At 39.4% G+C, this 125,878-nt stretch overlaps 1 protein-coding gene across 2 annotated transcripts; it reads left to right on the forward strand.

Moving 5' to 3' along the window:
• Positions 1-2,531: 2,531 nt before the first annotated feature.
• Positions 2,532-116,731, forward strand: doc2b (double C2-like domains, beta). 2 transcript variants are annotated; one of them, XR_003675541.1, is made up of 12 exons: positions 2,532-2,613; positions 5,719-5,846; positions 9,134-9,641; positions 77,288-77,367; positions 85,665-85,739; positions 90,821-90,930; positions 95,463-95,589; positions 102,603-102,760; positions 106,132-106,213; positions 111,280-111,376; positions 112,433-112,666; positions 112,787-116,731. XR_003675541.1 is itself a non-coding variant. In XM_028467508.1 (11 exons), exons 3-11 carry the CDS (start codon positions 9,326-9,328, stop codon positions 112,564-112,566), a joined length of 1,179 nt encoding a protein of 392 aa, XP_028323309.1. In that variant the 5' UTR covers positions 2,532-2,613; positions 5,719-5,846; positions 9,134-9,325; the 3' UTR covers positions 112,567-116,731. The 2 variants fall into 2 exon arrangements, 1 of the variants encoding a protein (XP_028323309.1); XM_028467508.1 differs by having other exon boundaries at positions 112,433-116,731.
• The last annotated feature ends 9,147 nt before the right edge of the window (positions 116,732-125,878 follow it).

Genomic DNA, 125,878 nt, shown 5'->3' on the forward strand with positions numbered 1-125,878 from the left:
GCCTGAGTGCACTATAGCATGAATGGAATCAAACAGACAACGCATTTAAGATGCAGAAAGAAGAACGTCATCCTTAATCTGTGTAGGTATTACAAAGATGTACACCCTTAAACCCACACAAATGCAGGAATGATATTGTGAGGCAAATCAGGAGCACCCAGCAGATAAATCCCAGTAAGAGATGAGCTGAATATTGGACAAAGAGATTAAAGGTAGGGCTACCTTCTGAACAAAGACATTGATGTATCCTGAAATAGGAGCAGAAATACCCTAAACTGAACCACTCTGATTGCTTAGACCAGTTGGTGTTACAGTTTGACTAGTGATGTCTGCCAGCCAAGTGTTTTTATTGCGTTGTGGTGACTACATAAGGTAACAAAGCAGGATAATACACATCCATTATTATTTGTTAAATCAAAACTTATGAAAATTAAAGATATTGTTTATTATAAAATAACAGATAATGTTCAAAGCAAAAATAAATGCTTTTCCTGAAGGTGTTCAAAAATACTCACTACAGACCAGCAAAAACAGCCTAAGAGATCAATTTATGTTTATTTTACCAAAAGCAAGATTAGAAGTAAAACAAAGATGTCTGTCTGTTCTTGGGGTTAATTTGTGCAATAATGTTGATAAAGAAATAAAAACGAGACATTATCTTCAAAAATAAAATATCACAATATATTTTAGAGAGTTATGTGACGCAGTAGAATTATGTTTGTGGTGTTTGTTAAATAAGTAAGTGTGTGTATATATATGTTTATTATTTGAAAAAAAACAAAAGGCAACTCAAATATACTTTGTTGAATGCTTAGATTTCATTTGCGTATATTAATTGAGAAAGGTAACTTGAAAGTTATGATTTTTGTTGGGCATATAAGCATTTTTGCTTATATTCTTGTTATATATTTTTAAATTGGGATTTATGTTTGAATGTTTTTTTTGCTAGACTGAAACAAACTAATAAATTGCAACTAAGTAGTTCAGATGATGTAAATAATAATTATAATAATAATGTAAACACTGGCTGCCTTCATTAAAGACTCTATTCTACCATGATCTGTCACTAGGTATATTTATCACTAGTTAAACTGATTCACCAACCGGTAGAGTGCTTATTTTTATTCATGAACTGTTGTGTAATTGGTCAAAACTAGGAGGTGGGAGTGGTTTGCATTATTGTAGTGCCATCAGTGGGACACAAAGCATAACGTGTGTGCGTGCATTGAGTGAAAAGCGTGATCTGAGAAACATGGGCATCAAAACCAGCTGAAACAGTTCAAATGTTCATTCTTCCCCTGTATCTTTAGATGGAAGACACTGAAGTTAGATCACAATGAGTGCTTAGAACAGCTGGTGTTACAGTTCAACTTATTATTGTGTTATTTTGTCACTAGTTACCACCACCATTAAGTGTGGGGTGAAAGAATAATCCCTTAATTATGTAAAGTGACTTTGAGTGTCCAAAATAGCGCTATATAAAATTGATGCATTATTATTATTATCATTAGTTTCTGACACATTGGGCGCTCGTACCAGTTTGTGTTACAGTTCATTAAACATAGCTATATTTTTAGATGAGTGCCATTAGATGACAATGTTGTATTTGATTGAATTGAATTGAATTATTGTAAACACTGAGTGAAAAAAGGTTGAACTTAGTGACCTCTGGTAGAGACTCATTTTAGAGAATCTGAATGACCCAAAAAGGCATCCATAGTGAAAAAAATGCAGAAGCAATGCTTGAATAACAACTGCTTCTGTTCCATTATTTTTGCTTGTTTGGCACCATTATGCAAATACGACCCCACACATCAATACTATTGTGTTAATTAAAGCTTCAGACACAATAATGAACCTCCATTTTCAATCACTGAACACATCATGAGGAGTGCAGAGGAAACAAAGTTAAAGCAGAAATATCATTTATTGCAGTTCTCTCTCAGAGTTATAGTGAGTGGGTGTATTTGGTGCAGTATGTGTAAAAATCGACTTGTAGTCTTCACTTTAAGGTGACTGGGACTGAGAGTTTGGAGCCCATTTGAAAACACCTGCAGGTATGCATCCAAGCTTCATGTTTCATTCGATAAATCAGGTTAATTTACTGCAAGATCAAATATTATATATACACATACAAATACAGAGAGACTCTCTTTATAACAAGGCTAAACACAAGTTGAGAATGAAAAAGAAGGCTGAAAAATTGCAATTAACAGTTAAATCCATATTGTCAACACAAATTTCAGCTCTGTTTCATAGTTTAACTAACTTTTTTTCTAACATTAGGAAAAGTGGTTTAGTTAAAAAAAAAAAAAAAAAAATATATATATATATATATATATATATATATATATATATAATCATATACTAAAAGGTATAATCGTATAAAACATTTTTATATTGCTTTGCTACAGTAGATGGGCAAAAATCAGAAGAAAAAAGAAAACTTGCAAACTCTTTTTCTCATTCAATGTTTGAATAGGGTGCAATTACCACATTGTGACAATAGGCGTCACTGTTACACTTGATCCAGGTTAGTCACTGACCATCGATCGCTAATGAGTGAGATGTCAATGGTGGCGTTAAACTTCATCTACCTGCTCCTTTCTAAAGGTAGGTGAACACTGTCATGACTTCATGTGAGCCTGGAACTATGTTGTACGTGTGCTCGGATGTTGTTTTGATTTTTGTCTCCGCTTTAAAACAGAGTTTTTACGTAGTTTAGCTACAAAAAACGGCTACAAGCTAACACAGGTGTTGTGATTCAGCCAATTAGCTAATTTAGCTAAAGTGGTTACAAGGCAAAGTGGTGGTGATGTTTACGAGCACTAATTTAAAGGTACATTGTTTTAAGTTTTGAAAGTTTATTTTAAACCAAGAAGTGGGAATAAATGAGTTGAATGTAAAATTGGGATTTAATGGCAACAGTGACGGGACAAATTTCCCATTTGAGTTGTTACTAGCATTAAATCCCAAATTCTTTTTTTAATAAAACTGGACAAAACAACTCTTAATTTAAAATATTTAAAAACACTTTATTATGGTTATTGTTTTATTTATGCTATTGGTTATGTGATTGTGTTCACTTTTCAGTGTGTTTCTACCTTGGGGCCGTGACCCCATGTGGGGTCACCTGGGATTAAACTGGGGTTGCCTGAAATATCTTGTAATTGATTAAAAAAAACAGCAGCTACTGATTAATTTTTTGCTCTCTTTCTCAAATTAATACACAGCACACAATGTCAAACTTTCTCTAATCTAAATTTAGTTCAAATAAAACGCAGTATCTAGTCACTTTGTGTGCTAATCCTAGCTGCTCTGTTTTTGTAACAGTATATCAAAACATGATCAAAAACTAATTTTAGAGAAAAAAAAAATGTTGCTGGGGGCGTCTGAAATGTGTGACATGAAAATGGGGTCACGACCTGAATAGGGTTGGGAGCCACTGTACTAAGGGTTTTTTACATAGCACATGTTGTAAACCAGTACATTTAAGCCAAAGCCCTCTTCAATATAGTGTAAAACAACCTCAATTTATACTCCAAGCACCAAATCACCACCAGAGGGGTATTCCATAAAGCGGGTTATGTTCAAACTATATGGTATGTTCGGGCTCAAATGAAGGAAACTCTGAGTATCCCATTCCTAAACGCGAGGTATGTTCTTTTCTGAGTATGTTACTATGGCAACATTGTCCGTGAACTAAACCTGGTCGCCCTGGCTTTCTACCTGGCTCCGCCCACCTGAACACCGTTTCTGAACAGTTTAATGAACCTTGACACTTTTCTCTGAGACACATTAATAACATCATCACACACCACAGATGTGCTCACATCATTACTAATGTTGTGTTGCTTTACGTTATTTTTTTTTTTGTGCAAACGGTAGTTTTTTTTTGACATTGTGGATGCAGAGCATTTAGGGAAAGTCACTGAGAGGTTGAGCTGCATTGAAACGCCTTCTGACGTCTCCATACAAACCTGTGGGTAATATAAAGGAGGAGATGACAATTTAAATGAATCCATTTTTGAGGCTCAATTGTTGATTTATATTGTTATACAGTTTGAGCTGTAGTTCATACAACTTTGAAGTTATGATGGTGCAGTGAATTATGATACTGCTTTTCAAAGCGATGGCTCGCGGGTTCGCATCCTGCTCCAGTCTTTTCTTATGACATATTTTGTGGACGTTGAGATGACTCTGGCGACAATATTACATTAAAAATCAATATGATTGATTCGATATCAAGCGTTAGTCACTGTCTTTATAGCCAGTGTAAAGGGAGGGCTCTCTATGCAGCCATCCTATGCTGCTGCCACGTCTCCTCAAACACATTTTATTCATAGTATTCCCCGCTCGGCATATCACTGAAGCGATAAAGTGATGAAGGGACCAAAAAGCGTGACTAATCAGGGGTGATTTAGGCCACTATAGTCCCTGAAGATGCGTTCAATATGAACGCACCTTTAGAACAGGCTCATATTCCTCAAAGACCTGCTTACTTCACCATCAGGGTGAATACATCACGCTCTTCCAGTTGGTTACCATGGTAGTTTGTGTAATCGTCGATCCATTGCTGATGGCGTGCACGCAAGTAACCCGAGGTTTACATACTCAGGGTTGAGTGACCCATTTCATACCAGCTGTAATGGAATCTGATACCCAGAGTTTCCCATCACGGGGTATGTTGACCGAGAGTTTATGGATAGACTCAGAGTTTGTTAACCCTCCTTTATGGAATACCCCTCAGGTACCCATCTTACCTGCAGAGTAGGGATGTAACGATTAATCGTAAGGCAGTTAAAAATCGATTCATAGGTATCACGGTTGATATCGATTCACAAGTGTAGGCGGCGGGCGGAGTCTGCTACTACTTTCTTTCTGGCCGCCTTCTACTCTTAAATATGTTAATAAATGATTCATTACCCCTTTAGCACCGAAAGAATATCTGTAATATTACTTGAATATCTGTAAAAGTTACGTTTTTCTATTAGTTCTGTCTGCTAGCATAGCTTCTCTTCTTCACTGCAAGATATCTGCATGTCAACCGACCACTGTGTTACCAGCGCCCTCTGCTGGTCCAAACAAATATGACGTAAATCAGTGTAATCACGGTTTTTTTTTTTAAAGTCCAATTGTTAAGGCACAAAATACATTTTCAGTTGCACTTTTAAAAGAAAAAGAACTATTATGCAGTTTTGCATTGTTTATTATAGAACCAGAATTTAAATTAATAGGCTTCATTTTCATTTGTATTATTCCTTTATTTATTTCATTCAAGATTTATTTTTAGTTAAATTGCATTGTTTTGAATTGTTTATCAAGGAATTCTTTTGACAATGAAAAATAAAATGAAAATAGTACAATATTTTCTAGTTTTTTTCCCAATAAAATTTTTTGTCTAGTCCAATTTTGTAAAATAAATCGTGAGAGAATCGTATCGTGAACCCAGTATCGTGAATCGAATCGGGAGTTGAGTGAATCGTTACATCCCTACTGCAGAGACTAGGTTACTCTCCATATGTAACCTAGTTCTTAAAGGTGCTTCACTTCACCTTTTAGGTGAAGTGACGCACTACAAGATCACCTGATAAAGTCCATTGGGGTCTTTGTCAAACAATTTGTTCATTAAAACAAGTATATATATGTGTTTTTAATGAAGATATTATTTCACTTTCACGTGTCCTGCATATTAACTCTATTGTATCGCCATTTTAGCCCTGACATCACAAGCCTGGACACTGCTGTTTCCAAGCTGCATTCCACTACTTTGCTGTGCTGGTGGCTCTGTGACGCAAAATGTATTTCTTCAAATCTGTTCAATGTCCTTCCAGACTTGTCCCCCGGTAAGTCCACTCTCTCTTCAGAAGCCACACCCCTTTTCACTTACCATTTGGCCACAAATAAAGTCGTTTTTCACAGTATTTAAGGGAAAAGTAACCCTAAAGCTCTGTTAGGAGACAAAAATAACCACGTTGTAACAATATCAATTTATTTTTTGCTGACACAAGATATCGTCTTTTCACCATGTTAGTAAATGGAGCAGAGGGAGCCTTCTCGCACAGATTTAGTGCTTATTTTTCTGCCATGAGGGAAAATACTGATGATTCTGCACACTGAAAACAATATCATTGAATTTAAAGATACAATTGCATATTCCATGCTTCATTCTTGCAGCTGGAGGAGGCTGTGAAGGATTATGTTACCCTTTAAAGTGGGCGTGGTAACCTTTGGGTACCATACGATACTCGATACAAAGCTCACGATAGTGATTATCTCATGATATGACAATACTGCGATTATCGATATATTGGTCAGAAATCAATCTTTGATAATCAATAACATAACAAGAAAAAAAAGATTAAGCGAAAAAATGCAATTTTTATTCTATATTTCTGAAAGACAATGAATTGAAAAAGTGTCCTATGAACAATGACACAATTCTAGTGCAACATTTCTGTAATAAAGTGTCAACATACCAATGTAAATGAATAAGTATCTCCTGTAGTGCTTTCTGTAAACAAAACATAGGGTCTTTTTTTACCAGTGACACCAGTATAGTGCAATATTCCAGTAAACAATATATTGGTTCCTTCAACAAACTGATATCTGTGAAGACGTACCTACACATTTTAGTGAAAAGGCAGAAAATTTAAAAAAAAAAAAAAAAAAAAAAATCGATCGTGCGGAAAAATGTCGCGATATATCGTCACACTCCTACTTTAAAGTTTAAATGGTCTTTAATTTAGAATATGTACACTTACTATTTGCTTTTTGCATGAATATAAATTCCTGTCCCATCCCACTCCTGGTAAAATGACTCTCACTACTGTACCGCTCTCGATTAGTCTTCTTTTAGTCTTAGGCAATGCAATGAATTTGATTTAATCTTCCCTCAATTCTTTTTGGATAACTTTGTGTTCTGCAGTTTTAAAATATAAACATATCTTACATGTAAAGTAGATGACCATTTTAGAATACTGAGAGATTAAGCAGTTTAAAAAAATGACAAAAGAGATCTATTGTACAGAAATCTAAAGATTATCGACTATAGCGTGATATCAAGGTGACTTTTTTGTATTATAAAATAGTGTGGCGTGACAGACCTGACGGAGGTCTTCCATGACAACTTGATTTATTTTCTTATACACTCCTTCAACATGACGAGAGACTGTGCATGCACATGGCAGTATGTCTCCCACCTGACCGTTGGCTCCATATTTGACTCCAATGTCGAGCAGCTCCTGTGCAACAATGAAGCCTTTCCCTTCTACCACAGTGAAGGGTCTTAAATCTTGGCTGTACAAGCGAGCAGTTTGGTTGGTCAGACAAGAGTTGACGTCCGATGGTAATTTGAGTTTGACAAATGAAGAGATGGTCAGCTGATTCTTCCTGGAATTTGTCTTGCAAATGTGCCCCTTGAGGTCACTCGTCCCTGACTCACTGGTGTACTTGACTAAGGCTAAAAATGATTTACAAGCATCAAACAGCGAGTTAACACTGTCGCATGTTCAGTTGTGACTTTCCTGACAGTTCTGTGAGCTTAATAAACACGAGGTTGTTGCTTCTGACTTTGCATCAATTTTTATCACACCGGTTTCTCCATTGGTGTTTGCGTCCTCCATTGCTGCTCTTCTTTCAATTCTGACAGAAAGCAGTGGCCTGAAGCACTGTTGGCTTCTGGGTCTTTTAGTTTTTTTTGACTTGCCTTACAGTGTTGGCTTGTTGAAAGAAAGGTACAAAATGGCACCTGTCCTGTTTTTTAATTTTCTTTTTGGTTGGTTCCCACTTCCGTCTGTTCACTTTTTTACCCTGTACCATTCCAATCATGTGATTATTAGTAAAGTTCACTCCAATCCTGCGGGAATCTCATGACCTGTGGTAATTCCCAAAAATGTCAGCCTCTAGTGCAGACACTTATTTATGCGACGCGCCAAACGTGATGATGACATATGCACCAAGAGAGTGTCTCTGCACAACACAGAAATACAATACTGACCGCCCGAAGGAGCCAAAAAGCTCGTATGTGTGAATGAAGGCAGGCTGAAGGAAAGGAGGCGGTGATGTCATTTTTTTTTGGGCTGTCTAGAGATAACGGAACATGGAGTTTTCCCGACGCTTGTAAATCTCATTGAAATCTGTGAAAATGATAAAGTTCACTTTTAATTTAAAATGCCTTCATTGGTAAACAATGTTGATTTGTGATTATTGCAGTGTGACTGAGGATCAGCCGCATTCTGTCCAAGTCACAGTTAAAATCTCTCTCCTTGGTCATCATCATCATCGCTGTAAAGCGTGACCGAGTTAGATGCTGTAGATATGAGGAAATAACCTGGCCGCAGAGCGTCCGGCTTTAATACACAGGGTTGTTTGCAGTGAAACAGAACTATTGGCTTCTAGGAGTTAGACTTCTAGGGTTAGAAGCGCGTAAGAAGAAAAGGACTTATGCACACCAGCCAGATTTGAATTGGAACACCCACATTTCAGGGCTGCTCCACCCACAGTGCGTAACTGGGAAGGCGCGCAGCGACTGACTTAAGTACAGGGGTAGAATAGTGCACAGCCAAAAAAAGCGCAGCTGAACGACTTTTTGGACCTATGCACAAGGGAGAATAGAGCCCTTAATCATTTCCTTGGTTTGGGTCACAGTCTGGTGTTAAAGGTGGTTTTTCGGGTCCTGCAGTTGGGAAACACTATTTTATAATGATGCATATAAAGTATTTTGTGTATAAAAAATCTGTTACAAATAGAAATGTATTGTACATTTGTTGCAGATGAGAAAAAAATAAATTCAAGATTTCAAGCCAAGTTCACTTTGTGTGCAATAAATGTGTATGTGAAATAAAATTAGTTTGACACTGCTGAAGTATGTACCACACACACACACACACACACACACACACACACACACACACACACACACACACACACACACACATACACAAATAGCTGTGCATCTGCCCTCGGTCTGACAGATGGACAGTCTTAATATTGTAATTAAGCACCTTTGCAGAGGCTTCCTGTTTACTGGTGGGTTGCTAAGCAGTGACATCGGCTGATCCCTCCCTCCCTCCCTCCCTCCATCGTCTGTAATCTCTCTCTCTCCCTCTCTGTCTCTCTCTCTTTCACTCAGGGAGGCGGCACAGACGTGGGCAGAGTGTGTGTGTGTGTGAGGCAGACAGCGTGGTCTGAGCCGGAGCGCTGAAGCCTTCACATCACCTGAGGAGTTGGACCTGCGAGCAATCTTCTTCTTCTTCTTCTTTCCTTTTTTTTTTTTTCTTTTTCAGACTTGTTTTGGTTTCAGGCTCCGGGCTGGACCGCATGCATGACACAACGCAAAGGCGAGAAACCCACCATCAGCATCCAGGAGCACATGGCCATTGACGTCTGTCCAGGTCCCATCCAACCCATTAAGCAGATCTCAGATTACTTCCCCCGTTACCCGCGGGGCCTCCCCCCTGGCCTGCCCCACCTTGGGGCCCTACGCTCTGCCCTCACCTCCTCCTCATCCTCTGCGTCCTCCACCGATAGAACCAATGAGGAAACCCCGGACCGGGCTTGTGCCGGAGCCTCCGCCTCGGTCCAGGCCATCAGGAGGGACGAGGAGCCGGACGTGGAGGGATACGAATCTGACGACTCCAGTGAGTGACACCCGTTTTCCTCACCTGTTTTTATCTCTCTCCCATCCTTCATTCATCCCTCGTTCATTCATCATCCATCCCCCTGCTGTGTGTTGTGTATTTCCCAACTCTCTTTCTGACAACTGTTGCTAGTGTGAAGTGTACAGCCTCCCCTCCTCTTCCTACTCCCTTTTCTCTAATGCTCTTTGTCCTCCTCTGAATGAAATTGCATGTGTGTAAGTTATTTGCTTGTGTCGATCCTGCACAAACACCAGTTTGCGTTACTATCTGCTGGCATGCTAATTTTCCAGTGTCCTCTGCTCCGTGTTGTCTCCTTATCTGAATGATTAACATGCGGCGCAGGTATCTGAGGATTTCTGCATCCTGCAAAACCATTTTCACACTCAAAGATAACACAAGTGTGTGCGCTGAGCTATGCGCAGCCTAAATATTGATGCATTTTGTTGCTTCTTAAACAACAGTGTAGTTGAATACAGCATTCACAGTTGGATACTTTCATTTCGATTGTTTCCGGATCAACGATGTCGCCGAAATCGGACGATTCTCCTTTTTCTTTCCCCTATAATACTTTGCCATCCTCTGTGTCTTTATCTTCCACAAAACCATCCATCATCCATCCATCGTCCATCCCCCTGCTGTGTATCTCTCATCTCTCTTTATGACAACTGTTGCTACTGTGAAGAGCACAGCCTCCCCTCCTGTTCCTCCACCTTTTTTTCTCCTGCTCTCCGTCATCCTCCGAATGAAAGAACGCAACTGGTTCATTGCATGTGTGTGAGTTTACTGTGTGTGTTTCCAGTCTCCTCTGCTTAGTGGTTTCTCCTTCGCTGAATGATTAACATGCGACGCAGGTATCAGAGGATTCCTTCACCCTGCAAAGCCATTTTCACACTCAAACATAACATGACAGTCTACGCTGAGCGCTGCACGGCACAGCCTAAATATTGATGCATGTTTCTATGACACTGGCAAGGTTAGCTTGACCAGTGAGGTCTCACTCTTAGTTACCATTTGTTCCACAAGAGTGTGCAGTGTAACCTGCTTTCACACCCTCTATGATGATGTTTAATGGATGCCCCTTTGGCTGCAGTCACAACAAGTCTGTGTGTGTGTTGTAATCAGGAGAGCAGGTTGTAGTCCCTCTGCAGACAGATAAAAGATTACATGACGATCAGGCGTGAACTCTCTAATATTAGCACGAGTTTGACATTTTAAGACATTCTCTCCTGAGCATCGAGAGGAGAGGGGTTTTCCTTTATTCTTCTGGCTATAAAAATAAGGTTCACCCATTCAAATTTTACAAAATTCAAGCTAAATCAACCGAGACGAAAACTTAGCATCACCATACATGCGAACCTAAACAGTTTTTCAGTGATTACTATTGATCTCTACCCAGGGTGTTTGATCTTCTAGTACTTTCCCACTATATCTGTTAATAATAACTAACTCCTAATGTGTATAACTCCAGGTGATAAAGTCTCTCTTCAGATTAGTGCTAGGCAATATATCGATATAGTTACATATATTTTCTCGTATGAGATACATGTAGAATAAGATGATAATATTGTTTATAACAAATGTCATTTCAGTATATTTGTTGTAGTTTTGTTTTTGGAGTCATTTTGTGTATTTTTGTTCTTTAGTTGTTTTTAGTCTTAGAGCTTTGAATGGGCTTTGGTCTGGATATTATTTGTTTCTACAATATTCACTCCTCTATACAGTGAAATAGAAATATGTAATTTTAAGCCAATTTACTTCAATGAGTATCCTTTAAATCGTTTAAAAATGTGGTTAACAATAAGACGTGATATGAAAAATACTGTAAATGTGATTTTGAAAAATACGTCATAATTGTGTCGTTTTTGTTGTTTCATGTTGACAGTGTTTTTTCGGATGAGAAATGGAAAATGTTAAACAGGTAATAGTTTAGGTGATAGATGAACACAAAACGTGTTTCTCTGCTTTGAACACCTCCCTGAGGGGCACTTACAGTAGAGGGGCATGCTCAAGGTCCCACAGTGTTGGCCCACAGGGGATTTGAACCAGCGATCCTCTAACAAGCTTGCTTCCTTAACCATAAGGCAACCGCCACCAATACCAGCTCAAAGTTGCTTGTATAAATCTAAGACCTCTTCACTTTCAGACCTTAACGGCTGAGGATTTCTCACAGACTCTTCTTCAGCAGGCCTTGACAGACACTTGCTGAGGGCTTGTTAGGAGTGTCCACTGTGGCAGAGAATTGTGATCGCAGGTTAACGTGCGATGGCAGTGCTGCTTCTGTGAGCGTTAATCCATGCAGAGCAGCAAGGATTTAGGCTACTAATCCAGAGCTGGACCAGGCAGATGTTGATCTGTGACCTCAGATAAACAACTAGAATTCTGCAATATTGGGAAAAGAAATGAAGAAATCCAATCTCCTAAACACAGAAGGATATGGATAAATCTCAGACTCTAAAGGTTCCTATACATGTCAATGTAATCTACATTTTACAGATATCTATTACAGATTTTTTATGGGGAAAAATGTCTTTGTGGATGAAATTGCAAGAAAAAACGTTGATTATGCGCTGCGCCTTGTTTTTGCTTGTATTGCTCTTTAGATGAAGACATTTTTCCCACTGACTGCAGAGAGCGTTGGCTTCTTCATTTCACTGTGACGCACCATATTCTGATGCAGTGGAAAAAGGAGCTATTCTGAAATCTATTGTGTGTGTGTCCATGATCTTTCTTTTTCAGGGTTTTTTTATTGTTAGAGATGCATTGGTTTGTTTGTGTAAAAACAGGTGGATACCTTCAGTTTAGACTGGGGTTTTTTCTTCCTATTGTAGAAGTCAACAGCCTTCAATGTCCAAATAGGCATTTTAGCTCCTTCTACCTGAAAGGTACATTTGACTCAGAACTGATGTGGGAAAAACTCATTGAATAAAAAGCATGTATTTCCCTTATGGGGCTTTGTACAAATCTCATTACATTTAAGATGTACGTTGTTGTTTTAGCTTAAATGAAGGCAAGAAATCACAAAACTTACACTAATGCTGTCTATTAGGACACATTTGTAGATTACCTATTATATTAATGTATTTCACTTTCAATTGAGAGAATTTTAGGCGACTGTCTTCACACCCTGAGGCTTCCTCTCTGTTGGGCCTGTGTGTGGAGCACTGAAGTGGAGCCGACAGTGTAATTATCTCACATCACTGATGACTCTTCAGGTGATTGCAGAATGATTAAGATGATGTTTATGTCTAATTGGCTTATTAGCAGCAGGATGGTGAAGAGCTGTGTTTGACGTTTGCATAAACCAACAATCTGACTGACACTCAAGAACTAAGTAGACTTTAGGAACTTTCCAAAGGTGTCTGAAGGCTAAAGGGCTAACACATGCATTGTCATGCATATTCGTGGCCAGCAATTCCAACGGACCTTGAAGGCAAGATATCAGCGCACACACGATGAGAAAATTGATAAAGCAAATCTGTCTTTTATTTATTTGTAGGAACTTAATTTGGCTTTTATTTTGCACGTCTTCTCCACATTTTTAACACCATGTTTTTTGTTTTTTTTTTGACAGTCTGTGCAGCAGCTGTTTCATGTTTTCCGAATATCATTTTGATTGTGTTCCATTTGAAGATAGGGAGGCTAAATATTTTTTTTTTTATTTTTATTTCCCACTTAAATGCAGGTAAAATATTTTCTATACCTGAAAACGTGTCTTTCACATATCATGCACCTTTTTTATGTGTGCTTTTCAGGTGTCTCTAACTCATTTAAGAGAAGCACTGCCATAAATGATGAAACTGAAAAATGTCTCCACATCTTTCAGGGCTTTTTCAGACAGTCTGTGCAATGGCTGTTTCCTATTCCTACACAATCCCGTGATGGTGACTACTCAAATGAGGAATCAAGAAATGTTGTGCTCCGTGTATTGCAGAGTGTGAGGGTTCTCCATACCAGCGACCAGTCCCACACGTGTGTTAGCTTAGCACGTAGCGGTTCAAATTGTCTTCTAGTGCACGGGGTCCCCAACCATCGGGCTGCCAATTGGTATCGGTCCGTAGGCCATTTGGTTTTCAAAATTCATCCATCCATCTTCTCCCGCTTACCCAGGACATGCTCTCCAGCATGCTCTCCAGCATGTCCTGGGTCTCCCTCTGGTGGGACATGCTCTAAACACCTCACCAGGGAGGCATTCAGGAGGCATCCTAATCAAGTACCCGAGCCAACTCATCTGGCTTTTTTCAATGCGGTGGAGCTGGAGCTCTACACTGAGCCCCCACCTGGATGACTGAGCTTCTTACCCTGTCTCTAAGGGAGAGCCCCGCCACCCTACGAAGGAAGCTCACTTCTGCCACTTGTCTAGACCTTCTTTCAAACCTGTCTTGCTCTGTTGCTTCAGAAACAGCCCAGAGGAACTTCCTTCTTCCTGTTTGTGAATATGAAAAGCCGATGCTGCTCTGAATTGGCTCATCTAAGTCAAGTGGGACTTGAACTAGTACCTGTCCTCTGGAGGCGTCACTCTCCCTCCTGAATCAAATCATCCAGGGAAATCTGCACACTAGTCCAACCAAACCTTATTTTCAACTGCACAGGAAGAGAAAGTCAGCCTTTGTGTCCGTGCTGAGAGTAATCAACATCGTTTGATAAATGATTGTTTTTGGTGTCAAGTGGCCGTACAAACTGCAGGGACTGGTCGCTTTGATTTTCTGCAAAATATCTGGATTCAAAGTCTCCATAGTTTCCTTTATATTTATGTGACACCACGGGTGGCTTCTTACGGAGCCCCAGAGGGCACTTTAATATATATTCATATATATATTTAAATGTAATTATTTTTACGTACTTGCGTAAGTGTTTTCTGTGTTACGCAAGCACATAAATGCATCCAGTGTCACATGGAAGTCATGTCATGGCCTGTCTGATCCAGTGACTGTAGAGAGCAACATTTTACCATGTAACTGCATGTGTGGTCAAAAACAACCAAGAAGAAACTTAAGTATCAAGTTCACTAACTCATAGCATAGTGGGAAACCATTATGCATTTAAAGAGACATGAAATTCAGTTATAGTGATATTGCTGGAAATCGCAAAAATCCACGCGTTGCGCCAGACCATCTCACTTCCTTAATTGAAAATAAGAGAAGCGACTTATAGTCCAAAAAATATGGTACGACCTAGAACCTAGATTATATGGTGTATCTCAGTGTTTTTTGAACGGTCGAACATATAAACTTTTCTCCTGCTCATTCTGCTTCTGCCCCCTTATTCACAAATTTAGATATAAACTCATTCCTAAATCAGAGGGGTTTGTCATTGAGGAGTAGAAAGCAGCAATAAGACCACTTGATTAATGATTGTTTTGGTGTCAAGAGGCCGTAGAAGCCGCTGAAAGTGGTCAGTGTGTGTCCCTGTGATGGAGCTGGCTCGTGTGTTTGTGAGCGATAAGCCTCGGAAGGTGTTGACAGCGCTGCTGCTGCGAGGCCGCGGCTGATAATGTATGCACACAGAAGGTTTCCCCCTGAGACGTCTCGCTTCAGCAGCGCCGCTGTCTCCTTGCTACATGAGCGGAGATACTGTGTTTGCTTGTAGTTGTCAGTCTGAGAGTGGAGACGCAGCCGCAGAGTGAGGATGATGCAGCAGAAATAGAGCAAAGCAAAAACAAGACGGCTGATGTGGATTATCTACTATCTAATTCTGATACTGGTCGATTCCGATTTTTGTTTATAACTGACAGCTACACCTTGAATGTTCCAAACTTATTTTATTGTAAAACATTGAACAATAACTGTGAAACAATACAAACATGTTTTAACTGCTCTAAATGTAATTTTTTACACTTTGAAGACAAACAAAACTTGTGCAACAGGTTACATTGCAGATCTATTTTGAGCTCTTTGCCAAAAATGCACAGCAGAATTTTGGTTTTACAAATAAAGAAAATCACAAGGTTTGAGGTTGGTGATAAACAAATACTCTACAGGACAAACTAACAAAACATCTTAAACCACCAAAGGTTCCTTGTATAGTGCAAGAAGAGCAGCAGCTTTGTGGATATTTATTTCTAAAAATATCAGTCTAAAATACATTTGCAACAGCTTACAGGACAAAAGCTCCTAAAAGTTAAACATTCTGCAAAAAATAAAGTTTAGCAGCGTAACATTTTCAAAAGTTAATGCTCAACGGTTGCAGTTTTTGGACTGTTATTGTGTATTCTTGTTGCTTTGTGTGTTTTTGGAGTAACTTAAGTATTTTCAAATGAGAGCTTGTTCTCAATGACTTACCTGGTTAAATGAAAACGGTAAATGATATTTTTAAAGGGTTAAAATCTGTCCAACACTGTCAGGGAACAGTCAGCTACGCTGCAGAATGTTCACCTTGCACGCATTTCATCTTCCACGCAAGATATTTAATGTTCGGCTTTGCTCTGGCGCTCCGAGCACTTACACTTAATTAAAAGTAATGTAGAAATTGAACAGACAAACTGGGAGCAAAGTCAAGACTGAAACTCATTTTCTCTGTAAGCCTGGAGAACCTCAGCGGACAGTCCCTGAACCTTAACGGCAGACAAAAACAGCCAAGTTTTCTATCGGAGTTTAATAATTCATCATCCATCTTCACACCACAAGCACTTAGAATAAAAGAAACTAATGAAAACCATTCAGCGCTGCAGCTGATGTGGTTTTAATGGGGTTGCAGCGCTCCAAAGCACCATCTACTTATCCAGGCGGTTGTCTGCGCACTGATGCTTTCAGTGTAATCTCCTAAAATCTCTCCTGTAAGTGCAGGGACGAAGAAAGCTTGGAGCCATCTGTTGCCACTCCCAGACCAAAAATCTATTCGTAGACCAATCGGAGGAGCCGAATGCTTCATCAATCCATGTAAGAACGTCCCTGGCGACCCGTAACGCTCAGTTCGATTCAATGGGTGGTTTACCCAGTCCAATTAATGGTCAATCTACAACTGTTGGGCAGTTTTAATAATTCACTGTTATTGGCTCGGTTTTTCCCGGTAACTAATCCAGCAACTGAAAAAGCTTTCATTGTTTTTTGTTTTTTTTTATTTCGTAATTTTTTGGGCAGTTTGTGGGCAGTGTCCCTTTCGTATTCCATCCAAAAGTCATCATTTTGAAGAGGACAAAAGAAAGAAAATAAGGTTGACTGTGTACCAGTAGTTTTTGTCCACCTTTTATCCTATGACTAATATGTGACGTGTCACGTAGAACTAACAACAAAAATTAAAACAAGGTCTCTGTTCATGATCAATTCAATGACGAGTAAAAATATGACCATTGTATTTATGGCTTGTGTTTGTGTAATAACCTACACTAAAATAAAAGCATTGCAATTGCATAAAATAATAATGCTTCAAAGAATAAATCAATTAAAAAGATGTGAAAATATTTATTTAGCACTGACATTCCAACAATGCACAATATAAAATAAAATACAATGTTTAACATGACCCCACTTATGTATACATTAAATAGTAATGTACATTCTAATAACTGACTGGGCTGCTGAAAGACAGTAAAATTAAAATGTATCTAATGGAAACACAAAGTGCATTTAGGTTGTTGATCACAGTGTAGTTCGCTCCGGACAGTCTCTCACTGTCAGCTCAGCTGTCTGTCTCTTCCTGCACTCTGTGCGCTTCTCTGTCCCCAAGCAGGTTCTCCACATCCTTTGTGGCATGGATCATTTCGTGTGCGTGCAACATTGCTTTATTCTTACATCCAAGTCTTGATCTTTAAAACGCGGACCAAGTACAGTCGCGATGAAGTGCTGAGGGTTCTCGGTGAAACGTACTCTGACAGAAATTATGCTGCTGTGTAGTTATTTTTTGGAGCCACGCTTTACATTGCGGTTGGAGCCCGTGTTGAAGCAGAGGGCTACACGTAGCTACTGTGTCGACATGACAAATGTAGATTACACTTGACAGCGGACTTCATTGTTTTCACGCCATACTCCATCTCAAGCTCTGCTCGAAAGACTTTTTAGTGCTCAGTAGAGATGGGCGATATTGACAAAAAAAATTATCCCGATAATTTCTGGTATTTATCACGATAACGATAAAAATCATGATAAATAAAAACTATAAATAAAAAAATTCACAACTTAGTGTAAACCGGTTCCTTACAAACAAAAATAAATCTTAAAACATCAACACTAGACACATTAAAAAAGGCTGCAATCGCTGCTGACTCACAGAGTTCTTGAGCTGATATTTTGTATTATTTTATATTTGTGCGTGTGGATTACTATTCGTGTTATTGTATGTACCGTATTTTTCAGACTATAAGGCGCACTTAAAATCCTTTAATTTTCTCAAAAATCTACAGTGCGCCTTATAATCAGGTGCGCCTTATGTACGAAATTAACTACTGTGCTTCAACATACTGAACTGAAAAAGTGAGTGCATTGTTCTGTATTTTATGTGTTAAACCTGAACAATGTTGAGTTATTGTTAATGAGTTGAATAAAGTTTGACTTTATTTCGCTTAATTCATCTTAATAATAATAATAATAATAATAATAATAATAATAATAATAATAACAAAGCGGTGCGCCTTATATTCCGGTGCGCCTTATAGTCCGAAAAATACGGTAATTCATGTATTTCCTCACTCGAAATAAAATTGTTTTTTTTTTAAAAAAAAGCACATGAAAAGCAAAAATAACTTCATTAGTGTTTTTACTGCTGCTGAATCTTGTTTCATTTATCTGATAATGAGTTACATAAAGTTATGACTGATAATTATCTCTCTGATTTCTTAAAATTAAACCACATCAAGCTGATGATTTAATCATTCAGTATATTTAGTTTAATAATCTCAATAGTTACATTAGTCTAATGGGACTAGCTTTGTTTTGTGAACATATAATTAAAACATATTGCGTTTCACAAATTAGGATGAATTAATAGTGACATTATTATTCATGCTTAACATTTATTTCATTTATTTAACTTTTATTCTTCCAACTTTTATCTGACCATAAACAAATCGATGGCTCTCTGTGGCTTTATGACAGTAAGACGTGTTCTTTTTACTTGGTCTATTCCTTATATGGAGTGGTTAGCATTAGCTCTTAGCCCAGTCTGTGTGTTGGTGGGTTAGCTTAGGATAGTTAGCTTTAGTTGAGTTTCCAGTTCATAATCTTTCCTGCGGGTTCATCTCTCTACCCGTGTTATGGAACTTTGGGTGGATCTGACGGAGGAACTTGGATTGGTTCCCTTTGTTGGATGGTTATCTGGTCTTAACCAAGTAGCGACCCATGATGTATCGCAGCTTCTGGTAGCATGACGAACACCTCACACAGACAGACGGCGGTGTGTGTGGGGGGCGGGCGGTGGCGCTGCACACCGTGGCGCTTCCGTAAACAGCGTTCCGCTCCAGAGAATAAGTTGTTGACAACAAACAGGGGCAGTTTTGTCCCGTGGAACATGGTTTTTTTATGGCATTCTTGGCTAAATTGAGGGACAAATGGCCCGTGGCCCTCGCTAATTTCTGACACGGGAATTTATCATTTTTATTATGGGATGACATATTCTTACCGGTGAGAATGTTTTTGACAATAAATCATAAACGATACTGCACATTCCTAGTGCTCAGATACATGAGCGCCAACTCCGTGGTTGCTCGGATCGCCCCAATTGCTGAGCACCCACGTGTGGCAGGGAGCCTACAAGATACCTATCAACGCATTGCATTGTGATGTCCGATAAACCCCCAGTTTAGAACAGTGTTCAGTTATCTTTATAAATCCTAGTTGTCATTTTTTTTCCACTGTACACTTGCTTGTTTGCTACTGTAGGCCCCTATCTGTAAATTTCCATGTTGTGAGATGAATAAAGAATTATCTTATTTTAAATATTTTTATTAAATAAGTTTTATATCTAAATTTTTTTTTTTTTAGTAAATTATGCTGAGTAACATTTGGTTTCACTTTTAAATGGTGAAGAAGATGACCACTCTTGTGAACCTGGATACGTGTATTCTAGGTCTGTTGGGACAGGGAATGGGCAATGTCTCTCCTCTCTCCATTTCTGTTGTTCAGGGCTTTCTTATGCATTATTTTTCATATGCTTGTAGTCTTGAACACATTCGCAGTGTTACCACTGTTCTCTTGCAGCCTTTTACACCAGAGCAGACACAGACAGGTCGCCTCTTTGTTAAAACTGCCGCAGTCTGTGCACAAAGGAAAGAAAACCAAATTAAAGGATCAATTTTTTTACACTGGTATTATTCAATACAGATCCCAACGTTGGATTGCTTCGCTCACCTCTAGTGAGCACCCAGCAGCAAAAACATAAATTGGCGCCCCTGCTCATATATATGTTAAACAAACTTGATTTATATACGGTAGTGCTTTATTGAAAATGGCTCAAAAGTAAATTTTCGGTGGCCAAATATTTGGTACACCACTAATCCTCAATGTTTTGATTGTTTTTTTTAAAATTTAATAATATATTTAATAACTAAAATGTTAACTCTTAGTCTGACTAGATGCGTGTTAGCAGCAGAGCAGACGCTTTGCTCCACAGCGGGTAATGACCACCAAAGTAACTATGATGATCAGATTATCTTCACCTGCAGTGAGCTTTAGCGAACATAAACATCTTTAACCCTTATGTCTTAGTCAGAAAAAGCAGCCATAGGAGACTTATGTGTGAACTGTGGTAGATAGAGGTGAATGAGAACAGAGGGAGCAGAGACTGAATCAGATCAATGCATTTTTGATTATTGTTTCATAGTGGTTACGTTCATCAGCACAAATGAACTGTGCAGTGTCGTTATAAACACAGCAGCAATATATGAACTCTCTGTCACACAGTGAATCAGTTGAAAACTAGGGGTGACAGCTACAATTGTGTTACTGTAAGTGCAATAAAATCTATTGGAGTATAAAACCCAAGGCCTATAATTTATATAACAAGAAGGTGGTTATTTTAATTAGAATAACAATAAAAAAACAGTCAGAAGATTTTATCTTTCTTTGATCCCTGAAAATGTATGTTTACATATCTTAAAGGGATCCTCCACTGTTTTTATAAATGTGGCCTAAAACCTTTGAAATGTCCCTATTAGAAGATCTATGCCTAACAAAATGCATTACTTTGCAACATATTAGTTTTATGAACTTTTAAAAATGGGACTACTTTACCATTTTAGCGCCTGTGCATCGCCTTGTTGAAATGACGTCATTGATGACGGCAATCGCCCCTTTCAATTGAGTTCGATTGGAGGTGAACCATTCAAGATCATTTAACAGCTTTTTCAGTCAAAATGACAACTTGTGCTGCTTTGGGTTTCTCTAAAAATCAGTAAAAGTTAAAAAAGTCGATGTAAACCTCTTTTGTTTACCAAAATTTGATATACAAAATCCGTGACCCGAAAAAATCTGTGACCGCCGGGGTCGACAGTTCCAACTCTGCTGTTTCGTAGACGGCATGAAGAGGAGAAGAAGAACTCCAGGGTGCATGTAAATACAGTCAAGCAGGATCGACTACTGCACATTAATGCCGCCCCAATTTGAATATGTCTGCTGTAAAGAACCGTCGGAACTCATCTTGATAATTTAAATTCAAACTAAGTCTGACCAGAAAGGCAATTTTTTTCTATTAACAGGTATAAGGGACTGCAAGAGTGAGTGACTTCTGCAGTGTGGCTTGTTTAGGGGAAGGTCTGTTTTTGGACTCACAGAAATTAATCTAACTGTGCTTTTCATGCTGTTTTGAGAAGTAGTGAAAGCAGCGACCCCTAAAACAAATATTTTGAAACAAAATAAGCTATAAAAAAATATGTTTATCGCTATAGTCGATATTGTAAATTTCTACATCGCCAAAATAGTACACTCGATATATCTTCAATATCGATATATCGCGCAGTCCTATTCCAAACCCTAGTAACCTAAGGGCTTTCTCAGTTTTGTGGCGCCGACCGCACTCGCCAGTCACAGAGAGCCCTATTCTCTCGTCTGGACTTATTCTCCGGTCCAGGCTCCTAACATGCCCAATGTGCGTAAATCAACCGAAAGCACGGTCTGTGAATGAAGGCGGTCTGAAGCCTAGGAGGCGAACTGGGAATTGATGTATTTTTTTTGGGCTGCCTAGAAATCACGGAACAGGGAGTTTTCTCAACATTTGTAAATATCATTGAAATCCATGAAAATGATAAAGCACATTTTTGTTTTGAAATGCCTTTATAAACAATGTAAATTGCAGCGTGAAGATCGGAAACATTTTTCTGTCTGAGCTACAGTTAAAATCTCTTTTTCCCCTCATATGAACGCCAGATTAACATTTGTATGGAAAGCCTGATTTTATTAACTTCTTACATTCCTGTATACAGAAATTAGTAGCGCATTAGTCATTTTCATCATCACCTGTCACCAATGTTTCACTTGTAGTGGATCAAACTGTGGCTTTACATTGTACACAGTGTTAAAATAGATTCATTGTATTGAGCTGCAGCAGCTGACGTGCACACACAGCTTATCAGCTCCTGCGACGCTGCTCCCTGACCCACTCTCTGGAAAAGGAGTGGACGGCACGGGTAAATTATAATTAAATTTAACACATTTTGTCCTGTCTAGAACTGGTAAATGTGAACATATTAGAAATGCTGATGGTTAATTTTTTGGCATGCTTGTGTGACTCCCCTCACCCACGTGACAATGTCACTTTGGATAGATTATTCTGCAATATTATCAGTCCGTGTGGCTTAAATTGTAACTGAGTCCAAACTTCTAGTGCAATATAATGTTTCACCTTATCGGAGCGCTGCACTTATTCCAGGTTCAGAAGCACGTAAGAGGAAAAGAACTTAAGCAGACTGGAGAATACGGCTAGATTTGAATGCCCACATTTCAGGGCCGCTCCACCCAGAGTGCGTAACTGGGATGGAGGCATGCAGCAACTGACTTAAGTACAAGGGGAGAATAGCATGCAGCCAAAAACAGCGCAGCTGTGCGGTTTGACGTGCGCACATAGGAGAATAGAGCCCACAGTGAGTAGTAATGTTTACCTGTGCGCCTGGATGCAGTTTAATGTCATTCTTAGGACCCTGAGTGCACTAGTAAGGTATAAAATCATTTTGAAAAAGTATATTCATGTTGTTGTAATACATTAAACACATGTTAAATACAGTATGACTACTACAGGAACCCTTTGAAGCCCATTTTACATCTGTTTAACTATGAAGGCGAGTACTGCGATGACAAGTTTCAGACAAAAATCTTCATTTCCATCAACTTTTTTCCCCCCGACAGTCTGTAAAGACCAAAAAGAATTTTGTGGTTTGAGTAGGATAATCCAAGCTTTTAATGTGGAAACTATTACTTCAAATTGTTGTGTTAGGCTGATTAAATTTTTTAAGGCCTTTAGTAGCTGAAAAGTTACCTGATAGTCGTACTGGAATTGTTGATACTGCTTTGTTTCTTTGCTCCTAGTGAAAAGTAAATCTTCTCTTAATCAGTAACATGGGAATTTGTTTACGTCACAGTTGTTGTTGTTGTATGATGCGTTTACCGTACTTCATCAGAAAGAAACAGACCTCCGCCTCCTGCTATCCCACTAAGCACGTTATGTCATCATAATTCCAACTATTACACCAGTCCATTTGGCATCTGTTGCCCTGGATTCTCAGCAGCAAATAGATTAAAGGTCATTCAAATATCTAAATTATAACGTGAAACAAGTAATGGATCAATGTTAATGTATTGTTCTGTTGTGATGACTGTTATGAAAGTGTGGAGAAAATCACTGCAAAAACCTAAATAAAGAGGAGAGTCAGAGAAATTGGTTGGAACCTAATGTAAACGCTGCGCCGAAATTGACTTGAAGTCACATCCAGTCTAACATGAAAGCTGGATATATGTTTTTACGGGAGAAAATTGTGCAAATAAGTACTTTAACTGTTTTTATGTGTTGAAATGTTTGTCATTTGTTTGTAATACATTCAACTCATTTTAAGTTATATTCATTTTCAATTACTGGTACCCATTAACTAAAATTATTATCAATGTTGAATTTCAGCAAAAACTATGGAGTGTAATATTGTGACTAGGGATGTAACGATTAATCGTAAGGCAGTTAAAAATCGATTCATAGGTATCACGGTTGATATCGATTTTCTGAAAATTGAATCGCAGTACTTTTTTAACCAGCAGAGGGCGCTATCCACAAGTATAGGCGGCGGGCGGAGTCTGCTAATACTTTCTTTCTGGCTGCCTTCTACTCTTAAATATGTTAATAAATGATTCATTACCCCTTAAGAACCAAAAGAATATTTGTAATATTACTTGAATGTCTGTAAAAGTCACGTTTTTCTATTAGCTCTGTCTGCTAGCATAGATTCTCTTCTTCACTGCAAGAGATCTGCATGCCAACCGACCACAGCGCCCTCTGCTGGTCCAAACAAATATGACGTAAATCAGTGCAATCACGTTTTTTTTTTTTTTTTTTTAAAGTCCAATTGTTAAGGCACAAAATACATTTTCAGTTGCACTTTTAAAAGAAAAAGAACTATTATGCAGTTTTGCATTGTTTATTATAGAACCAGAATTTAAATTAATAGGCTTTTTCATTTGTATTATTCCTTTATTTATTTCATTCAAGATTTATTTTTAGTTAAATTGCATTGTTTTGAATAGTTTATCAAGGCATTCTTTTGACAATGAAAAATAAAAGGAAAATAGTACAGTATTTTCTAGTTTTTTTCCCAAAAAAAAAATTTGTCTACAGTCCCATTTTGTCAAATAAATCGTGAGAGAATCGTATTGTGAACCCAGTATCCTGAATCGAATCGTATCGGGAGTTGAGTGAATCGTTACATCCCTAATTGTGACTATTGTATTAAGTTTCTCACACTGAATGTGGAAACTCAGGAAGAGCTTCTCAACTCGCTGGGTTTATTTTAAAATTCTCACTGTGCTACAAAATTAAACCTCAGTGTTTGATCACTTTTTGCCTGCATTAAGTGACGTAGGAAAACCGCACTGCTGCTCCAACGAGTGGGTGTTCTGCTCAGGGGTTAGATTGTTTTTTCACCGTCCTTCTCATTGGCATCCTAAAAGTGTGCTATGAGCTAAAATTGGGAAAGTGGAAAGAAGTATTTTAAGGTTTGCAGTACTTTTTATTTATATAGCTCTTCAAAACACAGTCACAAAATCTGCTGTAACTAGTACGGTAAATAAAAGCAAAGATAAAAACAGACTCAACTAAATCAGAGTGAAAGTTTAAAACATGTTGTATCCCCAGCCCTTTACCCTTTGACCCCTGCTCAGCCAAATGCTGCTACCTGCCAAGGTAACTACAACGTGGTATAATATGGAGTTTCTTCAGAGCAGAGGAAGAAAGTACAGTCACCGTCTGCAAAGACGCAACGTGAAAAGAATATGAAACACCCGCTGCGCAGACTGTCCAATAATAGATGCAGACTTTTTTCCAGTTGCAGTGAATATTCTGTTACTTTCCATGGCATTTTAGTCTAAAACATCCATGTTTCCATATTGTGTCACTTGAAAGACACCATAGAATTGACAGTGTTTGGAAGAAATATGAAGCAGGAAAAAAATCTTAAAAGTTGTGGAGAAGTTTTTTTTTTAGTCATTGCAATTCTCGTCTTTACAGTTGACCAGCTGTATGTTAAATGGGTCTCAATGGATGATTAAATTGGAAAAGTAAAGAGCATTGTCCTTTCAAATGAAAACTGGCTTCTTTCAACAGAGAGGAGAAGGAAGAAAAAGTCAGCTTCTATGATCAGTCATGGATCATCATATAATGTATGTTTCACTTCCACTCTGCAGTGGTTGGACTGTAACATGGATCCACTCTGAACCCAAAGCTAAGCCTGTCCTGCAGTGGCAGGTCTTTGTTTGTGTGCATTTCCCTGTTTCTGTTTTTTATTAATACATTTTATAATCCCACTGTAAGCTCTCAGCTGGTGAAAATACCTCCACACAGGGGCGGGGATTCAGGGGAGCTGGGAGAGCGGCACACCCCCCAGCTTGGGGCCCCGATAGGAGCTAGGACTTAAGGGAGACGGGCCTCTGCCCCAGCTCAGGGGAGCTGGAGAAGACGGGCCCTCCCATGACTTGTACCTAGAGTATAGGCAGTTTGTTTAACATCACCCATCATGCATATTTATACAGGGGTTATAGAGACCCACTTCATGTGACGTATGCATATTAAATTAGGTGCACGCGCTTGCAGGCTTGGTGCAAAACAACCGGAGAACTGCTGAGGCGATGGTTCATGGAATCGGACAGAGCGGTATCTCAGTCTTAATCCAGTAAAAAGTGTCCATGAAAAGCTGTAAATGGACTGATATGCAGACGTGGGACAGTGATGCGGAGACTTAATGTACAGATGAAAACTCATCCATTGAAACTGATCAAAATACACGGAAACCTTTGGTAACAGGAGTACAGCAGCCCGCCTACCTGCCCATGGTTATAAGCATCTAGAGACCTCATGGTTTTAGGTTTTCTTTCATTTATACAATGGGTTTTTCTATCAGATATGTATAAATGTCTGGCCATTGAACATTGGGCCAGGAGCACACATCGGATGACCACTCGTTTTCAGGAATGCTGCATGGGTCCCGCAATCGTTCACCTGTGGATTTCCTTAAATAAGCGGTCACGTCCTGTGACAAGCTTTCTACATATTACAAACTATTTACGAGCCTTAACAGCGGTTCATTCATTGCCATTTTTCAAGCGTCACATATGTACACAACGCATTCAAGGGCACGTCAGTCACGTGTCCCACTCATTCTCCAAGTTAAAACGTATTATAAACCACTTGAGGAGCACAGTGGAACAGGAGAGACTGAGTGGACTTGCCATGTTGTCCATAGAGAATGACCGAGCAAAAGAAATGCACATAAAGAGCATCGTGGAAAAGTTCGCGGAGCGCAAGGCTCTTCGTATGCTCTTCAAATAGTGGTGAGTAGGCCTATCCTTGATATTGAAATTGTGTTTGTGAACATATGGGCCGCTTTGCCAGTTTTACTAAACTTTATAGCCACTGATACAGGCTCTGAGTTGAAGTGGTTAAAGTGGGTGTCAAAATGATGCAGTCGCTATCCGTTGTGCTGAACTGCTTCGAATTTGTGTTAGTGACCATCCTAATGTTTTTGTTGTTCTCTTGTTTTGTTATACTTCATGTTCTTTTGATGGACTTCAAAATGACATTCGCTCTCCGTGGTGCCAAAGCTTGTAAGCCCCGCTATTGCCGGCATGTGTATGTTGTAAACCTATGTTATTATGAGCTTTATTATTTGGGTTTAAAGGGCCCGGTCATTTGCCCCGCCCCCCCGCCCTCTGATTTGTTTCTCTAGTGATCTGCACAGTAATTTCACGGGTGCATTCAGTGCATCATACATTACAGTGTAGCTAGAAAAAACATGTTTCTCAACTTGTGTGCTTTTATTTTGAAGGAGATTTATTTGTGCACCAGAATAGCTTTGCTCCAGAGAAGATTATGTATATAATATGCGGAAGAATATGTATATATTTTCTAAAGATTTCTGATCTATCAGGCTGATAACTGATGATAATGTAGAAATGTGAAAAAATAAATGGTATAAGTTTGAATTCCTCTTTGCAGCAAGACTCTTGGAACCACTTAAATTAGTCCCCCGAGGGAAACTGCTCAAATATTAAACCGTGAGAGGGTGGTGAACTGTGAGTCCTATCAGGACAATTTATTCTTTCAGATGAGGATTTTTGCCTGTGTGTGATGATGAATCACAACAGAGGTCATCTGTAACACAGCGTCTGACAAGTCTTATCTGCTTTGTGATAAGAAATGTGTTTAACTGCACACAGTTTAATAGCACTTTGATCAATTCTGAACCCTAAACTACAGAAAGTGATGTAATAAAGTGCATCAAAATATAATTAAATATGTCTTATTGTACACAAACCTAATGTTTCTTACATATCTTAGTGCTATGCAGTAAGATGGTTAATACCTAATTATTATTTTTTTCTGTCTCTCGCAATACTTGTGTGTAGCGTTCACAACATAGTTTGAGAGGGGGATGTTTTTCATTTGCAATATATATCATCTAGAACTAAGTCTTGATTTAGACTTCCCAAATTGATTCGATTCTCAAGGACCCAATTCGATTCACGATCCAATTAGATTTTTTGATGCAGTCATTGCAGAATATTGCAGTCACAGTACCAATTTTACTTGGATGTGGAAGAGATTCTCAGAAAACTAATGCTGTAAATTGTAGTAAGTAACTAACTGGGTGCAATATTAAAAATATTAATGTTTATATTAAGAAATGAGATTGAAACATTGCATTACACCTGGTAGAAAAAACATATTAAATAATCGATTTTAGAATTTTATAGATATTGAGCCATTCAATGCCGAATCTATTTAAATCTATCAATTTTTGTTTTAACCCAGCCCTAATATTGTCACTATATTTAGCATGTCTTCAGATTCCTCCAGCAGCTCTTTATCACAATAAGTGACTAGCGACAGATGTCGTGTCTTTTGCTGGTGTTATTGGAGAGTTCTGCTGATGAAAACTTGGATTGTTATGTTTTTTAATGTGCAGCAGTGGCTGCCATGAGCCCCACCCCAGTCTCACAGCATTCACAGACAGCTCAGTTGCCACTTAAAGTCCAATATTCTTTAATGGACTTTGGTGTGATTTAATGTGTTTTTTCAATATTCACTCCTTATTAGGGTTGGGCACCGAGAAACGGTTCCTAATGTCCGGTTCCGGAACTGTTTTGAATATGTTTGAATTTTGATTATTTTTTTCGATTCCTAAATGCGATGTTTGTACAAGGTTCCTTCAGAACGCGACTGTAGCAACTGCTATGTGTGTGTGAGTGTGTGTCTGAGAGTGTATGTCTGGCTACGGTTTTAGTTTGGACCGCGGAGCGGAAGGGAGATGGGAACTAATCATCGGTAAAAGGCCCAGTAAAACTCTGGAAAACAATCACCAGGAATAAATAGTTGCTCCCTGGTAAAGATGTTGGCTCTACAGGTAAAATGATAAACTTGGTGATATTACAGCCTGTTCATGCAGTATGGGGACGCATGTACTCCGCCTCCGGGTCCTCGTGCCAGCTGTCCGATAAAGCCTGTTCCGTTTACCGAGGTCCGTATGTGTTTAATAAGTCCGTGTGAAAGTCTGCATGTTTTCATCCACTCTCTTCATGAGTCTGGCCCGCCGCCATCTTGGATTATATCATCACCAGCGCGTCATCGCCGCCCTGCACGCCATACAACTATTACATTATAAACAATTCACACATTTACGCATTTATATACAACATTTAATTTATTTACAGTCATATACAATTTAGATATGTACATAAAGATAAAAATACTTGGGGTACTTTAATCAACAGATTTAAGGATTCAAAAATGTTCAAAGTTTCCACTGCTCTTTTGTCTTATACTCCATATCAAGAGGTCTATTTTCTTTTTGAAGTGGTGCAATTTTTGTACTTTAGACTCCAATTACATTTATGTATATAATATCTTGCCTGCAATATAAACAGGTTCAAAATATAACTATTTTTTATAGTTTCTGTTTCCACTGTATCCAGAATAATAATAATCTTTCTCAACAAGAACTGTTGATTGATTTTGTCACATGACTGCTCCAGGGTTTGAGTTTGTTTTATTTTGTTTCACATCTACCTGGGCTGCAGCTCTTTGTTTTTTAGACTGCAGACAGCTTGTTTGTAGTGTTATTTCATCAAGTTTCAGTTTTACAGTTACAGTACAGCAACCAAATTAAATTGCATCAACTAAGTGAATTAATAAACATGGCCTGTGTAAAGGCGTTTTCAAATGAAAAAAATATCCTGTAAAATCTGTGACCAGTTTGTTAGACAAATCAAAGAATCGGAATCAAGAATTGTTTAGAACAGCAATCGAAATTGAGAATCGGAACCAGAATTGTTAAAATCCAAACGATGCCCAGCCCTACTCCTTATGACAGTGAAATAGGTTATTTTAAGCAATTTTACTGCAATAATTGTTCTCTAAATAATTTTAAAATGTGGTTAACACCGATTTGTAATCAGAAAAAAAATACTGTCATATTCCATGAAACTGTTTTAATTTTGAAAAATACAGTGATAAAAATTTGGCCATACTGCCCAGCACTGTTCCTGTATCTTATACATTCACATATCATTTAGTGTTTCCAAATTTTTTATTTAGCATTTTTCTTTTTAGCAAATGATATTGCTGTTTCCCTACCTTAGCATTTATGTAATGTGACCAAACCAGGAAGTGGTGGCCTCATGGCATAGTTTAGTGAGTCCAGGGATTTTCAAAGTGTGGAGCGCAACATGCGAGAAAAAATAAACCAGAAGAAATATCATTACACATTATCACACAAAAGAGGAAAATTGTTGGTGACAGCCTCTTACCAGGTATATTTATAAGACTTCCTGCCTATCTTTAAATTCCTCCTCAGTTGAGTTGATAAGGTGTTGTTTCCCGTCTGATCACAGGTGTGTGCATAGATGTGTGGGAGTCAGTGGTGAGTGGAATAAACAATGACGATACTCAAGTAAAAGTTACTTCACAATATATTTACTCAAGTAGAAATATTTGTAAAAATCAGTACTTGAGTATGAGTAAAAAAGTACCTTGTTAAAAAACTACTCAAGTAGTGAGTAACATCAGAAGCAATTTATTACTTCCAAAACAAACCATCGCTTCCTGAATGAGAGGCTTGGATTCATTAATTATTTTTAAAAAAGCTGTGCGTGTGTGTGTGTCACGGTAAATAAATAAAATAATTCCCAACTTACAGTTTAAACAGGTTCCTTACAAACACAAATAAATCTCAATACATTGCCCACAAGACACATTAAAAAAGGCGACAATAGCTGCTGACTCAAAGAGCTCATGAGCTGATATTTTATGGAATATATCAGTGCATGTGGATCACTTTATTAGTGTTATTGTAAGTAATTCATTTATTTCCTCACAAAAAAAAAAACACCATATGAAAAGCAAAAACTTCATCAGTGTTTTTACTGTTGCTGAATCTTGTTTCATTTAACTTGTGAGTTACATAAAGTTATGGTTGATAAATAACTGATTTTGTTTATATCGTGAGATGACATATTCTTACTGGTGAGAATATTTTTGACGATAAATCATAAACGATAAAATATCGCACACAGTGTGTGTATATATATATTTAATTAAAATAGCTGAGCCTTCCCAACCGGTATGCTTTGCAAAGATGTGTGCTTGAACACACTTGTTCTGATACTAACATCAAGGCAAAACACAGTAATTTAACCCAACTTTGGAGCGTTACTTCATTCCCTTGCTGATAAGCCAGCGTGATATGCTTTGTATGTGTTTAAGCCTTATGTTCTCTAGTTTCATATGATATACAGTGGGGCAAAAAAGTATTTAGTCAGCCACTAATTGTGCAAGTACTCTGTAAGAATGGCCTAGTAGGTAGGCTCAAAAAGTAGTCCAAGGTTCCAAAAATGCAGTCAGTGTATTTATTTACAGTGGTAAAAGTGCAGCAGTATTTACAGTGCAGGCCTGAAGAAAAATAGAAGACATCCAACTTGCAAAAAAGAGAAAACAAATAGTCTGAGCTCTACACAAAACTCTGTTGCAGCTCTGCACAAACTTTGCTTTACAACCTTACAGCTCTGACAGTGACCACCAACCCTCCAGCCTCCTCTTATATAGTACTGAGGGGGAGGTTCCAAAGCATATGATCTGAGGGAAAATCAATTAACTCATCTTAGACAAATTAAAGACCAAAAATGCATTTAATATTTACACAACAATTGTATATTAGCATTAGCAATGTTAAGAGGTAAAGGGAAACACCCCTCCAACTCTATTACATGTGGTACCTTCCAAGAAGCACACAGTATATGAACCCATGACAGGCTTCTATTCTGTTTGCTACTTCCTGGTTCAACAAACAAAGCACATGGAGCAATGGGTGACAAACACTTTTTTTTTTTTTTTTTTTTTACTACTAATGATGCATTTATTTCTTGATTAAAACCTTCAAACAGTTTAGAGGGCACGGTGTAGCCCCGTGACATTTCCCCGCCTTCTGCTGACTCCCCCTGTGGAGTCCTGGAAAGAAAGTCTGCGGTGTAGTTCTCAGCCCCTTTCCTGAACTTCACCTCAAAGTCAAATGGCTGCATTGCAGGGAACCACCTTGTGATTCTGGAGTTAGTGTCTTTCATGTCCTTTAGCCAGGCCAGAGCTCGGTGGTCCGTCTCTAGGCCTCCCTAACATATTCCCACTTAAAAAGATGAGGGCTGTAATTTTCATCATAGGTATACTTCAACTATGAGAGACAAAAGGAGAAAAAAATTCAGAAAATCACATTGTAGGATTTTTAATGAATTAATTGGTAAATCCCTCGGTAAAAGAAGTATTTGGTAACCTACAAACAAGCAACATTTCTGGCTCTCACAGACCTGTAACTTCTTCTTTAAGAGGCTCCTGTGTCCTCCACTCGTTACCTGTATTAATGGCACCTGTTTGAACTCGTTATCATTATAAAAGACACCTGTCCACAACCTCAAACAGTCACACTCCTATGGCTAAGTCCAGAAAGCTGTCAAAGGACACCAGAAACAAAATTGTAGACCTGCACCAGGCTGGGAAGACTGAATCTACAATAGGCTAGCAGCTTGGTGTGAAGAAATCAACTGTGGGAGCAATTATTAGAAAATGGAAGACTTACAAGACCCCAGATAATCTCCCTTGATCTGAAGCTCCACACAAGATCTCAAAATGATCACAAGAACGGTTAGAAAAAATCCCAGAACCACACGGGGGGGACCTAGTGAATGACCTGCAGAGAGCTGGGACCAAAGTAACAAAGGCTGCCATCAGTAACACACTACACTCTCATAGTTGAGGTATACCTATGATGAAAATCACAGGCCTCTCTCTGATCTTTTTAAGTGCGAGAACTTGCACAATTGGTGGCTGACTAAATACTTTTTTGCCCCACTGTATCGCTGTTTGTCTCCGTGTCTCTGGTCCCTGTCTGTCAGTCTGTGTGTATATTTCTATGTCTCGTGTATGTTAGTTGTGTGTTTGTAGTTACTTTTCAGTTTGTCGGTGCGCAGGTGTGTCTATGAATCAGTGTTGCCTGTGTGCCTGTTTGTGCCTGTGAGTTAGCGCGCAGGGATTGGTAACACCTGCCACATGAGTTAATTAGCCAATCACAACTTGCTAAAGTTTGGCGACGCTGAAAACAACTGACAACTTTTGTCATCTTTTAAATACTCTGGATCCATGTTACAAAATAAATGGCCAGTTTAAGTTTATTACAGGTTTATTTATGGAAAGTAATTGTTTCTTTATTTTATTTTTGAATGAATATCTAGCTAGTTTGTCCATGGGATCCCAGGATTAAGCACTTGTCCTTTGGAAGTGTTATTTTATCAACCCCCGCCATGAAGTGTGGAAGGGTGATATACTTAGGTTTCAGCTCCGTCCGTCCGAGTTAAAGGGGACAGCTTTTCTCAGAAACTGTTTAAGATAGGATAACAAAATTTGGTGTGTGGCTTCAGGATATGAATACCTTGATGGAGTTCGAAAATAAGAAGTGCGCAATTATTTTTTCCGGAGTTATTGCCCTTGTTCCGTTTTTCTTTACTCTGTTCGGGGTAGGGCTGGGCGACATGGCCTTCTTTTTTTTTTTAATATCTCTATTTTCAAGCTATAGCACGATATACGATATATATCTCAATATTTTGCCCTTGCCTTGAGATGATGCTTTGATGCATACAATCAAACAAGAATGGCAATACTCAATATATGTTTTTTCTGTGGTGTAATTGGGTTTTCCCCTAACTATTACAGCATAGCATACCTGTTAGTTTCTTTTTTCAGCGTGTGTGTGTTGAGGATTTTCAGGGACAGAGCGGGAGAGAGGCGGGGCTGGGATAAGATAAACAGAGAGGAAAAATTAGATATTGATATTACGATATAGTCTTATGCTATATCTCTTAAATAAATATATTGATATTTATTAAAAACTTGATATATCGCCCAGCCTTAGTTTGAGGTATGCTTTAAATTAAAATAAAACGGTTTAAAATAATTTCTTGCTGTCCTTTAAAAAGGTACCTAAAACACCTACTGTAACAGTGGAAACACTTTAACGGCCTGGGCCATCAGAACCGAAGCAATTCGTGACCAAAAAACCGAGGTAAGTATTGACTGTGGGCTGCCTGTATTGTTGCATCCTTACTATGCATACACCTACATTTGTTTCCTTAAGCACAAACTAAAAGTTTTTTTTTTTGAGGAGGGAGAGGGACAAACACAGTAGAAGCTTTGTGTTTGTATCTTCTGGTTTTCATCTGATCTTGTCCCATTGGGCAGAAATGCTGAACAAAAAGCCCACACTGTGCTCAAACACACCATAGCATTGCATCATAGCAGGGTTCCTAAAAAGCCATGAAGTCATTTTTCAAAGGTTCAGCTCCCTGCAGCTTGCTTTCTGTCCCGTTGTGTTGTGACTCATGTCATCTCTGCACAGTCTTTCAGAGTCTTCGTGTTTGAAAATATTCAGCTGATGCCAGGATGGCACAACAATATCAGAAAGTACACATTCCTCTGAAAACAATAAAAAAGAAATTATCACAATTAAAACAAGTACTGGAATTATTACCTCCTCCAAGGAAGTATTGTTTTCACCGGCATTTTTCTGTCCGTCTGTTAATGTGGATGTTTTCTAGCAGGATATCTAAAAAAACTGATTTAAATTCAATCCAATTCAATTCAACGTTATTTATATAGTGCTAATTTCAACAAAAGTCATCTCAAAGCACTATAAAAACATTAGATTTGTAATAAAAAGGAAAAAAAAATAAAAATCCACATGAACAAGCATAAGCGACAGTGGGAAGAAAAAACTCCCTTCTAACAGGAAGAAATCTCCAGCAGAATCAAGTTCAGAGGTGGCAGCCATCTGCTTCCACTGGTTAGGGTTAGTGGTAAGCCTGGACGATAAAACGATAACGATATATATTGCAATGGAAATGTAATCAATATCAATAGAAAATATGTTCGACAGAATGTTTGATAATTTCACTGAACAGTTTGTAAAAACCCTGAAACAACCTGCGACCCAGAACCACAAGGCATTCTGGGGGATGTAGGCAGATTAAAGTAGCTGTGTACAATAAATAACAGTTTCATGTTTCACCGGTGCTTGGTTAAAGACCAGACATACAACAAAGTGAACCAGTTCAAGATCCTCCTTGAGATCCACCCAAAGTTCCCGCAAACATGTTGACAGAGAGAGAGAGAGAGAGATGCAGCTTGAAACTCTACTAAAGCAGGCTAAGCTAAGCACATCAGACTAGGCTAAGAGCTAATGCGAACCACCGGAGGGACAAAGTAAAAAATACACGGCTTACTGTCATCAAACCATAAATGGCCACTGATTTAGTTATGGTTACATTAAACACTTGTATAAAAGCTAACATGTCACGTTGTGTTAAATCATTTGATTATATTTCATGTGTTCAGACAAAGCTGGTCCCATCACAGTAATGTAACTATTGTGATAATTGACTTAACTGGCGTATCGTAGTTTTGTATGAAGTAAAGCTCGACAATGACTTGAGATATTTGCTAAATGTTTTAGTCACAATATTAAGTTTTTTTGCTACAAGCAGTGGCTGAAATAACAGGTCATTTATTTTATATAATTTTAAAAGAAGATGTAACAATTTTTTTTAAATAACAGCAAAGCATAACAACAGGTTTCATGTATTCTGTTTTATTTTGCAGAAAGGCTGTACTTGAATTAACTTAACAGTAGCATAAGCAACTTAGCATTTGCATTGCTTCACCTCGGAATTAAATTCATGGGGTCCAGCTCTTATAGTGGGGTCTCCTAACCCTCTTTCCCTGGTCAGGGGTCTGCAACCTTTACTCTACAAGGAACCATTTAACCTCATCTCACCTGGATTAAAGTCCTCCTGGAGCCAAAAAATACCTTCTCAATGAAGACAATACAGTGTATTAAATTCTATACAGTTAAAATTATATAGAATAATGTTTGATTTAATTTGATTTATATTGATCATGTAAATGGTAACTTAAAAACAGTTTAAAATAAATTTTAAAGAATTGACATCAAGAAATAAAACAGTATCTTTCATCTTCAAATCTTTACGTATCTCAGTTTACATGAACACAATGTTATATAAAGATTTTTTTTAGTTAATGTATTTGAAAGGCTACAAAAGTAACTTGAATTTGATAACACATGATCAAGTGATCAACACATGCTAATTGCTAATTTCTTGCCACACATAAAGCATGCATATTTAACCGGCACATTGGTGGTTAAATTAATTTGTACTCACTCAATTAAAATCTCTATTTTCTCCCAGAATAGTGTTTTTTTGTTGGTTTAGTTATCTTACCAGGGATTTAAAACTTAAGGTTAGTCACAGGTGCAGGGAAGTTTATGGTCTGTGGATGTTGCAGGAGGTGAAGTAGGAAGTTGCAGGTCATTGCACAATGTGATTTATTTTAGGTTAACAAATAGTTATATCTTGATTTTATCATTAATAGCCAATGTAAAAAATAACTCCTCATTTCAATAGTTTTTTAGTTGAGTTATAGGTTGTTATAGGGAGTCTTTGCAAAAGAGTCAAAGGATCACATTAGGCCCCAAAGCCGCAGGTTGCAAACCCCTGCCCTGGGAGAACCACAGCTAAATATCTGGCCTGGTATCATAGTCCATCAGTTGTGGTCCCTCCATGCTGATTCTGATGAGCGTGTACGCTCTATAGCTGCGCTGGGCACATTTTTCCTTTTTACTCCTGCCGTCAATGTGAGCGCGCACTCAGCGAAGGGCTCGTTATGCCTGGCTCTGTTTGCAGACCGCGCCCACTTCAAAGGAGCACATTGGTGTTTATACGCGGTGCTTTCACCGTTGCATTACCCGCAGCAAAGCTGTGTGAGCGCGCATCGTCTCCTCACCCGGGCCCGCGGGTATAAAGCCCGACCTGACCCGAGCCTGACCCATTAACTTAAATCGTAGGTCCAAGCCCGAAGCAAACCCGATGTCAGTTATTATTTTATTGAACGTATTGCAGCCGGTAGATTAATCGCACGGTGCCCCACCACCCCCCCTCGTGCAAAGAGTGGTGGGGGTGGGACGCACACACACACACACACTCTCACCGCAGCCCAAAAGGTATTTTAATAACGTGACTCAGGCCATTATCACAGTTTTAGAGGCTTTAATGGAGGTCGTAGTAACACGCCAAAAATACACAATCAAACACACAAAGAACCGTCTTACACCGTCATACACTCACACTACCGTGGGAACAGAATTGCTCACTATTTTTCCCGCTTACACCCGCCCTTTCCCCAGCCTCCCAGCCAATAAACACTCAGAACACATGTAAACAAAGACACACATTGGCAGAGAAAGCTGCACGTGACCATGAGGCCTTCTTGGCCATGGGAAATCTCAGCATCAGTTAACCACTGAATACACAGGGACGTGACGAAGCGCTCAGCCGCTCCGTCTAAAATAAGGTCATTCATACGCAATCGCACGGATGGGACCAGATAAAATTTCACTCGCTCACACTGAAAATTTACTCGCATATGCGACCATTTTGGTTGCAGTCTCGAGCCCTGGAAGGGCGAGGAGACTTCATCGACTGCAGAAAAACATGATGCAGTATTATCAAGTCAGCCTGCCTTGGCCTTGGGCCTCACTCCCATTGGCCTACGAACGCTTATTATAAAGGTGACGAATCTCTTCCCATAATGTGTTGCACATTTTGTTTTGATTAGGCATGTATTTGATGGCTATATTTGTACATTAAACAGTTTTATTTTTGAATTGAGGTTTTTTTTAGTTTATTTCCATAGTTTTGTTGACCTCTTTTTAAATGTTAAAGATTAGGTTTATAATAAAAGTATTTAAATTTGGCCATTTTTTCTTGTTCTTGCTTTAAATAGGTTAAAAAAAATAATCAATCATGGACTGATATGAAACACAATGATACATATTTCAGGCGTATCGCCCAGCCCTAGTTAGTGGACAGGAGGAAGAACAGAACAGGATAGAGAGATAGACCATCAGTCTCCTTGAGCTGTGAACCATTGGTCAGTAACTGCCAGCTGCAACGTCAAGACACCTGTAACAGAAAAGAGAGAGAAGGGTGAGGAGAAGGCAAAAACGAAATGTTATGTCTATAACTTCTGTTCCCTGAAGGAGAGGAACGAGGTACAACACATATAGTATGGGATATCACGCCCCCGCGTGGCCTACTGAAGAAAACCTCTAATCACACCTTTAAGGCAGATGATCTGTGATGACGTAAATGAGGCTCCGCCTGCCTCATAAATACGCTGTCATCACAGTTATCCTTCAGTTCAGTAGCCACTCTTCACCGAACCCATCTGTGTAGCGGGGCAAAGAAGTGTTGTACCTCGTTCCTCTCCTTCAGGGAACAGAAGTCATGGACATAACATTTCGTTCCCTTTCAGTCGATTCACTCGGTACAACACATATAGTATGGGACATGTATACACGCCCCGCAGAGCAGCTATGAACTGGAAACCAACCTCCAGCACCTCTAGTGCATGCTAGACCCAGTGGAAAGAACCGAATGGGCCACTGAAGGGGCCGTTACATCCAGACGGTAAAACCGAACAAAAGTGTGTGGTGATGACCAACTGGCAGCACGACAGATGTCACTCAAAGATACCCCCCTAAACAAAGCCCACGATGTACATACGCCCCTGGTCGAATGTGCTCTCACACCCTGAGGTAACTGAAGACCCCTGCTGTTGTAGGCCAGGGAGATAGCCTCCACAATCCAGTGAGAAAGCCGCTGTTTAGACAGGGCTTTACCCTTACCTGGATTAGCAAAACACACAAACAGCTGGTCACATAAACGCACACTCCTAGTGCGGTCTATGTATTCACGTAGAGCACGTACAGGACACAAGGAATGTAACCTCCTTTGCTCCTCAGATGCAAAAGGAGGAGGGCAAAAACTCATTAGCTCAAAAATTATGGAGCTATGAGCTGAAGGGATGATCTTAGGCACATATGCCATGTTTGGGCGTATTGTGACCTTAGAACCATCTGAAGTGAACTGGGTACAAGAAGGATGCACTGATAAAGCATGAAGATCGCCCACTCGCTTAGCGGAGGTCAAAGCGAGAAGTAGTGCAGTCTTATATGAAAGAAATTTCATATCTGCTGACTCCATAGGCTCAAAAGGGGAGCCACAGAGAGCATCTAGCACTACAGTTAAATCCCATGAGGGGATGATGGATTTCACCACAGGCCTCAGCCGGCGAATTCCCTTTAAAAAAACGCATGGCCAGCGGATGCGCACCTGGTGTCACTCCATTGAAACCAACATGGCAGGCAGATATAGCCGCCAAATAAACCTTAATAGTGGAAAAGGACAGACCTTTATCCAACAATTCCTGAAGAAAAGTCAAAACCTCCACAATTGAACACCGAAATGGGAGTGCATCTCGGTCCTGACACCATTGCTCGAATGCTCGGCATTTATAAGCATATAAGCCACGAGTGGATGATGCCCTAGCACTCTGGATCGTTGCCACCACACTTGGGGGCAGACCCTGAGCCATTAAATTTGAACGTTCAACAGGTAGGCATGTAGCTGCCACAATTCCGGACGTGGATGAACCACTTCTCCACCTGCCTGTGAAAGGAGGTCCCTGCGTAGAGGAAGCTGCCACGGCTCCGCTGCCAGTAGATTGATTATCTCGGCATACCATGATTTCGCAGGCCACCGAGGGGCCACCAGAATCAGGGACAGACCCTGACGACGCACTGAGGTCCAGAGTCCTCTCACTGCTGCTCCGTTGCACAGAGCCCCCCATCCCATCAGGGAGGCATCTGTGGTCACCACTTTGCGAAAGCACACCCTCCCTACCGGGGAGCCCTGGCTTAGTAACCCGGGATCCCTCCAAGGGTGGAGAGCCATCATACAAGACGGAGTTATTATCAACATCCGCTGGAGGTAACGCTGTGGACACAGCCGGTGTGAGCGAGACCAGCGCTGAAAAGCGCGCATTTTTAACAGTCCGAGCGGCACTACAGCAATCATAGACGCCATCATGCCCAAAAGCTGCAGGACCAATCGGAAACGCAGTTTGCGTCCCAGTTGAAAATGAGCGAGGCAGCGGTGAAACGCGGCCACCCTGCCCTCCGACAGACGCGCTCGGCCGGTTAAAGCGCATATCTCCAGACCGAGGAAAGAAAACTGCTGACTCGGGGTCAGCGAGCTCTTTTTCATGTCCACTGAATAGCCCAGAGCTCGGATATGGGACAGAACAAGAGACAGATCTGCTGCTGACGGCTCTCTCGAACCCGCTAACAGAGCCCTTGAGTGTTAGCATCTTGAACCTGTACGTCCGCAGATACCTGTTCAACACTCGCAGGTCTAATATAGGACGGAGTCCCCCCCCTTTCTTCGGAATAATGAAATAACGGCTGTACCAACCTCTTTTCATCTCCGAAGCAGGCACCACTCTCACCGCTTTCTTGCTCAAAAGCGTGTGTATTTCCTCCTTCATTACCGCTGCAGCCTCTTTCTTTACCACTGTGTTTATTACAGAAGTGAAGCGTGGAGGTCTGACCCGGAACTGTAACCGGTAGCCCATAGCAATGGTCCTCTCTACCCAAGGGGTGAGTGCGCATGCGCACCACCTGGGAAGGTGGGCAGCGAGCGGACTGACCTGTAGCACTGTGGGTGGAGTGCTGTTGCCCTCTAGCGTGCTGGGGGGTAGCAGCCTCACCTGACCGACCAGGTTTATATGAGTTGGAGCTTGTTTTGTTTTTCTTTGTTTTTTTATACAAAATGCACTTTTTATTGAGTGCCACATGGGCATATTTGCAGTAGGCACAGAGTGAACCTTTAAAGGGGCACAGAGAAAGTGACGAACATTGCAAAACTTTACAGTTACCTGAGAAACATTCAACACACCCAAACTGGGGTTTATAAACAGAGGTAACAGATGTGCATTTGTGTGCATGGGGGGTTTGTGCTTGGGAGACTGTGTTAGGAGAGAACAATGCCTTTTGGGATTGGGCCCCTGAACAGAACTTGGCCGGCGCCTTTTTGGGACAGCAGCGTCTCCCTGCTGCTGAAGTCACTCAGTCCCACTGCTAGGAGGTGTGTGGCTTCTTCCGCCTATGCACTGTGCCCTTTTGGAAGCCCTGCGGCGGACCTTTGCTCCAGGCCGAGTGGTGTGGAGCATGACAAGGAACCTGCGGCGCAGGAGGCTGCACCTTCCCCGGTTGTCCAAAACCTGACGGAGGTGTAGCCTTCTTGTAGGGCGGCGGAGGTGGCGCTGCAGGCCTGCGTGCACCTGCAGATTGTTTGGGTTTAGCGTCACGCCTGGGAATGATGCGGCGCAGGGCTTCAGCTTGTTTCTTCCCTAACTCAAAACGTGCCTGAATGGCGTCAAGAGATTGCCCAAACAAACCCATGGGAGATACCGGCTCGTCCAAATAAACAGTCCGTTTTCTCTCTGGAACATCCGATAGAGTCAGCCACAGGTGTCTCTGTGACACCACGGTAGACGCCATTCCTCTGCCGAGGGAGAGCGCTGCACAGCGGGACACCCGGAGGATTTAATTCGTGGCAACCCTCACCTTGTTAAGGAGAGGAGCCAGAGAGCTGTCGGGGGGGAAGCAGCGAACTGAGCTCCGCCAGCCGCATAGCCTGATAGGTCTGCAGCATGGTGACAGAGCTCAGTGCACGAGCGGTGCCTGCCTGCGCTCTGTAGATTTTATCCAGCTGCGAGGAGGAAAATCTACAGTGCTTGGAAGGAAGCGATGTGGGGCCGCTCACGCCATGGTTGTGAGAAGGCGCCAGATACGCAGCCAGAGAAGGCTCCATAGGTGGAGGGTTGACTAAGTCAGCCTTTTCCACTCCATCCAAATCCAAAAACTGTCCATAGCCGGGCACCGTGACACGGGTAGACAGTGGTTTGTTCCATGTTGATGTCAACTCCGAGATAAAATCCGGGACCATGGGCAGGCTATTCTTAACCGCCCTAGGCTCGGGAGGGAGAAAAAATCCCGCAAACCATGACGGTTTTTGAACCGGGGGAGGAGAGGGCCACTCCACTTCCAGTCTCTCAGCTGCACGGCGGCACAGAGAGTAGAAAGATGTGTCGTCCTGGTTAACCGGCGCAGTAGCGGCGGCACATTCCCCAGGCGACAACGCATCTAGCTCATCCTCCGACAAACCATGAACGTCCAGACCGATGTCCAGCACGTCATCGTCCTCACGGTCGGCTTCTAGTCCTACCAGAGGCAGGTTAGAGCCCTCGGAGAACTCCGGCTCGACCTCGGCCAACCCGTGCACGTACTCCATGTGGTCAGCCCAGCTAGTAGCGGGGACTTCGACCACAGGTTCCTCATCATCAGACTCTGACGAAGCCGGGTCCCTAGACTCGGATAGGAGAGGGTCGTGCCGTGCGGCCGCAGCTTTTCCCAGAACCTTCTCCACGAAAGCGACCCGCCTTTCCAAGGTTGAACGCCGAAGCTGGCAACAAAACGCACAGGACTCGGGCTGTGTCAACGCTCTCCTGGCATGGACTATTCCCAGGCAGACGGGACATGCTTCGTGCTGGTCCTTATCGTGTAAGGAGAAGCCGCACCCCTGAGGACAGGGGCGAACAGAAGTCTTCTTCCTTGCTTTAGCCTTCGTGCTCATTCTGATACACCGAAGCTTGTTAATAGAATTAGCGCTCCGCGGGCAGCAGCAGCAGCTGCTAACACCAACAGGGGCAGTTAAACTAATTCTAAGTAGGCAGTAGCCAAGGCAGAGACAGAGCTAACTAGCAGCAGCTTGTTAGCTCCACTTGGTAGAGGTGTTTTTAGCGAGGTGAAGAGTGTAAGAACTGAAGGATGACTGTGATGACAGCGTATTTATGAGGCAGGCAGAGCCTCATTTACATCATCACAGATCATCTGCCTTAAAGGCGTGATTAGGTTTTCTTCAGTAGGCCACGCGGGGGCGTGATATCCCATACTATATGTGTTGTACCGAGTGAATCGACTGGAGGGAACTGCAGAATTGAACTGATAGATAAAGAATGAGTTTGATTTTGGAGAAGATCCGGCAGGTATTGTTGAAACAGTACCCAGAAGAAGTTTTTGAGCATGTCATCACCTGCAGATTGGCTTTATTGCAGAGTGAGTTCTCGCTGGGCCTGGCGTCTGCTTAGTGCAAAATGCCTGGTGGCTCTAGAATTCGCCACACACACACACACACACACACACACACACACACACACACACACACACACACGTAAAACATGAGGAAGGAAAGTATGAAGGGTAAACAGGACCAGAGCAAAATAAAAACACAGTAACAGATGGACTTCAGTCTGCGGTTGGAACATACTGATGATTACCCAACACTCTTGGCCTGGGCGATATCTTGACATTGATGATTTTATGCGATATAGAAAGTCACCTTTGACGATATAATTTTCTTTTAAAGCGTATTTAGTAATAAAATAATAGTTCCAGGAGTTGCTGCTTTAGCTACTTGTTCCCCGTCTGTTTCACACAAACTTCGCTCTGCACAAACACCCTGCCCTAACTCACTCACTCTCCCAGTGAAGAGGAAACATGATGGACACAGACAGCAGAGTTTGATGAACTGTGTTGACTTTCTCTGCGTGACCGGCTGACTGTCTGAGGCACAGAGATGTCCTGTTGTCTCTACTCAAAGTCACTCAGTTGTATGAGTGGTGCAAGCACAGATACAAAGTGGCTGGAATTGGTGCATTTATTTTTATTCCGTAACATTACAAGCCCCAAAAGTTAGACCCGATACAGCCTGAGCCCAACAGAATCAGGCCCAAACGAATGAAGCAGATTTTTTTTCCACTTTTCAGATCTTGTTAGCGTCAAAAGTGACTTTGGTATCCAGTCTCTGCCCATCATGTTACGACGAGTTTTCTTAATCTTAAACAATTTAAATAATTAATCAAAACAAACTGACTGCAATTGCAATATTAGTTCATGTTTAAAATATTTGATTTGAAAATTCAGTTGTGGACAGATTTAGACTTATCAGTTTATACAGTTCACATGCATTTAGTTCAGTTTTTGCTATTTCATCATTATCAGTAATACTGCTTGTATTTAATTTTAAAACTAAGTAATTGTAGTTCCTGTTGTGCAGTCATGCATAAATCTTACAGACTGAAGGTTTGACTGCTTTGAATATTTGGCCTCTACGTTGTGTAAATGGCAAGTTAATATACAGCAACACTATAATATCTAAGGATGTTCTCCCTGGCCCATGAAAATCTTATTAGCTTCACTGACAGAAATATCACTCTGACATATTGAATTTACCAGAACATCAATGGTTGTGTGCTTGCACGAAAGAAGTGTTTTGAAGCTTTATGGATGGCACGTGACCACAGCTTTGATTGTTTCTCTTGAATAGACTGCTGCTCTGTCTATGTTCTCTTATGCAAACCTCTTGATTTGAGCCAACAGGATTACAGAATGGTGTAATATATGGCATATGTTCAGAACTGGCACAGCTCAAGAATTGTTATGCCCTTCTGTTGAAAAATAAAATCTCGACGAGTGTAGCATTATCTGTAATTTCACCTAGCAAGGGAGGGCTTTGATCGCTGCATACTTTACAAGAACAGGGATTTTTTTGTTCTCGTTTGCGAGGTGGAAAGAACAGGAGTAGTTATTTTGAGCCTTTAGACACTTTGTGTGTTGGTTCAACTGTGGGTCATTATAACCGGTGACAGATCAGGCCAGAAATGCTTAATGCTGTCACTTAAATTTACATTAATCTGTATCACTTGTTTAGCCACAAGTTACCATGATCACTAGTTGAACAATACCACCAAGAAGATAACACAAACCACGCCGACATCTGATTTCTCACTAATCACACAGCAGGTCTTGTGGAATACAAAGTTTTAAAGAGAATTCAAATATACCTAAAGAAAACAAACAAAGTTGACCTCTAAAAGACACTTTCTTCTTCTTTTTAGTTTTTATTAATTTCAGCCAACACAGTACAGTAAAAAGTTTGTAACGTTTTCCTACTACATAATATTTTCTGAATTCGCAAACTTCAGGTTAAAAAAAACTTGACAAAAACAAAGAAACAACATAGTGTAGGAATAAGTAAAATAAAACAAAACAACCAGGCAGATATCCAAGAGGATAAACCAGAAGATATAACAAAATAATAAAATGTTAGCAATAGACAATATTGTAGTTGGTTAAAAAAAAAAAAACGGGTTGTGACTTTGTTAAATTGTCTTAATGACTGTATGTGAGATCATGTTGTTTGGTCAGTACACACACACACACACACACACACACTGCTGACTGACCCAGTGGTAGGATGACAACAAACTCTGCCTTTATGGAGGTTTTAGCAAAGTAGTCAATATTCACTTGGAGGAGTTCTGCCGCTCTCTCTGTCCTTAAGGGGGCAGAGCTTCAAAGAGCCTTAGCGGAGGAGCTAAAAAAAAGAATAATAGTGTGAGATTAACTAGTTTTTCAGCCTCTGGAGCTTGCTTTATTTAATGCATGATTATTTGCATAATCATTACATATGGAATCGGTGGAACCTACACATATCTAAGACAAGTTTAATGCTGAGCATTGCTGGGTGCTATCATTCAGCCTGATGATTGTAAAGGCTCCTCATAAATCACTGAAGCCTAGATTTAATGCTTTGTGTGTATGAATTGTTAATTTAGCATTAAAGATGCAGGAAATCACATAAACAGAACAAATGTAAGATGCTTGCTCCTGGTTCTCAAGAGGAGTTATGGCCAGTAGCAGTGGTAAAGCTCATTGATCAGCAGCAGATAATAGTTTCAGCTTGGCCTCATGTATTTTTTAATGCATTTTATTTATGTACTCGTATTGATCCTCCATTTGGGGGCAATTTTGTCCCCCACACATGCAGCATCATCTCAGGTAAAAATATGACTTTCTGTTGAATCACCTTGACAAACCTCATATTTGATTTATGCATGGAGTATCTACAAATATAATGCATTTAAACTGTTTTAACTTCAAGTAAGAAACCATGAGCAAGAGCAAGGAAACGCTGAATAAGCATGAGGTAAATGAAAGTGCAAGGTATCAAATTTTCACATTTAGCCTTTACATTGAATATCTATAGATAGACTGTTTGTAGAAGTGTCATCTTACAAATTGCAGCAGGCGTAAGGAAACATGTCAGTGAGTGCGCCTCTCATCATGGAACAAACGCTCTCCAGTGGCATGTAGGCAGTTTCTTACATCATAACATGAAACGCCGAGCCGGCGTCTCTCAGCGTCTCGCTCCACTGCACTTCATGATGAAGCCCAGCCTCTAAATGCTATTGTCAGCCTTGTGCGTGCTCTTATAGCTGCAGGCGTTTGTGGGTTTGTAATTCATGTTCTCACAGTCTGTGTTCCACACACGGGGCTGACTTTACCGAAACAAATGGTTTTACCTTTCATCACCAGACATCGCTGAGTTTTAAGATGTTTTTTTGCAACAAAATGAAAGCTTTTTCCACTCATGTCACCCTCACCCAGGGCCCTATTCTCCCATTTGCGCTTAAGCAATTTTTTACTCCGTCTTTACACTGGCTCCCAGTCAGCCTCAGAATAGATTTTGAAAGGCCCATGTTAAGCTAAATCGACTTTTCTGTGCTTTAAACATCATCAAAGTACTATTTGGACTTCATACACATGCCCAAATTGTTTTTTTCATTGATTCCCTCAATTGTTAAAGGGTGATTTGCTCCTTTCTTACTGCAGGGCGTGCCCAAACACCTTGCTCCAATTTGATGATGCGTTCCCACTTTGATGACGAATTTGACGCGGCACTGAGCTGGAGAAACCGCGCCTCCAGGAGGCTCTCTGCCGTGATTGACATGTAAACAGACACGCCCATGAAGGTGAGCATTTCAGCGTCCTTCGCGCAGTGCTATGTATTTTCTACAGTCTATGTATGTACCGGTGAACGCCCCGCCCCCACGCTCTGTCTCTTGTTTTTAAATTAGCATATGGGTGGGAGGAGGGTAGGCGGTCCTCTGGCCTTACGTCAGCCTTACGATTCCTTGAGGACATTGAATATCTCGATTACGGAAAAAGATTGTTGCATTTCCTCTGCCTCGAAGCTTCATTTATTTGAAAAAAGATTAAATTCTTTTATTTTTTTCATGTAACGTCTGCATTTGTAGTTTTATAGACACCACCTGCAGTGGAATCTTTTCCCGACAAAGATGCAGGTTTTTTCTATTCTACTTTGCATAATAGGTATGCAATAAATATATACTGTATATTTTTTAAAATGGAAACAAAATAGCTTTAATTAAACAGTAATTGTATTCTCATTTATCAATAGAATACTCAAATACCAAAATATTCCATTGCTGCAGCCTGAGTGTTTTGTGTATGTGTACAAATATTACAGAAAAGACATGAACTTTAAAGGAAGTGAGAGGTTGTGCACAGGAGTGAAGTTTGTAAGGTCAGCTTTCCTCAGGCATCAGGCAGCCAAGTGGATTAACAACCTAACCTGAGTCTCTTACTGGAACTATGAACAACACGGATCATTTTAGGTTAGTGAAAATATCCCCGAGCTCTGTAGGAATACACTATGAATACTGCAAGAGTCTGCACAATGTGACCTTTTCTGGCTGAAAGTCCTGATTCCTAAACATTTTTTTAAATTTCTGTTGCTTTTCTGTTCATCACCTTTAGATTTTAACACCACTGCCCAGCTGCTCTAACTTCCAGGGCTCAGACAATGTACAGATGGACACATTTTTCACTAAACATGTTCTATGTACAGTCAAACCTTGGTATTGGTCATTTATTTTACTTGTGGCATATTATTCTGAGTTACAAAGAATACATTATAATTAATTTAAGTTTGTATTGTCCGTGAAGTCTTTATAAGAAATGTAGATTTTTACGACAATTTTAATGTTCTTTAATTTTGAGATGTGACTTGATCAAATCGTATGAGGTTAAAAATTTTATTGTTAAAGGGTGAAAACATTTTCTCTGTTAAATTAGAAATGAAATCAGGACTTTTCTGGATTCTTTTTCATTCTGTAGCTTGTGGTTTGCCAGTTAGTTGCACTATGTGGGCTAAAATTAAAGAATATTACTCTTTCTTTGTACAGTTTTGTCGTCAGCTTGTAAGATCGCCTCTTTTTTACTCATTCAAGGTTCTGCTCTGGAACTTTTTTATAGCTTTGGTGCAGCTTCAGACTGTTATGGCCTATATATATTTTTATTGTATGTTGCACTGTATAACAAAAAAGCATATACATTTGAATTGCAGCAAAAACAGTGTACCAGCATTTAGCCATTTATTTCAGATAGCACATTTATAACACTCATCTCCACAAAGCATCCTTTTAATGCCTCTGTCTCAAAAACAAATTGACGTGAGTTTGGGGTGCTCGCTATTTTCAAATGTATGGGAACAGAATAGTGATCTTGTTCTGTGTCTCACCACAGAGCGAGGAGTTGTCATTTGCTGGTTTGTCAACAGCTGCAGGAAAGCAAGAGAGTCGCTGCTTTTATGTCCCTGCTCTTTACGTCCGTCAACAGCCAGTAGCAATAGACTTACACAAGTCTCTTGTCGACGCCGCCATATTTGTACTTTTGATTAAACCATTAGCAACAGTCTGCTCGCTCACAGGAGCATTTTGAGCTCAGTGGGAGAGAATCAGCTGGAAGTCTGAACACTGTTCCTACTGAAGAGGTGTGCGCGCGCGCCCTACGCAGCATCAGTGGCATCAGCAAATACACATACAGTGTGCTGAACAGAGCAATAACGTGGTTGGTGTGCGTCAATTGAAAGGGGAAAAAAACGAGGTTTGGAAGGAATATGAAACTGCTGCTGCACAGACCGTCAGAAAAAGACCTGAAATAATGCACAGGACACAAATTAAAAAGGAAATTGTACAAAACAACGAAGTTACACTTTATATCTACAGTTGGTGAAATACATGACTGTGGCTGCAGCACAGAATTCACTTAAATTTTGTTGTCAGAAGAGTTAGACTTGGAAATAAAACCCTCCAACTTCAAATAGCAATAAATTACACATTATCTTATTCATCCCACTGCTGGTTGCTGGCTGTATCATATTGTATGTATGCATGTATATACTTTTGCTTTGATTATCAATTAATATTGTATTTTGTAAATATAGATGTCAAATGGGCTTAACATAACTTAAGGCTTCTTCCCCTTTTTATTTTGGTCTGAGCAGAGTGTAGACTGTTTATGCTTTGATATTGACCAATAAACCAAACCATATCAGCATGCAGATGGATTGCAGAACAGCAACTGTCCATCTCATCTCATATTCTGAACCCATACAGTGTCGCAGAAGATGATGGAGCCTGTCCCAGCAGGCGTAAGGCAGTGTAAACACCCCTAGGTAGGATATCAAGTTGGGGCCCACCAGTGGGACTTGAACCCACGATGTCTGCAATGCTCACAAGTCACAACTGTCTATCTCAGGAAAGGGGAAGCTGTTAATTAAATATAGCAAGGATAATGTTTAGGCTTGATGCTGTTAAGCAGCCTGGTGGTTGTAAAAGCTTATCGCCGTAGAAGGAAACAGATCTCTGTACGTGTGTGGAGAGTGAGAATCCATTCATAGACGCTCCCAGCAGGAGATTCCCTGACCACACACTCCTGCAAGCCAACATAATGTAACCAGCAGCTTTCTTTTTGTCTCCCAACACACACACACACACACACACACACACACACACACACACACACACAGTCCTCTCACTCTTCCTTAAAAATAAAACAAAGTAACAGTGAAACCCTATTGCCTGGTGGTTGGTATAGAAAAAGGTTTACCAAACACGGCAAATTTGCGGTTGACCTCATTTGGAGACATGATTTATTGCTCTGGTTGAATGATGGAGTCCAGTTGAAGCGTGATGATTTTATATAAAAAAAGATTTATTATAAAACTAAATGAAAAGAGTACAAAGAAGCTTCCATCCTGTAAGAATGAAAAGCAGCCCACAACAAGGATGGTCAAAAGGCCCCTGGTAGACGAAAAAGCAGGACTGCTTAAAAAGTTCTTCACACACACATTTCTACACCGTTTAACCGTCCTACCCCCTGACAGATAAGAAAGAAGCAACAGGGAGGAGGTCAAGTCAGTTTGTTCTGTTCGTTCGGAGATGGAGCTCCCGATATCGGGGGTGATAGTCAGATGTGTCGTAGGTGTGTGTGTGTGTATGATGTGAATGTGTGTAAATGGATGTGTATGTGTGACTGTGTGTGTGTGTGTGTTTCTCTCACCAAAAGGGTGCCTTTGTGTCTAGCCTTGAGGGATAAGATGTGTTTTGGGAAGCATGTGGCTGACCTCGAGAAGAGAGCAGGAGACATGAGACAGCAGAAATTAAAGTCACAACTTCAAGCCTTAAAAAGAATAAGGTCTATGAGTAAATATGAGTAAATGTATTTGGAAACATAATTAACCAATTTTGCCCTTACAATTCATAAAGCTCTGACAAAGAAACACTGGATTTAACCTTGTGTGCTCACATCAGGAAAGCTTCTGTTCTTATTGGCTGGAAGAAGTGTGTGTGCGCGTGCATATTTATAGGCAAATGCATCGCAATTCATACACAAGGCAATTCAAATTATTAAAAAGTCCAATAGAAAACATTAAACCTTTTACATTTCAATAAGATTATTACAGGTTTAAAATCCACAAACAATAAAAACATTAAATCTACAATAAAATGATTAAAAATCTACTCAGTCATACGCAATAGAGAAAAAAAGTGCCTTTAACTTGATTTTTTTCTGGCAGTTTGTTCCACTTCTTTGCAGCGTAACAACTAAAAGCAGCATCACCATTTTTGCTGTGAACTCTGGGCTCCACTATCGGATCTGTGTCCATAGATCTTTCTGGTTGCATCTACAAACAGGTATTGCAGTCCTGACTCAACATACATCAGACACAGCTCACTATGTTGAACACAGCTGGCTGTTTGGATCATGCTCTTATCAGCCAGAGACGAAGAGAAACCTTGGGCCCGGTATTGTGTAGGAGGGACAGGTGGTGCTGATTGTTGCTTGGGAGACTTTGGTTTTGGGGGATAGATGAAAGGAGCATGGTTTGGAAAAGTGAGGGATGTCAATCTTCTACCCATGAGAACCTACTTGTTCATCTCTGGGACATTGATGGGGAGAGGCTTATAGGAGCGTTCTTTGGGACACATTTTCCCTACTCATTAGAAAACTGCTGTTGTCCCAGGCAGGGCAGTGTGTGTAATTTATGTACTAAATTAAATAGTTAATAAAATGACACATATTAAAGAAGATAAATGACCAAAATGAAAATGTAATGATTATGTGAAATCATTCTGAATTTCATTGACTGAAAATAATTAGACAAGGGAAAGTTATTTATATAGGGCTCTATTCTCTCATGCACGTAAGTCCAAAAAGCAGCACAGCTGTGCTGTTTTTGGCTGCATTATTTTCCCCCTGTACTTAAGTCAGTCGCTGCATGCCTTCATCCCAGTTAAGCACTGTGGGTGCAGCGGCTCTGAAATGTGGGCGTTCCCATTCAAATATGGCCTTATGCGCATTCTCCCGTCTGCTTAAGTCATTTTCCTCATCCGCACTTCTAACCCTGGAATAAGTGCAGTGCCCCGATAAGGTGAAAAATTATATTGCCCCTGAAATATAGACTTTATGAGAAGAAAAAGAGAGATATTAACTGTGGCTCAGATGGAAATGTGTCCGATCCTCACACTGCAGTTATCTCATCAAATCAACTTGTGACATTGTTTATAAGAAGGCGTTTCAAATTAAGAGAGCGCTTAATAATTCTCATGGATTTCAATGACATTTACTGTACAAGCGTTGGGAAAACTCCATGTTCCGGGATTTGTAGACAGCCCAAACAAATGACATCACCGCCATCACCATTAAGACCACGCGCTTTTGGCGTCCTTCCCTGAGGTGGGCGTGTCTGCAGCCTTGACGGGAGAATACGAGCAGTTGAGAAGTGCGTAACTGCAGGTGCAGATGGAAGAATAGACCCCATAGTGCATTTCATAGTAACAATTTAACTCAATGTGCTAAAAAAATCAGGGCGTGCTTTTGTCCCTGACTTGTTTAATTTTTGCCTAAAAGTGTGTCACTGCACCATGACCTGCACTTCCTCAAAGGTTCCTCCAATTATCCCTGACCAAAGCTAATCGGGGAGCAGACAATCAAATAATCAGCCTGAAGAACACAATTATTCTGTCGGAGCATCCAGGCTAACGCTTTTTCAGCAGCAGAGCAATTTTCTATCAGATGGCGGTGGCCTTGACGACAGCTTTTCAAAGCTCCCAATGACGGTGTTTGGGACAAATGTGTCAGCTTATGTATTTACTGTCAGCAGTTTGATGGCTTGTTTCAGGAGAACAAAACACCAGAGATAAGATTTTTCAAACAGATCTGATAGTTTTGAAATTCTATGGCTGATAACTGATTAAAAAAACAATAATTGTATCCCCAGATTGTGGCTTTTAAACTAAATATATATAAACCAGTACTCTGTATTTCTATTGGGTTTAGCCTTTTTATTAAAAATAAAAAATGCTGTAATACAAGATTATCCCATAATACATGACAACAATTACAACTAAAAGCTATTGGTAATGTCTTCTCCTGTCCTTTGGTATAGGCATATTAAGACCAGATCAGTTTTTATCAAAGTGAAATGACTAATGTACAAACAATAACCTAATCATATTAAGGTACATCTCCTTCACATCTTTTAGGGCTTTTTTCTGACAGAATATGATTTGACCATTTCACATTCCTAATAAACGCTGTCATGTTGCTGGTGTGTTTTCAGGTAATGGATAAAGAAAGAATCCACTTTTCATTTTTTTGCTTCTTTTTGGAGTATGTTTGTGTATTTTTGTCATCTTGTTGATTTTTGGAGACGTTTTGTGTATTGTGCATTACATCCGGGCCTTTTTGTGACAGTCTGTGTAGCAGCTGTTTCATATTCCTAACAAATGTGTATTTTTCCGGATGATGGATAAGGAAACTTAAAGTTGAATCTTTGCGTTCCACCTCTTAACAGTGAAGGAACTTAATTCAAGCCAGCAACCTCAAAACGCTAAGCTAACCTTGGTTAGCTTAGCGTTTTACCCTTTGAAAACCGACTAAACCCTATAAAGTTTGCTTTAATTTGTTGCTATTTGCTGTAGCAAAGATATCACTTGTCAGAATGTTGCTTATAGAAAAATGTTTTTTTATTCAGAAAATTGTCCATTTCTAAAATAATGTCCACAACGAGAATGTTTGATTAAAAAAAAAAAAAAAAAAAATGTCCATTACAAAGTAAAACGTTATGACAGTTTTTGTTACATCAAAGGTTTTCATTACGACACACAGAGAGACATCTGTATCTAAACGTTTCTATTAAAACCATAAAATACTGTCCAAGAGAAGATTTTTTGATGTGTTTTCCCCTGAGCGGTAAATATTATTGCTGTAAATGCACTAAAACACAACAATAAGTTCACCATTAATAAAACAAAGAAGGTTATTTGGAGTTATCATTTCACTCTCTAAGCTTTAGCAGCAGGATCCAGGACTGGTTCCCAAGGCAATGGTTTAGTAGTGAAATACAAGGTTGGACAAGGATATCAAATCCAGCCTGACACGCTCTTTATCACCTCTCTACTCCTAAAACATCCACAGGGTTAGTTTAGCTTTGCTACTCCTCTCAGGGATTAGGGTGAGATCACTCATGTCATGTCTGGTTGCGGAATATCGATCCAAAGACTGTTTTATTCCTTCATCAGGAGAAACTAGCAGAACGTTTTCTCCTCTCCCTGTAACCACATCCTATGACTCTGTCACATCTTCAATTTGCTGCTGCAGGGGAAACAGCGTTTGTTGTTGTGTCGTACATCTTCGATTTTTTTTTTTTTTTCTGCTATCCATAGCCATCAAACACTAAGAGCTAATGTGGAATCTAAAATATGTGGGGTGTTTTCTTGGTTATCATTTTTATTGTGTGTTTTTTGTTACATTTTGTATGTTTGTCACTGTGTTTTGGAGTAAATTTGTGTATTGTCATTTTGGGCTTTTTTTCTAGGCATTTTAATAGTATTTTAGCTGTTATTTTGTGTACGTTTCTTGTCTTGTGTGTTTTTGTTGTTGCTTTTTGGTTATTTTTATGCTCCAGACATTCCGATACAAAAGCACACATTTCAATTTGAATGGAATAGGATTATTTGGTGGTATATTCATCATACTTAAGTTTAACGTATTGGATGATGCCTGGCATAGCTGAGTCCTCTCTGACCACGCTAGCTTTTCCTGTTTCATCAAACTTACATCAGGCTGAAGAACAGCGTGTGTGTTCATGGGTTTTTTCAGAAGACCCGTGAGGTAGATCACAAATTTACTAATTAGAGATGTGCTGCAGTTAACGGCCAATATAAACCAATGCTGAGACGATTAGTATGCAACGTCAGTGAGTACGAAGAGGGGAAAAAAAATAATCAAAGACCCAATGATTATGTTCAAGAAATTTATTGTCGTTTTAACATTTCAAAAGTGGTAAAAAGTTAAAATTGGTGTTCAGTTTTTTTAAAAAGATACCTGTCAGCATTACAAAAAAAGACAAATAGTATGTCATTTATTAGTCCTTTGTGTGATTTGATGAACAGTTTCTTGATACTTAGCATGAAACATTCATGATCATGAAGGGAGCATGATACATTATGCTGATATGGATTAAGGTATTTGTACTAAATTTATCCACCTTACATACACGCATCTGTGCAGCATGCTCACTGGGATTCTCTGAATAATTGGAAATTAATGATTAATTATAACCAATACCCGTGTGTATTATTAAAATCAATAGATAAAAGCTTAGATATACTAAATAGATATAAAAAAATGTTATTCAGTCAGTAAAAAAATTAAAAAAACATCTCCTTACAGCAATGCAGTTTAATAAAAAATAAAACGTCTTGACCATGAATGACTTTAAAGTGTCTTTGAGTTATATAACAATATTTCTGACGTGTTAAAATAGCTGTAAGAAACTATTTGAGGATACTCTGCTGAATAAGCAGCAAGATAAGCCAAGACTGCCCTTTATGGTAACTCCATGGTAACTTTTATTTTCTCTTTGGTGAAACGGCTGTTCCACTTTCATCCTGGATAAACTAACCTACGATATCAGGATTAGCATGTCTAAATTACTTATGTATTTGTGAAATAGTTTTTGTTTCTGTTGTTCTGCCACTGAGGTTGGGTCGGTCACACTTGGGTTGAATAACTCTAATTGAAGTTGCTTGATATTGTTGCTTATGCCTGACCGGCTGTTAGTGTTTTGTGGATGTTTAAAAAAGCTTGGAAAGGGCTGACTAATGAGGAAACAGCATGTATCCTCTTCAACTAGTGTTATTGTTGTAATATCTCTTTAACTTTAATCTCAGAGGAAGCTAACAGCCTGTGTTACTGGTTGGTAGTAGTTGCTGGGAGATGATGCACTTGGCTGTTCGAGTGGGAGAAAAAGAGAGACTTGGGTGGGAGGCGATGGGAGTCCATCAGCCATGGATCAATGAGTGCTGACTTGAAGCGAGGAAAGGGAGAGGAGAGTCTGCGGCGTGTGAGGTGCTTTTCTATGAAACCATTCTCCCAGCTGGGCGGTAGACCTATTTTTCAAGCCTTTCTGGGAAACCCTGAGATGTTTCTGAGAGCTGCTGGTTTATGTGATGGAGGCAACTTAAGTCATGCACTGCATCCTTCACTACGACTTGTTTGATTTCCATTTCTTCCACTTCACAGTTTATCAGACTACAAAAAGTCCCATGTATCCTTTAAATAAACTGAAGCAGGGGTTGTTGTTTGTTCTAGGGCAGGAGGACGTCCCCACAGATCAATCCCTATTAGTAAATTAATGATAGTGATATGTAAGGCTGAGCACTGCTGGGTGCTGTTTATCAGCCTGGGGGTTGTAAACGCTCATGATGAATCTTTGAAGCCTGAAAGAACAAATACACTGTCACATATGTCGTCAACCTTATTTCTTTAATGTCAGATTTAATGAGGAGTACCAGTATAAACCAGTGCAAACCAGTATAAAGACTGAGAGTTACCAGTTTACCATATGATAATAAAAGTGAAACGCTCCTTCACTGTGGAGCGTTTTTGTGCTGAAACACGATGAGCACGTCCGGGTTTGTTGGTGGTTTGAAAAAACTGGTGTTCTTTTTAACTGACTGACTTCTGAGCATAACTAGCAAATGCAGTGTTGCTAACTCCTCAGCGTGAGAAGTCACCATACACTGTTCAAAAAGTCACTAGGTTGATGCCACACCACGGGCTGAGCTCAAGACTTTTGGCATAATAAAAGCCATTTAAGCCCCACCCACCAAACAGTAGCTGAGTCACAGATCGAAAAAAGAAACAAAAATGCAGTTTCAATAATAACTATGCTTTTATGTGACTAACTCTGGGATTACATGACATAGTGTACTTGCATAGCCTGGTTATGACCGTTTTAACTAAAGTGACGATAAAATAAATGCATTAATAAGACCAATTCAAGTGAAACTCTACAAGTAGAAAGCAGAAACAATTCATGTCATTCAAACATTAAAAACCAAATCATGTCACAATCATGACATTCTTCAAAAAAAATTAATAACTGTGCATGAACTTTGCTTAACAATTTTTTTTAAAACATCAAACTAGAACGGTCTACACAGATGTCGACTTTCTTTTTCAACAATATTAGCATGTTCACATGTTTTGGCAGCAGTTTAGACATTTGGAAATTTTATATATTTTTCATATTAAAATCATATAAAGAAAAATAGACCCGTACCTGTCTGTGCAACAACAGTTTCAAATTCCCTCTAAATGACATGTTGAACAGTGAGGATGACAACTACAATAAATAACGTTACGATTTTTCTTACAATCAGTGTAACAGCCGTTTCATATTTATTTTCTTAAGCTTGTACCTAATAAAGTGGCTGTTTAGTCTAAGATTGAATACCTGTAAAAGCTTTCCTCTTTCTTTAGTTCTCAGTCATCTGGCGTTGACTTCTTCGTTGGTTCATTTCACACATTGAGCACTTAGAGCCAGAGAAGACTTTCTAATGCGATTGTTTCAGGCCGAATACATATTCCTCTTCCACTGTGGCCCCTTCATCCCCTCCTCGATATTAGATCAGGTTCAGCTCGATGTGGTGAGCTATCTGATACCAAATGGCCTGCTTCGTCTTTTCCTCGCCCCGTTCCTAGCAACCAACCGGATTAGAGCGTCTGTTTCTCTGTGCAATGAAAAGAACCGGAGTGCAGGCAGATAATATAATCACGTTATACAGATTTAATGCAAGCACGGCCGCACACAGACACGCCTACGTTTACATGCTTCCTCGTACAAAAGCAATTGATTCAAAAGGACACACAAATGGGAGGGAAATCAGTGTGGAGGACTTGTTGCTGGTTATTTATTTCTGCATCGGGATGGATAAATTGCAGGCAGCTAAAAGCAAAAATATACCAGAAATCCACACTTGGATTTTCTCTTTATACAAGCACATATCGTATAAATGTAGGGGTACACAGTAATTAATGATAATAAGGTGCATTTTCTCCTTTGTTCTGAATGGGCTGAAGAAACAACAAATTGATAGTGGACGATAGGGCTAAGCTAATCCAAACATGTGAGACTGATGCGTTGTAGAGTTCCTTCACATTCTCAGAGGAAGACATTACATTTACCATCTGCAAAATGTGGAACGCACTAATTAAGCTCAAAATTTCATTATCCCTCACCTGGAAAGACATGACTGTATTTGGAAGGAATATGAGACATTTTTAGTTTCAAAAATGTCATTGGAGGAACGCAGTTTCCCGATCTCCTGAAAAGCTCCCAAATGTATTTCCCTTTAACTGACAAAGATTAAATTAACGGATTATCCAATCAGCTTTCAGACAGCATTGATGCAGCATGACCTGATGGATTTAATACCTTGATGTGCCTTTAAACCCTCCTTTAGAATAAATAACAACGTCTGCCTGTGACACGGAGAGGTGAAAACCTGAAGATTAAACCCAGCATCAATTCGGCAACCTTTCAACACACGCACGCACGTACACACACACGCACACAATCCATCTCTTTAGAAACCCCTTCACCAGCAGCTGCATTTTCATTCCCTGTGCATCTCCCTAATGGAAATCGCACCGCTGCATCAAACCCCGGGAGAATACGGTGCCATCAGAGCTGATGTTTTGGTGCCAGCAAATACAATTTCTGCAGCGGTTGGACTGGTGCTGGATGATAAAAGTCTGGTTACTGGTTGCGTTTGTCATTTCTTCTAACTAAGATAATTTTGTGTTGCTTATACTGCACATAGCACAGTGGTTCACAGTGTGTAATGAAACTGTTAATATAACCCATCTCCCTGCATGTAACAATGTGTGCAAAATAAAATGCAAATCAAAGAAGGTACAAATTAGGAAACATATAGACCATTTTGGATATTATCATGTCAAAACAATGACTACAATGGAGGTTGAATCCTCTACAGTTATTCAGCCCAAACACTGGGATGCTTCGGCCAAAGAGCAAACCATCATGATCTGCTGAGCGCTCTAAAAACAGATCAATTAGAATTCTCTTGAAATATTTTAGTTATGATAATCATTGTTTATAAGCACTAGAGCAGGGCAATATTGACAATTATTCATATCACAATATTTTTTTCACCAAAAATCAACACAGTGGTGCAAAATGCTACACAACTAGTTCACAATATCATGTACCACTTTTGGTGTTTTCTCTCATAAGGGACAGCATGTGAAGTGAGTTTTGTCATGTGACTTTTTTCAGGGAAGGTCTTGGGGCTGACTCAGCAATCCATCTTACATATCTGAGCTGTTTTCGTGCTGTTGCTGTAAAGCCTAAATCATGCTTCTGCGTCACACTGACGTTGTAGCGATGCGTAGCCCTCTGCGTTGATGCAGACCCCTATGCCACAGCCTGATGCACACAGAGAAGGTGTGCGTAAACATGCTGAAAGCTGCTTGTGAGACTCAAACACAGTGAGCTAATGTCACAGAAGAGAAAAAATGCACTATAGCCACCCACTTTGTTTCAGTGTTTTTGCATAAGAAATGTGAAGGGGTTAGGGAGGGTTGGAAACAGTTGATATTACGTAGAATCGTAGATGGAAATATGTTGACTGGTAATGTTAATAATGTGATACTAAAACAATTGGATGTTGTCAATGAGAACACTCAGACTTTTTACCTGAGGGGAGTGGAAAAGTCAATAACAACACAACCATTGTTTCATACACTCATCTATATTGTCGTCCACATCTTTTCCCGTTCTTTTCAATTAAATGCAGATTTTTTATTTGCATGCTTCTGCTGAAGACACAGCATTTTCAAAATCTCAGAGACATCAATGTGAACTCTTTCTGAAGTCAAAAGTCTCTGATACTGTAGTTGACGTGTTTGGACTTTATTCCTTATCAAACCCGTTTTCCCACGCTTCGGTCTGTAGAGTTCCTCACTGCTGGGTGACAAAAGGCACTGGTCCCCTCGTCTAATCCACTGGACTGCAGCTCCAGCAGAGTGAAAAGATAACTTTTCCACAGCGAGGCACATCTCTTGCCGTTGTCCTCTGAGTTTGTGTTAAAAAGGTTTGTCAAACAGTGTTTTATCAGAAAATCCCAAAGGAATGATGCTTTCCTTTTGCCTCTTTAACGTGATTAACGCAGCCTGTGTGTGACGGGTATGATCGAGGCGTTACCCACAATACTGTCTTCAAAGTCACCTTTTGTTCAGCCAGAAGACGAGCTGTTTAATCCTGCACAAGGAACTTAGAGAAATGACACACACGACCGAGAAACCCTCCACCATCTGATAACCAATCATTTTATACTTTAAGGGCAAAAACATCTTCAAGTTTCCTCATTCCTCACCTAAAATTACTTGAAAAACATACAAAAAATAAATGAAAACACATGAAAACATTTGACCATAAAATTCCCAAAAAGACAACAGAAAATATACAAAAAGACTTAAAATGCACAAAACGCAATTGAAACACAAAAAATTACCCCAAGAAGGCACAAAACAACAACAAAAATACACAAAATGATACCATAAAGCATTTGAAGATGAATGGAAATTATCTTCAATTATCCTTGTCCATCACCTATAAGATGCTGTTATCATGACGCCGTTTGAAATATAAAGCAGCCGCTGCAGAAACTGTCAGAAAACCAAAAAATACACAAAATGACTTCAAAACACACAAAATGGTACATTTACCATATGCCATACATGAAATGCAAAGATTCCTTATAAAAACAGCTGTGAAAAATATGGTGGTTACATTTTAATGCTGTTCATTGGATTAATGGTCAAGGCCACTTAAGGAAATTTGGAAGGAAATATCATACGGCCGCTGCACACCCCTGAAAGAGATGTTTTTCAGTATGTAATGTGGGTCCTTTCCTTGCCTCTTTCTCACTTCAGGTGACTCGCCATCTTCAAATGCTTAAGTTGCTCTGGTGCATTCCTGATTCAATTGATTTGTAGCCCCTGGTTGTTAGGGAATTAATTTTAGCTGATTATGTGAATCGTTCATTTGGAGAGGGATACATCAGCTAAAGCCTACATTGATTGGGAAAAGGATCTATAAACAGTTTGACTCCATCATTTGAAACTATTTCTGTAATTTAACACACTGAAGGAAAGTGTCCCTCTAGATGTAATAAAACTAAGCATATCCATTGTTTTTGGTGACATTTCCCACCCATACTGATGTGATCCTTCAGTACTCTACAACAATGTCATCTCCGCACGCTTAACAAAATATATGGTCCATAGTAAGAAAGAAAGAACCCAACAAAATCCACATGAACAAGTATTTGGCGACAGTCGGAAGAAATTTTCAGCTGAACCAGGTTCAGAGGTGGCAGCCATCCGCTTCGACTGGTTGGGTTAGTGAACAGAAGGGCAAACAGAATAGGATAGAAGGATAGGCCATCTAAATGTCCCAGACTAGTTCAGCCGTGAACCAATGATCAGTCCATCAGAGTGTCCCAGGCTAGTTGGAAATCACTGTACTCATCATTCAAGTGTCCCACTGTGGGAGTGTGGAGAAGACTTGCTGTGAGTGCGTGAAGAGATGAGTGAGCTCAGCAACGACGGAAGCCACGAGAAGGATGATCTCACTGGAACCTAAAAGTTCCAGTGAGATCAACAGAGGCGGGCTAATAGGTGTGCTCCAGGGCAGCTTCACTACAGTTTGACAGCCTGGGCAAATTTGCAGACAACACAGTGGTTGTGGTTCACATCAGCAACAATAATGAGCAGGCATATACAGGGGAGTTTGGTGTGCAGCTTCAAGTACCTGGGGGTGCACATCTCGGAGGATTTAGCATGGACAACCCACATAGACAGTCAAGTGAAAAGGGTGAGGCAGCGCCTCTATCACCTCAGACAGCTCAGGAAATTCAAAGTCTCTGTGAGGGTCCTGAAGAGTTTTTAGTCCGAAGCGGTGGAAAGTGTGCTGACGGCAAACATCACCTAGTGATACGGGAACAGCACTGTACGTGATCAGAGAGCCCTGCAGAGTGCACCATGGGTACAACACGCCCCACCCTCCAGGACATCTTCACATGGAGGAGTACAGCCAGGGCAAAGAGGATCATGAGTGATCCCCACCACCCAGGCAATAGACTGTTTGCGTTTCTACCCTCTGACAGGCGCCACCAACACATCAAGACAAACAGAAAGACTCAGGAAGTCCGGATTGTTAACTCCACTCTCCTCAGTTAAAAAACTTAAAAAATGAATCTGCACATTGCACTTTGCCACCTCTGGACACTGCTTAGCTTTTTCTATATTTTTATATTCTGTACATTCAATAATCGTTTTTAAACTATTTTACATTGCTATTGAACGCGTTGACACTTTGCACTGTTTACAGTATTGTATTCTGTATTCTGGTTGTGCATTCATATAACTCTTTTTATTTTTGCATTGGTATATTTTTCTATCATTTCTCTCATCTATCATTTCAAATGGGTCTCTTTGGGCCGCTAAAATCCATTATTGTCCATTTTACACTTTTGAACTAAAAATTGTGTATTTGTTTAGACTTAGCATGTATTCTGTGAATTTCACTTTGTTTATCTAAGGATCATTAGGTATGTCTGTACTAGGTGTGTGCCAAAATATTGATACGATATATCACGATATTTCGTCTTGCGGTATATTATCGATACACTCCCGCCGAATATCATTTTTTTTTTTTTTTTTTTTTTTTAAACACAAATTAAAGGTATTGTGGACGATGTTATTTTGACTTCAACTTCCGGGTGGGTCATCAAGACTATTGGTCCTCCTAATTGTCAATCATTCTGATGATATGTTTACGTAAGGCTGTCGTATGTGCTCGTGCCCGATGCACACCGGGTACTTTGAAAATTGATTTTCACTTACCGGTGGCGAGTCTGACATAGTGGGTAAAGTCCAAATCTTCTTTTGGAAGGTAAGCTTGCATGACCGATGCCGACTCCAACTTGTGAATAGAGCTGTGCACGAGGAAAACTGGGCTTGTGCACGCTCTCGCACACGTAGGTGGTCCCTCTTGAGCAGGTACAGCGTTGTGCATGTACAGTGTATTTCTATTTTAAACTTTGGGAAAATCATCTATACATTTAAGTACTAAGCAAGGTAAATGTTCTCAGGTTTTCAAGTTTACAAAGAACAAATTGATATTAGTATTAGTAGTGAAATTTACTATATGTGCAGTCAGCAGTGCAGGTTTAAGTTGATCTTTACACATGGTGGTAAGCATAAGTTAAAGTGTGTGCCCAGGTTTCATAGACCACCCAGTTGTTTATATTATAATGCACTGACTGAATGTTTATTTTTCATATGCTGTGAAATTTTCCAGTTTTCATAAAACAAGTTCATTCTTCTTGATAAGCAGCACTGATATGTGTCCATGTTTACAGAGAAGTTGATAATACTAGCACTGAAATGAGTATTTTCTGCGTTAATTTTGTTTTTAATGATTTAAAGTTAATTTGCACAAACAACATTAACAATATTTTGGTGAAGCATTATTTTGTATCAGTCCTCCCTTAAAGACTTAAACATAACACAAGGACATTGGACAGCTTGTGTTAAGAAGAGCCACTTTGCAGTATACACTTTGTTTTACTTGGCTGTCATTAATGTGAAACTGATTGACACTGTTTTGTTATTCCTGTGAAATTGATTCAGTGCAGTCAATAAATTTTGAATTTCTTGAGTGACACAGATATCATAATGTATCGTGGATGAAATTTTTTGCGATATATCTATTATCGCTGAATCGTGATAATATTGATATTGTGGCCAGGTACCTCACGATACGATATTGTATCGTATCGCGAGGTACCTGGCGAAACCCAGCCCTAGTCTGTACTTATAAGTCTCGTTGATAATACTGAACGGTTATGAGGGAACTAGTCAATGAAACCCTACGGGTAATAGAAATATCCAACATGGATTGATGAAGAAATGTGATGTTACATTTATTACCTGTCAGGCAGCTCTAATATAGGAGACACCAAGGTTAAACGTCACGTTTCCTTTAATTATTTCTGCCAACATTGTGAAACACGCACTGCATATAAAAATGTGTGAATGCAAAGCTTGGGTTAAAGTTCACTCATCAAAGATGCAAGGCAGGTACAGGTTGGAGGTAGACAAAGAGCGTGAGTGACTTTATCAAGCACAACAAACAGGCTCAAATTCTGTTTAAAGTCAGTTAGCCTTTAATTTTATCAGCATTTAAAGAGATCCTCCACTGTTTTTAAATGTAGTCAAAAACATTTGTTATGTCTTTATTAGAAGATAAGATCTATGCCTAACAAAACGCATTATTTTGCACCATATTCGTTTTATTGTTTTTTAAACTGGGAGTACTTTACCGTTTCAGAACCTGTTCGTCGCCATTTTTATTTAAATAGCGCAAAATACAACAAAGTCATCTCAAAGCGCTGAACAAACTATAAAGTCCATAGTAAGAAAGAAGGAACCCAACAAGATCCACATGAACAAGCATTTAGCGACAGTGGGAGGAAAAAACTCCCTCTTTTTTTTAGGAAGAAATCTCCAGCGGAACCAGATTCAGAGGTGGCAGCCATTCGCTTGGACTGGTTGGGGTTAGTGAACAGAGGGGCAAAGCATAGAAGAATAGTTCATCTGAGTGTCCCAGACAAGTTGAGTCACGAACCTTTGATCAGAATCAGAATCAGAATCAGAATCAGCTTTATTGACCAGGTACAGTTTAGAACAATACGAGGAATTTGACTTGGTAGTTGCAGTGAAGAAGACACATCAACACACCGGGGCAGCCTTTTGCGGCGCCCACATATTTAGATGAAAAAAGGGATCAATAACAGGAGGAGAGGAGGGGTGAGGGGGAAAAAAACTGCCAGTTTGAAACTGATTTCCCTAAACAGAGAAAACAGTGTGAAACCAGGAAAAAAACCGCCTCTGCAAACATAAATGTAAGCATGACACAGTCAAACAACTCGAGACAAGGCATGTGGGAAGGTTAGGTGGGAGGTTGGCTGGGGGAGGGGGTCAGGTGGGAAGAACAGCAGGATTCCAGCCGTTTGGGGACATGGGCGTGCTGCCAATGGGCGCTGCAACCACGCCTCCATGCAGCTGTGGATGGGGAGGTGGGGAAAGATGGCCGACGAGGCATTTGAAGTTGAAGACCTGTAGCTGCGTTACTGATAACCAGATGACGTGTGGAAAAGTTCAGCATCAACAGTTCCAGGAGGAATGTAGGGAAGGAGCGGGGGGAGGGAGTGGGGGTAAGAGCCGCTGTCTGCAGAAACTTCCTGGTGATAAGAGTTGAGACAACCTTGGCTGGCTGGGGAGCCGAAAGGGAGATAAGCAATGTGATTTGATACAGGCTATGTTAATTTCCAATAGCCTTCTGTCCTGGGTCTCTCTGCTGTAATCCAATGAATGGCCTAGTTTCCACTTCCAAGCCGGGTCTCCAACTTCTCCCAGTTGTTATCCATAACGCATGAGTCTGAGTGTTCAGAGCCCTGCTACATCCTTCAGAAATCACTGGCAGCTTTTCCAAAACAGTCGCCAGCGTAGTACGGACTTTTCGATAGATTAGGAAGCCACCAGTTCCGATCAGCAGCATGCCTACTATCATTATTCCAATCATGTAGATGTCCTCCACGTCTTCCACGGAAAGGATGGACAGACACACAACTCGCCACTTGTTCCAAGGGTCAAGGGTGTATCCAGCCGCAAACGTCCCGCTTGGACATGCGGGTTCACCACCCCCGGTTCTTTTCGTCGAAAAAATCTGATCGATAGCACTGAGAGACCAACTAATTAATTCCATTATTCCGGTTTTGGATGAGTTACAGAGAGAGGCTCTTGTTAGGCTTCACAAGACCAGACAAAGCAGCAGCTGGAGAGATAAGAAAGGAAGGGAGGGAGAAACAGAGAATGCGACTGTCCTCGTCGAGAGAAGCAAGAAGAAACCATACATGTGTCCCAGATTAGTTTAGCCGCGAACCATTGATCAGTCCATCCGGATGTCCCAGACTAGTTGAGCCGCGTGCCATTGATGACGCCAATCGCCCCTTTCACCCCATTGAGTTCTATTGGAGGTGAAGCATTCTGGATTATTTAGCAGCTTTTTCAGTCAAAATGACAACTACTGCTGCTTTGGGTTGCTCTAAAAATCAGTTCAAGTTGAAAAACAAAAGTCAATGTAAACCTCTTTTGTTTACTGAAAATTGATAAAAAAAAAAATGTGTGACCGCAGAGGGCGACAGTTGCAACTCTCCTGTTTCATAGACTGCGTGAAGAAGAGAAAAAAAATCAGGACTTAAACCATTAAACCGTAACTTCAACCATTTCTGGCAAGAACACCGGTTCTTTGCAGCAGCCAGATTCAACTTAGATTTTCATTAATGAGCAGCAGTCGATCCTGGTTGCCAGTATTTACATGCACGGAGCTCTTCTCCTCTTCATGCTGTCTACGAAACAGCAGAGTTGGAACTGTTGCCCCCTGCAGTCACAGATTTTTTTCGGGACACGGATTTTGTTTATCAAATTTTGGTGAATAAAAGAGGTTTACATCAACTTTAACTTTAACTGATTTTTAGAGCGACCCAAAGCAGCACAAGTTGTCATTTCACATTCACTCCTATAGAACTCAATAGACTGAATCATCAATGACGTCATTTCAACATGGTGGCGCATAGGCTTTCAAATGGAAAGCTAGTCCCATTTTTAAAAGTTAATAAAATGAATATGGTGCAAAATTATGCGTTTTGTTAGGCTTAGATCTTCTAATAAAGACATTTCAAAGGTTTTAGGCCACATTTGTAAAAACATTGGACGATCCCTTTAACAAAAACCTGACATGGGGGAGCGTGAGCTACACGTTCTTCATTAACACATGTCGGATCAACATGAAAATGGGACCTCATGCCCCTTTTACGCACAAATTGTGTAAACAGCCAAATGCACCATTATGGATTTTATCCAACCGATCCGATGATCATTATCGACTTAATTGGTCGCTAAACTCAAAGTAAATATTTTTCTCCCCAAAGTTTTAGTTTTAAAGCCCAGAATTGTCAATTTATTTTTATTTATCTGTTTGTTGACTCATACAGGGGAGAAAATTGGATTGTAAACTATTATTTCCTCAAGGCACTGCGGTGACTAGTAGTTTTATAACAGTACTGCTAAACTTACTGCAGAACTTCTACAAAGTATTGAGACAAACACTAACAACCAGTTTGGAGCCTCAGGCGTTCCTTCAGAAACTCATGTTTGAAAACAGACCAGCAGTGAAGGCTGGAGTTTTCTTTTTATTAGTCCTTTTAACTGGCTCTTATTGCACAGTTTTTAAGTCTTTCTTCATTATTCTGTTCTGCTCTGCTGTGCACAAAGCTAAGTATTGTTATCACAGCAGAACATCTGTCGCTGCAGATTACATGGGTGGCTCTGAATTAATACCAACTCTAATAACTTGGAGACATTGCCTTGTTTCCAAAGTTTTATTTCTCATTAACATACATATCAAACAGCTCCCGGGTCTGATCATTTCCTCTACAAATGTAGGAGCTGCGTCAACACACATCAACAAATTACCTTCACAGCATCAAAAACACATGACTCATAAAGTCCTCAAGTTTAGTGGTGATGAAGTCCTTCCTTTTCTTCTAATCCAGAGGTTGGCGTCAGTGGCTCTCCAGCCACATGTGGCTCTTTAGCTCCTCTGCTGGGCAATAATGATAAAAAAAATAATATATAAACAATATTTAAAAATATCATGTCAATAAGCTAATGTTGGACACAAAGAGCCACAGCACTAAGAGATGAACACAGAGTTGTGGATGGAGTCTGTGATTTAACACAGGGTTCACAATACTTTTTGCAGTGAGATCCCAGCCAGTGTTATGGTTTAGGTGGCAACCATTGTAAGTGGTGACCGTCTGCCGTTAGCATAGCTTGCTGTGGTGAAGGTTCAAGCATTAGGCTGCCATCATTGATGCAGTTTGACTTCAGGGAAGATGTTAGTGTTAACTCATTCAGTGCCAGCCATTCTCAGATTTTCTACCCCCCTCAGTGCCAGCCGTTTTTGAGCATTTTGACTGATTTTAAAGAAAGAAAGAATATTTTCTACTATGACTATCTGAAATCTGACACCAGATTCTGAAAGATTGAAGCCTCTACTTTCATCAAAAAAATTGTTTCTGGTTTGTTTCATTCTTTTGTAATCAGCAATTGAATAGAGCAAGTTTTACACAAATTTTCAGTTTCAGAGCAAAAAGCTAAGAAAAAAACCCTGTCAGTGACCTTAAAGCTTTTTTTTTTTTTTTTGCTTTAGTGACAACTCTAAAATCTGAACATTGTTTCCTTATAAAAAACTAACTATCTGGGTCAGAGTTGAATTGATTTCTTACTGTATTTTGGCGTTCCTCCAACTTTCTCTCCCGTCAGTCTGTACACACGCAACTTCCTCCTCCTCCCGGACATGCAGAGGGTCACTGCTTACCCCGTTTTATCTCACAATCGCCACATTATCCATGAATTCCACACTTGCTCTGGTCGGAGTGTGCGCTGCTGGGAACGTCAGCTCTGCTCGTAGCGCCATTTTCTGTCTCGTAAACTCCTTTCCTCTCTCCCTCTGAGCTCCGATGAGCATGGATGATCTCTCATCCAAAGGTGCGATGCTACCTCCTACATGTCACCTAGTTATTATTTTGCAATCTGGCTCACAGGCTGGGGGTATTTTGTACATTAAGCGTACCTTTACACCTCTTATATGTGCATCAATAAAATACATGTCTCTATGAAGACCAGTTTCAGCCTTCTGAAAATGGTTCCATCAAGATGACCTCTTCACTAGAGCATTGAAACACTTTGCATAAGAGGAAAGTTTGCAGGTTGTTCCTGTGTTTCCTCTTTGTCATAATAAAATTGACTCTCAAATAGTTACTATTGAAGAAGGCCTTCAGTGCATCTGTATTCTGTGTGAGGTAAAAGGCTGTCAGTGATATTGTATTTAATGGTGCACGACTTTCAGCAGGTGAAATTTGTTTATCCAAATGTCAAAGCTCTGTGACGAGCGATCCTAATGCTGCACTGGCATTCAAACTCAGAAGGTCAAAGTATTTGTTTTCAGTATTGGGAGCCTCTTTAAGATCAATGAGGGAAGTCATTAATCCAGCTTCTGTAAAATGTCCCTCTGCCTGCTGTGTTACTGCTATCTGAGCGACACCATGTTCATTTGTTTGCTCGCGTCGAGCACCAGTGAGCCAGTAGATCATCACTATTAACTCACAGCAATGCAGTATTACACAGACAGGTGCCTCATTTATACATCATCACTAATCATTTTAATCATTATATAATTAACGATATACTAGGTGTAATACCTGCACATATGTACGCATTGTGCTAAGCATTGCTGGGTGCTGTTGATCAGCCTGGTGGTTATAAAAGTGAATCATGAATCACTAAAGTTTGCAATAACAAATACAGCTACAGCTTTCTTACACTGTCATTAAGTACACCCTCCCTACATTAATATCAGATTTACTGATCAATACCAGTATGAATCTATATAAACCAGTATGAATAATGTCAGATTTACTGAGGAATACCAGTATAACTACTGCTAGAGTTCATTTAATCATATCTGACAATAAAGGAGTGACAATTATTTACTGCAGATTGTTTTTGTAGTCTTTTGTTTCAGCAAAATAGTACTAGTATTATTACTCAATGACAGTAATTGTGCATCTGTCTGACCATGCTCTGTCATTTTGTGTGTTTTTGTTGTGTGAATTGCCATCATGTGCATGTACTGTATATTTAAGAGAGAGCTGGCATTGTTTGACAAATGTCCATCACATGGCCAATGTTGCCATGGTGCTTACTTTTGTTTAAATGAATAAAAAATATATTAAACAGTAATGACAATATTGCCATCTGCAATCAGAGGCTCTATGGGCTATATGCACGCTTCACTTCCACATTTGAGTGAAGACCGTGACAGAACTGCTAGTTTTGTATTATGACAAATGACTATAGTTTTCATATCTATCTCGTGCAACTCAACAATAGCAGTAAATAGCAAAGGACATCTTGTACATTTGCATGAGCTACTGGCCTTTCACTGACAAACAGTTTTTCCTGTTGATAGATAGACTTTATTGTCTGGCCTAAAGCAGTGACAGAAATTTTGTTTTGACACGGCCACAACAGCAACACATTCAGCACAATAAAACACATTCAGCACAACAAAACACATAAAATTGGCTAAAAAAACACAAAATGAGGATTATTTTTTTCAGAGGTGCTCCTCTTGTTTTATGTTTAGCTAGTTGCTAATGCTACTTTCATAGCTACAGCTATGTTTTGATAGCATTTTTTACCTTGTATAAAACCTAATGTCCTTATCTGGAACAACAAACCGTTCCAAGCCAAATCTGTTCCTGATCCATCTCCTCCATCTACATCCGGAGCACCGCGTTCTCTGCCCGGACCAACTCTATAACACTGAGGGCTAAGTCCAATGCACCCGGCGCAGCAGACGAGCAGTAGTCCTGGTCAGGACATGGTACATTAATTTCCTCCTTTGGGTCCTCAGAGGGAGAGTTTGGTCGCTCTCTTCACTCCCAAACACCAGGGCGAGGTGCAGGAAGGGAGTATTTATTCCATTCAAAAAGAACGGGGACAGCTCCATTGACGCCCTTGCGCATTTGATCGCTCCTTCATGTCAGGGTTAGAGGTTAGGGTTTACATCTCCGGATGTTGATGACCCACTTTTTTCGCAGCTCATCTTCTTCTGGGATCGTATAAAAACTCAAAGCAGAACTACAGTACATCTAGTTGAAGCTGTAGACTTAGGGACGCAACAGTGGTATCTTGATGTGCTCTTCTCTTGTTTGGAAGGTAAACTTTGTCCTTTTGGATGTCATCGTGTAGACACACAACCACACAAACAACAAAACAAATAAAACGAAACTGTGAAAAACATGTTTCAAAAGTGTAATTCATGTCTATAGACGTCATTTGGTTTAGTAATGTGGAGGGCCATTTAGGTCTATAGACGTCAATTGTGTTTTTTCGGCTGGGGTTTCTAAGAGAGAGTGTGAGGAAGCTCTCCTGTGAATATCGAGCTTGTACCATGATGTAGTGACCAACTGGTGACATGTAGGTGGCAGCAGCGTACCTTTGGATGAGAGATCACCCGTGATCGACAGAGCTCAGAGGAAGAGGAAAGAAGTTTACAAGACAGAAAATGGCGCTACAAGAGTTGATGCTGAAGTTCCCAGCACCTCACAGCAGCACACACCTGACCAGAGCATGTATAGAACTAAGTGGACTATTGAGAGTGTCACGATGGTGAGAGAAAATTATCATAAAACAAGGGCAAGCAGTGACACTCGGCATGTCCGGGAGGAGGAGGAGGAAGTGGCGTCTGGGGAGAATGACGGGAGAGAGACTTGGAGGAAGTCTAAAATACAATAAGAAATCTATTAAATTCTTACCCAGATAGCAAAATAATAATTTTGCCATCAAATGCCCAGTCTCAGTGTTGTTTTTGTAGTTTTATAGAAGGAAACCAATGTTGAGGTGTCACTAAAGCAAAAAAATGTAGCTTCAATGTCACTGACACAAGACTTTTACCTCAGCTTTTTGTCACAGACTGGCAATTTGTGTGAAACTTGCCTCTATTCAACTGCTGATTACGGAAGAACGAAACAAGCTATAAACAAAAAAAAAAAAAATGCTGAAAGTAGTCTGATTTTTCAGATTTTAGATTGTCATAGTACAAAGTATTTTGTGGGTCTTGAAAGATCAGTGAAAATCATCTAAAATGCCTGGCAATATGGGGTTGGCTACTCTGAAAATGGCTGGCGGTGAATGAGATAATGGAAAAAGTTGGGCTGTTCCCTCTAATGGGGCGGGGCTTCGCTGTGGCTCGAACTCTGCCAAAGATCTTGTGTTGTTAAAATACATATTGTTTTTCCATTATGATATATACTGGACATTGTTTAGTTGTGTTCATTTTTTAAACAAAATAAATCAAATCAAATCAAAAAACTAACTCACTTCCATCTTTGACGTGCAGTATAAAGGATGGTCTCCTCTGTTAGCGCTGAGGTTTCATCACTGTGTTCAGCCACAGCATATGAGTCTGACAGTGACGGTCAGAGGGATACTGGGATTGGTTGAAGTGTAAGAAAGTTGCTCGGTTGGTTAAGATTGCCTGTTTGAAAGGAGTGAAGGAGCCTCAGCACAGGAGATTAAGATCACATGTGGCTCCAGAGCCGAAGGTTGAATTTTGAATGTCTGAAAGTGTTTTTGCTCTCCTGAGGTTAACTCATTCACTGCCATCCATTTTCAGAATGGCCACCCCCTCACGGCCAGCCATTTCAGAGCATTTTGACTGATTTTTAAAGACCCACAGAATATTTTGTACTATGACAATCTGACATCTGAAACCAGATTCTGAAAGATAAGATTCTCTACTTTCATCAGGAAAAAAAAACGTTTTTAGCTTGTTTCGTTCTTCCATAATAAGCAGTTGAATAGAGGCAAGTTTCACACAAATCACCAGTTTCTGACAAAAAACTGAGAAAAAAGGCTTTTTCTGAAAAAACCTGTCAATGACTTTAAAACTATTTTTTTTTTTTTTTTTTGCTTTAGTGACACAAACATTGGTTTCCTTCTATAAAACTACAAAAACAACAGAGACCGAGCTTTTTTGATGGCAAAATTATTATTTTGTTATCAGGGTTAAAATTTAATGGATTTCTTACTGTTTTTGGCCTTGCTCCAAGTCTCTCCCCCACATGCCATTTCCTCCTCCATCCGTACATGCATAGTCGACCCAGTTTGTTGATCATTTTGTCTCAACATTGCAACTTTCTCAATAGTCAAGTCAGTTCCACACCTGCACTGGTCGAGTGTGAGCTGCTGGGAGCTTCAGCGTCTTCCCTCATAGTGCCATTTTCAGCTTCGTCACTGTGTGTGCCTCCCCATCGATGGTGTTAATCCCGGCTAATCTCTTATCTCTCATCCAAAGGTGCGCTGCTGCCACCTACATGCCTCAAGTTAGCCACTACACCATAGGACAAGCCTGATATTCACAGCAGAACTCCGTTACATTCTCTCCGAGCAACCCCAGCCGAAAAACACAGATGACGCATATGTGCGTCAATGGCAGTGAGTGAGTTGATGTTATTTTGTGATGTTACACCTTGTGAGGTGACTGAACATTTCCTGCGCGGTAATGGGCTGAAGGAGTGAAATGGAGCTGCTTAGTGTGTGTTTTAACTGAACCCTATGACAGCAGCCATCCGTCACAATGGAACCTATTCTCCGGTCTGGACTTAAGCGCTTTTTTAAGCACCTCTGTCCTGTGCGTATTCTCCGGTCGAGGCTACTGACCCGCCCACCACGCGTAAATCGACCAAAAGCGCGTAGTCTGTGAATGAAGGAGGTTTGAAGCAAAGGAGGGGGACTGGGCCATGATGTCATTATTTTTGGGCTGTCTAGAAATCACGGAACATGGAGTTTACATAACGCTTGTAAATGTCATTGACATCCTTGAAAATTATTTAGCGCACTTTTAAATTTTAACACTTTTCTTGATAAACAATGTAACTGGATGAGCCACAGTTAAAATTTGTCCTTTTTCCCCTCATATTAATGCCAGATTAACGTTTGTTTGTATGGAAAGCCTGATTTTATTAGCTTCCTACATTCCTGCATGCAGAAATGATCTGCGCGAATTAGTCATTATGATCATCTGTCACCAATATTTCACTTATTTACTCTTGTAGTGGATCAAACTGTGGCTTTACGTTGTACACAGTATTAAAATAGTTTCATCAGTCTGACGTCTGTCAGAGTTTCATTGTATTGAGCTGCAGCAGCTAACGTGCGCACCGTGGTGCACACACAGCTGATCAGCTCCGCGACTCACCCTCTTCCAGGACAAGGAGTGGACAGCATGGATAAAATATAATTAAATTTAACACACTTTGTCCCATTTAGAACTGGTCAATGTGATTTTATAAGAATTGCTGATGGTCAATCCTTTGGCTTGCTTGTGTGACTCCCCCCACCCCCATGACAGCGTGACAATGTCATTTTGGATAGATTCTTTTCCGAGAGTCTCGTCTGCAATATTATGAGTCCGTGTGGCTTAAATTGTTTGAGTCCAAACTTCTAGTGCGATATAATGTTTAACCTTTTCGGGGCGCTGCACTTAATCCAGGTTCAGAATCGCGTAAGAAGAAAAGAACTTAAACAGATGGGAGAAATATAGAGATATGAGTATTGGTCCATATCACACAGGCCTAATTTAACCAAAGCAGTAACGTTTTATCTTGTAAAGGATATGATTGTCTAAAGTGTGCGAAATGAGGCGTTCAAACACTGCTTAACCCTCTGGGGCCGACGGACACGCCGGCGCGTCCTGATCACATGATCGTATTAAAGAGCCAATAGCGGAAAAGTGCAGCGTCCTTGTTTAGTTAGAGGGAAAATGTGCGTGTGTTTTTTTGTGACATTTTCTTGAGCTCTCCGTGCAGGACAGAGGTGTCTAAAACGAAAGCGAAAGTGTTGTGCAGCAAGAACGAACCATGCTGAAACGTCTCATTATAGCTGTTTCCTATTGGTTGAGAAGAAGAAGGCCATTGTCCAATCATAATGTCCACATATAGCGGGAATTTTGTTTTCAAGCGACAGGTAAACAGAGACGGAGAAAGAGAGGGTGAGTTGAGAGATTTGAGATAATAGTGATTATTACTGTGATTTGACTGTTTAGTTAGTGTGTAGCGAGTGAGATTAGAGTGTAGTGTAGTGTTTAATATATTTGTTTTTTTTATTATATCAACACAATGAGGCACAAGTAATTTGCCTTTCCCTGTATTTGTGATTCATACTTTTTTGTAAATAGTTGTACAAAATCACCTGACACATTGCTTGCATTTCACTGCAAATAGCTATACTGTATGTAACTGTTTTTTTTATTCATCTGTATATAATATTTTGAAATATAGTTTAGATTTGCTATACAAGTAATAAAAATGATTTGTTAAAAATGTTTGTGACTTTTATAGTAAAAAAAACTAACTTTTTCCCACTCAAATTTTAGTTTTCATAGTGGTTTTAGATCCACTGTGTTAATACAGTATGCCGTATTAAAGAAAATATTTGGGAGGTTCTCCTGAAAAAAATGATATCAAACATGCAAGGTTTATGGATTTCCTTATATGAAATATAAAGGTAAAATCAAACACAATGAAAAAACAGCAAAAAAGTCTTAGGCCACAGAGGGTTAAAGGAGGATTTTATAAATATGAGTGTGTTACCTCAATAACAAATAGAAATCACCAGACTGATATGCTGCCTTGTTATGTAGCAAGTGTTGCTAATGCTACACAAGTTAAACAAAGTAAAAAGACTGTGTGTGAATAAAATAACTTGTCAGCCTTTTTGTTTGATGTTATTTGTACTAGGGAACAGTTTGATGAATTGCTTACATGCAATTAAAATATATATATATATAATTACCCTGTCCTAAATTATCTTTTACTCCTTTTTTCCATTTAGGGCAATTATTTTAAGTAGGTGATTTGGTTTCTTTTATTGGTAAATAAACTTTAAAAAGTCTAAATGATTTGAATGAAAAAAATCGTGATCATGATTTCACAAAGAAAAAATCGTGATATATTTTTCACATATCGCCCACCCCTATCTTTGCATACATATTATTTACAGTTAAAAAAGCAGTCAACTTTATTCAGTAAAATCCTGGAAATCATCGATCTACACAATCATGCAGCTTGTCTTTGGGCTTCACTCACTGTTACTATACAAATGTTTAGGAGTAATTAAATGTGTGCCTTTATCTTTTTCATTTCAGATCATTGATGCAGTGAATTAAGGGATGAATGCTGTAGCTAGCAGTAAGAGAAGTGCTCTCACGGCTGTGTGATACACATACAAAGTTTCCACTCAGCTTGTTATTATTAAATTACTAACTTTCTCATCTGCCTTGCTTCAGTAAATGTGAGTCCAACATTGTTGAATTGATCACTCACATTTGAAACTACACAGATGTATATAAAGTGTGAATAATTTGAAGCAGCTCTTGGAGCATACTTATGTTTGAGTGACATGTAGCATCTTTTGTTTGAAGGGATTCAAGTAAAATAAGGCATGAGGCATTAAGGACATGACAGCTTTTCATCTTGTTTAATGTCACATTTTTATTTAAGTCAAACATTGTTTCGGATTGTACATGTAAGTCACATTCTGTCACCTGGACCTTCCATACTGTGGTTTGTTTTGGGAATGCTGGGTCTGTGGTGGCCACAAAGCTGGACTCTATGGTGTTGAAGGCAGAAAGAAACGCACAGCAACATATTTAAAATTCCTGGATATTTTCAGTTTTAAATAGGCCTTCACTATGATGATGAACCTCTTTTGATCTGTCAGCATCAGATTCCACTGGTATAGTAACACTGCCATGTCAGATGTACACAAAGATCAGCAGCCGGTGTTTTCAGGAGGTCTTTGTAGCTTTGATGTTCCTGCAGCTCGGCTTGTAACGTTGATGCCAGGATAAGCAACAAGTTCAGACTACTTCAACACAGCACACAGGATGCCGACGTGTTTGTCTTTCCTTTGTGTCACCTTTAGGTTTTGTTTTTGAAGAAAATCCTTAAATGCAGGAACTTGTCCACTGTCTAATGTGGGAAACAGTGTGATTTTCAGCCATCAGGGAACAGCAAGTTGCAGAAAATTTGCTGTAACTTAATTCCTACGTGCAGCTATGCTCTCAGAACAAGCCTACCAAGAAGCTCTCTGAGCTCTTGTTATTTACAAATGACACCTATGATGTCACCAGCTCCAGGGTGCAGTTGTAAACCCGTCTATAGCTAAATTTGATTGTAATAGTGTGGTAGAGGACAGTCACGCTTACATTTTTACAATAAAATCTGCAACATTGAAATATTTTTAATGTCAAGAGTTGGACTTGAATAAATCAACAGCACTACTTCAGACCCAAATATATATATAAAAATATATTTTGGTTTGCAGTTTAGTTACTCTTCAAGAGGATTTTGTCCAGGTTTCAGTTTTTACCAAATTTTGCGAAACGGGTCCGTTACAAACTAAAAACTTTTGAATCTTTTGTTCTATCTCACTCACAAACAAAACAAATTAATATGATTCCAGTCTGTTTTCAATTAATAAGCTAAAACATACTGACAGAAACATATGGTGTGGCGTTATGAAGGAAGCAGACTGAACGGCGTGGATGTCCACTGGATGAAATGTCTTGTGAGCGAGGAACGGATTCATTGTAAGAGATTAGGCTTTAATACTGCAGGTGTCAGACTGCTTTCCTATCAGTTTCAAACAGGTGGGATTTAATCCGACTTTATGTGATATAGGAAACTCATGACTGCTTTTATTAACTCTAAAACCTGACATCAGTTGCAAGTCCTACCCTGACTATCCCATTGGTCAGCTCTTTAGCTCCTCCCCTGGGGCTCTGAGACCAATCACTGAGCCTCATATACATCAACAGGCTTATTGGTTGTCATGAGTCTGAGTGTGAGCACTGGACCATCCTGGTGTAAAAGTATAATGCAAACAAAGTGAGCACTACTACGTCATGAGTTCTAACTTAAAAAACTAATTTTTCTGTTTGGAAATCTTAATCTTCATTTTCTTCTTTTCTAATTCGCTTCTCACAAATGGAACAATGAAATTCGATGCCCCTCATGTTTAAAGTCTGGAGCTTTTAGTTCTGCTGTGATGATTATAGTTTTAGGTTTCACATCAGGCGGAGTTAGTGTTCTCGTTCTCCTTCGCTCCTTGGCTCTCAACCACCGTGAAGGGTTCCATTCAGCTTGCTAATGTATTTCCTCTTCCTTCTCTGCAGCCACGTTGGGAACCTTGGAGTTCAGTTTGCTGTACGACCAGGAGAACAATGCACTGCACTGCACTATCAACAAAGCCAAGGTATAGTTCTCAGATCCATTTAAGCATAGTTCATCCTCTTCTTACATAACCAGAATTAACGTGTGTATGTTTTTGTTTTAATTAAATTTGATTTATTGCTGCTGGGAAACAGTATTTTCTCTCTGTGGCACAAATACAATTTTAACTTAGATTATCACAACCTTTTTCTATCGCATCTGGCATCTTATCACTTCTATCTTATTGTAGCTTATAAGATCCTTTTTCATCGTTTTTATTTATCTTATATCTTATTGCATCTTCTCTTATTGTAGCATATATTGTTTTTTAATCTTAATGTATCTTATCATATTGTATCATATCTTAATAAATCTTATTGTATCTGAGCTTATCCTATTGTAGCATATATTATTGTATTTTATCATATCATATCTTATTGCATAGTATCTTATAATACTGTATCATATCTTAATGAATCCTATCATATTCAATGCAATTCTACTTTATTTATAAAGCTCAAAATACAGTCATCTCAAGGCACTCATCAGAAAATAAAAAGGTAGATTTTATAAAGTTGTATTACTTATTGTATCTTATTATATCACAACATATAATCTTTGAACTTAAATCACATATCGTGATTTTATCACACCTTAAATTGTCTTATCTTATCCTATAACATATCTTAGCTTGTCTTACTCTATCACATTATAGCCTATCCCATCTCATCCTGTCATTTCCAGTCTAATCTAGTTTTTCTTACTTTGACCTCATACACTATAAAGCACTGAACATATTGTTGGCAGTAGTTGCTTCTTTACTCATTCATTACACAAGCACTGCTGACACTACCTTCCACACACTAAAGAGGGAAACTGTTAGAAGAGGAATATTTCTGCACTCCCATGTCAACCTACACACACTGGCAACAGAGAAGCTGTGGGAAAACAACACGTCCCAACGTCAGCTGTGAAACAGATATTTTTATCACTTTTCGTACCGTAAATATTTCTCCAACATATTGCTCACAGAGAGCGAGAACGGATATCCAGCGAGTTGCAACTGTTAATGTAGATCACATCGGAGTCTGATGAGCTCTAAACCACAGACTCACCATGGCCTTTAAGGGTTAATTCCTTCTGTTTTATCTCTGATGAATTTGTGCAGATGTTTCCTCAAAAACCTTATTTCTGCCTCTTTGGGACCTCCTACTGCAAATGGACTAGAATAGATGAAGATTGCAAAGTTATACCTTTGAGAGAATACAGCACAAAGATAAAACAATACCAGACAATAAGGTACTAAATAAATGAAGAGAATTTGTTTAAAGAAAGAGGAGATTAGAGAAGAGAGATGAGATGAACCAAGACGAGACATGGTCATTAATTATATTAAGAAATAATCAGCAGTGGATTCAAATCATTACATTTCCTGCATATTTGTTGTCACAAATATGAAGTCCTACCTACCGAAGGAAGGTGCTGAGGTTTTTCACTGAGTGTTCAACTACAACATGAGTCTGATGATTATGATTAGAGGGAAACTGGGATTGATCACAAGTAAAGAAAGTTGTGGAGATAAAATAAAGCTTCCTGTGTAAATGGGTTAAAACGATCTCTTGTTGCATCACTGAAGGAGCCTCTTAGAGGAAACAAAGAGCCACAGGTAGGTGTTCTTCAGGATTACTGCCAAAGATAACTGTATTTTTATGGTGTATTTTTATGGTCAGTAGGGTAGAACTAACCTGTTGTTTTTTAATCAAAACATTTAAAAGCAACGTTGCTAATGTGAAAGCTTGTTCCAACAAGCCAAGTATTCCTGTGGTAACTATTCTGGCACCTCCTGCTTAAAACCCATAATAAAAAGCCTATATTTCAGACTGTGTGGGTTTAAAACTGTGGTTATTCTGAATTAGAGGCTGAAGCCAGCAGTCGTCATGCAAGGCCGTCCTCATTTACAGTGATTATTTTCTGCTCCTGGACTCCATCAGCGGCTGTGCGGCCAAGAAGGAAAGGATTTCTCTCTCAAATGGTGCAAAAAGCATTTCCATAATTTAATTAGCCTGCTTTGCGTCTCACTGGTGCTTTCTAACTAGCGTGTTTTCTCTGGGTGATTTGAGCACCAACCACCAAGCATCTGTTTACAGACAGCAAACAGTGTTGGTATAGAGTTTTAAAGCTGGAAGCAAATGTTGTTCATTCCTCAAACAGCAAGTGGAGATATTATTTCAAAATCTAAGCCAAATTTGTTCACATAATACCACATAATTATTGTAATTCTTTATTTGCCAAAACCACCTGTTTGTTGGTTTCTAGCCATGCTTCTTCAATTATTGGAATAACCCGATGTTAATTTGAATACAAATGATAGAATAAAAATATTCTTTCAAAATTATGAAAAATTGTTTATATTTTTGTTAAGAGGAAAGTAAAAAATAAAATAAAAATAAGATGAAAATGAATATAAGATGACTAATAAAATATGACAGAAATAATTTTTTGATTATACAAAATGTATTTGATTTTAAAATTCTAAGGGAAAAACTAAAAATAAGTCTGACTTGTGTTTCCCAGTGACTCCTTTCTGTGTTGGCGTGTTTTCAATATCAGGTTTTCATCGGTCAGACGAAGGAAGTTTGGCTATGAATCTGCCGTTTTTATTCCTCTGAAGGCAAATGTATCTGCATTTCCTGAATGTAACTCCAGTGAAAGTCCAGTGTAAGCCAGTTTAACCTGTGATGATTCAGTGTGAACCAGTTCAGCCTGTGATGGTTCAATTTAAATAGGCCTCATGATTCACTCTCAGTGCTCACATAATTACTGTATCGCTCCTGCAGAAACGTACCGCTTCTCGGACCTTTGAGAGCTTTTTTTAGCCTCTTTTAACAATACAATTAATCTTACCTCAATTAAGGTGCCAATCATCAGCACTGCTGCCTTTTCAGGGACTTCTTAATGCTTCTTATATTATATTTTACTGCCTTTGTCCTCTCTTACATCACTCTCTGCTCTAGTACTCCTACTTCACCCTCACTGCTGTGCAGCCAGAGCCACCCAACAGAAAACAACCAAAACACAGCCCCCCTTTGTCTCTTATTGTGAGGCACCAGGTGCCAGGATGTTGATTTTTCTACAAATTGTATGTCTTTGACATTATCTTTTAAAGTTGTTTAAGTTGCTTCTTTTACTGCTAGTGAGTAGGGCTAGTTAATCTGATTCTGATTATCAAGGGTTTGATTTGATTCCAAATCAATTCTTGATTATTGACAATTATATTTTAAATTTTTGATTGTCGCTTATTATTGATTTTCCATTTAACATCAGTCGGTTGCTGAATTATTTGACTTCTCCTTTGACTAACACCTCACAGCACCTTCAATATTGTATAGTGTCAATGAAATATTCCATTTAAAAAAACAATTAAATACAGTATAGTCTTTCACTGTTAAAAAAAATGTCCACTCTTGTGAATAATTGCCCAAATTATATTTACACATTGATTTCATTCTCAATATAACAAAGATGCAGATGCTTTGGAACTTTTTGAGGTCACAGAAGAGCTGTTTAATACCTTGAATCTTCATGGCAACTTGAACGGAAATAGAACCAACTTTCTGAAGCTCATATTGTACAAACCACCCATCGCTACTACTTCTGCAGGAGGGCTGAGAAGGTGATCAAAATTAACTATAGAGGAATTAAAAGTCATAACGTTTTCTGTTGATGAATCTGCAGAAGGATCATTATGTGTCCCTGCCCAATGTCAGAGGCAGAGGCTTTGAATCGTAATTGATATTTTTACTATTGCAAGTTGTTTGTGTCTGCTAGTGCTAGTTGTTGTGCAACAGCTTGATTGTCTTTTGGTTTGTCAAGTAAAATTCATATTGCAGTAAATAATTACAATACTTATAAATTGGATTTAAAGAATAACAAAAAAAAAACCTTGATATTTTCGAAAAATTGAATTACAAACACTAAATTATTCATTATTAAAAAAATGAAGTGTTTTGATTCAGTACTTGGAGTACTGAAATTTGTATTTTTAAGCTGCTTCAATGATAAAAAGCTGAAAATTGTGGAATAAGTTTTTAAAAGTCAGCAAATTGTGGCTAAAAACTGTAGAATACTCGTCATTCACTTTAACTTGTATTTAAAGCTGTTTTGAATGTGAAAAACACACAAAAAACTGAAGGATTACATTTTGATTTGTGGAAAAATATATTTAATAGATCTAAATGTAAAAATAGAAAATTCCCTAAATTATAAAATTTTGGTGTCAAGTACTTTTAAAAAAAGATAAAAAGCTTAGTATTATGAAAGGAGAGAATTATAATTCAGACACTGAAGATAATTGGGTGTCGGTGTGTGAATGATTGTGTATGGGGTACGGTTTCTTTTATTGAATCCTTGTATATGTTTGTGGTAGTTTGTCTCAGGTTTTCCCTGTCACTTTGTTTTTGCATGATGATTTAACAGCTTTGTGTGTTTCACTCTATTTTTTACCTTTATTATTCTTTTGCATGCTCTCGCCACATCTTTGTCTTTCTGTTTGCTGGATAAACAGCTTCCTGTGCCCAGGTACAAGAAGGTAAGATGCTAATAGCGTCCCCTCTAGAGCAGCAATAGGTTTACCTTTAACCCTTGGCTCACCTCCCATGACCCGATTTCCCTTTTTACCTGCAAATGTTTATAAACACATTGCACCACCATTTTTTTACCCAATCAGTCCTATAACCCATTTATTATGAACATCTGTGTCCAAAATCCCAAAAATCGGATAATTTTCCCAAAATTTTGAGTTTTAAAACAAATTAAAGTCAGCAAAGTGAGAAAGTGAATCTTTTTTCATCTTTTAACAAAGAAAAAGACACGATTAGTTAAGACTACTTTATTCATCATTTTTTCTCAAATGTACCTAATGCTTTGTTGATAAAACCTGAAGGATTCAGGAGATTACCAAAGACCACAAAAAAGAAGAAATAGACGTAACACAGCACTTATCCCACTGTTACCATGACAACCAAGACCTGGATGTTGGCTCTGTATTAAACTGGTCAAAAACTGGCTGCAATCAGATGCTGCGCAGCATCGACAGGTAAACACACAAATGATAAAACAATCCAGTTCAGTAGAGGTTGAAGGTAAAAGTTTAATTAGCTTATTGCTTATAGCTTATTATTCACTCTCCTGTGAGTTTTCCTGAGGTCATTTCAGGTTTTTGGAGTTGGAGATTGAAAATAAATGAAATGCTGAAGCCCAAAGCAGCATTTTAAAGGCAGCTGTTTTTACCAATATGTGATGTTTTTTCCAATCAAGCGATTCCAATCGATGTCCAACACCGAAACATTGGCTGAGCTACTATGCGAAATTATGCCTGTCATCCTTCCAAAAGGAGAGAAAACGGAGGAAGCTCTGCCTCATTTCACAGCGTTTATAGGCTGCTGTCAAAGCAGAGCTGTTATCAATGAGTGTGTGTGAACAAAGTGTGCACTCACTCGCACATCTGCCTTCTGCGGTGGTCATTTCTCTAAACGCCATCCGTAATTATGATCAACGTGTATTCACTATGTGCTCGCTGCAATTAGCAGCACGTCCAAGCTGGTTTCCCAAAGTGACATCACCGCCTCTGCTCAGGTCAATTCTGCTTTAAAATTAGAGATGCAAGATAATTACTGAACCGGTGAGAGAATTTCAATCCTTACATTTTGACCCTGCTCAGCTACGGCTGCTGAGCTACATGCTATGGAGTTGATTCACAGTCTCCAAGCAAGATATGCCTGGAATGCAAAGAATTATCTTGTTGTTTTCCTGATTGTCAGAATAAACCTTGAAACAATGCATGATACACAAAACAGCTCCCCAAACCCAAACATTAAAAAAAAAAAAAATGACACTTGAAAAAATACACAAAATAGCAAGGAAATCACAAAAACAAAAATGGCAAGAAAATTATACAAAATTATGACAAAAACGCTATTTCTATTAAAATGTTTTCATTAAAAAAAGAAATCTTTTGATGCAGCGTTCCCCAACAGAAACTGCCAGAAATCATATTTACTGCATGTACACACCCTTCCAAGCTCTACTGGTGCAACCCACCCCAAAACACACACACACACACACACACCAGTGTGTGAAAACTTGGTTTGGTATGATAGTGGTCTGTGGTCCTCAAAAGATGCTATTCAGCATTCAGAAAAAAACCTGATTTTTAAAGTGTGCTCTGTGTTTTTAGTTTTTGCAAACAGAAGAAAGTCTGTTTGTAAAAACTTTACACATTACTGAATTTCCTCATGTTCTGGATCAAGGAGAACAAAATAAGGAACAAGTCTCCACTGACACTCAGACTGCAGATGAAAAGTGACTGTTGCATCATTTCATTTTCATAACACAGAGCACTGCCTCTTCGCCTCACTAGTGTGTGTGTGTGTGACTCTAATTGAACTGAAGCAAACCAAGGACAGACTAGGTCCATTCTTCTCCCTGAAAACTGCATCTCTACCTTTTTCAATGCGGAACGCACATAAAAGCAACATTCAAGTACAAAATAAAATAAAATGAGCTCCAAGCGCTCAGTGCAGCCCTCAGTCAGCTCACGACATGGCCATTAAAGTAAACCTCACAGACACAAGTAATTTTTTCCCTCATGTTTCAATAGAAAAATCATGATTTTCTCCCTGTTGTCCTGAGATATTGACAATAAAAAAAATGAAAATAGAGTCAACATAGCAAAAGCAATAGAGCAGGCAATGTGATGAGCAAAGATAAACACAACATAGCAAATAATGACAGACTAAATCGACGTGGCAAAAACAATGTTGCTAAAAAGACAGTAAAAATTACTTGGCATAAAGCGACAGAGCAGCATTTAGATAGCAGACATGACAAAGTGGACACGACAAGGCGGACACGACGTAGCGGACACGACGCGAACTAGAAGGCACAACTTATGCCACATTGTGAGAATACACAATGTGGCATGAGTAGCAAATGCAAGCGAGCAGACACAAAATTGCAAATGCATGGTATGTACACAAATTAGGGAACCCAACAAAGCGTCAACTTTGTGTGGCAATAACAAAGTAGCAAACTCAAGCTAGTGAACACAATGTACCACAGTCAATGCAACATAGCAAATGCAACACTTCAAATGCAACTTTGGCTACACTGTAGCCAAAAAAACCATAGCTTACAAAACATTACAAAAGCAATCCAAACCCAAAGTAGGAAATGCAAAGTACCAATCAAAATAGGGGTAATGTAATAATCAAGAATGCAGATGTTAACACTACCAACACAATGCAATAGCATAACACATCGCCATAAAAACATAGCAAATGCAAACTAGCGAATGCAAAAGAAATGTAGTGAAAGCAAACTAGCAGAATCAAAGTATTGGGCGCATCTATGAAACAAAGTAATATTCAGGACAAAACAAATGCTAAATACCGTGCTTAAATTAGCAAATGCAATGTAGTGAAAGCAAAGTAACGAATGCAACATGGCAAACCTAACTTTTAACAAAACCAATACAATGTAGCCAAAGGAACATACTGTAGGTAGCACAATACTGTAAAAATATTACAAACCCAAACTACCAAAAACAAAATAGTGGACCTAGCAGGACAACACAAAATGTTATGAATGTAGCAAATGCAAATTAGCAAACATAAAATACTACGTAGGGCATCACTCCTGCATTTGAAGTCAAGTGCAGAAGTGACTCGGTGCTGGTCCGCAGCCCAGTGGTTGAGGATCACTGGTTTGATAGAAAAACATGCAACATGTGACAATAATTAAGCTTGAGGTAACAGTATAAAATGCCTTTAAGGTGTGGAAACCATTCCCCAAATCCCCAGATTTACTGGTCATCAGTATTTACAAAATTAAACTAATTTAGGAGCACTAAAGCTTTGCTGGTAAACAAAAAAAATATCTGAAGACTGTCCTCCTTCATACACACCAAAAGAGAAATCAATCACTGAAGAGGTGCAGACAACTATTTGTCTCTGACTGAAGTCTCAAAACGCCTTGAAGATTATCTACAGCAGAAGCCATTAGTCTCTGTGTTTCTCTTTTCTGTGGAAATCCTGAAAAACAAGCGGTGATGGAAACCTCTCTAAAGAATCCAATGTTTGGCTCACTGTAAAAATACTGAGCTGGTAGCAAATCTCTAAAATATCCACTTTACAGATGAACAATATATGGTAATTGTTTTTCTATTAATATCACATTTACATATATACAAATGTAAGAGTTGTTTGGTTCGCACCTAATGTTGCTGGTAGTGAATCTTTCATGAATGACTTTCTTTGTTGTTGGTGTCTCTTTCCTCTACAGGGGCTCAAACCGATGGACCACAACGGACTGTCAGATCCGTACGTCAAACTGCATCTCCTGCCCGGAGCCAGCAAGGTGAGAAAACTTTCAGTAACACTTGATCTTTCATCACTTTAGCTTAGACACACACACAGCTCCATTTGATCTAAAGCGGTTCCGAACATTAAAACCACAACATAAATACCTTTATATAATGATAATTAACTCTTTAACCTTTGTTTTATCATTTATTTAACTTTTGGTAATGATCAGTGGGTGCCACCATGAGGTGATGAAGGCCATGTAGACAACATTTTATGTTATTGTGAAACATTTTATAAGTAGTATGAATCTTTTGATGTACAATCGGGCAGATTTCGGTCCAATGTCTCCAAATTTCAGCAAAATAACTGAGAGCAAAAGTTACAGTTAGTGACTCATGCTCCATTCTCCAGCAGATGGTGAAATCTTGGACTGTCTCGTCCTTGGGGCCGATTTAATCTTCTTTCATTAAAATCTGATACACAGCCTGTGTGAATGAGAGTCTAACACAAAAGCAGCTTATTAAAAGCCTGTGCAGTCATCCATCTACCTTAAACATCTTCTTTTCCTGCCAACGTCTCCTTTCACTCGGCCTCGCATTGTTCAGGAGTTTAATATTACACCACTGTTACAACTGTGGCCATGTGCAATAGGAGCATTTATTTAACTTAGATGATTTGCTTCAAGCCACTCTTTGACCTTCCCTCAGGGCTGAGGATCGCACAAAATTAACGTTTGAGTCCACAAACAAACCGCTTGTTAGAGAGTAATTAAAGACAAACATGATTAATCCCATCAAGCTGCCAAAACAAAGAAAAATCAGTCAGAAATTACTTTTAAAAAAAAGACCTAATTATAGAAACTAACAACTTTGAACAACAAGGACTGGGATGAGTTCTGACAAGTGATTTAAACTAATTAAAAACAATTAATCATCCCTCAAGTGAGAAATTCGACTGAAAATCAACTGTTTGATTACTTTTCCTTCAGTTTGTCTTACAAAGTGTCAGCAAACGTCTGAACTCATACATCTGAACGTTCTTTAGATTTAGATGGTACAAAACACTCCAATACTGAATTCAAGTAGGATTTTCAGGTATCTGGACGTAACTGGTTATTTTTCTCAAAACTTTTTAATTTTAGTCTTAAACAAATATCTGTTTCTTACATGGACTGTCCCTCCATCGCGCTGCAGATATCTGCTCCTGGTCATTGTCCAGTTCAGAGCTGTTTCTGGTTTGGTGCTGTGTTGCGTGTGCTCAGACTGCACACTCGGCCCATTGCTTCGCACATCACGCAGCTTCTCAGTGCTGTTTTTGCTGACACTCACCAGTGTCACAGCGGTTGACATTGGTTTAAACCCCAGAATCAGTTTTGCAGCAGAGAGGGAGGACAGAGCATAGGAGGAGAGGTGGAGCACGTACCACTCCAGCTCCTGGAGTGCAGTGGAGCCAGGGACACACTGCTCTGGGTTTCTGGCTTCACTGCACTTCAGGACTATCTTAAAGTAGGAAGTACTGCTTCACATACTTCACTCACAATTTAGACTGCTTTTTCGTTTGGTGACTGTTAATATAAACTATAGTTTTATTTCATAATAATTTATTTTTAATAACCCAAACATTAAACATTGCTGCTGTTCGTTTCCTGTGGTACAGGTACCCTGCACTGGGCACTCTAAACTCTCTGTGCATGTGTGATTCACAAATGCTTTGCTAACAGGCTCACACAAAGAAAAAATAGATGTTATATTTAAATTTTTGTTGTTGGTAATTATTCATTTAAGTATCTCACAACAAATATCTCACAACATAAAGGGCCAGAGCTTCACTCCTTCTTCAAGGTGTGAGCAATTTGGCTGATCCTGCTGATTTAGTGAGAGGGAGTACAGTCTGCTAACGGATAGGGACAGTCAGTCAGAATGCTTGTAAGATGATTGGGTATTTATTGCTGGTTGGGTCTCTGCTGACTAGACTTTCAATCTCATACCATAGATATATAAGTATCATACAGAGCAAAAAGAGAAAGTGTCATCCTTTTGTGTTCTGAGTTTAAACCATCATATGATATTTAGAATCAAGACAAATGTATTTAGCACATTTCATACACAAGGCAATTCAATGCACTTTACATGGTTAAAGGTGCAGCATTTAGAAAACATTAAACTGAATTTTAAAATCAACAATGAAACATAGAAAACTGTTTGAATTTATTATTATTTATTTATTTTTTTTTTAATCTCCCTTTAAGTCATAAGCAGTAGAGAAAAGGACTGGCTAATGTTAGTGTTTGGGTTCATTTATGGCACGTGTTAAACTCAACATCCCTTGTGGGTTTTGTAACCTTTTATAGAAAGTAAATAGTGAGTATATTTTACAAGAAAAACATTGATTATTTGTAAAACGTGATTACAGAAACAGTTTTTTTTTTTCAACAAAAACCTCAAAATTTCTGTCGTTGCCCACCTTCAATCAAACTAGAGTGAATGTGGTGCCTGAAACCAGTGGTCAGCCTCAGTTCAACAGCATTGATTATTTCTCTCTCATTTTAGAAAAAAAAACTCTCAAAGACGATAATCAGTAGAAACTAAAGATGTCACTGACTGCATGTCGTCTTAGCTCCAACTTTTGTGTTCTTTCTGCATGTAAGGAAACAAACACACACTGCGTTCAGGCTAAAAATACCCTGAACAATACAAAAGCACGTCAGTGGTGATTCATCGCTTCATTTGTTATAATGAATGCTGTATTAAGTGTTTAACAAGTGATGTGTTGTCGAACAACAAACAGAAACAACCAAACTTTAAATTACTGTCACTGTAGTGTTCCCGCACGGTCATATTCAGAGTTTATTATTGCACTGTTTCAATAGCGTTCAACTCATTAGATGTAATAATTTGGACTTGGACTCGGACTTGGATACGGCTTTTGTCCCCTCGTTGGTTAGGGTGTCCCAACTGTAGGATGGGTAGTAATTTTATGATTGATGAATATTAAAGTATTAAGGGGCCCCTCCACTGTCTTTGCAAATTTCCCATAAAAGCTTTTAAATTTACTTATGAGAAGATTTGTGCTTAAGAATACACCCTGTTATGCACCATATGCATTAAAGATGGGCTTCAAAGAACCTGTGATTCATGTCATCATGAATTGCTGCAAAGCATCAAGGGTTGATCAGTGGTACTGTCCAAAACCAGTCACAAAATAGCATACAGTATTTTTCATTTTATTCATAACACCTTTGAACGTAACATGTAAAATTGCTCAATGTTATCAATGTTGTGTTTAAATGCTTATGTTTACTCTTCCTGGATGTCTAACATTCACTTCAATGACCATGTCTGTTAGATCACGCCATTCGTTCAGTGCACAGTATGCTAAATTAGTTTACAACTTCACTGACAGTCATTCATTTTGCTTCAAAGGCATGTTTACTCCGGTTTTACCTATTCAGTCTACCAGATTGACACTTACAGTATGTGTACAATGGAAGTGAAACACAAAGTTGATATTTGCTCCTCGAACAAAACAAATCCTAATTTACTCCTGTGTAACATTGTTCCTGAGGAAATCACACGCTGATTGAGTCAGAAGCAATCCAACAAAATCACGCCATTGTCACGCTTGTCTTGTCAAGCTCTTCAACATGGATTTCCCAACACAATGTTCCTCTCATAACTTTGCGCTGCTCTTCACTCTGATTTTCATTAGCTTGCTAAATTGCAATCAACGCACATGCTGGAAAGTGTAGGTGGAAGTGGGATGTAAGGCTGCGTGTTTATTGATGCAGTTTGTGCTAATCAAGCCAGGCTGTGCATACATTGTTTGGTACAATTAAAAATGTTCCAGACTTTACATATTTATTCCTTATTTAGCTTTGATTACCTTAATTAGCCTGCACATATATGCCCCATTGCACAATAAAAACAGTCATGATTCACCTTTTTACCTATGTGGTCTTTACAAGTCTCCATCAGAACTCCTTTAGAATGATGCTGTGTTTGTCAACATGTTACAAACTCATTAACTCATTTATTCAGTAACAGTATTTATTTTTCCTGATGATAAATCTCAAAGGCTTGAATCTTTAGGTTATTCACATAACCCCATTCTCTGAGTACTTTGAGTGAAATGTCTCATTATGGGATTCACGCCCCTGCTGCAGCTCTCAGAAGCAACAATCTCATTCCACCAATCCTGATTGGCTGGTGAAACGTATCCATCCCCCACTGGTAGTCCCACTTACCATAAGTAGCGCAGGTGGACGGTACTACACCATTCAAAATAAGCACCTCTTCTCACTCGCCAAGCGAGAAGTGTTGTCTGGCTAACACTGGCGGCTAGCCGAGAAGAATGCCAACCGGCGCCCGACTGTCATGATGGGGCGTCGAGGGCAGTGTTGGGCCAAGCTGTCGCCGGTCCGGAAGCTCGACAACCGTGGTGGGGCATCAACGTAGTTGAGCCGAACCGTTGACTGGCGCGTTAACATCCGAAAACTTGACAGCTGTGGTGGGGCGTCGAGGGCAGTGCAAGCCGAGCGTGGAGGCAAGGTGAGCACTGTTCGGTCTGGTGTGATCGAGAAGCAAGCATCCAACTAGCAACGCCCGGTGAGGCTAGTCTCTCTGCAGACATGCCAACTAGTGGACGTGAGATATGCTCCAAGTGAGAAGAGGTGTTTGAATGGCGTCCGCCTGTGCTACTTATGGTAGGTGGGACTACCAGTTTCACCAGCCAATCAGGATTGGCCTAATGAGATTGTTGCTTCTGAGGGCTGCAGCAGGGGTGTGCATCCCATAGTGAGACATCGAATGAAGATTATGAAAGAAAACTGGTAGATTATCATTGATTTCATCAGGTGGAGTGTTCTTAAATGCTAGTAAGCAGCTTGATAAATAATGGGAGCAACAAAAATGTAAAGGAAAGTAATTAATCATAATAAACTAATGCCAATAAATTTAACAAGTCATAAATTTGAAGTCATATTTATATTTGAACTTGTATAGGGCTTTTCTCACTACTTTATAGTTTACTGAATACTGAAGTAGTGAAAAAATAAGGATGATCAAACATTCAGCCATGAAGTGGAAGTGACAGCTGTACTAATGTTTACAGCCATCTATGACCTCTGTGTTTCAGGCCAATAAACTCCGAACCAAGACGCTGCACAACACACTCAACCCCGTGTGGAGTGAGACGTTGACCTACTACGGCATCACAGATGAAGATATGGTCCGGAAAACACTCAGGTAACCAAACCAGCCAAACCAACCATTTTGTCTGTTCCACTGTAACATTAAACCTAGATATCAGTGTGAGGAATACTCAGGTTGGTTGGTTAATTATTTACCTTGATAGCTGATTGTTTGTTTGGTTAAATTGGTTAATTGGTTTGTGAGTTTGTTTTTTATCATTAGTTAGTTTTCTTGATAATTAGTTAGTCTTCATTGTTTTTTGAAGGGTTGGTTGGATAGTTATTTAATTGGCTGGTTAGTTATTTCATTTTTGTAATTGATTTCTGCTTGTTGGTCTAGTGGTTGATTGGTTGGAAGGTTGGATGTGGGTATGTTTTTTGTTATAAATTGATCCTGGTTTGTTCAGTTCTGGGTTTAGCAGCCCAGAGACTCAAGAACCCTGGGTGTAGCTCCATGTAGAGCTGATACTTCCTCATGTTCAGAGGAACCAGCTGAAGTTATGTAAGGCATGTCTAGTTAGTAATAGTAATAATAAATAAACTATCTTGTTTATTCTGGCTGCTGAGTCTTTTTCCATGTTGAAACCGTATCACATCAGTCGTCAGATTTCTCTGTTTCAGAGAGGAAAATTAATAATATTGTTACACTGAATACAATAAGAGCCATGAATGCTGTTATCTTTTAGATGGGATCTTGGCTTACAGACGTGACTAGTCGCAATACAAAAATTAAATCAGCAAACATTTTTCTTATCAGCAAATTGAACGGAGAAAGACCAGTAGATAAAACGAGGGCAGTGTGCCGACATTGTTCAGCTGAGATCGGGTATGTTTCTGGGAACACGACAACATGCTAACTCACTTGAAACAGCACCACCCGAGTGCGAATATCACTGCGACAAGAAAGAAAAGGTCCTTAGTGCAAACGCAGCTGACTTCGGCATTCAAGCAGCTTCTGCCTGTCAATTCAGATCTGGCCAAAGCTATAACAACTGCCATCGGAGTCTTTATAGCAGCGGATAAAAGCTATTAACAAGCTATGAGGAGCTTATTTTTAAAAAATAATATTTAATGTATTTTTTCTTTGAGAATATTATTATTACCAGGCAGCACTTTACAACAGTATAGTGTTTTTTTTTTTAACTTTATTTTCATATTCTGTATAATGTTAAATACATTGTTGACTAAAGTTTTGAATGAACAAGCAAATTTATGTTTTGCATTCGTAACTGCCAGCAGATCTGCACCTACTGCAGACAAGTACATTTTTCTGGTCAAAAATATGAAGATCTAAACCAAGGGCTACATGCTGTAACTGTGCTGTGGTTTTTGTTTGTTAAAAGCTGTTAACAAGCTGTGAGCTTATTTCTATAATATTTCATGTATTTTTTGTTTGAGAATACTATTACCATTCAGCACTTTACAAGTATTGTATTTTTTTAAACTTTATTTTCATATTCTGTATAATGTTAAATACATTATTGGTTTAATAAAGTTTCGAATAAACAAGCAAATTTATGTTTTGCATTTTGTTTCATACTGTTCCAAAAATGAACCGAACCGTGACCTCAAAACCGATATCGTATCGAACCGTGATTTTTGTGCATCGTTACACCCCTATTAGATGGATTACATTTTAAAAGTAAGCGGAATATACATCCGTCCAGCAGACACACACAGACTTAATCAGCCATGTTATATCGTAATATCTGTAATGTAATTCTAAAGAAACTGGGCCGATTTGTAAACATGAGCCTTATCTGGTCACAGTCGGTCGTGACCACGTCAAATAAAACACGGGGGGTCAATTACGAGGATGAATCCAAAGTTAACATCTAAGCTCCGACAAACCCTCAACACTAACTACCTCTGCTCCTCCTCTCAGTCCCCTGCACCCTCATGTTGCCTTCACTGACTGCCAAAACTGTAGGAATTAGGAACAATATGCACTTATTATGGTAAGAGCTAACTTGGATTATAGTGTGCAGTAACATAACATCTGTATATGTGTTTTCTGTGTCTTATATTTTCGCTTATAGTCTATTGATTTGTCTGCACTTTGTCTTATGTTAGCGGGTCAGAAATGATTGGATGGATGTGATATAAGTTATAACAGTCCAGTCTTTTAAAAGCTCTTCTCAGCGATGTTTGAAATAAAAACAAATCATGTTTTAGTGAAACCTAAATATTTCAGCCAGAAGGCTGTAGGATGCAGACTAATTGAATTTGTTAGTCTAGGAAATCTTTTTCAGCAAATTTTATTTGGCACACATTTAATATAAGTATTCATATGTATATTACATGACACACGAAAGACAGGCTGACACCAGTGACATAGTTAACTCTGGACCATGTTAATACCTTAAACACCTAATTCAGGTGGCCCTTTTTCCTAATAGAAACGCGAATTGTTGCTATGTTGCATATGTAACCTTTGTAGCTAACTATAGAACTTGTTCAAACCTGAAATACCATGTGGTGCTTTTTTTGTTTTACATATATTACAAAACTGTAACAATAACATTTATTATGTACAATACAATACAATAAATTGATTGATAATATTTCAACACCTTATTAATTTAAACTACTATAATTTCTCCCAGTCTGTGTTAAACTAAAACATTTTTTTTAAATCAGTGTGACTGTAAAAGGTGATTTTATATTTGTTTAAAATAATACAGTGAGCAGGTTACACTGTATTCTATCCTTTTGTGTCTTAATTTGCATCTTTGGTGTTGAAGTAATCCAAAAGTAATCAGTTACATTACTTTAATACAGTGATACTTAGAGTAAGTTATTGATTCCATTTTTGACAGGTGACTTGTAATTGTAAAACTAAAATTGTAAAACTAACCCTCCCAACCCTGCTTACAGATCAAATTTATTTTTTCTCCTGAAGAGGGGAACAAAAACAATTGACATTCTTAACCAAATAGCTGCTGTGAGAATCAAGAAACAAACCATTTTCCATTGCCTGATGTGTGTGAATCAGTTTACAATGTATGGTGGCAGGAAATAGATTTCATTTAGGAAAAGTTCAAACTTTCAACTGTTCATGTTTTATAAGCATCATTATTCCCACCTTACATGTGCACTGTGACTTTGTGGTTTTGGAGAAATGGCACAATACTGTTTGAGGAAGTCAGGAGTGCATGAGAAGCATTGACCAATGATTGGCACGGCCAATAATATCGGCTGAAATTCAGAATTTTTATAATAATCGGTATCAGTCGATAGCTGATAAAATACGTGTATTTTAAAACGCGCTCCTTTGGCTCTTTAACAGTCGTCTCTCTCTGCCTGAAGTCACCACTCTTTGTTGTGTAACAACCAATCAACACTGAAGCTTCTAGATGCAGCGCCACAGAGAGAGGAGAGGTTTGCTCGATGATTTGATAAAAAATCTTGAAGCCATTTTATTTATTTGTTTCAGTGAAATTTAAGAGATTTCTAAACTTTTTGTTTTTATATAGTAAAAAAAAAATGCTTAAACATATTCAATCATGATTTGTGTCAGAGTTTAAGATCTTTTTTTTAATCATACATCATTATACAAAACAAATAAATATACTGTATTCAGTCTAATCCCAGGTGTGTTATCATAAATTTTGACACCAAAATTGTGTTTTTTACAGCAAATGTAGAATACCGGTTCTAAATATCAGTTATCATTTTCCTTTATTACTAAATTAGTATCGATATCAGCCAAAAAACGTATCGGTTGACCCTTACCCGGGGTTTCCACTGGAAGCGTCTCGGCTGCGCCACGGCACCGATCCGGTTTTTCACCGCTGTCCGCCATCCAGTGATTCACACCGGTTGCGTTTGGAGTGCGCCGCGGTGCTTTCCATTTGAACGACTGTGACGTCACGAGACAGAGCAGTTGTCACGATATTTATATAATCGCGCAAGAACACAGTTAAATATATGTGTTATAAATGCAACAATAAACTGATAAACTAGTCAGTGTTCCTAACGAAGGAGAACAAGAAGGTTGGACTCTCTGGATTTGTCATAGCCACATTTTTTTATCAACAGCAACAGAGAAGAGATAAAACTGCACCAGTAAAACATGAACTAAATCAAAGTTGCTGCAGTTTACAGTGTAGTTACAGTATGAGAGGAATCAATATAGTGAATGTGATTTTGTTTTTACACGTTATCACGTTTTACTTGAATTATAATCTGAAGTGTTTTATTTTGAAAAGTAACCCGATATTTTATTGCGGAGTACGTGCTTAATTTCCTGTTTAGCTTCATTTGCTCTGTGCTGATTGATGCGTCGTGCTCTGGTGTCCGTCAGAAATAGAAGCCCTGCGTATATCTGGCGCAGGGCACCGGACTACCGCATCTGGGAAGGAGCTGACACGCACCGCAGGGGACCCGGTGGAAATTAACACATAGACTAAAGTGGAAACCTATCAGCTCCGGTGACGCGGCGGTGACGTTCCGCAGCGGAGCCGCATCCAGTGGAAATTGGGGGTCACTCCACACCGGCAGCACACCCCACTTCTGTCATTGGGAAACACATTTCGGCTGATCTGTCTAGGTTTCACTTTTTGCTCTCTCTTCTTGTTCTCGCAGGATTTCAGTGTGTGATGAAGACAAATTCCGCCACAACGAGTTCATCGGGGAAACCAGAATCCCCCTGAAGAAGCTGAAGCCTAACCAAACTAAAAACTTCAACAACTGCCTGGAGAAACAGTTGCCGGTAAGTCAACCTCCATTGGTTGATTGGCAAAACAGACATTGTGCGGCTGGTTGTTTATCAAAGTACCTGTGTGGCATTTTGCACCAGTGATTATGACCTAGAATCCTCTTTCTGGTAAGGCTTTATTAAGAAAAACAAATGTGGATTTATATTGTGTAATGTCGTTTGGATAAAAAAATACTATATGAATCTCAGCCTATATTGCCCAGCCCTATGGTTCCTATGGTTACTTCATTTGCTTGATGTTTGGTTGGTTTTCTGGGTTACTGTGTTGGTTTTACTTTAGTCGGTTGTGGTTGGTTAATTTGTTGCACCAAAAAGTCAAAGTTCAACACTAAGAAGTGCAATCTTTTCAAGACAGCAATGCATGTTTTGTTATTGCAATTAAATAAATGAATTTATTTTATTGCATAATTGTGACCATCACCAGCCCTCCCTAAGGAAGGGTAAGAAATACTTTATTAAAGGGAGGATGTAAAAAGAGAGGGCAGTGTTACACCTAGGGGGGGTGTAACACTGGGGGGAGAGGTAGGGGGAAGGTAACAGGGAGGAGAGACTCGAGGTGGTAAATGGGAAGAGTTGATTATTTTAAAGTGAGAGTGAGATGTGAAGTTGTAGTTGTGTATATTGTGCTTATTAAAAATTATAAAGGGGAGTGGTGGCCTAGTGATTAAGGACGCTGGGCTTGTAATCGGAGGGTTGCCGGTTCAAGCCTCACCTGGGCCGTCACTGTAGGATGTTGAGCAAGTCCCTTAACCCCGAACTGCTCCCCAGGCACCGCAAAATGGCTGCCCACTGCCCCTCAGGGATGGGTTAAATGCAGAGGACAAATTCCATTACATGGCCAATTAAAGGCGAAAGCCCTGATTTATTGTGTTATGTACTCAAGCCAGCCTGGTGACAAGTGTGAAGCTTAGGTATAGTGGTGGTGGCTGTGGATAGAGGGAAGGAGTAAGTGGTAACACCTAAAATAGGTATTTGTGATCAATGTGTCTAAGATTAATCCCAGTACGAGTTTTATCCCACAGCCCAAGGCATGCCAGTGCATCGTAGACCAATGTATGTGCAAAAACCGCTACTGCCAACCCAAGCGCTGCCCCGCAATCGAAGATGTAGTCAGGCCAGCAGAAAGAGCGGGGGCCAAGGAGCCCCAGGCCACCACCCCATGGCCGAGCAACCCCCCAGACATCCCCAAGATTCCAAGCCTCCCGAGACCCTTGCGGAGGAGCCAAGGCCCGCGCCCAGCAGATGGCCAGAGCCGCGCCGAACGGGCAGCCAGCAGGCCCAGATCCAGCAGGTGCCGGACCCAGAATAGAAGCAGCCCGGGAACAACAACCACACCCCCAGCCGCCTAGGGCACCAAGGGGACGCTACAAGTCACCCCACCGGCCCTCAGGGGCACCGACCGAGCCCCCGAGAGCGCCCCACTCGCAGGCCCTGGCCTCGCAGGGCACCGGACTCGCACACCACAGGGACCTCCCCCAAAGCAGTCAGGAGACGAGACAAGCACCAAGCCACACCCGAAGAGGCACCCCCCACGCCCCGCCAGGCCGACACCGCCCAGAGAGACCCCGCGAAGAGAGCCCCCAGCAACAATTCCCCACGCACCCCCGAGACCTACCGCCCCGCCACGCCCGACCATCCTGATGTATTTGTACTCTACACAGTGGCCCAACCATCAACAGAGGGGCCGGGCCCCCATTCGACAGGCCTAAATGTGTAGGTGTGAATATATGTGTTTAGTGAATGTATGAGGTGAAATTAAAAGAAAGGGGATGGATGGGAATGATGGTCCCCATCCAATTTTTGTGTGTATATGTGTATGTGGTGCAATAGCTCCGGAGGGTGGAGGTGGTGGTCGTCCCTTCCGGGGGGGTGGTATGTTGAAGTGGAGGGATTGGTAGGGCAACTTGAGGTTGCGGCCCCCGTGCCACTACTTAGTAGCACAGTTACCGGCCCCCTCCTCCCTCAGCCCCACCTCTAGCCCCCCAAGGCTTGGGTATGGGTGTGTGGTACACCGTGAGTGGGCCAGACCAGCTGGGAGTGAAGTAAAGTGTCCATGTCGGGGGCCTGTCTGGTGTGTGCCCGGCCCGTCCGCATGGCGGGCCACCGGAGAGGGTAGATGGCGCAGACCCCCCACCCCCCCAGGCGCAGCCGGGCACCAGCCACATCCCCCAGCGGTCTAAGGCACAACCCCCTCCGTACGCTGGACCAGAGTGGCCCGCCTCACCGCAACAGGGAGCAGCCGAGTAGGAGAGAAGCCCGCACCCACACCAGGGTCAGCACAGGCCCGTACGGCGCCACGATACAACACCCTCCACATGTTTGAACACACACTGAGCTAATGAGTGTCTGAACGGATGAAAGCTCAATAGTAGCTTAACAGATGTGGCTTATAATTGGAGGGTCCCCAGTTCAAATTCAACCTAGGTCATCACTGTGGGATGTGAAGCAAGTCCCTTAACCCTAACTGCTCGTGTTGTAAGTCGTTTTGGATAAAAGCGTCCCCTAAAAGAAATTGGAGAATGATGTAGTGTCAACGACGTGTTGAAACATACTTTAGAAAGTTGCCCACACAGTTTTGCAGTGAGCAGTTGAGTCTGTGTGGGATGCGTGACCTCATTCACATCATAGCAAAAAAGCCTGGTGTAGGAAACTGATCTCAGTCAGACATACCTGCTTTTAGAAAACTGTTACAGTTATAAGTGACATCCAAAACTGACCCCAATCTCAAGATCAACCGGTTTGGGATTAAAGGGTAGCTGATATGATTTTTATTTGCAACCTTTATCAAAATCATATATAATACTAGTGGTTTAGTTGGGTTATTTTCTTCAAAAGTTCTTGTAGAGCAGCCACGAGTAAGAAAGTATTATTTCAAAATAATTAAAACGTATGGAAATTATTAAAACTTTAAGGAAATTATCAAAACTGTTTTAAAATTATTAAAACATAGTTTAAAAATGTTTTAAAACTATCAAAACTTAGTAATATTATTTTTAAAAAATGCACTTTAAGGTATTAGAATGAACTCAGTATTGTGGAAAAAACATCACAATATCAACCAATTGCAGTTAATTTTTCTGTGTAAAAATGAACTTCATGTTTCTGTATTTCTTTTGGCTTTGGATTGGTTGGGTTTAAAATGTTACCTCATCTGTAGCTCTGCTGCCTGACATTCTTGTTCCTGGGACAGGCTCATGCCTGGAGGATTACTGCTTCTCAAATCCTGTCTTGTGTTAGATTGTGCGATCTATTAAAGCGATGGGGATGAAAACGTCTTCCCTGCAGCTAAATCCATCTCTCTCTCGCCGGGTCTCCCGCAGGTTAAATCCAATTGTTGACATCCTGTGGACAAAGGTGATTGAGTTTCAGCTTGGGAACACGCAATTAGTAGGGAGATGCTAAACGAGCACAGTGTGTTAATGCAAAGAAATTAATTTTGCGTAGGTGCAGATTCATGGATGTAGGAAATCAGGGTTCATGAGGATGGCCTATAAAGAGCTAAGGTCACACAGGCTGTGACAAACATTTAGGTAACATATGGCAGTCCTACACACACATTACACAAGTATTCAATCAATGTTCCTGTTATTCCTAATAGGGCTGGGTATTGCCAGGTACCTTGCGATACGATACATCACGATATTTTTGCCCACGGTAATGATATTATCACGTTACAGAGATTCTGCGATAATCGATATATCGCGGGAAATTTCATCCATGAGACATTACGATATCTGTAGCCTTTTTTAACGTGTCTAGCGTTGATGTCATCAAATGTATTTGTGTTAGTAAGGAACCTGTCTATATTTTAAGTTGGGGATTGTTTTCTTTATTTGTTTATTTATAGTTTCTATTTATCGTTATCATGATAGATACCAGAAATTATCAGGATACATTTTGAAGTCTATATCGCCAATCCCTAAAACACACACACAGACACACTGTAAATTTGTAAATATCCACTCCTCAGCTATTGTCTCATTGTACTGTGTATGTACTGCATTATCTCTGTGTATCATGTATATATATATATATATATACATATATATATATATTGTGTTTGTCATGTCTTTTATGTTGCAATATAAAAAAAGAAAATAAAGTTTATATTTGGCGGTGGTGGATCAATTACGTAAAACTTTGCGATATATATATACATAAGGGTATACACAGAACACCTTAGTGACTCCATAGTGACTTCCTAATCTCAACACATTTCTGGTGTTTTCGTGGACTGAAAGTTGCAACAAAACAAATGCTGATGTTTATTTTGAGGCTTACATGGAAGATCCGACTCCCGCCAAAATTGAATGTCTCGCAGAATGAGGTGATGCCACGAATAGAGCTGAAAATATTTGCCTTGACAGCCCGGGTTGGATTAATTTCTACCATTTTAAACGGGCTTAGACTGAGCTTGGACGCTGTGCTCTAAATGAGGTGATGCGTTTCAATTAGTGCGAGAAAGATGTGCAAATGGAGGCTGAGGAGGTCAGTCGAAGGCTGGCCTCTGGCGAATTAGTAAATTATGTTAAAAAATGAATGAACGACTGATTCTTGACAAAAAGCAAAAGAGCTGTTTATGTGCACAAATTTGAATAATAATGCTGTAATGAGTTCAGTCTTGAACTTGAAATTGGCTTCTTTCGGATTCAGTCGGTTCGGCCCTTGTCAGTTCTAACTTTTGAGGCCCGATTACAGCTCTAGTAGGGAATACTGGGAACAAACTCCAACAGAAATTGGGATGTTTGCCTTTTAGCTTGAAGCCGGTCCCAGGACAATTTTATGTTTCGCTCACAATGCATCATGGGGCGGTTGAGTATGACTAGTGTGCCCACCGTGCATACTTCAAAAATGTCCCAATATAACATACACCCGGATATTTCTCACATACTCAATCTTTCCATACTATCTAATTGGAACGCACTACAAACTAATTTTGACGTCAGACTTGGTAGTACGTTTGTATGCAATTTCAAACACAGCCAGTGTCAGCTGTCTTGGCGAAGCAGTTTAGCTTCAAATTTGATGAAAAGCCAGCGTGGTCACATGTTAAACCTGGTTCAGCCAAGACGTACAAGACTGGTTGTTTTAACCACATTTTATTGAAATAACCCCCAGGGCTGTTTACAGAATATGAAGACCACACAAGTGTTAATAAAAGTAGTTTGAATCACTTCAGATCAAATTAAGATTTATGTACGGTGCATTCCATCTTTGGCACTTGTCAAGATCTTCACCTTTCACAGATTTCCCTTGCTAAGTAAAACAGGTAACAACACGGGGTGTGTGACTCAGCAGCAGAAATGGAGTGTTATCCACTGACTCCACGATCCGCTGAGAGACGGCCTGTGAAAGTTGTCTCTGATCCACGTAGAGTGAGTCGACTCCCTGGAGAAATATGATTAGTTTCCCGCTGTGAACTCTGCAGCCTCCTACAGGCTGCACAGGAGCCGTCTGAATCCGTCTGCTTTACTTCATTTTACAGGAAGATAACAAAGAAACTGTCATTACAGCAGCAGGAGAACAGTTATCGTTGACATACACTGAAATACTAAAAAACTAAGTAAAATATTTAACCCTGCATTAAGAAGAAGAAATGGAAAGAAATAATAAACTGTACAAAAGCAACAGTGAGCAAATATTTCTACCCATATTCAAATCTACATAAATGGAAACAAGAAGAATCTGAGAAATTGTTTATTCTTATTAGGTTTGTGTTTGCGATGTGATTTTGTGTGTTTTGGGGGATGTCTTGTAAAATTTTGTTCTCATTTAGTGTGTTTTTGAGGTTGTTTGGTGTATTCGTGTTAATGTATTTTTGTTTTTTGTGTGTTTTTTCTTGTCATTTTGTACTACTAGCTGATCTTCTATCCTAGCCATTCAGCATACATTACCATGGTGATTTACCCCACTAAGAAATTGAACCAATTTCATATTACAGGACACACAGGCTTAGTCACAGAATTTACCGCGATAAGAGCAAATCCAGCTTTGTAATCTTTGGCCCAGAAGTAGATGGGTACGTGCACTGCAGGTGTAAAGTGTGAACTAGTGATTGGATAAACAACCTCCCTCTGCTTATTGGGTTCCTTTAGATTTGTACAACTCCTTCCCATTCAGCTGAATCTCTGCCAGGGTGCTGTGGGAGTCCTTTTCAAGTCCAAAACAAACACTGGCTGAGTGGAGTGACTGTGCTCTGACTCAGACCCTTGGGAATATTTTGCCATTCCTGTGCAGCTTTAAATGTTGACCAGTAAGACACCGGTGCTTTTGATCAGCAAACAGGACAAATGGGAAAGAATAGAAATAAAGTAGTCGAGGCAGAATATGCATGAAACTTGATGAAAGATGCTAATTCTGCTCAGAAAAACCTAAACCTGAGCAAAAATGAGCTGATCAAGTTTCTGTTGGACCTTATTTCAGTTTTGAAACATGGTTCATCAACTCACTCCATTTATTTTCCATAAGCAGTAAATCAGCATTTAAATAGGTGCACAGTGAATTATTGGACCTCACAGTCCTGGTGCTCATGTCTTTAAAGTGGATTCTGAAAAAGTTTTCTAAGCCTCTGAGCATTTTCCCTGGCTGATACTGACCTTATCTTCAACCAGTGCTTTAAAGCGCTGAGTAATAAGAACAGATAGCTTTACCAGAGCCACTCTACCATTAGGCTTATATTTACATCCATATGGATGAATACGTCCCCCGAAAGAGCCTGACGAGCGGTGCATTTATGTATAATTTACACCAGGCACATCATTATTTTTTATAAGTATTGTTTCTGAAACTCACTGGTGTTTTGGTGAAACTGGTGTCCATTTTAACTAATAACTGACTTCTCAGCTGTCAGCACAACCAGCTACATTCAGTCACCAGTAAAAACAAGACACTAGTTGATTTAAAACACCTCTGGAGTCACTTGTCACCAGTTGTCCTAGTTTCACCATTTGTCTCAAAACAAGCAGGAATAATGCATGTTTTTTTTTTTTGACATGTCTAACCTGCAGGTCAACAAGACCGAGGACAAATCTCTGGAGGAGCGTGGACGCATCATGATCTCTCTGAAGTACAACACGCAGAAGTCCTGCCTGGTCATCGGCATCATACGCTGCGCTCATCTCGCTGCCATGGACGCAAACGGCTTCTCCGACCCTTACGTCAAAATGTCAGTACACACAAAACTGACTTTAATATTGCAGTGTGAACACAATTTACTGTTTGTGTGTCATCTTTGTATTTCTATCAATTATTTAGCAGACATAAGGTCAATAAAATGTTCACCTAAAACAAACGTGATAGGTGTGTCAGTCACACTGGCGTTTGTTATAATTGGTAACACCTACGAGCAGAAGCCTGTAACTTATAATTAATTAAATTAAGCCACAATGCAGTTAACACACTTAAGGTGACAGCTTTGCATTCATTCACGTTTTATAATTGGTCACAAGATAACTTGATACCTAATTGAACCATAAAACTGGTATGAGTGCTCAGAGCGATTTAGTTCGGCATTTGGCTGCTCTTAAACTGCAATTTCAACTTTTAAATCTCTCTCCTGTATATTTAAGTGTTGGTGTATCAGTTCAACTGGTGATCATTAAAACTAATGAGGCTTTCTACGGCTGTCGCTCAGAATTTAAATTAACATGTTCAGGCGCAATAAAATAAACACACACTTCATATGACAGCTTTGTAGTTATTTCCAGTTATTACTAAATCTGTGTTAAAAGGCAGATGATAAGATGACATGATCACTGGCTAAAGGTTTTTACAGTTTAAATTGAAGACACGTTTGAACTGTTTTAGGATTTTTCAGTTGTTTGACTGTGTGCATCAATCACACAGTCTGCACAGTTCACTGTATGCTGACTGGTGTAACAGTTCAACTGGTGATCCTTGTAACAAATGATTGCTTTAATGTTGTCACTGTGTTTACATTAATCTGAACATCTTGTTTAGACAGAATACAATATAAACAAACTCAATTTAAAACTATGTATTGTCGGAAGTTTTACTGCATCTGTCACAAAATAACATGATTACTAGTTGAACTGTAACACCAGCTGACAAGAGCACTGAATCTAATTAAAACTAACAGTTGATTGTCTCTTTTTGCAAGATTTTCAGCATAAGTTTTCCATAAATCTGTGATATTTCTTATTCCAGTTCGTATTCTTTAAATTTCTTTATCATTTCATTTTTGCTGAATAACTTATTCTAAGATTTTTTTTTGATTGTTGCTTTACTTTAATTTGGTGTTTATTTATTTCACTATTGTTATGCACAATGTTGATCACACTGTAACGAGTGTGCAGGAGAGGGAATCACTCTTCAGCAGTTTGACTGGCATGTTCTGCACTAGAGGCTGTCCATAGTGCTGCAGTTTTGAAGGAGAGTTGCATTCATCACACCTAAACGTTTGCCACGACTTTCATCTGACTCAGAAACCCCAGCACAATTAATTTCCTCGCCGAGAACAAAAGCCGCCGCTCGTTTCAAGGAGCACAGCAGAACTGCGACAGTTTCCAACAGCTGCAGATTGAGACATTCCTCCCTGGGGTTTGATAAGGACGGCAGGCCAGTGATGGATTTTACCAAGTGGCTCTCATGGCAGGGAATAAAGGAAGTGTACACACCATACTGTAACCCTACTTGACCTGAAAGTCCAAAGCAGAGTCTGATCTGAGATTGTTTGTGAAGATGTTAAAGCTTCTGCCATCAGGGTTTGAATACTGATCACAAAATCAATTAAGAATTAGTCATTAATTAGTCCAGGGGCACTCTTTCCAATTGAATACGTTGTTATTAATTAGAAAAATGATGAAAAACCTTTCTTTACACAGGATCCCCACAGTCATGAAATTCCTGGAAATGTATGCAATTTGTAAAACCAATTTTCAACACCTAGTGTTGTACATCGCTTTTGATAAATGTCTGCAAATTTAAATTGTAATCTTATAATTAAACATTGTAGCACTTATTTAGTTGTTGTTTAATGTTACGTTCAATAGCTGATGCATCGTTAATATGCAAAATATTGCAAAATGGGTGTCAAAGGTAATTGCGTCATTATACGATGCTATTTGATAGATAAGTGATGGACACAACTTGCAATCCCTGTGTCACATTTTTGCTACTAACCATGGCACACTGTCAGACCTCTTGAATAGATCTTAGCAGTTCAAAACTAAGTGATGGAAATTTTGTAAAATATTTTGGAAAAGTTTTGAAAAATCATTGTGAAAAAAGTGTGGGAACCATGTTTCAAGCAGAGACCATGTGACTCAACTCTCACACTATGTGCACAGCCTGTGATTGGTTACACACGTTAATCTAATGTTGGTGTTGTCTTGCAGCTCTACAGCTAGCCCTATAACCAGCTATCCCTGCCTCAGTAACTCGGTATCACATAGTGACAAGGAAATATAAGCCTGAACACATTCCTATCAAAATAAAAGCCCTATGGGATATTCCAGGAAGGAGGTTCAACAAACTCTTGACTCAACATACCTCGCGATGGTAGGCTCTGGGTATCTGATTCCATTACAGCTAGTATGAAGTGGGTCAATCAACCTTGGGTTACTTACGTGCACATGCACAATAAAAAGCCATCATCAATGGAGCAAAGATAACACAAGCTACCATGGCAACCACCCGGAAGAGAGTGTTTGATTCACCCAGATGGGTGAAATGACATGTGCAGAGATGCAGAGCAAAGAGAATATTGTACTTTTTGTCAGTGTCCACAGCCTTTAATCGCTCTGCAGAAACTAAATGCTCCTCAGTGATTGGTTACTGAACAAAAGCGTGCTGCATTAAAGCACAGTGGGACTGTTTGTTCAGCAGTTAAACAGGCTCATTGCTTCCTCTGCAACAAATCTACAGCTTTGGCTCCCACTGAGAACAAAAACCCTCAGGAACAAAGTACAGGAGAGGTTTGTGTCTGGATAAATGTTGTCCTCTTGACCACAATTTAACTCAGTCCAGTGGTTGGTGTAAAGGGTCATTCTTCCATAGTTATTGTAGCTGAATTTTTAATATGATATATCTCTCTTATTGTGACCTTTGCCGCTATCCACACAGCAACCAGCTTTTGTCCATGTAAACAAACAGGATCACAATAAACGACCATTCTGTCACATTGAACAATAGGACAGACCTGCAGCGTGGCAGGAAATCAAAGACAAGTGTCTTAGTTTGATTGACATGATCGTAGTGACAAATTTATTCGATGTGGAAGAAATACAAAAGCAGTGGTGTTCACTGTGTTCATGATGTAGTTTTGTTGTTGTTATTATTATTATCATCAATATAGGTATTGTTGTTATTTACTATTATTGATACTATTATTATCATAATAATTGTCGTTTGTCGAATTCTGTGCCCAAGTGACTATCAGGGCAGTAGCACAGCTCCCTCTGCAGGACAGAACTATATTACAGCATTCAGCAGTGGTTTTCTGTGTTTTCTGAAGCTTGTCTTTAATGATGTTTGTGTTGTGCAGTGTCTGACTCTCTCTCTCTGTCTGTTTTTCAGCTACCTTAAGCCAGACGAGAACAAGAAGTCTAAGCACAAAACTGCTGTGAAAAAGAAGACGCTAAACCCAGAATTTAACGAGGTAAGAGTGTCTCAGTTGTCCTATCTCCTTCTCCTCAAAGGTTTGGTTGTCTTTAACCTACATGGTTTTCACTCCTGGAGGTTTATCCTTTTTGTCATAAATGCAGATTTTGAGAAATCAGACTTCTTTGATTCAGACTAAAACCATCATTCTCATCACTGGCCGCTGCTGTTAAATCCATTCATTTGTAAAACCATATAAAAATCCTTAAAACAAGAACAGTTTTATGAAGATATAAACCATGTGTTAAAGCTTCACCATTAATAATTATAGACTAAAGTTCACTAACTTTACATCATTTGGTTTATTCTTACGGATTAACCTTAGTGTAATAAAAGCTTTTACTGTATTTTGACATTAGTCTTCTCATGAAAAAATATTTGTATTTATTATCATTTTTTTGTTATTAATATTGTCTTGTTTTTTTTAGCTTTAAATTACTTTATTAAGTATGTGTTGTTCTTTATTATTTATTCCAATGTAAGGTCACCCTCTTGTTACCTTTTTTATTTTTCTGATGAAAATGTAGTTTTTATTTAAGATTATTTATTTATTATTCATGTTGAGTTTTTTTTTAAATATTTATTTAATTAATTAGTTAGTTTCGTTTATTATCATTTAAATGAATTTATTCTTCTTTTTAGCTTCAGCCCATTTATCTATTCTTATTTCATTTTCTGATGAATTAATGTTCTTAATTTGATTTCTTATCTGTTTATTGATAGTTTTTAGTTAATGTATTCCTCTTTTTATGTTTAACCTATGATTTAATTTTTTGTATTCATTCATTCATTCAGTTATTGTTTATTTAACAGGGACATTGTTCAATAGTCAGTTGCACCAGAGTTTGCAAATAGCTCAATTACATCTGCAGTCCCTGGACAGGTAAACAAGATAAAAAAATATTAGTCCTCAGGTTTTTACTGTTATCACTTAAACTTTATTTTTTCTTATTTAATTTAATAATTTGATTCCAATAAATTATTCTCTGACAATTTGATATTAGTTTTAATCTCCTGATGAAAATATTGTTTATTATCTATTTTAGTCTATTCAGCTTAAGTGTAATTTAATTCGACTGACTTAAAAATGTACTTAGGTTTTATTAATTTATTTATTTTAGTGTCATTTTAGGCATTAAAATACTTTTTAGCTTTCATTTATTTTCCAACTAAATGCTCAAAATTATTTAGAATGACCATTATGATAAATCACTTCACGTTTTGTGTTACAAAGATAGTTTCTAAATGTGAATATTTTCAGAAATGATCATTGAGAGAATAAGCAGAGCTGCTGATGTTTGAGTAGTAGAAGTTGCACTGGCCTTCCTGGTGTTTTCCTTTGTTTGGACGCAGTCAGCGTAAGAAGGGACGTCTCCAGACAAACAGGGAGAAGAAGCTCCACGATGACATTTCCTCTGACATTTTTGCAGTCTTGCTCTTTGTCCCCTCCCAGCCTTTCTGAGGTGAACTTTGCGGACTGTGATTTTCTGATGAAAAATAGACCGTCAGTGACCCTGACAATTAGACAGAGGAAAAAATGTGCGACGGCTTCATGCTTCACACATATTAGATCTGGAGATACACAGGAAAACAAAGTTCCACGACCAAGAATTAAAGGCTAGATCTATTGTTGTCCTTTGTCACAGACATGTAAGGAAAAAGTCTGTTCTTGTCAAAGTGAAACAAATATGTTTCGGTTATCTTAGCACGTAGCTGCGTTAGCTAAGCTGCATCAAAGAGTAAAGGGGCGTGGCTATATTATCAGCTCAACTTATTTGTTCAAATCTGTTAAAAAATGCCCCCATCAGTCGATAAGTTTTAGTCTGTGTAAAGCAAAGTCAACCATTTTCTTCTAAACACATTAAGTAGATCATAAATGTATTCCTTAAAACATGTAAAAAGTCATTCAACTATTTATTTTAATTGTGGAGCTTTGCTTCACAAACTGTTTGAATGTTCTGTGTTCAGGTTTTAATGAGCGGTTTAGAAATTATAGCTATCATTAGTATTTTTTTTTTTTTTTTTTTTTTTTTTTTTTTACCTTGTCTGCACATGCTTTCGAAGGTTAACACTACAAGAAGTGCAATCTTTTGACAGCAATGCATATTTTATTATTGCAATTAAATAAATTTATTTATTTCATTGCATAATTGTGACCGTCACCAGCCCTCCCTAGGGAAGGGTAAGAAATACTTTATTAAAGGGAGGATGTAAAAAAGAGAGGGCAGTGTTACACCAAGGTGAGGGGTTGGAGGGGGGTGGGGAAGTTAGCAGGGAAGAGGGATACAAGATAGGATATGGAATGGGTGAGGAATAGTTTTAAGTGATGCGATGTGAAATTGTGGTTGTGTATATTGTGTTTATTGTTGTGTTGTCAAGCCAGTTTGGTGACCAGTGTGTGGTTTAGGAATAATGGTGGTGGCTGTGAACAGAGGAAGAGGTGAGTGGAAATTCCATAAAACAGGTATTTGGGAACAACGTGTCTAAGGTTGAGCCCAGTATGAGTGTTATCCCACAGCCCAAGGCCAGTGCATCCATGACAAATGTATTTCCAAGTACCGCCACTGCAAAACCCAAGAGCCGCCCCCGGGCCCGAAGAAGCAGTCAGGCCAGCAGCAAGAGCAGGCAGCCTAAGGGCCCCCGGCGACCACCCCACGGCCAAGCAGTCCCCCGAACGCCCCCAAGATCCCAAGCCGAGAGGCAGCCATCGCCCCCCCATACACACCCGAGAAAGCCCCAAGGAGCCAAGGACCCAGCGCACCACGCCACCGATCCCACCCCCAACCCCCAGACCCCCCACCCCATCGACCCCCCCACCCCCCCACCCCACCCCCGCGCCCAACCCCCCGAGGGGAGGGCCCAGAGAACTCCCTGCCCGAGGCCCCAGCGGAGGAGCCGAAGCCCACACCCAGCAGACGACCAGAACCGCGCCGAACAGGCAGCCAGTGGGCACCCGCCGGCGAGCCCAGAGCCAGCAGGGGCCCGACCCCAGGCCAGAAGGACCCGGAACGGATGCAGCACCAGGAGCAGCCCGCCCAGGGAGGACGACCACACCCCAAGCCGCATAAGGCACCAGGGGGCCGCTGGGAGTCTCCCCGCCGGCCCCCAGGCACCCCAACCTAGCCCCCCACGGCGCCCCAGATCACCCTTCACTGATGCCGCCCGCGCCACGAGCTTCAGTTCTTTTTTTTTTTTTTTTAAAGCCAGGGCCCCCTCCAAGGGCCAAGCCAGACCGCCCCGCCGGGATGTGGCCCCCTATTCCGGCCCCCGACACCCTACCTCACGGGGCACTGCCCAAGCAGGGGCCGTACCAGTAGGTACGCAAGGGCGCGGCACGCGCCACCCGCCCCGAAAGACCCCCGCCAGGACCGGCCCGGCCAGCAGGCCAAGCACCCCGGGCCCCAGGAGCACCCCCCGGGACCAGGACCCCCCAAGGGCAAGCCCCCGGGCCAAGCCCCCCGGGACGCATCCCCCACCCCCGCCCGGGACCCGGCCACGGCCCAGCAGGACCGCACAGCCCCGGACAGCCCACGGCCAGCAGCCCAGGGCCCGCCGCCCCCCGGACAGCGCCAGCCACGGAGCAGCGCCCCCCGCCGGCCCGCGAGCAACCGGCGATCCCCACCGCGGGGACGGAGGCACCCCAATGGCACACATCAAGTGCGGGACAGCAGCCCCCAGCCAAAGATGCCCCGGACCCACCCACCAGTCCGCAAACGGCAGGATAGACCCACCAGGCGGCCGACAGCAACCTCCACCACCGGAACAGCTAGCGCCGCCCCCCAGTAAACAGCATCACCCCGAGGCGCCAAGCAACCCCGCCCCAACCCCGGCGAGGACACCAGCACCCCCCCAGCACACCCACCCCCCAAACCGGCGAGGCAGGCCGCCCCGGGCCCGCACACCGCGGGGCCCGCCCCCAAGGCCACCAGGAGACAAAGCAAGCACCAAGCCACACCCAAGGGGGAGAGGCACCCCCGCGCCCCACCCGGCCGACACAGCCCGGAAAGACCCCGCAAGGAGAGACCCCGGCAAAGCCCCCCCGAGACCCACCGCCACGCCCGACCGCACCATCTTGATGTGCTTTTGCTCTATGCAGTGGCCCAGCCACCAACAGAGGGGCCAGGCCCCCACCGGAGAGGCCCAAATATGTGTACCAACCCACCACCCTGTTATGGTGCCTCTCCATTCCCCAATGGAGAGGCACTTCCCGATCCCCTGTGTGAATGTGTGTGTTTGGTGAATGTATGGGGTGTAATTAAAAGAAGGGGGATGGAGGGGAGCGGTGCTCCCCCTCCAGCCTCTGTGGATTTATGTGTATGTGGTGTAATAGGCCGGAGGGTGTAAAGGATGATACACCCTCCGGGGGGTGACATGTTGAGATGCGATTAAAATTGGAGGGATTAGTAGGGCAACTAGAGGTGGGAGGGCCGCCCCCACGCCACTACATAGTAACACAGGTGGCGGCCCCCTCCACCCCCAGCCCCACCATCCAGCCCCCCAAGGGTTGGGTATTGGTGTGTGGTGCATTTTGTGAGTGAGCCAGACCAGCTGGGAGTGGGGTGAAGTGAACATGCTATCATTAGTATAAACCCGACCCTGCTGCTGAAGGCGCAATTCGGCCCTCGGGGAATAAAACGCATCCGCTGGTGCCACATTTTCCATAAATTGAGCACTTTTTATTTTTTATATACTTAATGATTTTTTTTGTCTTTCAAATTTGGCTCAGTGGTCAATGACACACGTTTCTGTGGTGTGACAAACTCGTAACACAAATTTTTTTCTGCTTTACATGGACTTTAATGTTTACTGGGTGAGTGTTACAGTGCCCCCTGTGATACTATTATAATGGTTCTGGAAATATTGATTTTATATGAATAATATTATCAAATACATGCTTATGTATGTCCAAGTTTTGCCTTTGTCTGTACAATTGTGTGTCCTCTTTCTCAAGGAGCTGTTCCATACATTTTTAATTTTTTTTTTTACAGAAATCAACTTGATTTCCATTGAGTCTTGGTTTTATTTGGGATCAAATGTGATTGTCTGCTTCTCTTTCCTTCACAGGAGTTCTGTTACGATATCAAATATGCAGACCTCACCAAGAAGACCCTGGAGGTGACGGTGTGGGATTATGACATTGGGAAGTCTAACGACTTCATCGGTAAGGCCAAGACAGGAACATGAATCTACCAACATGGTTAGAAATACAGCTGGCCCACTGTTGATTGTACTTTTACCCAATCACACTGTTCCCCTGACCATCATCATCATTCTCAGGCTCATGTGTTGTGGTTAAACACAGGGATGAACAGTCAGTGAAACCGCAGCACTGGAATTGGAGACCGTCCGTTTTATTGCATGTCAAGGAAGGAAGTGAGCATGAGTGTTCATCTGACATCAACACAGGATCATTTGAAATGTTAGCGTAAAATCCCCTAATCAACACAGAACAACAACATAATTACACAAGCCAACACAATATCACAGTAGATCACACAAAAAAACTATAATAAAATAGATAAACCAAAAACCTGAAACAACAAAAGATACACATAGCATCATCAAAAAGACCACAAAATTACCTTGAAACAAACACACAAAAACACACAAAATGACACACCAAATCACAATTCCTGCTGTTGAGTATTGACTAACACTGGTCTCATTGTGTGAGGTTACTGTAAAACTGGTGATGGAGACTTTGTGTGTGTTTGAAACATGATCATGTGATAGCTGGCTGTGCTTAGTCAGTCATTAGCTAAAATGGACACCAGTTTCAGCTGAACAGCAGTGAAGCTGGGACCAGGACATGGCTTTTGACACAGTGAAAGATTGTCTCTCTTTTAATGAATTGTCCCAGTCTGTGTACTGGTTTATACTGGTATTCTTCAGTAAATATCACATTAGGGAAAGAAGGATGTTTATAACCCTTCAGAGACATTGTTGACTTAGATACTGTCAGAGTTACAGAGGTAACACTGTCACTGTATTGGTTTTTGTTAAATGCTGAGAAAAGTAAGAGCTGACTGACTTTAAGCATTACTATGGCCTCTTTGATCAGTGATCAGTTATGATATTGGCTGCTAACACCTTCACAGATGGCGAATGAGGAATGACATTTGTGGTTCATTATGCTGAAGCCTGAGTCAAAGCCGTTACTGGTGCAGTTATTGATGCAGGTATTGGGTAACCGATGTATCCCCTTACTCCCCTCCAGGTGGCGTTTCCCTGGGCATCAATGCGAATGGGGAGAGACTGAAGCACTGGTTCGACTGTCTGAAAAACAAAGACAAAAAGATTGAGCGCTGGCACACGCTGACGAACGAACTGCCTGTTTCGCTAAACGACTGAAGATGATCCATCAGACTGGACTGTATCGACCCGGGAAGCCTTGCGTGGCGGATCAAGTTCTTCTCCACAGGGCTGCAGTAACATCCATCAGATTCACCATGTCTGTATTCAGTTCAGTCTCCTCAAAGCGGCTCAGCTGCTGGTTTAACTGGCTTTATGATGTATTTTCTCTGCAGAGGTGGAGTTTAGCTGTGACAGCAGGGTTAAAATATGTTTGCAGCAGCAGAGAGAAGCACCACGCTGAGAGAGAGAAACAAAGGATGTAGCAACAGCTTCACACTAAAGACCGAGAGACTTCCATCCTCACAATGGGTCAGTTTACAAGGTTTACATGCAGAAGAGCAGCTAAAGAAAAAAACATCACGTTTGATGATGCTGCTGCTCTGGGAGAGGTAAAGTGAAGCTGCTCAATCTTCAAAGTTTGATAAAAGGCGAGAAGGTTTTCCTTTGGAGGACATGAAAGTCTGGGTTTGCTTCAAACAAGATGGAGAGAAAACTTTGATACCTGCTTTAAAGAGAAGTTCCCCTTAGGTGTCATGGACCTGTAGCTAATACAGATAATGAAATGAGAACATTTGGGGGTGACAGGACGGACATTTATTTATTTATTCTTTAGTTTCTGCTCTTGAAATAGCATTTGAATCATGTCAAAAACCTTCAGAGCCGAGTTTCTTCAACGTTACTGAGCAACTGCAAGCCTTGCGCATCAAAGAAAGCATTACCCAGTAATTAAAACATACATTATTATGTTAGCAAAGTGAGCAATAGTATGAGAGAGATGGTGGTTAAGTAGGTAGTGGCTGGATAGGTACGTAGTTTAGAATACTGGGTGAGATCAGTAGGTTATGGTGGTGGATTGGTTTAGGTAGGTAAAGGGTTGAGTTTTGTGGTTGTAATGATAGGTAAGTAGGTACTGTAGGTATGTGGGTAGGTCAGTTGTAGACCAAGAGATACATTTATAGATAAAGAAAGAGATGGATATACGTTTCTTGCACTTTTGGCCAACCATTGTGTCAAATCTATAAAAAAATGTCAACGATCACTCACTGTTATCCCATGATGCACTTACTGTATAATTCTTTTAACTGCTTGTCAAAGATGGAAGTGTGCAGGAGTGACATTCATACAGGATCTTTGAGTGGTGCAGTGCTGTTTAGTATTGACTAGTTTACTCTCTGTGATGTTGCAGTGAAACACCGGTAAAGCTCAGGATAAGTGACTCCAGTGTTTATATTACTGGTTCCTATTGCTGTGGAATTGATATGCAGCTTTGACTAAGTCCAAGGGCATCACGAGCTATGACTACAGGCTGAGCTCCTTTACATGACGCAGCAGGTGCACTAACGTCAGGAACCATCTTGTTTGAAGCTCACTCTCCAGACATTGTAGTGAACCAGCTTATGCTTTGTTAGAAGGAAGCTGTTAGTGGAGAATCAGATAAATACATGATCCTCACATATTCACTGACATGATGTCATGTTGGGTTAAACTGCGGCAAGTGTTCACACGTTGACAGTGGTAGCAGCACTATAACACCCACTGGATGTTGTCAGTTTTTAATTTAATCTAATATTTTATTCATTTATTTAATATTTTATCTTTTTTTTATTTCTTATTGTATTTTTTTTACTTATGTATTTTATTCATTAATGTATTTCTTTTCAGAAATGTATAAGTAGTCAATTATCTTGCTTGTGTTGCTCCACAAACATAATTTTGCCCACTTCAATAATTTTATTTATTTGTTTTTATGTTTTAATATTAATAATAATTATTCATTAATTTGTTGATACTGAAATCAGGGAATATGCGTGTCATACAGAGACACTCAAAACTGAGAGGCGGTAGGCCACCATATACATTTTACATTATTATTATTATAAATTAAATTGATGAATTTATTTTAAAATACGAAAAAATGTGTGCAGCGTATTGTTTATTCGACAGAACGTTTGTTTTCACTACAACTCGCAGACAGGTTAAAGAAGGGCGTCACTAGAGGGTAGCGTCATGAATGATGCAAATTTATATCAAATATGTCAAAAAACAACTATAGCCACAGTAAAAGCATGTCCTGTTTACAGCTGTCTGCTCTCGCTGTTGTCCCTGCATACGCTCAGTCCTGCAATGCAAACCTTGGCTTCAAGGGGCAGTCCAGAAATGAATGTGCGTGGTTATAAAGCACCAGTTTATATTAACATATGCAGCTGTATTTTACAGAATGTACACCTTTAACCTTTTCTTTCTACTGAATATTCAGAGGAGTAATCTCAGCTTTATGTGTGTACACACAAACGTTCACAACACTGCCGAAAGAGTCTTTAAACCTCCTGTTTTCTTAGATTTGTTACAAGCTACAAGCATACACAGCAGACTAATCATTCCCTCAGGGTGGGGGCACCAATTTTGTGTTTGAGAGCATGATTAACATGGGGCTTTTTGACCAATCACAGCGTTCGTTCACAACTAAACAAATCATTATGATCATTTGATGTCATCAAACCCAGAGATGTACAATAACTGAGGGACCTCAGCACTAAGAGTTGATATTTATCTTGTTAGCTGGCTGTGCTCTGAAGACAGTCATTAGTTGACATGGACACCAGTTTGACCAGAACAACACTAAAGCCGGGACCTGCTGATGTTTGACACAGTGAAGGATACAGATAATGAAATGAGAACATTTGGGGGTGACAGGAGGTCACCCCCAAATGTGGTTTATACTGGTATTGCTCAGTAAATCAGTAAGTTGTAGCTGTACTTGGTTTTTCAGGCTTCAGTGATTCATGATGAGCTTTTAAAACCATCAGGCAGATAAACAGCACCCAGCAATTCTCACCCCTACACTTAATGTATATACGTGTCTGTCATACACATCTACAACCAAATCATCTATGAAGGCACATTAGACTTAGAGCTGTTTCACTGGAAAGATGAAAAACATCTCCCTCACATCTATCAGGGCATTCCCTGTGCAGCGGCCGTTTCATATTCCCTCCAAACTCAGTCTTTCTTGTGGCGAGGAATGAGGAAACTTTTTTAATCCTTGACGAATCTTTGTTTTAAAAAGTCAAAAGTGACAAAAACAAATCCCCAAACAGTGTTGAATTCAACACATTTCTGATGCATGCGGCTTAAATAATAAGTGTCTACTTTGAATATTAGTTTTAACACAATTTGTATCATTCTACAAAATTATTGGAAAATATCTACAACAAAATTGATCACTTTGAAGGTAGAAGGAAGAATAATGCATCAGTGTTAAATACAGTTCAAATGTATATTAACATGTATATGTTGTGATCATCTGGAGGTTTTAAAGGGTTAACTATGGTTGTGTTCTAGTCTAGTTTACTGTATTCCTCATGTAGCAGCTTTGCTGGTTTAACTGTTTTTAATGATACTTGGGAGCTCTTAGATATAATAGTTGCATTAATGAATTGCTCTCATCCATTCATTGGTTTGTGAACTCCACCCCGAGGCCACAAACAAAGAAACCAACCAGTCTGCATCTTTGAGTTCATTTATCCTCAAACACTTTAATTCACCTCCACTCTGCAGATTACATTAAACACATGATCCCTGGGTGTCATTTAGTGAGTTTGGTTGTTTTGAACATTCAGATGTGATGAATAAAAAAGGAGGAGGTGGTGAGGACTTTCTCACTGTAACACAATATGCTATGACTTTATCCTCCTGAGAACCAGTTGGAGAAGAAGTAGCTTTGATTCAACTTGTTTGAATTATATTCTGCCTCTTTGGAGACAAAAACAGCCTGAAGTTCAGAATTATATTCATTAATTTATTATGACCAACCACTGTAGTGGACAACAGGACGGTTTTACTGAAAAATGACAGTGACTTTTAATACCTAAAGTAATTGTTAATTTGCAATATAATAAATGTTTGTATATTGTTTAATTGGCATTCAATGTATTTATGAACACATTAAAATGACCTTTGGGCAGAATTTTGAATGTAAACAAAGGATCAATTATTCCCATCTATTGTAATGGACGTTCAAAAAAGGGCTCTTATCTTTCTTTATCTTCATCTTCACTCTGACACCAGTTTATAATATAACCACGTATGTGTGTGTGTATAAATATACACATATATATACATATATATATATATATACACAGTGGGGCAAAAACGTATTTAGTCAGCCACCAATTGTGCAAGTTCTCCCACTTAAATAGATGAGAGGCCTGTAATTTTCATCATAGGTATACCTCAACTATGAGAGACAAAATGAGAAAAAAGAATCCATAAAATAACATTGTAGGATTTTTAATGAATTTATTTGCAAGTTATGGTGGAAAATATGTATTTGGTTCTATTTTGGTTTCATCTGACCATATGACATTCGCCCAATCCTCTTCTGGATCATCCAAATGCTCTCTAGCAAACTTCAGAGAAGCCCGGTCTTGGACTGGCTTAAGCAGGGGGACACGTCTGACACTGCAGGATTTGAGTCCCTGGCGGCGAAGTGTTACTGATTGTAGCCTTTGTTACTTTGGTCCCAGCTCTCTGCAGGTCATTCACTAGGTCCCCCCGTGTGGTTCTGGGATTTTTGCTCACCGTTCTTGTGATCATTTTGACCCCACGGGGTGAGATCTTGCGTGGAGCCCCAGATTGAGGTAGATTACTAGTGGTCTTGTATGTCTTCCATTACCTATTGCAGATTCAGTCTTCGCATCCTGGTGCAGGTCTACAATTTTGTTTCTGGTCTCCTTTGACTGGTCTTTGGTCTTGGCCATATTGGAGTTTGGAGTGTGACTGTTTGAGGTTGTGGACAGGTGTCTTTTATACTGATAACAAGTTCAAACAGGTGCCATTAATACATGTAACGAGTGGAGGACAGAGGAGCCTCTTAAAGAAGAAGTTACAGGTCTGTGAGAGCCAGAAATCTTGCTTGTTTGGAGGTGACCAAATACTTATTTTACCAAGGGATTTACCAATTAATTCATTAAAAATCCTACAATGTGATTTTCTGGATTTTTTTCTAATTTTGTCTCTCATAGTTGAGGTATACCTATGATAAAAATTACAGGCCTCTCTCATCTTTTTAGGTGGGAGTACTTGCACAATTGGTGGCTGACTAAATACTTTTGTGCCCCACTGTACATGTGATGGCATCTGACAGATAACTTCTTCTCTCCTCAGATGGTAAACATGCTGCTCGCCTCATTTTGAATGAATATTAAGTATAACATCTGGACAGAAATGAACAAACTGGTTCTTAGAAGGTTATTGTTGTGCTTTTATTTCTTATGAATAGTTTGAATTATCCCAGATTAACCATAAACCTCCCAGGATGGATCTCATAGGGGGGCATGCCATGTGTTTAATTTCTGCATGATTTTCATGTAAATCAAACTTCATCAACCGATTCAAAATACTCTTCAAAGGTCAGGATTCCTCTGAGCATGTGGACTGTAGTAAACAGAATCCTGTCATTTACTCCTTTTTGGCTTTTGTGATTTGAGCATTGATTAGTTTAAAAGAATCCTCACACTTTCTGCACATTCAAAGGTGGGAATCACACATAAATCGGATTTCTGTTTCTACTTCAAATATTTTAACATTCTGATGATTGCCTTTCAACCTCTCGTTAATCCCTCTCCCTCTCTCTCTCTCTCTCTCTCTCTCTCTCAATGATAAACATGTAATACACACGTGATGCTGTCTGCCTTTGTCTGTGAGCTGAATATGAAGAAGAAAAGGCGTTAACTTGCATGCGTTGGTGCACAGACTGATGTTTGATACTGTTTTCTGTATAAAAAAACACTAATATATGACTGTGAATGCTTTCAGATGATGCTCAGAGTCTGTCTTTTATCTTGAACACATTTTGTACCTTTGAACACTGTCGCGATGCCTGTTGGGCTGCTGTATGTGGAGGCGTGACTCTACGTATATTAAAGTCTCTCCTTTGTTGCGCCGTGTCCTTTCTGACTTTCTGCTCTGCTCCTTTCTCTTTTACTCATCTATTCCTCTACTGACAGCTGAAACTTTAGAGCTGCTCATGCACATCAAATCCTGACCCTATAAGCTTTAAATAATAGCTCCATTGTTTCCTCTTTGTTTTAGTGCAAAACACTGAAAGTTAAACATGATTTACATTTAGTATTTGATAGGCTAAAATTTAAACTAAAACATTTTTTCCTAATATGTGGTTTTTAGTTATTACCAGCTTGTTACACTGGAAACCACAGATCTGATGTTCTCTGACCTGTCGTCTCTTCTTCCTGTTCAATAACTCCAACTAATCCAGAAAGACAGCCTGATGTGAACATTTTGACTGAAAAACTAGGATATACACTGTACAAGAATTAACCTGCAATAAGGCTGCATAAATCAAGGAACAACTCCTGGATTTATAGCTGCTGCACAGCAATGATAAGGGCCAGGCAATTTTAGGCAAAACAAGACAGCAGCTGTTAGCGTGTCAGGGCAGATTTCAAATGACTGTCAATATTGAGGGGAAAAATACACATTGCATCTAGACAGCATGGGTATGTTATTTGTTTTCAACGATTATTGTTATTTTATTTATTTTTTGCTCCCAAGTTAAAAATGGAGGTTTCAAAATGACAGTTTAGCATTGACTACAGTTTTTAGCATGAAAGTGAAATGCAAAAATGCTGAAATTTTCCAAACATCATCCACAATGACTGCAAAATGTTGTCAATCAGCTTTGAAAATGTATTTAGCAAGAATTTTCAAGTATATGTTTACAATAAAGTTTGCAGTCAAACATTTTGATGGACTGCAGGCTCAATTTTTGATAAATCAAAAGTCTGTGTGGATCGTTTGTGCAGGACAGTGTGTGAAGATGTGCTGAAGCAAGTTTGGTGTCAATTGATTGTGGGATGAATAGGGTTTAATGAGTTTTTGAAAACAAGTCAGAGTGGACTTCATCATTTGCAATAGGCTTCTTAGCACATATGGTTGATTTGTAATACATTTTGAACTGTATTCTGGTGTTAATATTTTCACCTGTGAAAGGAAGTTCTGACTAATGTATGAAGAGTGACAGCTCATGGCCCTGCTTCACTCTGTGTATTTATTCATTCCAACGCCTCATTCTTACATTACCAGTACCAGTACCATGGTGGCGCTGGTCACTGGGGAAATATCCTCCAGTTCAAATATGTTTACACTGTGGTCTCAGTTATGTGTGTGTTTGTCTAACTGATCCACTGTTGTTGGCGGCTGTGGCTTATTATTATTCCAATTAGAGGCTGGGCTGGAAATGCTCCGACATAGTTCTCCTTCACCTAGATACAGAGAACCCACAGCAACACTGGGAATGATCAGCACTGCTGGGAATGATGGAATCAGAGGGAGATCAGAAATCAAAAAGAGGCCAGGTAAGCTTTGAGGCAACATACATGTGATTGTGGTTAAACAGTAGCATGAATTTGTCTCATCTTACCTTGTTTTATCTTATCTTACTTTGTCTTATCTTACTTTGTCTTATCTCACCTTGTTTCATCTTATTTTACCTTGTCATATCACCTTATCTAATTTTACTTGTTTTTGTCTTATCTTAAAGTGTCCTATTTTACCTTTTGTTGTCTTATCTTATGTTGACTTGTCCTAATTGACCTTGTTTTGTCTCATCTTTCATTGTTTTATCTTACCTTGTCTTATTTTTTCTTGTTTTTGTCTCATCTTTTGTCTTTTCTTACCTAGTCTTATCTTGTTTTTTCTCATGTTGTCATGTCTTATCTTACCTTATCTTGTCCAAATTTACTTTGTCTTATGACCTTTTCTTGTCTTCCCTTGTCCTGTTTTACCATCTTTTGTCTTAACTAGTCTTTTTGTATCTTGTCTTTAATTATTGTACATAGTTTTATCTTATCTTACTATGTTTTGTCTTATTTTGTCTTTGCTAACTCAACTGTTGCCTGTTTTTGTCTTGTGACTAACCTTTGTCTATGTGCAGGAGACTACAGGGTGTATTGTGGGAGAATACAAACTACATTTCCCATGATGGAGACCCGCCCCCTCGTTTGAATGCCAAATGTTTCAGTGCGACCAGCTGGGTACTATTCCAGTCAGAGCAAACATGCAGCAGTAAAGCACAGGAAGCTGCTGCAGATCTGCACGGTGCAAACGTCCTTTTAAAATAAAAGCAACCAGAAAATTGTTGTTTTTGTTGATCAAATCACAGTCATCATTTAATTCCTCGCACATTTACAGTATTTAAACCAAATAGGTAAACAATAATCCTAGTTAATTATGTTTGATGCTGTTTTTTTATCATAAAACAAGCATATGTATTTTATTTATTGAACTAACAAAAAAAGTTCACAGTATCTAAGGAATAAAAAAGGGCAATAATAAAATGTCAAACGCCAAAATAATAAGGCATGAAAAAGGCGAAATAATTTCAAACACCAAAAAAATGGAAGAAAGGCATTAAAAAAGGGCGAAAAAATGTAAAATGCCAAAAAATTGAGGTAAGGCTTAAAAACTGAAAAATTCTGGATTTTTTTTTTTTCTGATACAGAGCCTAAAAGCTATAGTGCAAATATGATGTGGACACTTAAACTGGGGTGCAAATGCAGTCAGACATGAGGAATTAGGAAAAACACCTAAAATCAGAAATAATTTCAAACACAAAAAAACAGAGGTAAAGCTATAGTAAGGCATAAAAAGGGCAACAAAAAAAGCGTAAATGCCAAAAACCCCCATCATGCTGGGAGACTCTGTAGTAAGCTCTGTGGAGTACTCCTGCTTCCTGGGGTCCATCACCAGGACCTCAAGTGGGAGCAGAACATCATCTCCATCATCAAAAAATCTCAGCATACTTCCTGTGGCAGCTGAAGAAGTTCAGTCTGCCAACAAAAATGAAGGTAAACTTCTACAGCTCTATCATCCATTCCATCCTGTGCTCCTCCATCATCATCTAGTTTACGCTGTAGTTACGGCAGAGGACAAAATCAGAATGCAGCGTAACATCCACTCTGTAGCGAATTTGCCCTTCCTCCAGGACCTGTATGCCTCCAGGACTCTGAGGCGTTTCTTTCCTTCTGCCACCAGCCTCATTCAGCCCTGTTCCCTCACTGACACAACTCCTATCACCACCACGATGAAGACAATATTACATGAACTACTTGTACTGATGTTCTTAACCAACCTTTAAAATGTATGTATTATTATGCTGTTTCTGGTTTGTTTTTGTTTTGTCTTTTCGCGCCATCAACCAAATCACATTCCTCATGTTGTTTTAAACTCTACTTGTAAAATAAAAATCTCTTTTGATCATGATTCTGAAAGGGGCAAAATATGGCAATTTCAAATGTCAAAAAACAGAGATAAGGACGTAAGGCATAAAAATGGGCGAAAATAATTCAAATGCTTCAAAATGGAGGTAAGGCTATAGTAAGGCATTGAAAAGGGTGAACATTTTTCAAACGACTCAAAACAGAGGTAAGGCATATTTTTCAAAAAATAAAAATTGAATTAAGACCATCATTAGACCCTAAAAACTACTGCAAATATAATGCACATACTTAAACAGGGCTAAAAAAGCAGTAAGGCAGAAAAAATGATAAAAAAACAAAAATTACCCAAAATCGCAGGTAAGGCTATCCATCCATCCATTTTCATACCCGCTTATTCCCGTTTATCAGGGTCGCGGGGGTCTCATAGGGCGCTGGGCGGGGATACACCCTGGACAGGACGCCAGTCCATCACAGCAGGTAAGGTTATAGTAAGGCTTATTTTTCAAAAAAAAAAAATTGAGTTAGGACCATCATTAGACTATAAAAACTACTGCAAATATAATGCACATACTTAAACTGGGCTAAATAAGCAGTAAGGCTCAAAAAATGACAAAAAACAAAAATCACCCAAGGCAAGGCATTTTTTTCAAAAAATTCCAAAAAAAAAATTGAGTTAGGACCATCATTAGACCCTAAAAACTACTGCAAATATAATGCACATACTTAAACTGGGCTAAAAAGGCTATAAGGCACAAAAAACAAAAATCACCCAAAATAAAAAGTAAGGCTATAGCAAGGCATTTTTTTCAAAAAATTCCAAAAAAATAAAATTGAGTTAGGACCATCATTAGACCCTAAAAACTACTGCAAATATAATGCACATACTTAAACTGGGCTAAAAAGGCTATAAGGCACAAAAAATGAAAAAAAACAAAAATCACCCAAAATAAAAAGTAAGGCAATAGCAAGGCATTTTTTTCAAAAAATTCCAAAAAAAAAATTGAGTTAGGACCATCATTAGACCCTAAAAACTACTGCAAATATAATGGACATACTTAAACTGGGCTAAAAAGGCTATAAGGCACAAAAAATGACAAAAAACAAAAATCACCCAAAATAAAAAGTAAGGCATTTTTTTCAAAAAAATTCCAAAAAAAAAAATTGAGTTAGGACCATCATTAGACCCTAAAAACTACTGCAAATATAATGCACATACTTAAACTGGGCTAAAAAGGCTATAGGGCACAAAAAATGACAAAAAACAAAAATCACCCAAAATAAAAAGTAAGGCTATAGCAAGGCATTTTTTTCAAAAAATTCCAAAAAAAAAAAAATTGAGTTAGGACCATCATTAGACCCTAAAAACTACTGCAAATATAATGCACATACTTAAACTGGGCTAAAAAGGCTATAAGGCACAAAAATGACAAAAAACAAAAATCACCCAAAATAAAAAGTAAGGCTATAGCAAGGCATTTTTTTCAAAAAATTCCAAAAAAAAAAAATTGAGTTAGGACCATCATTAGACCCTAAAAACTACTGCAAATATAATGCATACAATAAACAGGGCTAAATAAGCAGTAAGGCACAAAAAAATGACAAAAAACAAAAATCACCCAAAATAAAAAGTAAGGCTATAGCAAGGCATTTTTTTCAAAAAAAAATTCCCCAAAAAAAAATTGAGTTAGGACCATCATTAGACCCTAAAACCTCCTGCAAATATAATGCATACAATAAACAGGGCTAAATGAGCAGTAAGGCACAAAAAAATGACAAAAAACAAAAATCACCCAAAATAAAAAGTAAGGCTATAGCAAGGCATTTTTTTCAAAAAATTCCAAAAAAAAAAAATTGAGTTAGGACCATCATTAGACCCTAAAAACTACTGCAAATATAATGCATACAATAAACAGGGCTAAATAAGCAGTAAGGCGCAAAAAAATGACAAAAAACAAAAATCACCCAAAATAAAAAAGTAAGGCTATAGCAAGTCATTTTTTTCAAAAAATTCCAAAAAACAAAAATTGAGTTAGGACCATCATTAGACCCTAAAAACTACTGCAAATATAATGCATACAATAAACAGGGCTAAATAAGCAGTAAGGCACAAAAAAATGACAAAAAACCAAAATCACCCAAAATAAAAAGTAAGGCTATAGCAAGGCATTTTTTTCAAAAAATTACAAAAAAAAAAAAATTGAGTTAGGACCATCATTAGACCCTAAAAACTACTGCAAATATAATGCACATACTTAAACTGGGCTAAAAAGGTAATAAGGCACAAAAAATGACAAGAAACAAAAATCACCCAAAATAAAAAGTAAGGCTATAGCAAGGCATTTTTTTCAAAAAATTCCAAAAAAAAAAAATTGAGTTAGGACCATCATTAGACCCTAAAAACTACTGCAAATATAATGGACATACTTAAACTGGGCTAAAAAGGCTATAAGGCACAAAAAATGACAAAAAACAAAAATCACCCAAAATAAAAAGTACGGCATTTTTTTCAAAAAATTCCAAAAAAAAAAAAAATTGAGTTAGGACCATCATTAGACCCTAAAAACTACTGCAAATATAATGCACATACTTAAACAGGGCTAAGAAAGCAGTAAAGCACAAAAAATGACAAAAAACTAAAATCACCCAAAATAAAAAGTAATTCTATAACAAGGCATTTTTTTTGAAAATTTCAAAAAAAAAAAAAAAATTGAGTTAGGACCATCATTAGACCATAAAAACTACTGCAAATATAATGCACATACTTAAACAGGGCTGAGAAAGCAGTAAGGCACAAAAAATGACAAAAAACTAAAATAGCTGAAAATAAAAAGTAAGGCTATAGCAAGTTATTTTTTTTTTAAATTTCAAAAAAAAAAAAAAATTGAGTTAGGACCATCATTAGACTCTAAAAACTACTGCAGATCTAATGAACATACTTAAACAGGGCTAAGAAAGCAGTAAGGCACAAAAAATGACAAAAAAAAAACTAAAATCACCCAAAATAAAAAGTAAGGCTATAGCAAGGCATTTTTTTTGAAAATTTCAAACCAAAGAAATTGAGTTAGGACCATCATTAGACCCTAAAAACTACTGCAAATATAATGCACATACTTAAACATGGCTAAAAAAGCAGTAAGACACAAAAAATGACAAAAAAATTAAATTACCCAAAATCAGAGGTAAGGCTATAGTTAGGCATATTTTTCAAAAATTTTAAAAAAATAAAAAATGAGTTGAGGCCATCATTAGACCCGAAAAACTACTGCTAATATAATGCACATACTTAAACTGGGCAAAAAAAGCAGTGAGACACAAAAAATTACAAAAAACAAAAAATACCCAAAATCGGAGGTAAGGCTATAGTAAGGCATATTTTTCAAAAATTTAAAAAAAAAAAAAAAAATTGAGTTGAGGCCATCATTAGACCCTAAAAACTACTGCAAATATAATGCATATACTTAAACTGGGCTAAAAAGGCTATAAGGCACAAAAAATGACAAAAAACAAAAATCACCCAAAATAAAAAGTAAGGCTATAGCAAGGCATTTTTTTCAAAAAATTCAAAAAAAAAAAAAATTGAGTTAGGACCATCATTAGACCCTAAAAACTACTGCAAATATAATGCACATACTTAAACTGGGCTAAAAAGGCTATAAGGCACAAAAAATGACAAAAAACAAAAATCACCCAAAATAAAAAGTAAGGCTATAGCAAGGCACTTTTTTCAAAAAATTCCAAAAAAAAAAAAATTGAGTTAGGACCATCATTAGACCCTAAAAACTACTGCAAATATAATGCACATACTTAAACTGGGCTAAAAAGGCTATAAGGCACAAAAAATGACAAAAAACAAAAATCACCCAAAATAAAAAGTAAGGCTATAGCAAGGCACTTTTTTCAAAAAATTCCAAAAAAAAAAATTGAGTTAGGACCATCATTAGACCCTAAAAACTACTGCAAATATAATGCACATACTTAAACTGGGCTAAATAAGCAGTAAGGCACAAAAAATGACAAAAAACAAAAATCACCCAAAATAAAAAGTAAGGCATTTTTTTCAAAAAAATTCC

This window comes from Gouania willdenowi, chromosome 14 (genome assembly GCF_900634775.1).
Source record: "Gouania willdenowi chromosome 14, fGouWil2.1, whole genome shotgun sequence".
Lineage (NCBI taxonomy): Eukaryota > Metazoa > Chordata > Actinopteri > Blenniiformes > Gobiesocidae > Gouania > Gouania willdenowi.

Excerpts from the sequence above, each read along its gene's own strand:
- doc2b (XM_028467508.1), top strand. The coding sequence starts at position 9,326 with ATGACACAACGCAAAGGCGAGAAACCCACCATCAGCATCCAGGAGCAC. Across the intron at positions 90,931-95,462 it reads ATGGTCCGGAAAACACTCAG|GATTTCAGTGTGTGATGAAG; the intron begins GTAACCAAACCA and ends TTGTTCTCGCAG. Across the intron at positions 111,377-112,432 it reads GAAGTCTAACGACTTCATCG|GTGGCGTTTCCCTGGGCATC; the intron begins GTAAGGCCAAGA and ends ACTCCCCTCCAG.